The sequence below is a fragment of the Daucus carota genome, chromosome 9 (genome assembly GCF_001625215.2).
Source record: "Daucus carota subsp. sativus chromosome 9, DH1 v3.0, whole genome shotgun sequence".
Classification (NCBI taxonomy): Eukaryota; Viridiplantae; Streptophyta; class Magnoliopsida; order Apiales; family Apiaceae; genus Daucus; species Daucus carota.
The window spans coordinates 28,185,989-28,328,899 of record NC_030389.2 but is presented as its reverse complement, the minus strand read 5'-3'; the positions used below and the strand labels follow the sequence as shown (position 1 = coordinate 28,328,899).

Genomic DNA, 142,911 nt, shown 5'->3' with positions numbered 1-142,911 from the left:
TTACTCAATTTTGTACATGTAATATTAGCCTTTAATATTTCAATAGGTGATAACATTGCAACTGTATTTTACACATTGGTTTCAATATGTACTATGATAAAATATTGTTAATGAGTAAAGAAAAACAAAATCAGATTAGAGGTCAGAGATGTGGTCTACAACGCAAACATATTTTAATATAAAATTTTCACAATAAATTTATACTTTCAAGTGTGTTGACTTTGCAGTATTGTTTTGATTTGTCATATTTATATAATGAGAAGTAATTCTCAAAACAATCACAGATATATCTTAATTCTTATTCTCTTATTTTATTTCATTGAATTTATATAATTTATAATAATATTTTCTGTGTGTTCAGCAAATGAAATAAACATATACATTGAAACAATAAAGTGGTGCCTACTCGAGAAGTGTAAATTTACGAGAGAAGGTTTTCAGGTATATCAGGACAAAATATTTGAAAATGATTTATTTCAACTAAATAGTTTATCAGAGTACATAGCCAACAAATCTCTTGTATTGCAGAACAACACTGGAGAAAATAGAAGTGAAACATCAGGCGTTTTTAGAAACAGCAAGAACAAGCGTAACAGTACTTGCTGCTTTCATGTGAGACAGAATTCGTCCCCCCATAACATTACCCTTATCATCTACAAATTGAACATGGAAAACACTAATAATGTTTCCAGAAGCAGCATTTGAACCACGGTAAGTCCCCGAAAATGAAATTATGTGATAGCATGTAGAACTGCACAGCGGACGGATTGCACCGGGTGAATAGGCAACATCGACATCAGAAATGAGTCCATGGCCAGTAAGCACAGTTACAAAAAGCCCGAAATGCAGTGCAAATTGCACCACACAACTTATGACATCAAATCCACTAGGGATTTCCAGAATGACCGGTTTGTTGATGCCATTCATCGACTCACTGTTGGTCGTTAAAGACCCATCAGAATTGAACGAAAATTGAGGGGCTCCTCCATGCCTCCCTGGAGCTGCAGATGGTGAGCTTGTATCCTTGGACTTGGGTTCCTCGTGATTTTCTTCCGGGAGAAGTGCGGACGGGGATCCATCAAATTTTCTTGAATTACTCATGACTGCGAAAATGTTTATTTTTTTGCTAAATAAGTGCGAAAATGTTATTACTGCAGAACTGAAGAATAAAATAGATAAGTATATATAGCATGTTGCACCCGGAGGCCAGCAATTAATAGATATCATTTATTCAATAAAATATCTGTGATTTGATTTTATTCATAGGGACAATCTTTTGGATTTTATTTTGATACATAAAATCTTTCCACTGATTGATTGATGGAAGAGATATATATGTTAAATTCATACTCCCTCCGTCTAACTCATTTCTATACAGTTTTCTTTTTGGATGTCCCATTATTTCTATACATTTCAAAAATAGTAACTTTTTATGATATAAAACACTATTACACCCACTCATTTCTTCCGCTATCTCCATTCTATGATAATAACACTATTACACCTACTACTTTCTTTCATTATCACAAATCTATTATTAAAAATATATGGATCCCACCACTTTACCTACTTTTCATCTAATTTTACTCATTTTTTTACATTTTTTCTTGGTCTCTGTGTCCCAACCAAATATATACAATTGGTTGGGACGGAGAGAGTAGTAAATAATTTATGAATTTTTATAGATTATTATAACTTATTTTAATTTTATGCAAAATCCGGTGGAGTTGAACTAAAGTATCGGTATATATGATGCATATCCTAAAGAATTTGAATATCCTCAGTCAAAATCTCGTAGATTATACTCGAGAAAAAAATAACAATGATGAAAATAGTGTATTTGATACCCACCCCAAGAATTCAAATAAACTGCATTAAAATCTCGTAGATAATGCTCGAGAAAAGAATATAATAATGGAGAACATCGTATATTTGATACCCATCCCAATAAATTCAAGTATGCTCTGTCAAAATTTTATATATAGACTATACTTAAGGGAAAAAAAATAACAATGAAGAAAATCATATTTCATGCTCATCCTAAAAATCAAGTACTCCCTATGTTTCAAAATACATGTCCACTTTAGAAAAAAAAAATTGTTTCAAAATACTTGTCCACTTCAACTTTTAATGTAAATTCATATTTCCAAAATCAACTCTTCTTCACATATTTCTAATTTATATTTCCAAGATCAACCATACACCACATATTATGTTCAATTAATGACTTAATACCCATCTTTTTTCTCAAAATTCACTTTTTTTAAACTATGTGATTTTTAGAAAGTGGACATATAATTTGAAACGGAGGAAGTATACTTTATCAAAATCTTATAGATTGTGCATGTTTGGACTAGGGCTTCTGGCTTCTTTTGATAAAAAACCGACTTCTACTTTTTTTGACCGGTTTGTGTAAAAAGCTCACAAGCACTTAAAAGAAGCTGAGAATGCTGCTAGCTTTTGTTTCAGAATTTCTACTTCTTTCCCAAACAGTTATAGGTCTTAATTTACTTCTCACTTCTAATGAACTTCTTTACTTTAAGAAATAAGCACTTTTTTAAGTATTGGAGACAATCATATATCTGATTCCCACCACAAAGATTTTAAGTATACTCTGTCAAAATCTTGTAGTTTACGTTCAAGAAAAGAAAACTAATAATAAAGAAATTAATATTATATTTGATGCCCATCCCAAAAAATTCAAAAATAAACTATCAAAATCTCATAGATTATGCTCGAGAAAAGAAAATTAAAAACATGTTGGAAAGAGTCGAACATGGGTTTCTTGCAACAAAACAACAAAACTCGTACCAACTATGATGCATAAAAATTAACAATTAAATGACTATATATTATCTAGTATTTTTTCATGTCTAGGGGGCATGGAGCCCTCTGCATCCCTGAGATTAATGAAAATATTAAGTATAATAATAAATTCTTAATTCAAAATCTCATGAATTTTATAAATATTATTAAAAACATAATATACACTAGTAAAGTTTTCATGATGCTGGTGCCGAGGAACTCCATGATTGATTTTTATAAGTGCTATTAGCGCCATGGGATTCAACATACAGGTTAAAAATACTCATTCAATGATAGTCAAGACCTGATATGGAAGATGATCAAGATTTGATGAGTGACATCATCTCTAAAAGCGCGCAGTATCCAAAGGATGATCAAAATTGTTGTTCATCAGGATATGGAAGTTGGTCAGTAATAAAAGATATCTGTAAGTCTACACTACTAAAATCATGGGTTTATACTACATTAAACACTGTTTTATATATATATATATAGAGAGAGAGTTAAGTTCTATGGAGTACATAATTGGAGTATTGGAGTACAAATCATAATTTTTTAGTTTGATCCTATATAATATCTTTGATTATCCAAATTTTGATATAATCTATCATTTATAAGTTGTGTTGCACATAATTGTCAATTAATCATTAATATATTTCAACTTCAACAAGTATTAAGATTATTGTTCTGCTTATTAGTTATATTGCAGAACATAGAGTCTTATGATTTATAAAAGTAATTATTCTACCATTTGATCACCATGTTTATGTTGCAGAACATAATGTGCAGGTTGTCAAATATTTACAAATATTATTGGACAAAAAAAATTGAAATTTAGATGACTAGATTACATTTTATCAAACTTTGTACTCCAATACTCCAATTTTTTTTAACTCCATAGAACTTAACTCTATATATATATATATATATATATAGGGTTGAGTTCAAATCAGAACCTATACTAAAATTAGAACTCAGGACCGTAGACATCCGTCAGATTTATTTAAAATCTATGGCTATGATCTAAATGGCATTTATATTAAATCATTTAATATCTTCCCTCATTAAAGCACACATTTTACATTATATTAGGTAATAAATTATATATCATATCTCACTATTTCAGGAAATATATTACATATGATATAATTATAGTATACCATTGCAGTATATCTAAGTAATAGATAAAAATATCAAATCAATTCATAAATATACTATGGTATACCATTGCAGTATATTTAAGTTACAGATAAAATAATGAATTCACTAATTATTTCATTTTGGCTTATATCGTGTTTCTGAATTGAATCTATTATTTTATCTGTTATTTACATATATTGCAATGGTATATACTATGGTTATGTTATTTTTGTATTAGTTCGACAATAGTGCAAGAGTATAATTTATGATATACTGCAATATTATTTTTTTGTTTTAATGAATATATGACATAAAAAGATATATTTCTTATATATTTTTAAATATATTAAAAATGATATATTGAATATATTGGTATATTGTAATTTATATGTTCCTCAATAATAGTATGATATAATTAAAAACATATAGGAAATAATTTATTTACAAAATAGAGTATACTGCAGCAATATATAATAATTATAATTAAAACTAAAACTAGTTATGGTAGGTAAGTCATTTAGTTAATGGTCATAAATATGTACATATTTAATGCATATAGTACTTCGGAATTAAATGTAATTTCAATCTCAACCATATAATATACTTAGATCTAATGGTTCTTAGCCAGTTCTAAGTTCTAACAATAATTGGGTTCTATCTCGAACCTGACCATATATATATATATATATAATCAACAATTTTTATTGTCGAGTTGTTGCACAGTTGGGATTTTCTACTATATACTTTAGTGATTTGCGCTTTGCATATTAGTGATTTGTGATGTATAAATTAGTGAGTATCACTTTAGAAATTGGTGAAACAACGAGTACAAAATGAAACCGGGTGACAGTGACAACGGGATAGGCTGTGGTTTCAGGCGACGGAGGTGAGGCTGGAGGTGACGGTGGAGGGGATGGTGGAGGTTGGGTGGATTTAGTGGTGATAGAAATAATGGATGTGGTGGTTATGGAGGGGGTGGGCAACATGGAGGTGGAGGTGATGGGGGAAGAGAAGGTGAAGGAGGCGGAGTTGGGGTTGGTGGAGATGCAGATGGAGTTGGGGTTGGTGGAGATGGATATTTTTCATTAACTGAGGGAGCCCAACATAACTTCCACAACCATTTCACCCTTTTAAAAAAGTTTCAGCAATGCAAAATAGATAATATGCTGCAAGAAACTTATTCGATAAATGAAATAACCATGACAACTACAAATATCTTTTAGAAGTTAAATTGGGTAAAAGACTTGAAAATAACACATTTTTCTTAACAATCAGGCAATAATGCTTTATTTCTTTCGGAGTGGACATGTCCAAGCATTATGTCCAACAATATGCCCTCATATGCCACATCCTTTGTTATGACTTGTGTTTGGATTCTGTACAACAACATCTGAATGAGGTTGTGGACCGACAAACTTGTCAATTGTTGCTTCCTTGTGTGTCACTAATTATTTCATGTCAACTTTCATCGCCTGGATATGTGTGCGCATCTTACATACCGCGCTCTTATCAAAACCAGAGGGTTGATTTTCGGCATTCTTTGTCCAACGTGTGTTAATAAAAGCTAGTGAATTTTAGAAACACCACATTGATGCAAACTTGCAAACGCATGTCTGCATAAGTAACCTCTCCGGACATAGAATTTGCACTCGCAATTCACATCGTGATCAGCAAGTCTCACAGTAACCTAAAATTATATAGAAAATTGTATATCATCATGTTTTATAAAAAAATTCCATAAACTAACTGACTTAAAAAAACAACGTACCTCAAACAATCTTCCCTTTAATAATGCATCTTTTATTTTAAATTGTTTAACGCCTTCAATAAGACTAACTTCATCAATGCTTGTATGGTACCACGCCGATTCTATTTCTTCCCTGACTCGGTAGTACAGTTGACGTGTATATATTTTTGCAGCATCTATTTCAATCTTCAACTCGGTGGCAGGTATTGGAACGGATATTGAGAGCTGGTTGTTATCTTCAAATAAATGACGTTGTTTCTCAATTGCACTTTCATATTTAGAGAAGAACTCAAGCAAAGTATCCCCACTCTTGTGAAAATGTTTAAAGTAGAAGTTTGAGCTCCCTGAACGTGACGTTGTTCTAAGCAAGCCAGCCATTGCAACATTATTAAAATAAGCAGGGATCCATTCTTTGCGGATGACATGCATATCAGTAAGCCAGTCATTATCACCCAAATCGTATTCATCAATAACAGACGTCCAACCATCTTCAAATTATTGAAGTGATAAGTGATCAGCCCAGACTAAAGACTTCATTTTAGCCATGAAAATTATATCAGAAGCTAAGGATGGACGAATCTTAGAAAATTTAGAAAATATTAGTGCACTAATCAATATTTATTGAGTGAATAAAAATCAAAATTTTATATATGAAACTACCTTGCTAAACAATTTATTCATAATGTGCCACATACAATAACGATGTATGGTTTCGGGCCAAACCAGCGAAACAACCTTATTTATTCCAAGGCATTGATCTGTTATGACGCATGGAGGAATATGATCCATGCATTTGGTAAAAGCATCCAACGCCCACTTAATGTTGGTATGATCTTCTTTCTCAACCAGTGCAGCAGCAAATGTCACATTGCTCCAGTGATTATCAACACCTATAAAAGGAATAAATACCATGCAATATCTGGAAAAAAAATCTACAAATTTGATCAGGCAATGGTGTATGACATAGATTATATGGGGTCCTACTGCAGCACACATGCACATAAAACATAAATTTTGACAACTAGAAAAATGACTAAACAAAATTTTCACCTACTTGTTTGTACGATAGGTTGGATCAAAGGACAGAGTATCTCCAAATATGCTATAGTTACGTTTACCAATAGCATCAGCCCAAAAAAGACCAGTTAAGTGACCATCATTGTCTTGTTTATACTCATAATAAAATGTTTTCTTTTGACGTCACATATTTCCCACTAAACTTGTCAAGTATCATGTCTGCATCATGTGGACCGATACGAGCCCTCATGTCGCGCTTAAAATTTTTAAAATCTGTGGATATAGCACATACATTCTCATACGAACCAACCATTCTTTCATTATATTATAAGTTCTAACTGGACCAATATTTTCCCGAGAAAAGTCAGAAATCAAGTTCTGATGACAGAAATTCAATTTCCTACTACATCTCAAGAACTGTTTACCGGAGGTGGAAGCTAATGCGTGATTGTGATCCTCAACGAAATATGATACAACATAACCACTGAGACCGGCATATTTTACTTTGATCATAGCATTACAATCACACCTACGTGAACTTGTCCTTCGACGTTTAATGGGCTTCTCAGCAACAACTTCAGATGTTGTTTGCTTATTTTTGTCATACGTACCAGCCCAACTACATTCTATGTACTTGCGAATGAGTGTACCATCAGGAGCATGTTTGGCAGAACTCTTGCGCACATCAAATCCACATAAACGTCCATATTCTCGGTAGAACTCATATGCAGCATCAACAGTGGGAAAAGCCCTATCTACATGCGGCTTATACTTTTCATCGCATTTGGGTGTAAAATACTCACGACCACCAGGGGACGTATATTCTAACGCTTCAAAATGGATTGGCTCCTCAAGTATATTTCCATTCTTTGCGAATTGTTTGTCAATAATTGGTGAATGATGTGCCGCACCTGAAAGTAAAAAAATTACATCACGATCTTACATGTATGGAAGTGCATAAAATTAATCATAATTTGAGCATATGTCTGCAGCACACGTCTGTTGCAGCACATGGAAACGTGTGAACAAAATTCTTGTACAAAACAACACCAATATAGTGTAAATGTGTAGTAGTACCTGAATCGACATGAGTAGACTCCATGCTGGGTTCAAAATTCTCCATAATTTGTAAAACCAGTAGTATTGTGAAACTGACAGAAAATCGAGAGTAGTAGCTTAGTTTTGTTCTATCGATGAAAGTGTTTTATTACTATTGATTTGGCAAAATTTGATCAGTTACAAATTGATGTATTTTTAGCAACTAATATCTAATTAATAAATACTCTAATATACTATACGTATTTCATTTATGTATATGAAAGGTATATTGTTTTTTTAATTAATAGTATATTAAATCATAACCATCTATTCCACTACAATCTAGTGGTTAATAGTGGTCCTAAGTTCTAATTATAATATTGGTTCTAATTTGAACCTCGCCCTCACAGTATATATAAGTTTAATAATATATCATATCATGGGTCAGGTTCCACATAGAACCTCTTAATTTTAGAACCTTAGAACTTTCATTAAATGATAATAATTAATCCATAATTAATGTAAACTTTCTAAAATTATATAATTCAACCATATAACTTGTAGGCTTGTACTACTGCAGAATATTTGTATACAGATCTTAAATACAAATTACTACGTCGGAACATATACTAATATATATAATAGAGAATGATTTTACAATGCAATATTTTTGTAGGAAAATACAAATAACTACGTCATACTGCTGCGGAACATATATTAATATAATAGAAAATGATTTTATAAATTGTAGAAAAATACAAATTACTACGTATACTGCTGCGGAACATATATTAATATAATCGAAACTGATTTTATAATGCAATATTTTTATAGGAAAATAAAATTTACTACGTCATAATGCTGCAGAACATTGCATTTAATAAGCAATTTGATTAGAAGGTAATAATTAAATTTTAATACATATAATTATTGCATTTAATGCATTCATAAATTATCTATAGTCAACTAAAAAGATATTAAATAACTAATAAATGCAGTATTTGATCGTCACCGTTGATTTAACATTAATCTAATGATTCTATATGAGTTCTAAGTTCTAATTTAATATGAGTTCTGATTTGAACCTCACCCATCATATAATATACATTATAATATATATATTCATACATGATCAAGTTATATTGAATACATAATCTTATATATTATAATATATTATAAGTTCATCAATTAAAAATTGATCACTTAGCCGAAAAATAAGTGAGACAATTATAATAATTCAATGCATGATATTCGTGTAAATTTTTCTAAAATAATTATTAATTGATTTATTTTAAGTATTAATGATTTATTATAATCCTATTTATAGAAAATGTTAGTGTATTTGAAAAATAATGATTAAATATTAATATATTTAAATTTTGTTTTCGGGTTTCATTTGGAATTTGGAATTTTGGATATCCATATCCAATTTAAGAAAAAGAATTAACTTTCAAGTAATATCCGAATTTGATCCGAGATTCAACTTCAATCAGGTTCGAATTTTTATTTTTGTGTATTTTTCCAGTCCAGGTTGGTTACGAATAGAGATGCAAAATTTGGATTTGAATTTGGATACGACCATAAAAATATTTTTGAATACTTTTAATAATATCAAATTATAGAAAAATTATTTCAGTGATTTCAGGGTTTGTTGGTGGCCCTCTTGAGGCAAATTGTTGGTGGGGATTTCAGTGATAAGAATTTATGGTTATATTCGGAGTTAGTTCGTGTTTTTTTCGACTAATGGGATTGTTTGTTAGAAGAAGAACCATTGGTTTTGACCAGTGCTTTGTATGTATTTCTTAGGCTGTTGGCAGATCATTGTAGGCTCGTGGGTAATTTAAAGGTTGAATTGTTGAAAAAAATGGAGATTGAATTTTGTGTTAGACTTTTGAGGTAGCGGTTTCGTTTGTGTATGATGATAGGGAGGGATCTTGTTAGGCTTTTACAGGAACTGGTTCACGTACCCGAGTTTCGAGCCATATGGAAGGACTTGATGTTGAGCCCAACTGAATTTAAAGTTCCTGAGTTTCGAGATATTTCTCAGCTTTACCGTGTAAGGACATCGAGTAGGTACTTTTTGCTACGTATAACACCTGTAATGGAGTCACAGTTGCGGTTTTTGCTTAGTGATGTCAAGTTTGGTAATCATAGAAGGTACCCGGTCTGGTTTGCAAAGAAGTTTCTTTGCACAGCAGAGAAGGAGACTTTTCTTATTGACATAGTTAGATTTATCTGTTGTTCACATCACCCACCTAATGAAATTATATTATCGGACATAATTCCTAGATGGGCTGTCATTGGCTGGTTATTGAAATGCTGTAGGAAGAAATATGTGGAGGCTAGTGTTAAACTGGCACTCTTTTATGATTGGCTTTTCTTTGATGAGAAAGTGGATAATGTTATGAATATTGAGCCTGCATTCCTACTGATGGTTAACTCAATGTCCAGATATATTGAAATGACACATATGCTTCTAGATTATTTCTTTCATTTACTCAATAGAGCAATTATAAATTATCATTAAAATTATTATTATTATTATTTTTTTGCTAGTTGATTGAGTGGAACTCCGGACCTCCGGCAAGGGGGGACAAGAGCTCTACCACCACACCAACACTTTGCTGGCAAAATTATTTATTACAGCTATTAAATAGTATGACTAAATAGTGAAAAGTGAGTATTATTATAAATAAATAATAGACGGGGAAAAGAAAGAATTGTGTTCGATAACCATATAATCAGAAATAATTTTTATTTTTCTAAAGGGATTTAACCAAATATACAAGTTTTGCAATCAAGGACAAATGTTAGGACATAAATAAAACTAGTTGTCCTTGGAAGCAATTTATAAAAATTTGTATTATAAAAAGGCTAGTAAATAGTAATTAACTTACAACTCTAAGTTTAGAGAGAGAAATTGGGGAAGAAAATTTAGAGAGAGAGAGAAAATTAGGAATTTGAGAAAAAGAAGGACATTCAAAAGAGAAGATATTGGAAAAATCACAAGCCTAATTAAGGTGAGATTTATCATCTTCCCTATGTAATTTATGTATAAAGAATATAATTGATACTTATATTTATGTTCAAAGGGCCCAAGAGGAATGGTCAAGATTAACATTCATGGTTGTTTCTTTGATGAACTTATCCCTGGCGGCAATATTTTTGATATTTGTGAGGTAATAAGAAATAACAAAGGCAAAATTCTGTGTATGTTGTGTCATTCTTTGGACATTTGAAATAAAAGGGTTAACAAATATCAGGCAATGATGAAAAGTTGTAACAGAGCTTTTATTGAGAATTGGGAGCATTACATCCTAAAATTCGATTATTTGGATCCCTTTTGAGAATGGAGGAACTCAACATTGTAAGCTGGAGTTCATCCTGATCATGCAAGCATTGTGCAGGAGCACAAGGAAGACAAGAACTTTGAAATGGAAATCACGCTCATTGGGCCGGAATCAAGCGTGGCTACTTATTTGGTTTTTGTGATAGCTTAGTCTTTTCGGAAGGGTATTTGAGTTGTGGAGTTTAGACATGGGTCTTTTGCTGAAGCAACGGTTCATGGCAATTTACGAGGCGGATTTGTACCCAAAGATTATTAACGCGGATGATGCTTCCATTCTTGATCAAGTCAATATTTTAGCTGATATGTGATGGTGATTCACAAATGACCTTTTTGTTTGGCATTACTTCTAGTTACTCTTGCCGTAGTTAGGATCTTTGCTTCTGTGGGCTTCTTCAGGATTAGAGGTTTTTATTGGCTATTTTGTAATGCTGTTAAGTTGGGTCCCAAGTTTGTATAATCTAATTTTTTATTTTGATTTGTTTTCAGTTTGCTTTTATTTCCAACAAAAGGACCGGCTTGCTAGGCCCAGGACCGGTCCTTAAGAAGCCCAAGCCTTTTTTTAGATTAACCGGACCAGGCCTTTTTAATAATCAGGCCAGGACTGATAAATCATGGAATATGATGGACTGCAACAGGCTTGATAGTCCAGCCCAAGCTAACCAGGCTTTGACGTGGGCTTTTCTTTTATAAACCAGTTATATACATTTCACTCTAAAACAAATTATATACAGTCTTCCGTAGAACCTTCTTTACATTGACACTATTTATGTTGTATGTCTTGTGTATAAAGTTGATGATTAAGGTCCAAATCTTGGGTAAAAATCTCTTTTTTACTAAATTTTAGAAGGTAGCTAATAAGTTAACTATGTTTTGTGGAGGAAAAAAGTGGGGGAAAGGACAAGAAATGGAAGCTATGGAGGAGCTCATACGGTGATTTGGTGTCATCAGCTTGGAAGGGGTTTAAAGGAAATCAATATCATAGATCTCTTACTTACTCGGACCGTTCAGATTCACCATCGCTTGCTTATGGTAGTGATCTTGCTTTCACCGCTACTATTGCTACTGTAGTTAGAGCTCATCCTAAAGATTTCAAGGTTGTTAGGAAAGAATGGGCTTGCTATTCAGATTCAAACAGTGTTTCATGGATTTCTTATAATTTGGGTTTATGTTATTTTCATAATCTAATTAGCTCTATAGAACTACTTTTTAATTTTGTTTGTGGTACTTTAGGTCCTCATCATCATTTTAAGTTGATTTTGATCGTTATGGTATACAAATCAATATGCAAATATGCAGATTCATCGGGTTTTTGTCTAGGCTAAACAAGCTTTTACGCGGACGGATTGCCGGGCATTATCTGGGCTTTTATCTAAGCTGGGCCAGATTATTTTTCGGGCCGGGCCGGGTCAGGTTTTTATTGCAAAATTAGGGTCTTGTAAGGACTTGCAGGCCGGTCTTAGACTGGTTTTTTATATCCAAGCTTTATCAGGCCTATCCAAATGGGCTTTTTGAGTCCGTTCTTTTTGTTCAGCTCTAGTTTTGGCTTCTTGATGATAAGCGGTGTAAAAATTTTAAACCATGCTAATCTTTGTATATTTATTATAAATGAGAGTAAAATAAATTGTAGAATATATTATCAATATGTAAAAAAACACGAGAGAAAAGATTTTCATTCACATTAGTAAAACTTTGAAATATGATATTATGTTAATATGTTAATTATTTTATAAAATTACACATGAAGTTTATGTTAATAATTTATTTTGTTTATACATAATTTTAGATAATTTTCTATGTTTATCCATTTAAATAATTATAATTATAATATTCATCCTTAATATAGAAAATATAATGTTAATTATTATTTTTTTATAATTACTTATGTTATTATTTTAAGTTATTATAATTTTCAAAACATATATTGTGATTAGTATTTTAAATCTCATTTTTTGACGGTATTATATTGTGATAGTTTTCTTAAGAATTTGTTAATTTTTTTTAATTAGGATCTTTATTAGTGAACTTATAGCTATACTACATAGCATTAAACGTCTATTTTTAAAAAAATATAGTGCTTAGTGTAGATCAACTTTCATTTTAATAGATTAAATATAAATTTAAAATAGTATTATGTAAGATATATTAAAAAAAAACAGTGTGACATTAGTCCTGGTTTTGAGGTTTTGAGGAGTGACTTCATGTTTAGGTAGTAATGCCAATTACCACATCATCATTGTCTAGAAATGCTTCGTGTTCCCGCAGCAGATGTAACTCGGTTGAAGCTGGATTAAGAAATAGACTAATTTGTTATACCAATATTGTGAATTTATATTGTCGGCTATACCTAACAAACACCTATTAATTTATAAATCGATGTTACATTGTTACATTGTCAACTAAACCTAACATTAAGCGATAACTAAAACTAATGATAAGAGGTATGGTTATTACACAAATGTACGATAATAAAGATTGTTTTTTTACTCAACTATCACTTGGACTAGTGTTTTTTTAATTTTTACTTTTTAATATTTATTTTAATTTTGGATAATTTATATTATTTACATTTATACTGAACTATTAGTGTTCAGTATTTATTTAAAATATTATTTATAATAAATGACTATTTTTCCTTCTAAAATAATTTAAACTATAAATTTTTTATGAAATTAATTTCTATTAATAGCTTAATGAAAATAATTCTATAAATTATTACTAACATATAATATAACCGAAGTTTTAGAATCGAAATATAAAAATATAAAATAATCAATAAATGATTTCACATTCAATTCCAAATTTATAAATAATATAAGATACAATTCATTAAATAATGTATAAAAATTTCGTAATCATATAATTTTATTATAAGTGAGAGTAAAATGAAAAATAACCAAAAATTTAAATATTGGAGATCAAAAATAATTCATTCACATCGATAAAATTCTGAAACATGAAATTATGTCAATATATTTAATTTCTTTATAGATTACACATGAAATTTATGTTGATATGTTATTTTTGTTCATACCGAATTTAAGATAAATTATCTATTTAACGATTATAAAATTCATTGTTAACACAAAAGATCATAACACTGATAGATATATATTTTATAATAAATTATTTTATTTCTAAGTTACTATAAATTTTTACAATATATATTTTTATTCTAAATCTCAAATGTTGACTACATTATATTGTGATATTATTTTGTAAACTTTTGTTGTAAACTTTTTTGTTAGCATGTGATTGAACTTTGTAATTGTATAATATTCTTATATTGAACTAGTGTCTTTCGAAAAATATAATAATTATTTAAGATCAACTATATTTTTTATAAATTAAATATAAATTTAAAATAGGTGAGAAATAATAAGAGTAGTGTCTATGTTAATGCTAGTTTTGACGAGTGGTGTGTTAATATTAGGTTTAGGTATCCGTAGGAATTTTTTTATCTGGTTTGCGCAAACTTCTTACAAAATTATGTCATTAAACCTAATTAACATTAACCTTGTCGATCAATCATTACACAAGACAAGGATCAATAAAAATTATCTTTGTTTGCTCAACTATCACCAATTACTACACTTCAGATATATAACCATGCCATATCAATGTGTACAAACATTTACTCAATTTTGTACATGTAATATTAGCCTTTAATATTTCAATAGGTGATAACATTGCAACGGTATTTACACATTGGTTTCAATATGTACTATGATAAAATATTGTTAATGAGTAAAGAAAAACAAAATCAGATTAGAGGTCAGAGATGTGGTCTACAATGCAATCATATTTTAATATAAAATTTTTACAATAAATTTATACTTTCAAGTGTGTTGACTTTGCAGTATTTTTTTGATTTGTCATATTTATATAATGAGAAGTACTTCTCAAAACAATCACAGATATATCTTAATTCTTATTCTCTTATTTTATTTCACTGATTTTATATAATTATAATAATATTTTCTGTGTGTTCAGCAAATGAAATAAACATATACATTGAAACAATAAAGTGGTGCCTACTCGAGAAGTGTAAATTTAGGAGAGAAGGTTTTCAGGTATATCAGGACAAAATATTTGAAAATGATTTATTTTAACTAAATAGTTTATCAGAGTACATAGCCAACAAATGTCTTGTATTGCAGAACAACACTAGAGAAAATAGAACTGAAACATCACGCGTTTTTAGAAACAGCAAGAACAAGCGTAACAGTACTTGCTGCTTTCATGTGAGACAGAATTGGTCCCCCCATAACATTACCCCTATCATCTACAAATTGAACATGGAAAACACTAATAATGTTTCCAGAAGCAGCATTGAACCACGGTAAGTCCCCGAAAATGAAATTATGTGATAGCATGTAGAACTGCACAGCGGACGGATTGCACCGGGTGAATAGGCAACATCGACATCAGAAATGAGTCCATGGCCAGTAAGCACAGTTACAAAAAGCCCGAAATGCAGTGCAAATTGCACCACACAACTTATGACATCAAATCCACTAGGGATTTCCAGAATGACTGGTTTGTTGATGCCATTCATGGACTCACTGTTGGTCGTTAAAGACCCATCAGAATTGAACGAAAATTGAGGGGCTCCTCCATGCCTCCCTGGAGCTGCAGATGGTGAGCTTGTATCCTTGGACTTGGGTTCCTCGTGATTTTCTTCCGGGAGAAGTGCGGACGGGGATCCATCAAATTTTCTTGAAATACTCATGACCGCGAAATTGTTTTTTTTTTTTTGCTAAATAACTGCGAAAATGTTATTACTGCAGAACTGAAGAATAAAATAGATAAGTATATATAGCATGTTGCACCCGGAGGCCAGCAATTAATAGATATCATTTATTCAATAAAATATCTGTGATTTGATTTTATTCATAGGGACAATCTTTTGGATATTATTTTGATACATAAAATCTTTCCACTGATTGATTGATGGAAGAGATATATATGCTAAATTCATACTCCCTCCGTCTAACTCATTTCTATACAGTTTTCTTTTTGGATGTCCCATTATTTCTATACATTTCAAAAATAGTAACTTTTTATGATATAAAACACTATCACACCCACTGATTTCTTCCGCTATCTCCATTCTATAATAATAACACTATTACACCCACTACTTTCCTTCATTATCACAAATCTATTATTAAAAATATATGGATCCCACCACTTTACCTACTTTTCATCTAATTTTACTCATTTTTTTACACTTTTTCTTGGTCTCCGTGTCCCAACCAATATATACAATTGGTTGGGACGGGGAGAGTAGTAAATAATTTATGAATTTTTATAGATTATTATAACTTATTTTAATTTTATGCAAAATCCGGTGGAGTTGAACTAAAGTATCGGTATATATGATGCATATCCTAAAGAATTTGAATATCCTCGGTCAAAATCTCGTAGATTATACTCGAGAGAAAAAAATAACAATGATGAAAATAGTGTATTGATACCCACCCCAAGAATTCAAATAAACTCCGTTAAAATCTCGTAGATAATGCTCGAGAAAGAATATAATAATGGAGAACATCGTATATTTGATACCCATCCCAATGAATTCAAGTATGCTCTGTCAAAATTTTATATATAGAATATACTTAAGGGAAAAAAATAACAATAAAGACAATCATATTTCATGCTCATCCTAAAAATCAAGTACTCCCAATGAATTCAAGTAATAACATTTTCGCAGTTATTTAGCAAAACAAAAAACATTTTCGCGGTCATGAGTAATTCAAGAAAATTGATGGATCCCCGTCCGCCACTTCTCCCGAAGAAAATCATGAGGAACCCAAGTCCAAGGATACAAGCTCACCATCTGCAGCTCCAGGGAGGCATGGAGGAGCCCCTCAATTTTCGTTCAATTCTGATGGGTCTTTAACGACAACAGTGAGTCCATGAATGGCATCAACAAACCAGTCATTCTGGAAATCCCTAGTGGATTTGATGTCATAAGTGTGTGGTGCAATTTGCACTGCATTTCGGGCTTTTTGTAACTGTGCTTACTGGCCATGGACTCATTTCTGATGTCGATGTTGCCTATTCACCCGGTGCAATCCGTCCGCTGTGCAGTTCTACATGCTATCACATAATTTCATTTTCGGGGACTTACCGTGGTTCAAATGCTGCTTCTGGAAACATTATTAGTGTTTTCCATGTTCAATTGTAGATGATAAGGGTAATGTTATGGGGGGACGAATTCTGTCTCACATGAAAGCAGCAAGTACTGTTACGCTGTTCTTGCTGTTTCTAAAACGCGTGATGTTTCAGTTCTATTTTCTCTAGTGTTGTTCTGCAATACAAGACATTTGTTGGCTATGTACTCTGATAAACTATTTAGTTAAAATAAATCATTTTCAAGTATTTTGTCCTGATATACCTGAAAACCTTCTCTCCTAAATTTACACTTCTCGAGTAGGCACCACTTTATTGTTTCAATGTATATGTTTATTTCATTTGCTGAACACACAGAAAATATTATTATAAATTATATAAAATCAGTGAAATAAAATAAGAGAATAAGAATTAAGATATATCTGTGATTGTTTTGAGAAGTACTTCTCATTATATAAATATGACAAATCAAAAAAATACTGCAAAGTCAACACACTTGAAAGTATAAATTTATTGTGAAAATTTTATATTAAAATATGATTGCATTGTAGACCACATCTCTGACCTCTAATCTGATTTTGTTTTTCTTTACTCATTAACAATATTTTATCATAGTACATATTGAAACCAATGTGTAAAATACCGTTGCAATGTTATCACCTATTGAAATATTAAAGGCTAATATTACATGTACAAAATTGAGTAAAATGTTTGTACACATTGATATGGCATGGTTATATATCTGAAGTGTAGTAATTGGTGATAGTTGAGCAAACAAAGATAATTTTTATTGATCCTTGTCTTGTGTAATGATTGATCGACAAGGTTAATGTTAATTAGGTTTAATGACATAATTTTGTAAGAAGTTTGCGCAAACCAGATAAAAAAAATTCCTACGGATACCTAAACCTAATATTAACACACCACTCGTCAAAACTAGCATTAACATAGACACTACTCTTATTATTTCTCACCTATTTTAAATTTATATTTAATTTATAAAAAATATAGTTGATCTTAAATAATTATTATATTTTTCGAAAAGACACTAGTTCAATATAAGAATATTATACAATTACAAAGTTCATTCACATGCTAACAAAAAATTTACAACAAAAGTTTACAAAATAATATCACAATATAATGTAGTCAAAATTTGAGATTTAGAATAAAAATATATATTGTAAAAATTATAGTAACTTAGAAATAAATAATTTATTATAAAATATATATCTATCAGTGTTATGATCTTTTGTGTTAACAATGAATTTTATAATCGTTTAAATAGATAATTTATCTTAAATTCGGTATGAACAAAAATAACATATCAACATAAATTTCATGTGTAATCTATAAAGAAATTAAATATATTGACATAATTTCATGTTTCAGAATTTTATCGATGTGGAATGAATTATTTTTGATCTCCAATATTTAAATTTTGGTTATTTTTCATTTTACTCTCACTTATAATAAAATTATATGATTACGAAATTTTATACCATTATTTAATGAATTGTATCTTATTATTTATAAATTTGGAATTGAATGTGAAATCATTTATTGATTATTTTATATTTTTATATTTCGATTCTAAAACTTCGGTTATATTATATTAAAAAAAATTTAAATCACGATCTTACATTGTATGGAAGTGCATAAAAATTAATCATAATTGAGCATATGTCTGCCGCACACGTCGGTGTTGCAGCACATGGAAAACCGTGTGAACAAAATTCTGTACAAAACAACCAATATAGTGTAAAGTGTAGTAGTTACCTGAATCGACATGAGTAGACTCCATTCTGGGTTCAACATTCTCCATAATTTGTAAACACCTTAGTATTGTGACACTGACAGAAAAATCGAGAGTAGTAGCTCTAGTTTTTTTTCATCGATGAAGTGTTTTTTTACTATTGATTTGGACAAAACCACATTGGATCAGTTACAAATTGATGTATTTTAGCAACTACTATCTAATCTAATCAATACTCTAATATATCTAGCATTTCATTTATGTATATGAAAGGTATATTTTTTTTTATTAATAGTTATATTAAATCATAACCATCATTCCACTACAATCTAGTGGTTAATCAGTGGTCCTAATTCTTCATTATATACTTGTTAATTTTAGACTCGCCTCACATATATATAAGGTTAATAAATCTCATATCATGGTCAGGTTCCAATAGAACCTCTATTTTAGAATTAGAAATCTTTTCACTAGTAATAATTAATCCATAATTAATGTAAACTTCTAAAAATTATATAATTCAACCCATAACTGTAGGCTTGTACTACTGCAGTCAATATTAGTATACAGATCTTAAATACAAATTACTACGTCGAGAACCCTATACAATATACTATACTAAGATGAATTTGTTTTACACAATGCCAATATTTTGTTTAGGACCTACAAATAACTACGGTATACTGCGCGGAACATCTATTTAATATAATAGAAAATGATTATAAATGTAGAAAAAAAAAACTACAATATCCTACGTTACTGCTGCGGAAACATATATATATATAATCGCAAACTGATTTTATAATGCAACTTATTTTTATGGAAAAATCAAATTTACTACGTATAATCTGCAGACCATTGCATTTATAAGCAATTATTAGAAGGTAATAATTAAATTTTTACATACATATCAATTATTGCATTTTAACCCTTCATTATAAATTATCTATAGTACTAAAACGATATTAAATAACTAATAACTGCAGTATTTGATCGTCACCGTTGATTAACATTATTCTCATGCTTCTATAATGAGTTCTAAGTTCTACATTTCATAGAGTTCTGATTTGAACCTCACCCATCATATAATATACATTATCATATATACTTTCAACCATGACTCAAGTTCATATTGAAAATTAATCTTATATATTATCATTCTTATAAGTTCATCAATTCAAAAATTGATCACTTAGCCGAAAATACAGTGAGAACATTATATATCATGCGATATTTCGTGTAAATTTTTCTAAAATATATTAATTGATTTATTTTAATGTATTAATGATTTCTATATAATCTATTTATGAAATGTAGTGTATTTGAAAAATATGATTAAATTTAATATCTTTAAATTTTGTTTTCGGGTTCATTTGGGATTTGGAATTTTGGATCATATCCATATCCAATTAAGAAAAGAATAACTTTCAAGTTAAATATCCGACTTTGATCCGAGATTCAACCTTCAATCAGGTTCCGAATTTTTATTTTGTGTATTTTTTCCAGTCCGGTGGTTACGATAGAGATGCAAATTTGGATTTGAATTTGGCTACGACCATAAAATAGTTTTTGACATACTTTTAATAATTATCAATTATAGAAAAATTATTTCAGTGATTTTCAGGGTTTGTTGGGTCCTCTTGAGGCAATATGTGTTGGGATTTCGTGATAGAATTTATGGTTACTTCGGAGTGTTCGTGTTTTTTCGGACTAATGGGATTGTTTGTTCGAAGAAGAACCATGGTTTTGACCCAGTGCTTTGCATGTATTTCTTAGGCTGTTGGCGTCATTGTATGCTCGTGGGTAATTAAAGGTTGAATTGTGAAAACAAATGGCAGATTGATTTTGTGTTAGACTTTTGAGGTAGCGGTTTCGTTTGTGTTGATGATAGGTGGGATCTGTTAGGCTTTTACAGGAAACTGGTTACGTACCCGAGTTTCGAGCCCATATGGAAGGACTTGATGTTGAGCCCAACTGAATTTACGTTCCTGATGTCGAGATATTTCGCTTTACCGGTAAGGACATCGAGTGGTACTTTTGCTACGTTACACACTGTAATGGAGTCACCAGTTGCGTTTTGCTTAGCCTGATGTCAGTTTGTAATCATGAAGGTACCGGTCTTGTTTAAGAAGTTCTTTGAACCGCCGAGAAGGGACTCTTTCTTATTCGATCATAGTTAGATTTATCTGTTGTTCACATCACCCACCTAATGAAACTTATATTATCGGACATACTCTCTTAAGATGGGCTGTCTGGCTGTTTGAAATTGCTGTACGAAGAAATATGTGGAGGCTAGTTGTTAAACTGGCACTCTTCTTGATGCTGGCTTTTCTTGATGAGAAAGAACAAAAAAAAAAAATGGATATATGTTATGAATCATTGAGGTGTGGCCTTTGGGGCATTTCCTACTGATGGTAACTCAAGTCCATGATATATTGAAATGACACATCTGCTTCTAGATTATTTCTTTCATTACTCCAATAGAGGCAATATAAATTATCATATAAATTACTTATTATTATTATTTTTTGCTAGTTGATTGAGTGGAACTCCGGACCTCGGCAAGGGGGGAAAGGCTCCCTCCACCCACCAACACTTGCTGGCAAAATTATTTATTACAGCTATTAAATAGTATGACTAATAGTGAAAATGCGTCTTATTATAAATAAATAATAGACGGGGAAAATGAAAGCATTGTGTTCGATAAACAATAATCAGATAATTTTTTTTTTCTAAAGGGATTTAACCAAATATACACAGTTTTGCAATCAAGGACAAATGTTAGGCTAATAAAACTACGGTTGTCCTTGGAAGCATTTTAAAATATTTGTATTATAAAAAGGCTAGTAAATAGTAATTAACTTACAACTCTAAGTTTAGGCAGCAGAAAGGGGAAGAAAAATTTAGAGAGAGAGAGAAATTAGGAATTTGAGAAAAAGAAGGACATTACAACATAGCAGAAGCTATTGGAAAAATTCACAGCCTAATTAAGGTGATAATTTACTCATCTTCCTATGTAAATTATGTATAAAGACTAATATTATACTACTATTTATGTTCAACAGGGCCCAAGAGGAATGGTCAAGCATTACATTCATGGTTGTTTCTTTGATGAACTTTATCCCGCGGCAATATTTTGCTGATTTGTGAGGTAAAAGACATAAACAAAGGCAAAATTTCTGTGTATGTGGTCATTCTTTGACATTTGAATATAAAGGGTTAACAACATCATCAGGCAATGATGAAAAGTGTACAGAGCTTTTATTGACGAATTGGGAGCATACATCCTAAAATCGATATTTGGACCATCACCTCTCCATTTGAGAATGGAGGAACTCACTTGTACGCTGGCAGTTATCCTGATCATGCCAGCATGTGCAGGAGCAAAGGAAGACCAAGAACTTTGAAATGGACCAATCACGCTCATTGGGCGGAATAGCGTGGACTACTATATTGGTTTTGTGATGAGCTAGTCTTTTCGGCAAGGGTATTGGTTGTGGGTTTAGACCATGGTGTCTTTTCTGAAGCAACGGTTCCATGGCATTTACGCAGGCGGATTTTACCCAACGATTATTACGCGGATGATGCTTCCATCTTGATAAGTCAATATTTTAGACTGATATGTGATGGAGATTCCAAAAATGACCTTGTTGTTTGGCATTACTTTTAGTACTCTTGCCTAGTTAGGATCTTGTCTTCTTGTGGGGCTTTCTTCAGGATTAGAGCGTTTTTAATGCTATTTTGTAATGCTGTTAGCTTGGGTCCAAGTTTGTATAATTAATTTTTTATTGATTTGTTTTCAGTTTGCTTTTATTTCCAAACAAATAGGGACCGGCTGACTCAGCCAGGGACCGGTCTTAGAAGCCCAAGCCTTTTTTCAATTAACCGGCCAGCCTTTTTATAATCTAGGCCAGGACTGATAAATCCATGGAATATGTGGACGCCACAACAGGCTTGATAGTCCAGCCCCAGCTAACCAGGCTTTGACGTGGGCTTTTCTTTCTATAAACCAGTTATAACATTTCACTACTAAAACAAATTATATCCAGTCTTCCGTGACACCTCTTTACTTGACACTTTATGTTGTATGTTCTTGTGTATAAAACGTTGATGATTAAGGTCCAATCTTGGTAAAAATCTTTTTTTACTAAATTTTTAGAACGGTAGCTATAAGTTAACTATGTTTGGGAGGAAAAAATGGGGAAAGGGATCAAGAAATGTGAAGCTATGGAGGGCTATACGGTGATTTGGTTTCATCAGCTTGGAAGGGTGTTTAAAGGAAATCAATATCATAGATCTCTTACTTACTCGGACCGTTCAGATTCACCCATCGCTGCTTTTATGGAGTGATCTTGCTTTCACGCTACATGCTTACTCGTTCAGAGCCATCCTAAACGACTTTCAAGTTTGTTACGGAAAGAATGGGCTTGCTATTCAGATTCAAAACAGTGTTCATTGGATTTCTCATCATTGGGTTTATGTATTTTCTAATCTAATTAGCCTCTATAGAACTCTTTTGTAATTTTGTTTGTCGTACTTTAGGTACTCATCACTCATTTAGTTGTATTTGATCGTTATGTCATACAAATCCTATGCAAAATATGCCGATTCATCGGGTTTTTGTCTAGGCTAACAAGCTTTTCGCGGACGGAATTGCGGGCATTATCTGGCTTATCTAAGCTTGGCCCGATTATTTTTCGGCCGGGCCGTGGTCGTTTTTCATGCACAAATTAGGGTCTTGTACGGACTTGCAGGCGGTCTTAGACTGGTTTTTTCTACTCCAGCTTTATCCAGGCCTCTCCAAGGCTTTTTTGCAGTCCGTTCTGTATTTGTTCAGCTCTAGTTTTGGCTTCTTGGCGATACGCGGTGTAAAATTTTAAACCCTGCTTCGTTTGTATAGTATGTATAACATGGTAGTAAATACAATTGTAGTATCTATTCAATATGTAAAAAAAAGAGAGAAATAGAATTGTTGTCATTCACTTAGTAATAACTTTGAACTACACGCACCCTATTATGTATTTTACTATGTTATAGTTTTATCAAACCATTTACACATTGATCCCATTCTCAGGTGTAAGTAATCTATTTTTGTGTTTCACTACTTCTAGGATACCACTCTATCTTGCTTATCACTTTTAGTGGTTTCACACCTCGTACTTCAACTACTTCTTATAATATTTATCCGTTAACAAGAAACATATAACTGTCGAATTATTATTTTTTTTAAGTACTTATGTTATTATTTAAGGTATTATAATTTCAAAACCATATATGTGATTAGTCATTTTAATCTCACTTTTTGACGGTATATATTCGTGACAGTTTCTTAGATTTGTTAATTTTTTTTCATTAGGATCTTTTAGTGAACTGTAGCTATATTACATAGCATTAAACGTCTATTTTAAAAAATATACGTGCTTAGTGTAGATTCACTTTCATTTAATAGATCTAAATATAAATTTAAAATAGTATTATGTAGCATATATTAAAAAAAAACAGTGGAATTAGTCCTGGTTTTGAGGTTGCGGAGTGACTCATGTTAGTAGTACTGCCACAATTACCACATTTCATTGTCGAAAGCTTCGTGTTTCCCGCAGCCGATGTAAACTCGGTGAAGCTGGATTAAGAACTAGACTATTTGTTATACCAATATGGAATTGTCTATTGTCGGCTTATACCTAACTATTAATTTAAATCTGGGAGTAGCGTGACTATTTAGATATTTCACTACAATAACGACTAGCATGATAAGAGGTTGGTTTGACACAATGTCCTATACGATAACGAATCTGATTTCTAGCTGACTATACACACTACGGAAAAGGTGCGGGGCGATTCCAATGGTACGTAAAGATGGTTTGGTGCGCTAACACTGACGGTGAGGGCTTTGTCATAGTCTGGGATTAATTGGGAGTGAAGGGTGTATATATACTTGAGACCGTCGACGTCTCGAGGTTAGTGTCCGGTAGTTTAGGTTAAATAATGATTCGAATAAGTGAACTGATGTTCGGCGGTTAAATAATGAAACTAGAAGGGTTTAGGAAGTAATTTCTATAATAGCGTAACTGAAATAAGTTCTTAAAGGACTTTACGTACTACCTTAGAATAATAACGTAAGTTTTAGGAATCGAAATAGTAAAACATAAAAATAATCAATAACATGATTCACATTCAATTCCCAATTTATAAATAATTACAGATACCATTCATTAAATAATGTCTAAAAATTTTAATCATACTAATTTTATATCGATAAGCGCGTAAAATGAAACTAACCAAAAATAAAATATTGGAGATCATACAAATCAATTCATCTCCATCTGATAAATTCTGAAACATGAATTATGTCATATATTTAATTCTTTATAGCTTACACATGAAATTTATGTTGATTGTTTATTTTGTTCCTACCGAATTTATAGATAAATACTATTTAAACGCATTATAAATTCATTGTTAACACAAAAGACATAACAACTGATAGATATTTTATAAATACACTTATTTATTTCTAAGTTACCTATAAATTTTTACAATTATATTTTTATTCTAAATCTCAAATGTTGACTGACATTCTATATGTGTATATTATTTTGTAAACTTTGTTTGCTAAACTTTTTTGTTAGCATGTGATTGAACTTTTAGTAATTGTATAATATTTCTTATTGACCTAGTGTTCTTGTCGAAAAAATATAAAATATTTCAGAATCAACTATATTTTTATAAATACTATAATATAAGTAAAATAGGTTTGCGAAATATAGAGTAGTTCTATGTTAATGTCTAGTTTGACTGAGTGGTTGTTGTTACTATTAGGTTTGGTATCGTGGGAATTTTTTTATCTGGTTTGCGCAAACTTTTACAAAATTATGTCCTAAACCATAATCAACATATACCCTTGTTCGACACCTCATTACACAAGACACAGGATCAATAAACAAGATCTTGTTGCTCAACTATCACCACTATACTACACTCTCCATCTATAATCCATGCCTATCACTGTGTCACAACCATTTTACTCCTTTGTCAATGTAATATTGCCTTTAATTTCACTAGGTGATAACATTGCAACGTATTTACACATCGGTTTCATTATGTACTATGGATAAACAATTTGTTAATGAGTAACGAAAAACAAACATCAGATTAGATGGTCAGGATTGGTCTACAATGCAATCATATTTTAATATAAAAAAATTTTTACACATACAAATTTTACTTTCAGTGGTTGCTTATGCAGTCTTTTTTTGATTTGTTCATAATTTATATAATGAGAAGTACTTCTCAAAAACAATCACAGATATCTATCTTAATTTTATTCCTTTATTTATTTCACTGATTTTATCATAATTTAATAATATTTTCTGTGTGTTCAGCAAAGAAATTACAACATCATACATTGAAACAAAACGTGGTGCCTACTCGAGACGTGTAAATTTAGGAGAGAGGTTTCAGGATATCAGGACAAACTATTGAAATGAATGATTCATTTTCAACACTAGTTTTTATCAGAGTTACATAGCAAACAAATGTCTTGTATTGCAGGCACCACAAACACTAGAGATGAAAAATCGAACTGAAACATCACGCGTTTTTACGCAACAGCAGAACAAGCCGTAACAGTACTTGCTGCTTTCATTGTGAGACAGGCCATTGCGTCCCCCCATAACATTACCCCTATCCTCTACAATATTGAACATGGAAAAACAATAATAATGTTTCCAGACAGCAGCATTTGAACCACGGTCAAGTCCCCGAAAACTGAAATTATGTGATAGCATGTACGAACTGCACACGCGACGGATTGCACCGGTGTACTAAGGCAACCATCGAATGAAAGAAATGAGTCCCATGGCCAGTAAGCCAGTTACAAACAGATCCCGAAATCAGTGCAACTTGCCAACCAAACCAACTTATGACATCAAACCACTAGGATTTCCAGAATGACTGAGTTTGTTGATGCCATTCATGGACCCCTCCACTGTTGTCGTTAAAGACCCATTCAGAATGAACGAAAATTGAGGGGCTCATCCCTGCCTCCCCTGGAGCTGACGATGTGAGCTTGACTCCTTGGACTTGGGTTCCTTCGTGACCTTTTCTTCGGGAGACAGTGCGTACGGGGATCTCAAAATCTTTTGAAATACTCATGACCGCGAACATTGTTTTTTTTTTTTTGCTTAACTAACGCGGAAAATGTTCTTACTGCAGAACTGAGAATACAAATAGATAAGTATATAAGCATGTTGCACCCGGAGCGCAGCATCTAATAGATATCATTTATTCAAATAAAATATTGTGATTTGATTTATTCATAGGGACAATCTTTTTGGATATATTTTGATACATAAACAATCTTTCCATGATTGATTGATGGAAGGATAATATATGCTACATTCATTACTCCCTCCGTCAACTCATTTTATTACCAGTTTCCTTTTGGATTGTCCCATTTATTTCTATAATTTCAAAAATAGTAACTTTTTATGATTAAAAACACTTTCACACCACTGATTCTTCCGCTATCTCTTCTTCTAATACTAACATCTTTACACCCACTACTTTTCCTTCATTACTCACAAATCTATTATTAAACATATATGGATCCACCACTTTACTACTTTTCATCTATATTTTACTCATTTTTTTACATTTTCTTGGTCTCCGTGTCCAACCAAAATATATACCATTTGGAAACTTATTCGATAAATGAAATAACCATGACAACTACAAATATCTTTTAGAAGTTAAATTGGGTAAAAGACTTGAAAATAACACATTTTTCTTAACAATCAGGCAATAATGCTTTATTTCTTTCGGAGTGGACATGTCCAAGCATTATGTCCAACAATATGCCCTCATATGCCACATCCTTTGTTATGACTTGTGTTTGGATTCTGTACAACAACATCTGAATGAGGTTGTGGACCGACAAACTTGTCAATTGTTGCTTCCTTGTGTGTCACTAATTCTTTCATGTCAACTTTCATCGCCTGGATATGTGTGCGCATCTTACATACCGCGCTCTTATCAAAACCAGAGGGTTGATTTTCGGCATTCTTTGTCCAACGTGTGTTAATAAAAGCTAGTGAATTTTAGAAACACCACATTGATGCAAACTTGCAAACGCATGTCTGCATAAGTAACCTCTCCGGACATAGAATTTGCACTCGCAATTCACATCGTGATCAGCAAGTCTCACAGTAACCTAAAATTATATAGAAAATTGTATATCATCATGTTTTATAAAAAAATTCCATAAACTAACTGACTTAAAAAAACAACGTACCTCAAACAATCTTCCCTTTAATAATGCATCTTTATTTTAAATTGTTTAACGCCTTCAATAAGACTAACTTCATCAATGCTTGTATGGTACCACGCCGATTCTATTTCTTCCCTGACTCGGTAGTACAGTTGACGTGTATATATTTTTGCAGCATCTATTTCAATCTTCAACTCGGTGGCAGGTATTGGAACGGATATGAGAGCTGGTGTTATCTTCAAATAAATGACGTTGTTTCTCAATTGCACTTTCATATTTAGAGAAGAACTCAAGCAAAGTATCCCACTCTTGTGAAATGTTTAAAGTAGAAGTTTGAGCTCCCTGAACGTGACGTGTTCTAAGCAAGCCAGCCATTGCAACATTATTAAAATAAGCAGGGATCCATTCTTTGCGGAGGACATGCATATCAGTAAGCCAGTCATTATCACCCAAATCGTATTCATCAATAACAGACGTCCAACCATCTTCAAATTATTGAAGTGATAAGTGATCAGCCCAGACTAAAGACTTCATTTTAGCCATGAAAATTATATCAGAAGCTAAGGATGGACGAATCTTAGAAAATTTAGAAAATATTAGTGCACTAATCAATATTTATTGAGTGAATAAAAATCAAAATTTTATATATGAAACTACCTTGCTAAACAATTATTCATAATGTGCCACATACAATAACGATGTATGGTTTCGGGCCAAACCAGCGAAACAACCTTATTTATTCCAAGGCATTGATCTGTTATGACGCATGGAGGAATATGATCCATGCATTTGGTAAAGCATCCAACGCCCACTTAATGTTGGTATGATCTTCTTTCTCAACCAGTGCAGCAGCAAATGTCACATTGCTCCAGTGATTATCAACACCTATAAAAGGAATAAATACCATGCAATATCTGGAAAAAAAATCTACAAATTTGATCAGGCAATGGTGTATGACATAGATTATATGGGGTCCTACTGCAGCACACATGCACATAAAACATAAATTTGACAACTAGAAAAATGACTAAACAAAATTTTCACCTACTTGTTTGTACGATAGGTTGGATCAAAGGACAGAGTATCTCCAAATATGCTATAGTTACGTTTACCAATAGCATCAGCCCAAAAAAGACCAGTTAAGTGACCATCATTGTCTTGTTTATACTCATAATAAAATGTTTTCTTTTGACGTCACATATTTCCCACTAAACTTGTCAAGTATCATGTCTGCATCATGTGGACCGATACGAGCCCTCATGTCGCGCTTAAAATTTTTAAAATCTGTGGATATAGCACATACATTCTCATACGAACCAACCATTCTTTCATTATATTATAAGTTCTAACTGGACCAATATTTTCCCGAGAAAAGTCAGAAATCAAGTTCTGATGACAGAAATTCAATTTCCTACTACATCTCAAGAACTGTTTACCGGAGGTGGAAGCTAATGCGTGATTGTGATCCTCAACGAAATATGATACAACATAACCACTGAGACCGGCATATTTTACTTTGATCATAGCATTACAATCACACCTACGTGAACTTGTCCTTCGACGTTTAATGGGCTTCTCAGCAACAACTTCAGATGTTGTTTGCTTATTTTTGTCATACGTACCAGCCCAACTACATTCTATGTACTTGCGAATGAGTGTACCATCAGGAGCATGTTTGGCAGAACTCTTGCGCACATCAAATCCACATAAACGTCCATATTCTCGGTAGAACTCATATGCAGCATCAACAGTGGGAAAAGCCCTATCTACATGCGGCTTATACTTTTCATCGCATTTGGGTGTAAAATACTCACGACCACCAGGGGACGTATATTCTAACGCTTCAAAATGGATTGGCTCCTCAAGTATATTTCCATTCTTTGCGAATTGTTTGTCAATAATTGGTGAATGATGTGCCGCACCTGAAAGTAAAAAAATTACATCACGATCTTACATGTATGGAAGTGCATAAAATTAATCATAATTTGAGCATATGTCTGCAGCACACGTCTGTTGCAGCACATGGAAACGTGTGAACAAAATTCTTGTACAAAACAACACCAATATAGTGTAAATGTGTAGTAGTACCTGAATCGACATGAGTAGACTCCATGCTGGGTTCAAAATTCTCCATAATTTGTAAAACCAGTAGTATTGTGAAACTGACAGAAAATCGAGAGTAGTAGCTTAGTTTTGTTCTATCGATGAAAGTGTTTTATTACTATTGATTTGGCAAAATTTGATCAGTTACAAATTGATGTATTTTTAGCAACTAATATCTAATTAATAAATACTCTAATATACTATACGTATTTCATTTATGTATATGAAAGGTATATTGTTTTTTTAATTAATAGTATATTAAATCATAACCATCTATTCCACTACAATCTAGTGGTTAATAGTGGTCCTAAGTTCTAATTATAATATTGGTTCTAATTTGAACCTCGCCCTCACAGTATATATAAGTTTAATAATATATCATATCATGGGTCAGGTTCCACATAGAACCTCTTAATTTTAGAACCTTAGAACTTTCATTAAATGATAATAATTAATCCATAATTAATGTAAACTTTCTAAAATTATATAATTCAACCATATAACTTGTAGGCTTGTACTACTGCAGAATATTTGTATACAGATCTTAAATACAAATTACTACGTCGGAACATATACTAATATATATAATAGAGAATGATTTTACAATGCAATATTTTTGTAGGAAAATACAAATAACTACGTCATACTGCTGCGGAACATATATTAATATAATAGAAAATGATTTTATAAATTGTAGAAAAATACAAATTACTACGTATACTGCTGCGGAACATATATTAATATAATCGAAACTGATTTTATAATGCAATATTTTTATAGGAAAATAAAATTTACTACGTCATAATGCTGCAGAACATTGCATTTAATAAGCAATTTGATTAGAAGGTAATAATTAAATTTTAATACATATAATTATTGCATTTAATGCATTCATAAATTATCTATAGTCAACTAAAAAGATATTAAATAACTAATAAATGCAGTATTTGATCGTCACCGTTGATTTAACATTAATCTAATGATTCTATATGAGTTCTAAGTTCTAATTTAATATGAGTTCTGATTTGAACCTCACCCATCATATAATATACATTATAATATATATATTCATACATGATCAAGTTATATTGAATACATAATCTTATATATTATAATATATTATAAGTTCATCAATTAAAAATTGATCACTTAGCCGAAAAATAAGTGAGACAATTATAATAATTCAATGCATGATATTCGTGTAAATTTTTCTAAAATAATTATTAATTGATTTATTTTAAGTATTAATGATTTATTATAATCCTATTTATAGAAAATGTTAGTGTATTTGAAAAATAATGATTAAATATTAATATATTTAAATTTTGTTTTCGGGTTTCATTTGGAATTTGGAATTTTGGATATATCCATATCCAATTTAAGAAAAAGAATTAACTTTCAAGTAATATCCGAATTTGATCCGAGATTCAACTTCAATCAGGTTCGAATTTTTATTTTTGTGTATTTTTCCAGTCCAGGTTGGTTACGAATAGAGATGCAAAATTTGGATTTGAATTTGGATACGACCATAAAAATATTTTTGAATACTTTTAATAATATCAAATTATAGAAAAATTATTTCAGTGATTTCAGGGTTTGTTGGTGGCCCTCTTGAGGCAAATTGTTGGTGGGGATTTCAGTGATAAGAATTTATGGTTATATTCGGAGTTAGTTCGTGTTTTTTTCGACTAATGGGATTGTTTGTTAGAAGAAGAACCATTGGTTTTGACCAGTGCTTTGTATGTATTTCTTAGGCTGTTGGCAGATCATTGTAGGCTCGTGGGTAATTTAAAGGTTGAATTGTTGAAAAAAATGGAGATTGAATTTTGTGTTAGACTTTTGAGGTAGCGGTTTCGTTTGTGTATGATGATAGGGAGGGATCTTGTTAGGCTTTTACAGGAACTGGTTCACGTACCCGAGTTTCGAGCCATATGGAAGGACTTGATGTTGAGCCCAACTGAATTTAAAGTTCCTGAGTTTCGAGATATTTCTCAGCTTTACCGTGTAAGGACATCGAGTAGGTACTTTTTGCTACGTATAACACCTGTAATGGAGTCACAGTTGCGGTTTTTGCTTAGTGATGTCAAGTTTGGTAATCATAGAAGGTACCCGGTCTGGTTTGCAAAGAAGTTTCTTTGCACAGCAGAGAAGGAGACTTTTCTTATTGACATAGTTAGATTTATCTGTTGTTCACATCACCCACCTAATGAAATTATATTATCGGACATAATTCCTAGATGGGCTGTCATTGGCTGGTTATTGAAATGCTGTAGGAAGAAATATGTGGAGGCTAGTGTTAAACTGGCACTCTTTTATGATTGGCTTTTCTTTGATGAGAAAGTGGATAATGTTATGAATATTGAGCCTGCATTCCTACTGATGGTTAACTCAATGTCCAGATATATTGAAATGACACATATGCTTCTAGATTATTTCTTTCATTTACTCAATAGAGCAATTATAAATTATCATTAAAATTATTATTATTATTATTTTTTTGCTAGTTGATTGAGTGGAACTCCGGACCTCCGGCAAGGGGGGACAAGAGCTCTACCACCACACCAACACTTTGCTGGCAAAATTATTTATTACAGCTATTAAATAGTATGACTAAATAGTGAAAAGTGAGTATTATTATAAATAAATAATAGACGGGGAAAAGAAAGAATTGTGTTCGATAACCATATAATCAGAAATAATTTTTATTTTTCTAAAGGGATTTAACCAAATATACAAGTTTTGCAATCAAGGACAAATGTTAGGACATAAATAAAACTAGTTGTCCTTGGAAGCAATTTATAAAAATTTGTATTATAAAAAGGCTAGTAAATAGTAATTAACTTACAACTCTAAGTTTAGAGAGAGAAATTGGGGAAGAAAATTTAGAGAGAGAGAGAAAATTAGGAATTTGAGAAAAAGAAGGACATTCAAAGAGAAGATATTGGAAAAATCACAAGCCTAATTAAGGTGAGATTTATCATCTTCCCTATGTAATTTATGTATAAAGAATATAATTGATACTTATATTTATGTTCAAAGGGCCCAAGAGGAATGGTCAAGATTAACATTCATGGTTGTTTCTTTGATGAACTTATCCCTGGCGGCAATATTTTTGATATTTGTGAGGTAATAAGAAATAACAAAGGCAAAATTCTGTGTATGTTGTGTCATTCTTTGGACATTTGAAATAAAAGGGTTAACAAATATCAGGCAATGATGAAAAGTTGTAACAGAGCTTTTATTGAGAATTGGGAGCATTACATCCTAAAATTCGATTATTTGGATCCCTTTTGAGAATGGAGGAACTCAACATTGTAAGCTGGAGTTCATCCTGATCATGCAAGCATTGTGCAGGAGCACAAGGAAGACAAGAACTTTGAAATGGAAATCACGCTCATTGGGCCGGAATCAAGCGTGGCTACTTATTTGGTTTTTGTGATAGCTTAGTCTTTTCGGAAGGGTATTTGAGTTGTGGAGTTTAGACATGGGTCTTTTGCTGAAGCAACGGTTCATGGCAATTTACGAGGCGGATTTGTACCCAAAGATTATTAACGCGGATGATGCTTCCATTCTTGATCAAGTCAATATTTTAGCTGATATGTGATGGTGATTCACAAATGACCTTTTTGTTTGGCATTACTTCTAGTTACTCTTGCCGTAGTTAGGATCTTTGCTTCTGTGGGCTTCTTCAGGATTAGAGGTTTTTATTGGCTATTTTGTAATGCTGTTAAGTTGGGTCCCAAGTTTGTATAATCTAATTTTTTATTTTGATTTGTTTTCAGTTTGCTTTTATTTCCAACAAAAGGACCGGCTTGCTAGGCCCAGGACCGGTCCTTAAGAAGCCCAAGCCTTTTTTTAGATTAACCGGACCAGGCCTTTTTAATAATCAGGCCAGGACTGATAAATCATGGAATATGATGGACTGCAACAGGCTTGATAGTCCAGCCCAAGCTAACCAGGCTTTGACGTGGGCTTTTCTTTTATAAACCAGTTATATACATTTCACTCTAAAACAAATTATATACAGTCTTCCGTAGAACCTTCTTTACATTGACACTATTTATGTTGTATGTCTTGTGTATAAAAGTTGATGATTAAGGTCCAAATCTTGGGTAAAAATCTCTTTTTTACTAAATTTTAGAAGGTAGCTAATAAGTTAACTATGTTTTGTGGAGGAAAAAAGTGGGGGAAAGGACAAGAAATGGAAGCTATGGAGGAGCTCATACGGTGATTTGGTGTCATCAGCTTGGAAGGGGTTTAAAGGAAATCAATATCATAGATCTCTTACTTACTCGGACCGTTCAGATTCACCATCGCTTGCTTATGGTAGTGATCTTGCTTTCACCGCTACTATTGCTACTGTAGTTAGAGCTCATCCTAAAGATTTCAAGGTTGTTAGGAAAGAATGGGCTTGCTATTCAGATTCAAACAGTGTTTCATGGATTTCTTATAATTTGGGTTTATGTTATTTTCATAATCTAATTAGCTCTATAGAACTACTTTTTAATTTTGTTTGTGGTACTTTAGGTCCTCATCATCATTTTAAGTTGATTTTGATCGTTATGGTATACAAATCAATATGCAAATATGCAGATTCATCGGGTTTTTGTCTAGGCTAAACAAGCTTTTACGCGGACGGATTGCCGGGCATTATCTGGGCTTTTATCTAAGCTGGGCCAGATTATTTTTCGGGCCGGGCCGGGTCAGGTTTTTATTGCAAAATTAGGGTCTTGTAAGGACTTGCAGGCCGGTCTTAGACTGGTTTTTTATATCCAAGCTTTATCAGGCCTATCCAAATGGGCTTTTTGAGTCCGTTCTTTTTGTTCAGCTCTAGTTTTGGCTTCTTGATGATAAGCGGTGTAAAAATTTTAAACCATGCTAATCTTTGTATATTTATTATAAATGAGAGTAAAATAAATTGTAGAATATATTATCAATATGTAAAAAAACACGAGAGAAAAGATTTTTCATTCACATTAGTAAAACTTTGAAATATGATATTATGTTAATATGTTAATTATTTTATAAAATTACACATGAAGTTTATGTTAATAATTTATTTTTGTTTATACATAATTTTAGATAATTTTCTATGTTTATCCATTTAAATAATTATAATTATAATATTCATCCTTAATATAGAAAATATAATGTTAATTATTATTTTTTTATAATTACTTATGTTATTATTTTAAGTTATTATAATTTTCAAAACATATATTGTGATTAGTATTTTAAATCTCATTTTTTGACGGTATTATATTGTGATAGTTTTCTTAAGAATTTGTTAATTTTTTTTAATTAGGATCTTTATTAGTGAACTTATAGCTATACTACATAGCATTAAACGTCTATTTTTAAAAAAATATAGTGCTTAGTGTAGATCAACTTTCATTTTAATAGATTAAATATAAATTTAAAATAGTATTATGTAAGATATATTAAAAAAAAACAGTGTGACATTAGTCCTGGTTTTGAGGTTTTGAGGAGTGACTTCATGTTTAGGTAGTAATGCCAATTACCACATCATCATTGTCTAGAAATGCTTCGTGTTCCCGCAGCAGATGTAACTCGGTTGAAGCTGGATTAAGAAATAGACTAATTTGTTATACCAATATTGTGAATTTATATTGTCGGCTATACCTAACAAACACCTATTAATTTATAAATCGATGTTACATTGTTACATTGTCAACTAAACCTAACATTAAGCGATAACTAAAACTAATGATAAGAGGTATGGTTATTACACAAATGTACGATAATAAAGATTGTTTTTTTACTCAACTATCACTTGGACTAGTGTTTTTTTAATTTTTACTTTTTTAATATTTATTTTAATTTTGGATAATTTATATTATTTACATTTATACTGAACTATTAGTGTTCAGTATTTATTTAAAATATTATTTATAATAAATGACTATTTTTCCTTCTAAAATAATTTAAACTATAAATTTTTTATGAAATTAATTTCTATTAATAGCTTAATGAAAATAATTCTATAAATTATTACTAACATATAATATAACCGAAGTTTTAGAATCGAAATATAAAAATATAAAATAATCAATAAATGATTTCACATTCAATTCCAAATTTATAAATAATATAAGATACAATTCATTAAATAATGTATAAAAATTTCGTAATCATATAATTTTATTATAAGTGAGAGTAAAATGAAAAATAACCAAAAATTTAAATATTGGAGATCAAAAATAATTCATTCACATCGATAAAATTCTGAAACATGAAATTATGTCAATATATTTAATTTCTTTATAGATTACACATGAAATTTATGTTGATATGTTATTTTTGTTCATACCGAATTTAAGATAAATTATCTATTTAAACGATTATAAAATTCATTGTTAACACAAAAGATCATAACACTGATAGATATATATTTTATAATAAATTATTTTATTTCTAAGTTACTATAAATTTTTACAATATATATTTTTATTCTAAATCTCAAATGTTGACTACATTATATTGTGATATTATTTTGTAAACTTTTGTTGTAAACTTTTTTGTTAGCATGTGATTGAACTTTGTAATTGTATAATATTCTTATATTGAACTAGTGTCTTTTCGAAAAATATAATAATTATTTAAGATCAACTATATTTTTTATAAATTAAATATAAATTTAAAATAGGTGAGAAATAATAAGAGTAGTGTCTATGTTAATGCTAGTTTTGACGAGTGGTGTGTTAATATTAGGTTTAGGTATCCGTAGGAATTTTTTTTATCTGGTTTGCGCAAACTTCTTACAAAATTATGTCATTAAACCTAATTAACATTAACCTTGTCGATCAATCATTACACAAGACAAGGATCAATAAAAATTATCTTTGTTTGCTCAACTATCACCAATTACTACACTTCAGATATATAACCATGCCATATCAATGTGTACAAACATTTTACTCAATTTTGTACATGTAATATTAGCCTTTAATATTTCAATAGGTGATAACATTGCAACGGTATTTTACACATTGGTTTCAATATGTACTATGATAAAATATTGTTAATGAGTAAAGAAAAACAAAATCAGATTAGAGGTCAGAGATGTGGTCTACAATGCAATCATATTTTAATATAAAATTTTTACAATAAATTTATACTTTCAAGTGTGTTGACTTTGCAGTATTTTTTTGATTTGTCATATTTATATAATGAGAAGTACTTCTCAAAACAATCACAGATATATCTTAATTCTTATTCTCTTATTTTATTTCACTGATTTTATATAATTTATAATAATATTTTCTGTGTGTTCAGCAAATGAAATAAACATATACATTGAAACAATAAAGTGGTGCCTACTCGAGAAGTGTAAATTTAGGAGAGAAGGTTTTCAGGTATATCAGGACAAAATATTTGAAAATGATTTATTTTAACTAAATAGTTTATCAGAGTACATAGCCAACAAATGTCTTGTATTGCAGAACAACACTAGAGAAAATAGAACTGAAACATCACGCGTTTTTAGAAACAGCAAGAACAAGCGTAACAGTACTTGCTGCTTTCATGTGAGACAGAATTGGTCCCCCCATAACATTACCCCTATCATCTACAAATTGAACATGGAAAACACTAATAATGTTTCCAGAAGCAGCATTTGAACCACGGTAAGTCCCCGAAAATGAAATTATGTGATAGCATGTAGAACTGCACAGCGGACGGATTGCACCGGGTGAATAGGCAACATCGACATCAGAAATGAGTCCATGGCCAGTAAGCACAGTTACAAAAAGCCCGAAATGCAGTGCAAATTGCACCACACAACTTATGACATCAAATCCACTAGGGATTTCCAGAATGACTGGTTTGTTGATGCCATTCATGGACTCACTGTTGGTCGTTAAAGACCCATCAGAATTGAACGAAAATTGAGGGGCTCCTCCATGCCTCCCTGGAGCTGCAGATGGTGAGCTTGTATCCTTGGACTTGGGTTCCTCGTGATTTTCTTCCGGGAGAAGTGCGGACGGGGATCCATCAAATTTTCTTGAAATACTCATGACCGCGAAATTGTTTTTTTTTTTTTGCTAAATAACTGCGAAAATGTTATTACTGCAGAACTGAAGAATAAAATAGATAAGTATATATAGCATGTTGCACCCGGAGGCCAGCAATTAATAGATATCATTTATTCAATAAAATATCTGTGATTTGATTTTATTCATAGGGACAATCTTTTGGATATTATTTTGATACATAAAATCTTTCCACTGATTGATTGATGGAAGAGATATATATGCTAAATTCATACTCCCTCCGTCTAACTCATTTCTATACAGTTTTCTTTTTGGATGTCCCATTATTTCTATACATTTCAAAAATAGTAACTTTTTATGATATAAAACACTATCACACCCACTGATTTCTTCCGCTATCTCCATTCTATAATAATAACACTATTACACCCACTACTTTCCTTCATTATCACAAATCTATTATTAAAAATATATGGATCCCACCACTTTACCTACTTTTCATCTAATTTTACTCATTTTTTTACACTTTTTCTTGGTCTCCGTGTCCCAACCAAATATATACAATTGGTTGGGACGGGGAGAGTAGTAAATAATTTATGAATTTTTATAGATTATTATAACTTATTTTAATTTTATGCAAAATCCGGTGGAGTTGAACTAAAGTATCGGTATATATGATGCATATCCTAAAGAATTTGAATATCCTCGGTCAAAATCTCGTAGATTATACTCGAGAAAAAAATAACAATGATGAAAATAGTGTATTTGATACCCACCCCAAGAATTCAAATAAACTCCGTTAAAATCTCGTAGATAATGCTCGAGAAAAGAATATAATAATGGAGAACATCGTATATTTGATACCCATCCCAATGAATTCAAGTATGCTCTGTCAAAATTTTATATATAGAATATACTTAAGGGAAAAAAAATAACAATAAAGAAAATCATATTTCATGCTCATCCTAAAAATCAAGTACTCCCAATGAATTCAAGTAATAACATTTTCGCAGTTATTTAGCAAAAAAAAAAACATTTTCGCGGTCATGAGTAATTCAAGAAAATTTGATGGATCCCCGTCCGCACTTCTCCCGGAAGAAAATCATGAGGAACCCAAGTCCAAGGATACAAGCTCACCATCTGCAGCTCCAGGGAGGCATGGAGGAGCCCCTCAATTTTCGTTCAATTCTGATGGGTCTTTAACGACCAACAGTGAGTCCATGAATGGCATCAACAAACCAGTCATTCTGGAAATCCCTAGTGGATTTGATGTCATAAGTTGTGTGGTGCAATTTGCACTGCATTTCGGGCTTTTTGTAACTGTGCTTACTGGCCATGGACTCATTTCTGATGTCGATGTTGCCTATTCACCCGGTGCAATCCGTCCGCTGTGCAGTTCTACATGCTATCACATAATTTCATTTTCGGGGACTTACCGTGGTTCAAATGCTGCTTCTGGAAACATTATTAGTGTTTTCCATGTTCAATTTGTAGATGATAAGGGTAATGTTATGGGGGGACGAATTCTGTCTCACATGAAAGCAGCAAGTACTGTTACGCTTGTTCTTGCTGTTTCTAAAAACGCGTGATGTTTCAGTTCTATTTTCTCTAGTGTTGTTCTGCAATACAAGACATTTGTTGGCTATGTACTCTGATAAACTATTTAGTTAAAATAAATCATTTTCAAGTATTTTGTCCTGATATACCTGAAAACCTTCTCTCCTAAATTTACACTTCTCGAGTAGGCACCACTTTATTGTTTCAATGTATATGTTTATTTCATTTGCTGAACACACAGAAAATATTATTATAAATTATATAAAATCAGTGAAATAAAATAAGAGAATAAGAATTAAGATATATCTGTGATTGTTTTGAGAAGTACTTCTCATTATATAAATATGACAAATCAAAAAAATACTGCAAAGTCAACACACTTGAAAGTATAAATTTATTGTGAAAATTTTATATTAAAATATGATTGCATTGTAGACCACATCTCTGACCTCTAATCTGATTTTGTTTTTCTTTACTCATTAACAATATTTTATCATAGTACATATTGAAACCAATGTGTAAAATACCGTTGCAATGTTATCACCTATTGAAATATTAAAGGCTAATATTACATGTACAAAATTGAGTAAAATGTTTGTACACATTGATATGGCATGGTTATATATCTGAAGTGTAGTAATTGGTGATAGTTGAGCAAACAAAGATAATTTTTATTGATCCTTGTCTTGTGTAATGATTGATCGACAAGGTTAATGTTAATTAGGTTTAATGACATAATTTTGTAAGAAGTTTGCGCAAACCAGATAAAAAAAATTCCTACGGATACCTAAACCTAATATTAACACACCACTCGTCAAAACTAGCATTAACATAGACACTACTCTTATTATTTCTCACCTATTTTAAATTTATATTTAATTTATAAAAAATATAGTTGATCTTAAATAATTATTATATTTTTCGAAAAGACACTAGTTCAATATAAGAATATTATACAATTACAAAGTTCATTCACATGCTAACAAAAAAATTTACAACAAAAGTTTACAAAATAATATCACAATATAATGTAGTCAAAATTTGAGATTTAGAATAAAAATATATATTGTAAAAATTTATAGTAACTTAGAAATAAAATAATTTATTATAAAATATATATCTATCAGTGTTATGATCTTTTGTGTTAACAATGAATTTTATAATCGTTTAAATAGATAATTTATCTTAAATTCGGTATGAACAAAAATAACATATCAACATAAATTTCATGTGTAATCTATAAAGAAATTAAATATATTGACATAATTTCATGTTTCAGAATTTTATCGATGTGAATGAATTATTTTTGATCTCCAATATTTAAATTTTTGGTTATTTTTCATTTTACTCTCACTTATAATAAAATTATATGATTACGAAATTTTTATACATTATTTAATGAATTGTATCTTATATTATTTATAAATTTGGAATTGAATGTGAAATCATTTATTGATTATTTTATATTTTTATATTTCGATTCTAAAACTTCGGTTATATTATATGTTAGTAATAATTTATAGAATTATTTTCATTAAGCTATTAATAGCAATTAATTTCATAAAAAATTTATAGTTTAAATTATTTTAGAAGGAAAAATAGTCATTTATTATAAATAATATTTTAAATAAATATTGAACACTAATAGTTCAGTATAAATGTAAATAATATAAATTATCCAAAATTAAAATAAATATTAAAAAAGTAAAAATTAAAAAAACGCTAGTCCAAGTGATAGTTGAGTAAAAAAACAATGAGTAATTAGCACTTTACACCCTTTAACTTTGGTCGTTTTTGCGATTTGGTCTCGAACTTTGAATTGTAGCAAAGTGCATCCCATAACTTATAAATTTCAATCAGATTGCACTGCTTTGACTAACTTCCGTAAAAAACTAACGGTCAACCTTAACGGCGGAAAGTTTTAACTTTGTAATTAGCACTTTGTACCCATCAACTTTTTTCATTTTTTCGATTCGGTCTCATATTATTATATGTCGGCAGAATGCAACCTCCAACATAAAAAATTCAATCATTTTATAACCTTTTAACAAATTCCCGTCAAATATTAACATTTAACATTAAATAGCACGGATAAAAAACAGATGACGTTAGATATATTGGATATATCAGTAATTAAACAATAATTATCTTTAATTTTAACAGACAAATACGCAACAATTGTAAGAAAAAAAAAAGATATGTGAAGGTTGGGGATTATGAAACGAAAACAGGAGGTTGTATCGCTCCTTTTGTTAACAAGAAACAAAGGGAATGGGTTTGGTGTTTAATAATCCAAAACTAAACTGGTGAATCAAAGAACAGGGCTGCCAAACATATTATTAAACGCTAGCTTTTTTTATAATTTTTTAAATCACTACTTTGCCATTCAAATAATAAAATCAAAACATAATGATTTTGGAATCTTTTAAGTATAAACTCTCACACAAATTTGAAATTAAAGAACAAGATAAGAGAATGCAAACAAGAAATCTTTATTAAAGTGAACAAGTGTTTACAAATTTTATCCGTGCCATTTAACGTTAAATGTTGATTTTTTTTTACGTTCACTGTTTGCACGCATTTTGAAACTCTTACAAAATATAGTTTTATAACTTCTTTCTAATATTTTTTTTCTGAATAAAAATTAAAACATCAAATTTTTATTCAGAGAATTTTTAAAAAAAAGATATTATGAAACTATACTTTAAATGAGCGTTGAAAGCATGCCAAAGAGTAACGTAAAGAAAAGAGGAGGACAGAGGGAGTAATATTTGACGGGATTCATTAAAAGGTTGTAAAATACTTAAATATTTTATGTTGGGGGATGCATTCTGGCGATATATAAAAATATGAGACCGAATCGAAAAACGACAAAAGTTGATGGGTGCAAAGTGCTAATTACGAAATTCAAACTTTATGTCTTCAATATTGACCGTTAGTTTTTGACGGAAATTAGTCAAACGGGTGCAATCTGATTGAAATTCATAAGTTATGGGATGCACTTTGCTATAATTCAAAGTTGGAGACCAAATCGCAAAAACGACCAAAGTTAATGGGTGCAAAGTGCTAATTACTCAAAAACAATCTTTATTATCGTACATTTGTGTAATAACCATACCTCTTATCATTAGTTTTAGTTATCGCTTAATGTTAGGTTTAGTTGACAATGTAACAATGTAACATCGATTTATAAATTAATAGGTGTTTGTTAGGTATAGCCGACAATATAAATTCACAATATTGGTATAACAAATTAGTCTATTTCTTAATCCAGCTTCAACCGAGTTACATCTGCTGCGGGAACACGAAGCATTTCTAGACAATGATGATGTGGTAATTGGCATTACTACCTAAACATGAAGTCACTCCTCAAAACCTCAAAACCAGGACTAATGTCACACTGTTTTTTTTAATATATCTTACATAATACTATTTTAAATTTATATTTAATCTATTAAAATGAAAGTTGATCTACACTAAGCACTATATTTTTTTAAAAATAGACGTTTAATGCTATGTAGTATAGCTATAAGTTCACTAATAAAGATCCTAATTAAAAAAAATTAACAAATTCTTAAGAAAACTATCACAATATAATACCGTCAAAAAATGAGATTTAAAATACTAATCACAATAAATGTTTTGAAAATTATAATAACTTAAAATAATAACATAAGTAATTATAAAAAAACAATAATTAACATTATATTTTCTATATTAAGGATGAATATTATAATTATAATTATTTAAATGGATAAACATAGAAAATTATCTAAAATTATGTATAAACAAAAATAAATTATTAACATAAACTTCATGTGTAATTTTATAAAATAATTAACATATTAACATAATATCATATTTCAAAGTTTTACTAATGTGAATGAAAAATCTTTTCTCTCGTGTTTTTTTACATATTGATAATATATTCTACAATTTATTTTTACTCTCATTTATAATAAATATACAAAGATTAGCATGGTTTAAAATTTTTACACCGCTTATCATCAAGAAGCCAAAACTAGAGCTGAACAAAAAGAACGGACTCAAAAAGCCCATTTGGATAGGCCTGATAAAGCTTGGATATAAAAAACCAGTCTAAGACCGGCCTGCAAGTCCTTACAAGACCCTAATTTTGCAATAAAAACCTGACCCGGCCCGGCCCGAAAAATAATCTGGCCCAGCTTAGATAAAAGCCCAGATAATGCCCGGCAATCCGTCCGCGTAAAAGCTTGTTTAGCCTAGACAAAAACCCGATGAATCTGCATATTTGCATATTGATTTGTATACCATAACGATCAAAATCAACTTAAAATGATGATGAGGACCTAAAGTACAACAAACAAAATTAAAAAGTAGTTCTATAGAGCTAATTAGATTATGAAAATAACATAAACCCAAATTATAAGAAATCCATGAAACACTGTTTGAATCTGAATAGCAAGCCCATTCTTTCCTAACAACCTTGAAATCTTTAGGATGAGCTCTAACTACAGTAGCAATAGTAGTGGTGAAAGCAGGATCACTACCATAAGCAAGCGATGGTGAATCTGAACGGTCCGAGTAAGTAAGAGATCTATGATATTGATTTCCTTTAAACCCCTTGCAAGCTGATGACACCAAATCACCATATGAGCTCCTCCATAGCTTCCATTTCTTGTCCTTTCCCCCACTTTTTTCCTCCACAAAACATAGTTAACTTATTAGCTACCTTCTAAAATTTAGTAAAAAAGAGATTTTTACCCAAGATTTGGACCTTAATCATCAACTTTTATACACAAGACATACAACATAAATAGTGTCAATGTAAAGACGGTTCTACGGAAGACTGTATATAATTTGTTTTAGAGTGAAATGTATATAACTGGTTTATAAAAGAAAAGCCCACGTCAAAGCCTGGTTAGCTTGGGCTGGACTATCAAGCCTGTTGCAGTCCATCATATTCCATGATTTATCTGGCCTGATTATTAAAAAGGCCTGGTCCGGTTAATCTAAAAAAAGGCTTGGGCTTCTTAAGGACCGGTCCTGGGCCTAGCAAGCCGGTCCTTTTGTTGGAAATAAAAGCAAACTGAAAACAAATCAAAATAAAAAATTAGATTATACAAACTTGGGACCCAACTTAACAGCATTACAAAATAGCCAATAAAAACCTCTAATCCTGAAGAAGCCCACAGAAGCAAAGATCCTAACTACGGCAAGAGTAACTAGAAGTAATGCCAAACAAAAAGGTCATTTGTGAATCACCATCACATATGATCAAGAATGGAAGCATCATCCGCGTTAATAATCTTTGGGTACAAATCCGCCTCGTAAATTGCCATGAACCGTTGCTTCAGCAAAAGACCCATGTCTAAACTCCACAACTCAAATACCCTTCCGAAAGACTAAGCTATCACAAAAACCAAATAAGTAGCCACGCTTGATTCCGGCCCAATGAGCGTGATTTCCATTTCAAAGTTCTTGTCTTCCTTGTGCTCCTGCACAATGCTTGCATGATCAGGATGAACTCCAGCTTACAATGTTGAGTTCCTCCATTCTCAAAAGGGATCCAAATAATCGAATTTTAGGATGTAATGCTCCCAATTCTCAATAAAAGCTCTCTTACAACTTTTCATCATTGCGTGATATTTGTTAACCCTTTTATTTCAAATGTCCAAAGAACGACACAACATACACAGAATTTTGCCTTTGTTATTTCTTATTACCTCACAAATATCAAAAATATTGCCGCCAGGGATAAGTTCATCAAAGAAACAACCATGAATGTTAATCTTGACCATTCCTCTTGGGCCCTTTGAACATAAATATAAGTATCAATTATATTCTTTATACATAAATTACATAGGGAAGATGATAAATCTCACCTTAATTAGGCTTGTGATTTTTTCAATATCTTCTCTTTTGAATGTCCTTCTTTTTCTCAAATTCCTAATTTTCTCTCTCTCTCTAAATTTTCTTCCCCAATTTCTCTCTCTAAACTTAGAGTTGTAAGTTAATTACTATTTACTAGCCTTTTTATAATACAAATTTTTATAAATTGCTTCCAAGGACAACTAGTTTTATTTATGTCCTAACATTTGTCCTTGATTGCAAAACTTGTATATTTGGTTAAATCCCTTTAGAAAAATAAAAATTATTTCTGATTATATGGTTATCGAACACAATTCTTTCTTTTCCCCGTCTATTATTTATTTATAATAATACTCACTTTTCACTATTTAGTCATACTATTTAATAGCTGTAATAAATAATTTTGCCAACAAAGTGTTGGTGTGGTGGTAGAGCTCTTGTCCCCCCTTGCCGGAGGTCCGGAGTTCCACTCAATCAACTAGCAAAAAAAATAATAATAATAATAATTTTAATGATAATTTATAATTGCTCTATTGAGTAAATGAAAGAAATAATCTAGAAGCATATGTGTCATTTCAATATATCTGGACATTGAGTTAACCATCAGTAGGAATGCAGGCTCAATATTCATAACATTATCCACTTTCTCATCAAAGAAAAGCCAATCATAAAAGAGTGCCAGTTTAACACTAGCCTCCACATATTTCTTCCTACAGCATTTCAATAACCAGCCAATGACAGCCCATCTAGGAATTATGTCCGATAATATAATTTCATTAGGTGGGTGATGTGAACAACAGATAAATCTAACTATGTCAATAAGAAAAGTCTCCTTCTCTGCTGTGCAAAGAAACTTCTTTGCAAACCAGACCGGGTACCTTCTATGATTACCAAACTTGACATCACTAAGCAAAAACCGCAACTGTGACTCCATTACAGGTGTTATACGTAGCAAAAAGTACCTACTCGATGTCCTTACACGGTAAAGCTGAGAAATATCTCGAAACTCAGGAACTTTAAATTCAGTTGGGCTCAACATCAAGTCCTTCCATATGGCTCGAAACTCGGGTACGTGAACCAGTTCCTGTAAAAGCCTAACAAGATCCCTCCCTATCATCATACACAAACGAAACCGCTACCTCAAAAGTCTAACACAAAATTCAATCTCCATTTTTTTCAACAATTCAACCTTTAAATTACCCACGAGCCTACAATGATCTGCCAACAGCCTAAGAAATACATACAAAGCACTGGTCAAAACCAATGGTTCTTCTTCTAACAAACAATCCCATTAGTCGAAAAAAACACGAACTAACTCCGAATATAACCATAAATTCTTATCACTGAAATCCCCACCAACAATTTGCCTCAAGAGGGCCACCAACAAACCCTGAAATCACTGAAATAATTTTTCTATAATTTGATATTATTAAAAGTATTCAAAAATATGAATATATATATTATAATGTATATTATAAGATGGGTGAGGTTCAAATCAGAACTCATATTAAATTAGAACTTAGAACTCATATAGAATCATTAGATTAATGTTAAATCAACGGTGACGATCAAATACTGCATTTATTAGTTATTTAATATCTTTTTTAGTTGACTATAGATAATTAATGAATGCATTAAATGCAATAATTATATGTATTAATATTAATTATTACCTTGTAATCAAATTGCTTATTAAATGCAATGTTCTGCAGCATTATGACCTAGTAAATTTTATTTTTCTACAATAATATTGCATTAAAAAATCATTTTCCATTATATTAATACATGTTCCGCAGCAGTATGATGTATTTATTTGCATTTCCTATAAAAATATTGCATTATAAAATCAGTTTCGATTATATTAATATATGTTCCGCAGCAGTATACGTAGTAATTTGTATTTTTCTACAATTTATAAAATCATTTTCTATTATATTAATATATGTTCCGCAGCAGTATGACGTAGTTATTTGTATTTTCCTACAAAAATATTGCATTGTAAAATCATTCTCTATTATATATATTAGTATATCTTCCGACGTAGTAATTTGTATTTAAGATCTGTATACAAATATTCTGCAGTAGTACAAGCCTAAAAGTTATATGGTTGAATTATATAATTTTAGAAAGTTTACATTAATTATGGATTAATTATTATCATTTAATGAAAGTTCTAAGGTTCTAAAATTAGGAGGTTCTATGTGGAACCTGACCCATGATATGATATATTATTAAACTTATATATACTGTGAGGGCGAGGTTCAAATTAGAACCAATATTATAATTAGAACTTAGGACCTTGTAGTGGAATAGATGGTTATGATTTAATATACTATTAATTAAAAAAACAATATACCTTTCATATACATAAATGAAATACGTATAGTATATTAGAGTATTTATTAATTAGATATTAGTTGCTAAAAATACATCAATTTGTAACTGATCAAATTTTGCCAAATCAATAGTAATAAAACACTTTCATCGATAGAACAAAACTAAGCTACTACTCTCCATTTTCTCTCAGTTTCACAATACTACTGGTTTTACAAATTATGGAGAATTTTGAACCCAGCATGGAGTCTACTCATGTCGATTCAGGTACTACTACACATTTACACTATATTGGTGTTGTTTTGTACAAGAATTTTGTTCACACGTTTCCATGTGCTGCAACAGACGTGTGCTGCATACATATGCTGAAATTATGATTAATTTTATGCACTTCCATACATGTAAGATCGTGATGTAATTTTTTTACTTTCAGGTGCGGCACATCATTCACCAATTATTGACAAACAATTCGCAAAGAATGGAAATATACTTGAGGAGCCAATCCATTTTGAAGCGTTAGAATATACGTCCCCTGGTGGTCGTGAGTATTTTACACCCAAATGCGATGAAAAGTATAAGCCGCATGTAGATAGGGCTTTTCCCACTGTTGATGTTGCATATGAGTTCTACCGAGAATATGGACGTTTATGTGGATTTGATGTGCGCAAGAGTTCTGCCAAACATGCTCCTGATGGTACACTCATTCTCAAGTACATAGAATGTAGTTGGGCTGGTACGTATGACAAAAATAAGCAAACAACATCTGAAGTTGTTGCTGAGAAGCCCATTAAACGTCGAAGGACAAGTTCACGTAGGTGTGATTGTAATGCTATGATCAAAGTAAAATATGCCGGTCTCAGTGGTTATGTTGTATCATATTTCGTTGAGGATCACAATCACGCATTAGCTTCCGCCTCCGGTAAACAGTTCTTGAGATGTAGTAGGAAATTGAATTTCTGTCATCAGAACTTGATTTCTGACTTTTCTCGGGAAAATATTGGTCCAGTTAGAACTTATAATATAATGAAAGAATGGTTGGTTCGTATGAGAATGTATGTGCTACATCCACAGATTTTAAAAATTTTAAGCGCGACATGAGGGCTCGTATCGGTCCACATGATGCAGACATGATACTTGACAAGTTTAGTGGGAAATATGTGACGTCAAAAGAAAACATTTTATTATGAGTATAAACAAGACAATGATGGTCACTTAACTGGTCTTTTTTGGGCTGATGCTATTGGTAAACGTAACTATAGCATATTTGGAGATAATCTGTCCTTTGATCCAACCTATCGTACAAACAAGTAGGTGAAAATTTTGTTTAGTCATTTTTCTAGTTGTCAAAATTTATGTTTTATGTGCATGTGTGCTGCAGTAGGACCCCATATAATCTATGTCATACACCATTGCCTGATCAAATTTGTAGATTTTTTTTCCAGATATTGCATGGTATTTATTCCTTTTATAGGTGTTGATAATCACTGGAGCAATGTGACATTTGCTGCTGCACTGGTTGAGAAAGAAGATCATACCAACATTAAGTGGGCGTTGGATGCTTTTACCAAATGCATGGATCATATTCCTCCATGCGTCATAACAGATCAATGCCTTGGAATAAATAAGGTTGTTTCGCTGGTTTGGCCCGAAACCATACATCGTTATTGTATGTGGCACATTATGAATAAATTGTTTAGCAAGGTAGTTTCATATATAAAATTTTGATTTTTATTCACTCAATAAATATTGATTAGTGCACTAATATTTTCTAAATTTTCTAAGATTCGTCCATCCTTAGCTTCTGATAAAATTTTCATGGCTAAAATGAAGTCTTTAGTCTGGGCTGATCACTTATCACTTCAATAATTTGAAGAAGGTTGGACGTCTGTTATTGATGAATACGATTTGGGTGATAATGACTGGCTTACTGATATGCATGTCATCCGCAAAGAATGGATCCCTGCTTATTTTAATAATGTTGCAATGGCTGGCTTGCTTAGAACAACGTCACGTTCAGGGAGCTCAAACTTCTACTTTAAACATTTTCACAAGAGTGGGGATACTTTGCTTGAGTTCTTCTCTAAATATGAAAGTGCAACTGAGAAACAACGTCATTTATTTGAAGATAATAACCAGCTCTCAATATCCGTTCCAATACCTGCCACCGAGTTGAAGATTGAAATAGATGCTGCAAAAATATATACACGTCAACTGTACTACCGAGTCAGGGAAGAAATAGAATCGGCGTGGTACCATACAAGCATTGATGAAGTTAGTCTTATTGAAGGCGTTAAACAATTTAAAATAAAAGATGCATTATTAAAGGGAAGATTGTTTGAGGTACGTTGTTTTTTTAAGTCAGTTAGTTTATGGAATTTTTTTATAAAACATGATGATATACAATTTTCTATATAATTTTAGGTTACTGTGAGACTTGCTGATCACGATGTGAATTGCGAGTGCAAATTCTATGTCCGGAGAGGTTACTTATGCAGACATGCGTTTGCAAGTTTGCATCAATGTGGTGTTTCTAATATTCACTAGCTTTTATTAACACACGTTGGACAAAGAATGCCGAAAATCAACCCTCTGGTTTTGATAAGAGCGCGGTATGTAAGATGCGCACACATATCCAGGCGATGAAAGTTGACATGAAAGAATTAGTGACACACAAGGAAGCAACAATTGACAAGTTTGTCGGTCCACAACCTCATTCAGATGTTGTTGTACAGAATCCAAACACAAGTCGTAACAAAGGATGTGGCATATGAGGGCATATTGTTGGACATAATGCTTGGACATGTCCACTCCGAAAGAAATAAAGCATTATTGCCTGATTGTTAAGAAAAATGTGTTATTTTCAAGTCTTTTACCCAATTTAACTTCTAAAAGATATTTGTAGTTGTCATGGTTATTTCATTTATCGAATAAGTTTCTTGCAGCATATTATCTATTTTGCATTGCTGAAACTTTTTTTAAAGGGTGAAATGGTTGTGGAAGTTATGTTGGGCTCCCTCAGTTAATGAAAAATATCCATCTCCACCAACCCCAACTCCATCTCCATCTCCACCAACCCCAACTCCGCCTCCTTCACCTTCTCTTCCGCCATCACCTCCACCTCCATGTTGCCCACCCCCTCCATAACCACCACATCCATTATTTCTATCACCACTAAATCCACCCAACCTCCACCATCCCCTCCACCTTCACCACCGTCACCTCCAGCCTCACCTCCGTCGCCTGAAACCACAGCCTATCCCGTTGTCACTGTCACCCGGTTTCATTTTGTACTCGTTGTTTCACCAATTTCTAAAGTGATACTCACTAATTTATACAGCACAAATCACTAATATGCAAAGCGCAAATCACTAAAGTATATAGTAGAAAATCCCAACTGTGCAACAACTCGACAATAAAAATTGTTGATTATATATATATATATATATATATATATATATATAATATATGGTCAGGTTCGAGATAGAACCAAATTATTGTTAGAACTTAGAACTGGCTAAGAACCATTAGATCTAAGTATATTATATGGTTGAGATTGAAATTACATTTAATTCCGAAGTACTATATGCATTAAATATGTACATATTTATGACCATTAACTAAATGACTTACCTACCATAACTAGTTTTAGTTTTAATTATAATTATTATATATTGCTGCAGTATACTCTATTTTGTAAATAAATTATTTCCTATATGTTTTTAATTATATAATACTATTATTGAGGAACATATAAATTACAATATACCAATATATTCAATATATCATTTTTAATATATTTAAAAATATATAAAAAATATATCTTTTTATGTCATATATTCATTAAAACAAAAAAATAATATTGCAGTATATCATAAATTATACTCTTGCACTATTGTCGAACTAATACAAAAATAACATAACCATAGTATATACCATTGCAATATATGTAAATAATAGATAAAATAATAGATTCAATTCAGAAACACGATATAAGCCAAAATGAAATAATTAGTGAATTCATTATTTTATCTGTAACTTAAATATACTGCAATGCAATGGTATACCATAGTATATTTATGAATTGATTTGATATTTTTATCTATTACTTAGATATACTGTAATGGTATACTATAATTATATCATATGTAATATATTTCCTGAAATAGTGAGATATGATATATAATTTATTACCTAATATAATGTAAAATATAATGTGTGCTTTAATGAGGGAAGATATTAAATGATTTAATAAAAATGCCATTTAGATCATAGCCAAAGATTTTAAATAAATCTGACGGATGTCTACCGTCCTGAGTTCTAATTTTAGTATAGGTTCTGATTTGAACTCAACCCTATATATATAAATTATGATTTGTACTCCAATACTCCAATACTCCAATGTTTTTATGTTATTATGATTTGTACTCCAATACTCCAATACTCCAATGTTTTTATGTACTCCATAGAACTTAACTCTCTCTCTATATATATATAAAACAGTGTTTAATGTAGTATAAACCCATGATTTTAGTAGTGTAGACTTACAGATATCTTTTATTACTGACCAACTTCCATATCCTGATGAACAACAATTTTGATCATCCTTTAGATACTGATGAGCTGTGCGCTTTTAGAGTTGATGTCACTCATCAAATCTTGATCATCTTCCATATCAGGTCTTGACTATCATTGAATGAGTATTTTTAACCTGTATGTTGAATCCCATGACGCTAACAGCACTTATAAAAATCAATCATGGAGTTCCTCGGCACCAGCATCATGAAAACTTTACTAGTGTATATTATGTTTTTAATAATATTTAGAAAATTCATGAGATTTTGAATTAAGAATTTATTATTATACTTAATATTTTCATTAATCTCAGGGATGCAGAGGGCTCCATGCCCCCTAGACATGAAAAAATACTAGATAATATATAGTCATTTAATTGTTAATTTTTATGCATCATAGTTGGTACGAGTTTTGTTGTTTTGTTGCAAGAAACCCGTGTTCGACTCTTTCCAACATGTTTTTAATTTTCTTTTCTCGAGCATAATCTATGAGATTTTGATAGTTTATTTTTGAATTTTTTGGGATGGGCATCAAATATAATATTAATTTCTTTATTATTAGTTTTCTTTTCTTGAACGTAATCTACAAGATTTTGACAGAGTATACTTAAAATCTTTGTGGTGGGAATCAGATATATGATTTTCTCCAATACTTAAAAAAGTGCTTATTTCTTAAAGTAAAGAAGTTCATTAGAAGTGAGAAGTAAATTAAGACCTATAACTGTTTGGGAAAGAAGTAGAAATTCTGAAACAAAAGCTAGCAGCATTCTCAGCTTCTTTTAAGTGCTTGTGAGCTTTTTACACAAACGGGTCAAAAAAAGTAGAAGTCGGTTTTTTATCAAAAGAAGCCAGAAGCCATAGTCCAAACATGCACAATCTATAAGATTTTGATAGAGTATACTCCCTCCGTTTCAAATTATATGTCCACTTTCTAAAAATCACATAGTTTAAAAAAAGTGAATTTTGAGAAAAAAGATGGGTATTAAGTCATTAATTGAACATAATATGTGGTGTATGGTTGATCTTGGAAATATAAATTAGAAATATGTGAAGAAGAGTTGATTTTGGAAATATGAATTTACATTAAAAGTTGAAGTGGACAAGTATTTTGAAACAATTTTTTTTTCTAAAGTGGACATGTATTTTGAAACGTAGGGAGTACTTGATTTTTAGGATGAGCATGAAATATGATTTTCTTCATTGTTATTTTTTTTCCCTTAAGTATAGTCTATATATAAAATTTTGACAGAGCATACTTGAATTCATTGGGATGGGTATCAAATATACGATGTTCTCCATTATTATATTCTTTTCTCGAGCATTATCTACGAGATTTTAATGCAGTTTATTTGAATTCTTGGGGTGGGTATCAAATACACTATTTTCATCATTGTTATTTTTTTCTCGAGTATAATCTACGAGATTTTGACTGAGGATATTCAAATTCTTTAGGATATGCATCATATATACCGATACTTTAGTTCAACTCCACCGGATTTTGCATAAAATTAAAATAAGTTATAATAATCTATAAAAATTCATAAATTATTTACTACTCTCTCCGTCCCAACCAATTGTATATATTTGGTTGGGACACAGAGACCAAGAAAAAATGTAAAAAAATGAGTAAAATTAGATGAAAAGTAGGTAAAGTGGTGGGATCCATATATTTTTAATAATAGATTTGTGATAATGAAAGAAAGTAGTGGGTGTAATAGTGTTATTATTATAGAATGGAGATAGCGGAAGAAATGAGTGGGTGTAATAGTGTTTTATATCATAAAAAGTTACTATTTTTGAAATGTATAGAAATAATGGGACATCCAAAAAGAAAACTGTATAGAAATGAGTTAGACGGAGGGAGTATGAATTTAGCATATATATCTCTTCCATCAATCAATCAGTGGAAAGATTTTATGTATCAAAATAAAATCCAAAAGATTGTCCCTATGAATAAAATCAAATCACAGATATTTTATTGAATAAATGATATCTATTAATTGCTGGCCTCCGGGTGCAACATGCTATATATACTTATCTATTTTATTCTTCAGTTCTGCAGTAATAACATTTTCGCACTTATTTAGCAAAAAAATAAACATTTTCGCAGTCATGAGTAATTCAAGAAAATGTGATGGATCCCCGTCCGCACTTCTCCCGGAAGAAAATCACGAGGAACCCAAGTCCAAGGATACAAGCTCACCATCTGCAGCTCCAGGGAGACATGGAGGAGCCCCTCAATTTTCTTTCAATTCTGATGGGTCTTTAACGACCAACAGTGAGTCGATGAATGGCATCAACAAACCAGTCATTCTGGAAATCCCTAGTGGATTTGATGTCATAAGTTGTGTGGTGCAATTTGCACTGCATTTCGGGCTTTTTGTAACTGTGCTTACTGGCCATGGACTCATTTCTGATGTCGATGTTGCCTATTCACCCGGTGCAATCCGTCCGCTGTGCAGTTCTACATGCTATCACATAATTTCATTTTCGGGGACTTACCGTGGTTCAAATGCTGCTTCTGGAAACATTATTAGTTTTTTCCATGTTCAATTTGTAGATGATAAGGGTAATGTTATGGGGGGACGAATTCTGTCTCACATGAAAGCAGCAAGTACTGTTACGCTTGTTCTTGCTGTTTCTAAAAACGCCTGATGTTTCAGTTCTATTTTCTCCAGTGTTGTTCTGCAATACAAGAGATTTGTTGGCTATGTACTCTGATAAACTATTTAGTTGAAATAAATCATTTTCAAATATTTTGTCCTGATATACTTGAAAACCTTCTCTCGTAAATTTACACTTCTCGAGTAGGCACCACTTTATTGTTTCAATGTATATGTTTATTTCATTTGCTGAACACACAGAAAATATTATTATAAATTATATAAATTCAGTGAAATAAAATAAGAGAATAAGAATTAAGATATATCTGTGATTGTTTTGAGAATTACTTCTCATTATATAAATATGACAAATCAAAAAAATACTGCAAAGTCAACACACTTGAAAGTATAAATTTATTGTGAAAATTTTATATTAAAATATGTTTGCGTTGTAGACCACATCTCTGACCTCTAATCTGATTTTGTTTTTCTTTACTCATTAACAATATTTTATCATAGTACATATTGAAACCAATGTGTAAAATACAGTTGCAATGTTATCACCTATTGAAATATTAAAGGCTAATATTACATGTACAAAATTGAGTAAAATGTTTGTACACATTGATATGGCATGGTTATATATCTGAAGTGTAGTAATTGGTGATAGTTGAGCAAACAAAGATAATTTATATTGATCCTTGTCTTGTGTAATGATCGACAAGGTTAATGTTAGGTTTAATGACATAATTTTGTACGAAGTTTGCGCAAACCAGATACAAAAAATTCCTACGGATACCTAAACCTAATATTAACACACCACTCGTCAAAACTAGCATTAACATAGACACTACTCTTATTATCTTAAATTCGGTATGAAATAAAATAAGAGAATAAGAATTAAGATATATCTTTTATAATCGTTTAAATAGATAACTTATCTTAAATTCGGTATGAACAAAAATAACATATCAACATAAATTTCATGTGTAATCTATAAAGAAAATAAATATATTGACATAATTTCATGTTTTAGAATTCTATCGATGTGAATGAATTATTTTTGATCTCCAATATTTAAATTTTTTGTTATTTTTCATTTTACTCGCACTTATAATAAAATTATATGATTACGAAATTTTTATACATTATTTAATGATTTGTATCTTATATTATTTATAAATTTGGAATTGAATGTGAAATCATTTATTGATTATTTTACATTTTTATATTTCGATTCTAAAACTTCGGTTATATTATATGTTAGTAATAATTTATAGAATTATTTTCATTAAGCTATTAATAGCAATTAATTTCATAAAAAATTTATAGTTTAAATTATTTTAGAAGGAAAAATAGTCATTTATTATAAATAATATTTTAAATAAATACTGAACACTAATAGTTCAGTATAAATATAAATAATATAAATTATCCAAAATTAAAATAAATATTAAAAAAGTAAAAATTCAAAAAACGCTAGTCCAAGTGATAGTTGAGTAAAAAAACAATCTTTATTATCGTACATTTGTGTAATAACCATACCTCTTATCATTAGGTTTAGTTATCGCTTAATGTTAGGTTTAGTTGACAATGTAACAATGTAACATCCATTTATAAATTAATAGGTGTTTGTTAGGTATAGCCGACAATATAAATTCACAATATTGGTATAACAAATTAGTCTATTTCTTAATCCAGCTTCAACCGAGCTACATCTGGTGCGGGAACACGAAGCATTTCTAGACAAGGATGATGTGGTAATTGGGATTACTACCTAAACTGAGGTCACTCCTCAAAACCTCAAAACCAGGACTAATGTCACACTATTTTTTTTTAATATTTCTTACATAATACTATTTTAAATTTATATTTAATCTATTAAAATGAAAGTTGATCTACAATAAGCACTATATTTTTTTAAAAATAGACGTTTAATGCTATATAGTATGGCTATAAGTTCACTAATTAAGATCCTAATTAAAAAAATTTAACAAATTCTTAAGAAAACTATCACAATATAATACCGTCAAAATATGAGATTTAAAATACTAATCACAATATATGTTTTGAAAATTATAATAACTTAAAATAATAACATAAGTAATTATAAAAAAAACAATAATTAACATTATATTTTCTATATTAAGGATGAATATTATAATTATTTAAATGGATAAACATAGAAAATTATCTAAAATTATGTATAAACAAAAATAAATTATTAACATAAACTTCATGTGTAATTTTATAAAATAATTAACATATAAACATAATATCATAATTCAAAATTTTATTAATGTGAATGAATAATCTTTTCTCTCGTGTTTTTTTACATATCGATAATATATTCTACAATTTATTTTACTCTCATTTATAATAAATATACAAAGATTAGCATGGTTTAAAATTTTTACACCGCTTACCATCAAGAAGCCAAAACTAGAGCTGAACAAAAAGAACGGACTCAAAAAGCCCGATAAAGCTTGGATATAAGAAACCCGTCTAAGACCGGCCTGCAAATTCTTACAAGACCCTAATTTTGCAATAAAAACATGACCCGGCCTGACCCGAAAAATAATCTGGCCCAGCTTAGGTAAAAGCCCAGATAAAGCTGGGCAATCCGTCCACGTAAAAGCTTGTTTAGCCTAGACAAAAACCCGATGAATCTGCATATTTGCATATTGATTTGTATACCATAACGATCAAAATCAACTTAAAATGATGATGAGGACCTAAAGTACAACAAACAAAATATAAAAGTAGTTCTATAGAGCTAATTAGATTATGAAAATAACATAAACCCAAATTATCAGAACTCCACGAAACGCTGTTTGAATCTGAATAGCAAGCCCATTCTTTCCTAACAACCTTGAAATCTTTAGGATGAGCTCTAACTACAGTAGCAATAGCAGCGGTGAAAGCAGGATCACTACCATAAGCAAGCGATGGTGAATCTGAACCGTCCGAGTAAGTAAGAGATCTATGATATTGATTTCCTTTAAACCCCTTCCAAGCTGATGACACCAAATCACCATATGAGCTCCTCCATAGCTTCCATTTCTTGTCCTTTCCCCCACTTTTTTCCTCCACAAAACATAGTTAACTTATTAGCTACCTTCTAAAATTTAGTAAAAAAGAGATTTTTACGCAAGATTTGGACCTTAATCATCAACTTTTATACACAAGACATACAACATAAATAGTGTCAATGTAAAGACGGTTCTATGGGGAGAGATGATGAGAGAAAGAAAGGAGTTACGAGGAGGAAGACTGTATATAATTTGTTTTAGAGTGAAATGTATATAACTGGTTTATAAAAGAAAAGCCCACGTCAAAGCCTGGTTAGCTTAGGCTGGACTATCAAGCCTGTTGCAGTCCATCATATTCCATGATTTATGGCCCGATTATTAAAAAGGCCTGGTCCGGTTAATCTAAAAGAAGGCTTGGCCTTCTTAAGGACCGGTCCTGGGCCTAGCAAGCCGGTCCTTTTGTTGGAAATAAAAGCAAACTGAAAACAAATCAAAATAAAAAATTAGATTATACAAACTTGGGACCCAACTTAACAGCATTACAAAATAGCCAATAAAAACCTCTAATCCTGAAGAAGCCCACAGAAGCAAAGATCCTGACTACTGCAAGAGTAACTAGAAGTAATGCCAAAAAAAATTTATTTGTGAATCACCATCACATATCAGCTAAAATATTGACTTCATCAAGAATGGAAGCATCATCCGCGTTAATAATCTTTGGGTACAAATCCGCCTCGTAAATTGCCATGAACCGTAGCTTCAGCAAAAGACCCATGTCTAAACTCCACAACTCAAATACCCTTCCGAAAGACTAAGCTATCACAAAAACCAAATAAGTAGCCACACCTGATTCCGGCCCAACGAGCGTGATTTCTATTTCAAAGTTCTTGTCTTCCTTGTGCTCCTGCACAATGCTTGCATGATCAGGATGAACTCCAGCTTACAATGTTGAGTTCCTCCATTCTCAAAAGGGATCCAAATAATCGAATTTTAGGATGTAATGCTCCCAATTCTCAATAAAAGCTCTCTTACAACTTTTCATCATTGCGTGATATTTGTTAACCCTTTTATTTCAAATGTCCAAAGAACGACACAACATCCACAGAATTTTGCCTTTGCTATTTCTTATTACTTCACAAATATCAAAAATATTGCCGTCAGGGATAAGTTCATCAAAGAAACAACCATGAATGTTAATCTTGACCATTCCTCTTGGGCCGTTTGAACATAAATATAAGTATCAATTATATTCTTTATACATAAATTACATAGGGAAGATGATAAATCTCACCTTAATTAGGGTTGTGATTTTTCCAATATCTTCTCTTTTGAATGTCCTTCTTTTTCTCAAATTCCTAATTTTCTCTCTCTCTAAATTTTCTTCCCCAATTTCTCTCTCTAAACTTAGAGTTGTAAGTTAATTACTATTTACTAGCCTTTTTATAATACAAATTTTTATAAATTGCTTCCAAGGACAACTAGTTTTATTTATGTCCTAACATTTGTCCTTGATTGCAAAACTTGTATATTTGGTTAAATCCCTTTAGAAAAATAAAAATTATTTCTGATTATATGGTTATCGAACACAATTATTTCTTTTCCCCCGTCTATTATTTATTTATAATAATACTCACTTTTCACTATTTAGTCATACTATTTAATAGCTGTAATAAATAATTTTGCCAACAAAGTGTTGGTATGGTGGTAGAGCTCTTGTCCCCCTTGCGGGAGGTCGGGAGTTCCACTCAATCAACTAGCAAAAAAAATAAATAAATAATTTTAATGACAATTTATAATTGCTCTATTGAGTAAATGAAAGAAATAATTTCTGCTGTGCGACTATCTAAATACTTAGATTTGTCGCTACCGTTATTAGTTTTGAAATAATCCAATTAGCTACTCTCTTTCTCTCTCTATATATATATATAATTGTGTATCTCGTAATGTCATAAATAATAATAATAAAATTATTATGGCCTGCACTTTTTATTTCCTCGTCACGGTACTTTTATAAATAATATCTAAATAATTTATTAAATATTTCTTGCGTCGCTATAACTTTAATCAAAGAGTAATAATGTTAATTTAATTATTACTCAAGCCAATTAAACAATAAAGTTATTAAATTATAATTATAAGTATTTTATAATTTGGGGTTGTTACATCTCCCTGTAGGCAGCAAATGCACCCTCTATCAAGGTAGTTACTAATTTGACGTTAATACTCGAAGTAGAAATAATAGCTTGAGAAATATCCTTTCCTTTGTTCATAAAACAACAATACTGCTCACAATGATATTGTGCTTTAAAGGATTTAATATCAACGGTCTCATTTAACAAAAAAAGAAAATATCAACTGATCAGATATGTTGAGTATACAACAACGAAAGCAAAACCCAAAAGCGAATAAACAAGAACAAGAAAAATAAACGACAATCACACAAGACAAAGATTTTACGTGGTTCGGAAAATCCTACTCCACAAGCCACACTAATTTTATTGATCTCTCACAATTTTTTTGTGTTGTGATTTTACAATTACATGGGAGTATTTATAAGAGAAGAAATTGGCCTAACCGAAATAGGAGTCTAACTTTGAAATATCTAACTCTAATAGGAGTCCAAATATTTCTAACCAAATCCTATTCCGAATCTGACTCCACCAACCCAACAATCTCCCACTTGGAGTCTGACCTCATCTTCACTTCACTTCACTTGTAAATCTAGTAAAATCCACTACTTCAATTAATAACTCAAAATAGTGCGGCGCCTTCTCATCAATCAATTCTGAAGGCCAGTTGAAGCTATGCAAAGCTTCAACTTTTCATTGGTAACCACCTTAGTCAACATATCTGCAGGATTCTTTGAACCAAGGATTTTCTTCAAGGACAAAGTACCATTTCTAATCAACTCTCTTGTAAAGTGATATCTCAGTTGAATATTCTTCGTCCTAGCATGAAACACAGGATTCTTCGCAAGATGAATAGCACTCTGACTATCGCTATATAAAGCACTGTCCGCCTGTTTCTTGCCCAACTCCTCAAGAAAATTCTTCAACCAAATCATCTCCTTGCTTGCTTCAGAGATAGCCATATATTCAGCTTCCGTGGTTGAAAGAGCAACACTCTTTTGAAGTCAAGACATCCAACTAACTGCTGTGCCACCCAAAGTGAAAATATATCCCGTAGTACTCTTTCTTGTATCCAAACATCCACCCAAATCTGCATCAGAGAATCCTTCCAAGATAACATCTTTCTTTTTGTAACATAATGCAATCTTGGATGTGCCTTTCAAGTAGCGCAACAACCACTTGACTGCTTCCCAATGCTCTTTCCCTGGATTAGACATGAACCTGCTAACAACTCCCACTGCATGAGCAATGTCTGGCCTTGTACACACCATAGCATACATTAAACTGCCAACTGCAGACGCATATGTAACTTTAGCCATATATTCCTTGTCTTCATCCGTTTTAGGTGACTGCTTCTTTGTAAGATTAAAGTGAGCCGCCAACAGTGTACTTCTGGTCTTCGCATCCTGGATACTGAATTTCTCCAACAATTTTCCGATGTACTTCTCCTGGGATAATTTTAATGTACCTTCAGATCTATCCCTCATGATGCTCATACCAAGTATCTGTTTTGCTGCACCCATATCTTTCATCTCAAACTCCTCAGACATCTATCTCTTTAGCTTGTTGATTTCCCTCATGTTTGAGCCTGCTATTAACATGTCATCAACATAAAAGAACAATATGATATACGATGAGTCAAACCGTTTAAAGTAAAAACAATGATCCATTGCACTCCTTGTGTACCCATTCCTCATCATAAAGTTGTCAAACTTCAAGTACCATTGTCGTGGTGCTTGCTTCAAACCATACAAGCTTTTTATAAGCTTGCAAACAAGGTTTTCTTTCCCAGCTATCTGAAAACCCTCTGGCTGTACCATGTAGATGTCTTCATCAAGATCACCATGTAAGAACGCGGTTTTAACATCCAGTTGCTCTAGATGTAAGTCCTCAGCGGCCACAGTACTCAACACAATTCTGATAGTAGTCATCTTAACAACCGGAGAAAATATATCAGTATAGTCAATACTCTTTTTCTGTTGATACCCCTTGACTACTAATCTTGCTTTGCACCTCTTGCTGCCATCAGGTTCATCTTTGATCCTGAACACCCACTTATTCTGTAAAGCCTTCTTCCCTGCTGGTAATTCTGTTAAAGACCAAGTATCATTCTTCTCAAGAGAATTCATCTCTTCTTCCATGGCTGATTTCCACTTAACTGAATCATCCACCTGAACTGCCTCTGAATAACACTGAGGCTCTCCATCCTCGGTCAATAACATATAATATGCTGAAGGTGAAAATCTTTGTGGTGGCCTCACAGTTCTGCTAGATCTTCTTACCTCAGCCTCTGGAGTAACTGGAACATTATCAGAACTCCCACTATTTCTTGCAAGATCTTCTTCTGTAATATCATCAAGCACCGCCTTCTCTTTTTCAGGTTGTTCCTTTGTAAATTCAGAATCAACTGCAAGCTTATCCTTATATATTGCATTCTCGTTAAAAGTAACATCTCTACTTCTAACAACTTTCTTCATTTGTTCATCCCAGAAACGATAACCCATATCATCTGAGCCATAACCAATGAAGATACACTTTTTCGCTTTCGGATCAAGCTTGTCTCTGTCTGAATCTTGAACACGCACGTAAGAAACACACCCAAAAACTCGCAAGTGTGAAAAATTTACCTCCTTTCCCTGCCACTCTTCTTCAGGAATCTTGAACCCCAAAGGAACTGAAGGTCCCCTATTTATGAGATACGTTGCCGTGCTCACTGCATCTGCCCAAAACATCTTTGGCAACCCTGCATGTAATCTCATACTCTTGGCCCTCTCATTCAAGGTTCTATTCATGCGTTCCGCAACTCCATTCTGTTGTGGTGTCTCTGGAATAGTTTTAATCATTCTAATCCCATATTCTGTGCAATAGCTTTTAAACTCTTCACTACTATACTCACCACCATTATCTGAAATCAAACTCTTAATCTTCAAACTAGTCTGATTTTCAACTTCAGTCTTCCACTTCTTGAAAGTAACAAACACATCTGATTTATTTTTCAGAAAATAAACCCATACCTTTCTAGTGGAATCATCAATGAAAGTGACATAGTAGCGAGATCCTCCTAGTGCGCAGCTGTTGTTGGACCATATACATCCGTATGAATCAGCTCTAACTTATCCGCCTTGGGTGTCCTCCCTGATTTTGCAAAAGTAACCCGTTTCTGTTTTCCAAGAACACATGGCTCGCAGAAACCTTATTCCACATTCTTCAGCTTTTGAAAGGGTTCTTGAAATAATGAAGAGAAGTCCCAAGGGCAGGGTAAGGCCCCTGCATAATTTCAAATATTGTTAATGCTCCTAATCATGTTAAACTACTTTGAATTTACATCACAGTCATATACACACAACTGATATCTTACTAATAAACTTACACAAATGGCAGCATAGCTTAATTGAGAATAATTGGCTAATCTTTGTGAGTTCATTCTGAATGCAGGTGGCACCTCTGCTGTTTCAAGCATTTTCAACTATTCCATACATTTCACAAGTTTCATTTATCGGAACATATGGTTTGTTCTTATCATACTACAAATGCCGTATATTCCAACTACTCATTGCCTATCAACCGAAACAAGCTCAACAGTGTACACATGGTACATTCATCCAGTTGGTCGCAACACTGGAATGCCATACGGAGAAGCTATGATTACTCCTCCAAGTACTACAAATGCAACTACAGACAGATGAAGTGGTCTCTGTAACAATCTGCATCAAACCCACAAGGCAACCATCTATTTCGCGAATGTCCTGGCATATGGTTTTTAATTATATTGAATTCACTCAATTCATACTACGCTCAGTTTAATATGCACATCACACATCTAATTGTTATTTGTTATTTATTGATTCTGTATAATCTCTTTGTGTTTATGTGTTGTAGTTTCCTCCAAAGGTTATTTATGTGCAAGCAAAATTTCTTGATACATATTAATTTCAAGATCTTAATTTGTCCAAGTTAAAGTCATCTCACAACGGAATGCAAAGCGGTTGATTGGGTTAACAATTATAATTTATTGAGTTTTAATTAATTTCATCTATTTATTCATTGTGACAATCATTTTGTGTATTGTACTAAAAATTGATGGTGATGAATAAAATGGTTAACCTGAATTTTACTTTGTATAGCAAGTTGTTGGAATAATAGTTTCAAAACTCAATGCTCTGTTTCATCGAAAGGAATGGACTTTGGTGCCAATGGAATAAAACTGTTTTATTTTAAGGGTAAGTAATATGATCTTTTGTCACCCCTCCATTCAGTTCCTATAAATTTGATATTTATTCTCCATCTTTTTCTACTATCCCCAAATCCTTCATTGTAATTTGTAAAATCTGTAAAGATTTACTCTAATGATGAAATTCTTGCTTTCGGCTAATTAGTAGATTTTCATACCAGGTACTATCATGACAATTTCGAAGGACAGGGTGAAACCATCTCCTCTGCCTGATAGCTGGAAGCTTGCTGAGATTTTTACCACTGGTATTGTTCTTGGTAGTTACTTGGCAATGATGACAGTTACTCCCTCCGTCCCCTTTTACATGTCCATTTTGACTTTTGACCAGTCAAATTGACTATATTTTGATTGAACTTTACATGTATTAGATAATTGAGAAAAACAACAAAAATTATACCATTACAAATTATATGTAATTTATTTTAATATGCAACTTTCAGATTTTAGAAATAATGAGTAGATAATTTTTAATGCTTAGTCAAAAATTGGTCAATTTGACTCCTCGAAAAGCAAAATGGACATGTAAAAGGGGACGGAGGGAGTATATTTTTCTGGGCTGCATATAAAACAAACTTCTTTCCGGTAAGGAAGCTACCTGCCAACCATCACTTTCTTATACCATTTCCTATATCAATATCTGTGTTGGGTTTGTGGAGTCAGATTCGGAATAGGATTTGGTTAGAAATATTTGGACTCCTATTAGAGTTAGATATTTCAAAGTTAGACTCCTATTTTGGTTAGGCCAATTTCTTCTCTTATAAATACTCCCATGTAATTGTAAAATCACAACAACAAAAAATTGTGAGAGATCAATAAAATTAGTGTGGCTTGTGGAGCAGGATTTTCCGAACCACGTAAAATCTTTATTTTGTGTGATTGTCGTTTATTTTTCTTGTTCTTGTTTATTCGCTTTTGGGTTTTGCTTTCGTTGTTGTATACTCAACAACTGGTATCAGAGCCAGGTTTTCAGGCGAGTGGGAGCGATGGCAGAAGATGGGAAAATAAAGATCGACAAATTTGATGGAAGAGATTTCGGGTTCTGGAAGATGCAGATAGAAGATTATCTATATCTGAAAAAGCTACATGAACCGTTAGAAGAGAAGAAGCCAGCTTCAATGGATGAGACAGCATGGAAGTTATTGGACAGGCAGGCTCTGGGTGTTGTCCGATTGTCTTTGGCGAAGAACGTTGCTTACAATATCGTCAAAGAAACGACAACTCATGGATTCATCAAAGCATTATCAAACATGTATGAGAAGCCGTCTGCGTCAAATAAGGTATATCTGATTCGCTTGTTATTTGCCACGATATTGAATGAAGGTGATTGTGTTGCTGATCATGTTAACGAATTTAATTCTATCCTATCAAGACTAACATCTGTAGATATTAAATTCGATGATGAAGTACAAGCCTTATTGTTGGTATCCTCTTTACCGGATACTTGGTCAGGATTTGTCACTGCAATTTTCAATTCATCAAGGAGTGGTAAGATGACTTTTGATGGAGTTCGAGATTCGATTCTTGGAGAAGATATTCGTAGGAGAAACTCAGGAGAGTCGTCAGGTTCCTTGTTGAGTGCTGAGGGTAGAGGCAGAAAGACCAGAAGGGGGCAGAATCAGGGGCGTCACAGATCGAAGTCACAAAAGAGAGGACAATCCAAAGATCACAAGGATATTGTTTGTTGGAATTCTCAAAAGAAGGGTCACTTCAGAAATCAGTGTACAGCTACCGCAGCTCCTAAAGGTAAGAAGAAAGAGGATGATTCGGCTAATATAGTTGAAGAAGTGGTGAATGACTATGCGTTGATTTGCTGTGTTGAATGTTCTGTTGAATCATGGGTTATGGATTCTGGTGCATCATTCCATGCTACCCCTTGCAAGGATTTGATGTTAAATTTCAGAGCTGAAAATTTTGGTAAAGTCTGTCTTGCTGATGATGAGACTTTGGATATTGTGGGCATGGGAGATATTAATCTCAAAACCTCTTTAGGAACTGATTGGATGTTGAAATATGTAAGGTATATTCCTGGACTGAAGAAGATGTTGTTATCTGTGGGTCAGTTAGACAAGGAAGGGTATCGAGTTACTTTCGGAGACGGACAATGGAAGGTTATAAAGGGGAATCTTGTTGTTGCTCGTGGAGAGAAAAAGGGGACGTTGTATATAGTTGAACAATCTAGCTGTGAAGTAAATTCAGTTGCAGATGAGATTGGTTCTTCGGCTTTGTGGCACCAAAGGCTTGGACATATGAGTGAAAAGGGCATGAAGTTGTTAGCTTCTCAGGGGAAGATTCCAGAGCTGAAGAATGTGGAAGTTGGTTTCTGCGAGCCATGTGTTCTTGGAAAACAGAAACGGGTTACTTTTGCAAAATCAGGGAGGACACCCAAGACGGATAAGTTAGAGCTGATTCATACGGATGTATATGGTCCAACAACAGCTGCGCACTAGGAGGATCTCGCTACTATGTCACTTTCATTGATGATTCCATTAGAAAGGTATGGGTTTATTTTCTGAAAAATAAATCAGATGTGTTTGTTACTTTCATGAAGTGGAAGACTGAAGTTGAAAATCAGACTGGTTTGAAGATTAAGAGTTTGATTTCAGATAATGGTGGTGAGTATAGTAGTGAAGAGTTTAAAAGCTATTGCACAGAATATGGGATTAGAATGATTAAAACTATTCCAGAGACACCACAACAGAATGGAGTTGCGGAACGCATGAATAGAACCTTGAATGAGAGGGCCAAGAGTATGAGATTACATGCAGGGTTGCCAAAGATGTTTTGGGCAGATGCAGTGAGCACGGCAACGTATCTCATAAATAGGGGACCTTCAGTTCCTTTGGGGTTCAAGATTCCTGAAGAAGAGTGGCAGGGAAAGGAGGTAAATTTTTCACACTTGCGAGTTTTTGGGTGTGTTTCTTACGTGCGTGTTAAAGATTCAAACAGAGACAAGCTTGATCCGAAAGCGAAAAAGTGTATCTTCATTGGTTATGGCTCAGATGATATGGGTTATCGTTTCTGGGATGAACAAATGAAGAAAGTTGTTAGAAGTAGAGATGTTACTTTTAACGAGAATGCAATATATAAGGATAAGCTTGCAGTTGATTCTGAATTTACAAAGGAACAACCTGAAAAAGAGAAGGCGGTGCTTGATGATATTACAGAAGAAGATCTTGCAAGAAATAGTGGGAGTTCTGATAATGTTCCAGTTACTCCAGAGGCTGAGGTAAGAAGATCTAGCAGAACTGTGAGGCCACCACAAAGATTTTCACCTTCAGCATATTATATGTTATTGACCGAGGATGGAGAGCCTCAGTGTTATTCAGAGGCAGTTCAGGTGGATGATTCAGTTAAGTGGAAATCAGCCATGGAAGAAGAGATGAATTCTCTTGAGAAGAATGATACTTGGTCTTTAACAGAATTACCAGCAGGGAAGAAGGCTTTACAGAATAAGTGGGTGTTCAGGATCAAAGATGAACCTGATGGCAGCAAGAGGTGCAAAGCAAGATTAGTAGTCAAGGGGTATCAACAGAAAAAGAGTATTGACTATACTGATATATTTTCTCCGGTTGTTAAGATGACTACTATCAGAATTGTGTTGAGTATTGTGGCCGCTGAGGACTTACATCTAGAGCAACTGGATGTTAAAACCGCGTTCTTACATGGTGATCTTGATGAAGACATCTACATGGTACAGCCAGAGGGTTTTCAGATAGCTGGGAAAGAAAACCTTGTTTGCAAGCTTATAAAAAGCTTGTATGGTTTGAAGCAAGCACCACGACAATGGTACTTGAAGTTTGACAACTTTATGATGAGGAATGGGTACACAAGGAGTGCAATGGATCATTGTTTTTACTTTAAACGGTTTGACTCATCATATATCATATTGTTCTTTTATGTTGATGACATGTTAATAGCAGGCTCAAACATGAGGGAAATCAACAAGCTAAAGAGATAGATGTCTGAGGAGTTTGAGATGAAAGATATGGGTGCAGCAAAACAGATACTTGGTATGAGCATCATGAGGGATAGATCTGAAGGTACATTAAAATTATCCCAGGAGAAGTACATCGGAAAATTGTTGGAGAAATTCAGTATCCAGGATGCGAAGACCAGAAGTACACTGTTGGCGGCTCACTTTAATCTTACAAAGAAGCAGTCACCTAAAACGGATGAAGACAAGGAATATATGGCTAAAGTTACATATGCGTCTGCAGTTGGCAGTTTAATGTATGCTATGGTGTGTACAAGGCCAGACATTGCTCATGCAGTGGGAGTTGTTAGCAGGTTCATGTCTAATCCAGGGAAAGAGCATTGGGAAGCAGTCAAGTGGTTGTTGCGCTACTTGAAAGGCACATCCAAGATTGCATTATGTTACAAAAAGGAAGATGTTATCTTGGAAGGATTCTCTGATGCAGATTTGGGTGGATGTTTGGATACAAGAAAGAGTACTACGGGATATATTTTCACTTTGGGTGGCACAACAGTTAGTTGGATGTCTTGACTTCAAAAGAGTGTTGCTCTTTCAACCACGGAAGCTGAATATATGGCTATCTCTGAAGCAAGCAAGGAGATGATTTGGTTGAAGAATTTTCTTGAGGAGTTGGGCAAGAAACAGGCGGACAGTGCTTTATATAGCGATAGTCAGAGTGCTATACATCTTGCGAAGAATCCTGTGTTTCATGCTAGGACGAAGCATATTCAGCTGAGATATCACTTTACAAGAGAGTTGATTAGCAATGGTACTTTGTCCTTGAAGAAAATCCTTGGTTCAAAGAATCCTGCAGATATGTTGACTAAGGTGGTTACCAGTGAAAAGTTGAAGCTTTGCATAGCTTCAACTGGCCTTCAGAATTGATTGATGAGAAGGCGCCGCACTATTTTGAGTTATTGATTGAAGTAGTGGATTTTACTAGATTTACAAGTGAAGTGAAGTGAAGATGAGGTCAGACTCCAAGTGGGAGATTGTTGGGTTGGTGGAGTCAGATTCGGAATAGGATTTGGTTAGAAATATTTGGACTCCTATTAGAGTTAGATATTTCAAAGTTAGACTCCTATTTCGGTTAGGCCAATTTCTTCTCTTATAAATACTCCCAAGTAATTGTAAAATCACAACACAAAAAAATTGTGAGAGATCAATAAAATTAGTGTGGCTTGTGGAGTAGGATTTTCCAAACCACGTAAAATCTTTGTCTTGTGTGATTGTCGTTTATTTTTCTTGTTCTTGTTTATTCGCTTTTGGGTTTTGCTTTCGTTGTTGTATACTCAACATATCTGATCAGTTGATATTTTCTTTTTTTGTTAAATGAGACCGTTGATATTAAATCCTTTAAAGCACAATATCATTGTGAGCAGTATTGTTGTTTTATGAACAAAAGAAAGGATATTTCTCAAGCTATTATTTCTACTTCGAGTATTAACGTCAAATTAGTAACTACCTTGATAGAGGGTGCATTTGCTGCCTACAGGGAGATGTAACAACCCCAAATTATAAAATACTTATAATTATAATTTAATAACTTTATTGTTTAATTGGCTTGAGTAATAATTAAATTAACATTATTACTCTTTGATTAAAGTTATAGCGACGCAAGAAATATTTAATAAATTATTTAGATATTATTTATAACAGTACCGTGACGAGGAAATAAAAAGTGCAGGCGATAATAATTTTATTATTATTATTTATGACATTACGAGATGCACAATTATATATATATAGAGAGAGAGAAAGAGAGTAGCTAATTGGATTATTTCAAAACTAATAACGGTAGCGACAAATCTAAGTATTTAGATAGTCGCACAGCAGAAATTATTTCTTTCATTTACTCAATAGAGCAATTATAAATTGTCATTAAAATTATTTTTTTTTTTTTTTGCTAGTTGATTGAGTGGAACTCCCGACCTCCCGCAAGGGGGACAAGAGCTCTACCACCATACCAACACTTTGTTGGCAAAATTATTTATTACAGCTATTAAATAGTATGACTAAATAGTGAAAAATGAGTATTATTATAAATAAATAATAGACGGGGGAAAAGAAAGAATTGTGTTCGATAACCATATAATCAGAAATAATTTTTATTTTTCTAAAGGGATTTAACCAAATATACAAGTTTTGCAATCAAGGACAAATGTTAGGACATAAATAAAACTAGTTGTCCTTGGAAGCAATTTATAAAAATTTGTATTATAAAAAGGCTAGTAAATAGTAATTAACTTACAACTCTAAGTTTAGAGAGAGAAATTGGGGAAGAAAATTTAGAGAGAGAGAAAATTAGGAATTTGAGAAAAAGAAGGACATTCAAAAGAGAGGATATTGGAAAAATCACAAGCCTAATTAAGGTGAGATTTATCATCTTCCCTATGTAATTTATGTATAAAGAATATAATTGATACTTATATTTATGTTCAAACGGCCCAAGAGGAATGGTCAAGATTAACATTCATGGTTGTTTCTTTGATGAACTTATCCCTGACGGCAATATTTTTGATATTTGTGAGGTAATAAGAAATAGCAAAGGCAAAATTCTGTGGATGTTGTGTCGTTCTTTGGACATTTGAAATAAAAGGGTTAACAAATATCACGCAATGATGAAAAGTTGTAAGAGAGCTTTTATTGAGAATTGGGAGCATTACATCCTAAAATTCGATTATTTGGATCCCTTTTGAGAATGGAGGAACTCAACATTGTAAGCTGGAGTTCATCCTGATCATGCAAGCATTGTGCAGGAGCACAAGGAAGACAAGAACTTTGAAATAGAAATCACACTCGTTGGGCCGGAATCAGGCGTGGCTACTTATTTGGTTTTTGTGATAGCTTAGTCTTTCGGAAGGGTATTTGAGTTGTGGAGTTTAGACATGGGTCTTTTGCTGAAGCAACGGTTCATGGCAATTTACGAGGCGGATTTGTACCCAAAGATTATTAACGTGGATGATGCTTCCATTCTTGATGAAGTCAATATTTTAGCTGATATGTGATGGTGATTCACAAATAAATTTTTTTTTGGCATTACTTCTAGTTACTCTTGCAGTAGTCAGGATCTTTGCTTCTGTGGGCTTCTCCACGATTAGAGGTTTTTATTGGCTATTTTGTAATGCTGTTAAGTTGGGTCCCAAGTTTGTATAATCTAATTTTTTATTTTGATTTGTTTTCAGTTTGCTTCTATTTCCAACAAAAGGACCGGCTTGCTAGGCCCAGGACCGGTCCTTAAGAAGGCCAAGCCTTCTTTTAGATTAACCGGACCAGGCCTTTTTAATAATCGGGCCAGGACTGATAAATCATGGAATATGATGGACTGCAACAGGCTTGATAGTCCAGCCCAAGCTAACCAGGCTTTGACGTGGGCTTTTCTTTTATAAACCAGTTATATACATTTCACTCTAAAACAAATTATATACAGTCTTCCTCCTCGTAACTCCTTTCTTTCTCTCATCATCTCTCCCCATAGAACCGTCTTTACATTGACACTATTTATGTTGTATGTCTTGTGTATAAAAGTTGATGATTAAGGTCCAAATCTTGCGTAAAAATCTCTTTTTTACTAAATTTTAGAAGGTAGCTAATAAGTTAACTATGTTTTGTGGAGGAAAAAAGTGGGGGAAAGGACAAGAAATGGAAGCTATGGAGGAGCTCATATGGTGATTTGGTGTCATCAGCTTGGAAGGGGTTTAAAGGAAATCAATATCATAGATCTCTTACTTACTCGGACGGTTCAGATTCACCATCGCTTGCTTATGGTAGTGATCCTGCTTTCACCGCTGCTATTGCTACTGTAGTTAGAGCTCATCCTAAAGATTTCAAGGTTGTTAGGAAAGAATGGGCTTGCTATTCAGATTCAAACAGCGTTTCGTGGATTTCTGATAATTTGGGTTTATGTTATTTTCATAATCTAATTAGCTCTATAGAACTACTTTTATATTTTGTTTGTTGTACTTTAGGTCCTCATCATCATTTTAAGTTGATTTTGATCGTTATGGTATACAAATCAATATGCAAATATGCAGATTCATCGGGTTTTTGTCTAGGCTAAACAAGCTTTTACGTGGACGGATTGCCGAGCTTTATCTGGGCTTTTACCTAAGCTGGGCCAGATTATTTTTCGGGTCAGGCCGGGTCAGGTTTTTATTGCAAAATTAGGGTCTTGTAAGAATTTGCAGGCCGGTCTTAGACGGGTTTCTTATATCCAAGCTTTATCGGGCTTTTTGAGTCCGTTCTTTTTGTTCAGCTCTAGTTTTGGCTTCTTGATGGTAAGCGGTGTAAAAATTTTAAACCATGCTAATCTTTGTATATTTATTATAAATGAGAGTAAAATAAATTGTAGAATATATTATCGATATGTAAAAAAACACGAGAGAAAAGATTATTCATTCACATTAATAAAATTTTGAAATATGATATTATGTTAATATGTTAATTATTTTATAAAATTACACATGAAGTTTATGTTAATAATTTATTTTTGTTTATACATAATTTTAGATAATTTTCTATGTTTATCCATTTAAATAATTATAATATTCATCCTTAATATAGAAAATATAATGTTAATTATTGTTTTTTTTATAATTACTTATGTTATTATTTTAAGTTATTATAATTTTCAAAACATATATTGTGATTAGTATTTTAAATCTCATATTTTGACGGTATTATATTGTGATAGTTTTCTTAAGAATTTGTTAAATTTTTTTAATTAGGATCTTAATTAGTGAACTTATAGCCATACTATATAGCATTAAACGTCTATTTTTAAAAAAATATAGTGCTTATTGTAGATCAACTTTCATTTTAATAGATTAAATATAAATTTAAAATAGTATTATGTAAGAAATATTAAAAAAAATAGTGTGACATTAGTCCTGGTTTTGAGGTTTTGAGGAGTGACCTCAGGTTTAGGTAGTAATCCCAATTACCACATCATCATTGTCTAGAAATGCTTCGTGTTCCCGCACCAGATGTAGCTCGGTTGAAGCTGGATTAAGAAATAGACTAATTTGTTATACCAATATTGTGAATTTATATTGTCGGCTATACCTAACAAACACCTATTAATTTATAAATCGATGTTACATTGTTACATTGTCAACTAAACCTAACATTAAGTGATAACTAAACCTAATGATAAGAGGTATGGTTATTACACAAATGTACGATAATAAAGATTGTTTTTTTACTCAACTATCACTTGGACTAGCGTTTTTTGAATTTTTACTTTTTTAATATTTATTTTAATTTTGGATAATTTATATTATTTACATTTATACTGAACTATTAGTGTTCAGTATTTATTTAAAATATTATTTATAATAAATGACTATTTTTCCATCTAAAATAATTTAAACTATAAATTTTTTATGAAATTAATTGCTATTAATAGCTTAATGAAAATAATTCTATAAATTATTACTAACATATAATATAACCGAAGTTTTAGAATCGAAATATAAAAATGTAAAATAATTAATAAATGATTTCACATTCAATTCCAAATTTATAAATAATATAAGATACAAATCATTAAATAATGTATAAAAATTTCGTAATCATATAATTTTATTATAAGTGCGAGTAAAATGAAAAATAACAAAAAATTTAAATATTGGAGATCAAAAATAATTCATTCACATCGATAGAATTCTAAAACATGAAATTATGTCAATATATTTATTTTCTTTATAGATTACACATGAAATTTATGTTGATATGTTATTTTTGTTCATACCGAATTTAAGATAAGTTATCTATTTAAACGATTGTAAAAGATATATCTTAATTCTTATTCTCTTATTTTATTTCATACCGAATTTAAGATAATAAGAGTAGTGTCTATGTTAATGCTAGTTTTGACGAGTTGTGTGTTAATATTAGGTTTAGGTATCCGTAGGAATTTTTTGTATCTGGTTTGCCTCGTACAAAATTATGTCATTAAACCTAACATTAACCTTGTCGATCATTACACAAGACAAGGATCAATATAAATTATCTTTGTTTGCTCAACTATCACCAATTACTACACTTCAGATATATAACCATGCCATATCAATGTGTACAAACATTTTACTCAATTTTGTACATGTAATATTAGCCTTTAATATTTCAATAGGTGATAACATTGCAACTGTATTTTACACATTGGTTTCAATATGTACTATGATAAAATATTGTTAATGAGTAAAGAAAAACAAAATCAGATTAGAGGTCAGAGATGTGGTCTACAACGCAAACATATTTTAATATAAAATTTTCACAATAAATTTATACTTTCAAGTGTGTTGACTTTGCAGTATTGTTTTGATTTGTCATATTTATATAATGAGAAGTAATTCTCAAAACAATCACAGATATATCTTAATTCTTATTCTCTTATTTTATTTCATTGAATTTATATAATTTATAATAATATTTTCTGTGTGTTCAGCAAATGAAATAAACATATACATTGAAACAATAAAGTGGTGCCTACTCGAGAAGTGTAAATTTACGAGAGAAGGTTTTCAGGTATATCAGGACAAAATATTTGAAAATGATTTATTTCAACTAAATAGTTTATCAGAGTACATAGCCAACAAATCTCTTGTATTGCAGAACAACACTGGAGAAAATAGAACTGAAACATCAGGCGTTTTTAGAAACAGCAAGAACAAGCGTAACAGTACTTGCTGCTTTCATGTGAGACAGAATTCGTCCCCCCATAACATTACCCTTATCATCTACAAATTGAACATGGAAAACACTAATAATGTTTCCAGAAGCAGCATTTGAACCACGGTAAGTCCCCGAAAATGAAATTATGTGATAGCATGTAGAACTGCATAGCGGACGGATTGCACCGGGTGAATAGGCAACATCGACATGAGAAATGAGTCCATGGCCAGTAAGCACAGTTACAAAAAGCCCGAAATGCAGTGCAAATTGCACCACACAACTTATGACATCAAATCCACTAGGGATTTCCAGAATGACTGGTTTGTTGATGCCATTCATCGACTCACTGTTGGTCGTTAAAGACCCATCAGAATTGAACGAAAATTGAGGGGCTCCTCCATGTCTCCCTGGAGCTGCAGATGGTGAGCTTGTATCCTTGGACTTGGGTTCCTCGTGATTTTCTTCCGGGAGAAGTGCGGACGGGGATCCATCAAATTTTCTTGAATTACTCATGACTGCGAAAATGTTTATTTTTTTGCTAAATAAGTGCGAAAATGTTATTACTGCAGAACTGAAGAATAAAATAGATAAGTATATATAGCATGTTGCACCCGGAGGCCAGCAATTAATAGATATCATTTATTCAATAAAATATCTGTGATTTGATTTTATTCATAGGGACAATCTTTTGGATTTTATTTTGATACATAAAATCTTTCCACTGATTGATTGATGGAAGAGATATATATATGCTAAATTCATACTCCCTCCGTCTAACTCATTTCTATACAGTTTTCTTTTTGGATGTCCCATTATTTCTATACATTTCAAAAATAGTAACTTTTTATGATATAAAACACTATTACACCCACTCATTTCTTCCGCTATCTCCATTCTATAATAATAACACTATTACACCCACTACTTTCTTTCATTATCACAAATCTATTATTAAAAATATATGGATCCCACCACTTTACCTACTTTTCATCTAATTTTACTCATTTTTTTACATTTTTCTTGGTCTCTGTGTCCCAACCAAATATATACAATTGGTTGGGACGGAGAGAGTAGTAAATAATTTATGAATTTTTATAGATTATTATAACTTATTTTAATTTTATGCAAAATCCGGTGGAGTTGAACTAAAGTATCGGTATATATGATGCATATCCTAAAGAATTTGAATATCCTCAGTCAAAATCTCATAGATTATACTCGAGAAAAAAATAACAATGATGAAAATAGTGTATTTGATACCCACCCCAAGAATTCAAATAAACTGCATTAAAATCTCGTAGATAATGCTCGAGAAAAGAATATAATAATGGAGAACATCGTATATTTGATACCCATCCCAATGAATTCAAGTATGCTCTGTCAAAATTTTATATATAGATTATACTTAAGGGAAAAAAAATAACAATGAAGAAAATCATATTTCATGCTCATCCTAAAAATCAAGTACTCCCTACGTTTCAAAATACATGTCCACTTTAGAGAAAAAAAATTGTTTCAAAATACTTGTCCACTTCAACTTTTAATGTAAATTCATATTTCCAAAATCAACTCTTCTTCACATATTTCTAATTTATATTTCCAAGATCAACCATACACCACATATTATGTTCAATTAATGACTTAATACCCATCTTTTTTCTCAAAATTCACTTTTTTTAAACTATGTGATTGTGCATGTTTGGACTATGGCTTCTGGCTTCTTTTGATAAAAAACCGACTTCTACTTTTTTTGACCCGTTTGTGTAAAAAGCTCACAAGCACTTAAAAGAAGCTGAGAATGCTGCTAGCTTTTGTTTCAGAATTTCTACTTCTTTCCCAAACAGTTATAGGTCTTAATTTACTCCTCACTTCTAATGAACTTCTTTACTTTAAGAAATAAGCACTTTTTTAAGTATTGGAGACAATCATATATCTGATTCCCACCACAAAGATTTTAAGTATACTCTGTCAAAATCTTGTAGATTACGTTCAAGAAAAGAAAACTAATAATAAAGAAATTAATATTATATTTGATGCCCATCCCAAAAAATTCAAAAATAAACTATCAAAATCTCATAGATTATGCTCAAGAAAAGAAAATTAAAAACATGTTGGAAAGAGTCGAACACGGGTTTCTTGCAACAAAACAACAAAACTCGTACCAACTATGATGCATAAAAATTAACAATTAAATGACTATATATTATCTAGTATTTTTTCATGTCTAGGGGGCATGGAGCCCTCTGCATCCCTGAGATTAATGAAAATATTAAGTATAATAATAAATTCTTAATTCAAAATCTCATGAATTTTATAAATATTATTAAAAACATAATATACACTAGTAAAGTTTTCATGATGCTGGTGCCGAGGAACTCCATGATTGATTTTTATAAGTGCTATTAGCGCCATGGGATTCAACATACAGGTTAAAAATACTCATTCAATGATAGTCAAGACCTGATATGGAAGATGATCAAGATTTGATGAGTGACATCATCTCTAAAAGCGCGCAGCTCATCAGTATCTAAAGGATGATCAAAATTGTTGTTCATCAGGATATGGAAGTTGGTCAGTAATAAAAGATATCTGTAAGTCCACACTACTAAAATCATGGGTTTATACTACATTAAACACTGTTTTATATATATATATAGAGAGAGAGAGAGTTAAGTTCTATGGAGTACATAATTGGAGTATTGGAGTACAAATCATAATTTTTTAGTTTGATCCTATATAATATCTTTGATTATCCAAATTTTGATATAATCTATCATTTATAAGTTGTGTTGCACATAATTGTCAATTAATCATTAATATATTTCAACTTCAACAAGTATTAAGATTATTGTTCTGCTTATTTTGATCACGATGTTTATGTTGCAGAACATAATGTGCAGGTTGTCAAATATTTAGATGACTAGATTACATTTTATCAAACTTTGTACTCCAATACTCCAATTTTTTTTAACTCCATAGAACTTAACTCTATATATATATATATATATATATATATATATATATATATATATATATATATATATATATATATATATATATATATATAGAGTAAAGTTCTATGGAGTACACAAAATATTGGAGTATTGGAGTACAAAGTTGGATAAAATGTAATCTATTTATCTAAATTTCAATTTTTTTGTTCAATAATATTCGTAAACATTTAATAACATGCACATTATGTTCTACACAACATAAACATTGTAATTTAAGGTAGAATAATGACTTTTATAAATTACAGGACTCTATGTTCTGCAATATAACTAATAAGCAGAACAATAATGTTAATACTTGTTAAAGTTGAAAGATATTAACGATTGATAGACAATTATGTGCAAGACAACTTATAAATGATAGATTGTATATAAATTTGTATAATCAAATATATTATTTATGATTAAACAAAAAAAATTAAGACTTGTACTCTAATACTCCAATGTTTTTGTGTACTCCATAGAACTTAACTCTATATATATATATATATAGGGTTGAGTTCAAATCAGAACCTATACTAAAATTAGAACTCAGGACCGTAGACATCCGTCAGATTTATTTAAAATCTATGGCTATGATCTAAATGGCATTTATATTAAATCATTTAATATCTTCCCTCATTAAAGCACACATTATATTTTACATTATATTAGGTAATAAATTATATATCATATCTCACTATTTCAGGAAATATATTACATATGATATAATTATAGTATACCATTGCAGTATATCTAAGTAATAGATAAAAATATCAAATCAATTCATAAATATACTATGGTATACCATTGCAGTATATTTAAGTTACAGATAAAATAATGAATTCACTAATTATTTCATTTTGGCTTATATCGTGTTTCTGAATTGAATCTATTATTTTATCTGTTATTTACATATATTGCAATGGTATATACTATGGTTATGTTATTTTTGTATTAGTTCGACAATAGTGCAAGAGTATAATTTATGATATACTGCAATATTATTTTTTTGTTTTAATGAATATATGACATAAAAAGATATATTTCTTATATATTTTTAAATATATTAAAAAATATATATTGAATATATTGGTATATTGTAATTTATATGTTCCTCAATAATAGTATGATATAATTAAAAACATATAGGAAATAATTTATTTACAAAATAGAGTATACTGCAGCAATATATAATAATTATAAGTAAAACTAAAACTAGTTATGGTAGGTAAGTCATTTAGTTAATGGTCATAAATATGTACATATTTAATGCATATAGTACTTCGGAATTAAATGTAATTTCAATCTCAACCATATAATATACTTAGATCTAATGGTTCTTAGCCAGTTCTAAGTTCTAACAATAATTTGGTTCTATCTCGAACTTGACCATATATATATATATATATATATATATATATATATATATATATATATATATATATATAATCAACAATTTTTATTGTCGAGTTGTTGCACAGTTGGGATTTTCTACTATATACTTTAGTGATTTGCGCTTTGCATATTAGTGATTTGTGCTGTATAAATTAGTGAGTATCACTTTAGAAATTGGTGAAACAACGAGTACAAAATGAAACCGGGTGACAGTGACAATGGTATAGGCTGTGGTTTCAGGCGACGGAGGTGAGGCTGGAGGTGACGGTGGTGAAGGTGGAGGGGATGGTGGAGGTTGGGTGGATTTAGTGGTGATAGAAATAATGGATGTGGTGGTTATGGAGGGGGTGGGCAACATGGAGGTGGAGGTGATGGCGGAAGAGAAGGTGAAGGAGGCGGAGTTGGGGTTGGTGGAGATGGAGATGGAGTTGGGGTTGGTGGAGATGGATATTTTTCATTAACTGAGGGAGCCCAACATAACTTCCACAACCATTTCACCCTTTTAAAAAAGTTTCAGCAATGCAAAATAGATAATATGCTGCAAGAAACTTATTCGATAAATGAAATAACCATGACAACTACAAATATCTTTTAGAAGTTAAATTGGGTAAAAGACTTGAAAATAACACATTTTTCTTAACAATCAGGCAATAATGCTTTATTTCTTTCGGAGTGGACATGTCCAAGCATTATGTCCAACAATATGCCCTCATATGCCACATCCTTTGTTACGACTTGTGTTTGGATTCTGTACAACAACATCTGAATGAGGTTGTGGACCGACAAACTTGTCAATTGTTGCTTCCTTGTGTGTCACTAATTCTTTCATGTCAACTTTCATCGCCTGGATATGTGTGCGCATCTTACATACCGCTCTTATCAAAACCAGAGGGTTGATTTTCGGCATTCTTTGTCCAACGTGTGTTAATAAAAGCTAGTGAATTTTAGAAACACCACATTGATGCAAACTTGCAAACGCATGTCTGCATAAGTAACCTCTCCGGACATAGAATTTGCACTCGCAATTCACATCGTGATCAGCAAGTCTCACAGTAACCTAAAATTATATAGAAAATTGTATATCATCATGTTTTATAAAAAAATTCCATAAACTAACTGACTTAAAAAAACAACGTACCTCAAACAATCTTCCCTTTAATAATGCATCTTTTATTTTAAATTGTTTAACGCCTTCAATAAGACTAACTTCATCAATGCTTGTATGGTACCACGCCGATTCTATTTCTTCCCTGACTCGGTAGTACAGTTGACGTGTATATATTTTTGCAGCATCTATTTCAATCTTCAACTCGGTGGCAGGTATTGGAACGGATATTGAGAGCTGGTTGTTATCTTCAAATAAATGACGTTGTTTCTCAATTGCACTTTCATATTTAGAGAAGAACTCAAGCAAAGTATCCCCACTCTTGTGAAAATGTTTAAAGTAGAAGTTTGAGCTCCCTGAACGTGACGTTGTTCTAAGCAAGCCAGCCATTGCAACATTATTAAAATAAGCAGGGATCCATTCTTTGCGGATGACATGCATATCAGTAAGCCAGTCATTATCACCCAAATCGTATTCATCAATAACAGACGTCCAACCATCTTCAAATTATTGAAGTGATAAGTGATCAGCCCAGACTAAAGACTTCATTTTAGCCATGAAAATTATATCAGAAGCTAAGGATGGACGAATCTTAGAAAATTTAGAAAATATTAGTGCACTAATCAATATTTATTGAGTGAATAAAAATCAAAATTTTATATATGAAACTACCTTGCTAAACAATTTATTCATAATGTGCCACATACAATAACGATGTATGGTTTCGGGCCAAACCAGCGAAACAACCTTATTTATTCCAAGGCATTGATCTGTTATGACGCATGGAGGAATATGATCCATGCATTTGGTAAAAGCATCCAACGCCCACTTAATGTTGGTATGATCTTCTTTCTCAACCAGTGCAGCAGCAAATGTCACATTGCTCCAGTGATTATCAACACCTATAAAAGGAATAAATAGCATGCAATATCTGGAAAAAAAACATACAAATTTGATCAGGCAATGGTGTATGACATAGATTATATGGGGTCCTACTGCAGCACACATGCACATAAAACATAAATTTTGACAACTAGAAAAATTACTAAACAAAATTTTCACCTACTTGTTTGTACGATAGGTTGGATCAAAGGACAGAGTATCTCCAAATATGCTATAGTTACGTTTACCAATAGCATCAGCCCAAAAAAGACCAGTTAAGTGACCATCATTGTCTTGTTTATACTCATAATAAAATGTTTTTTTTGACGTCACATATTTCCCACTAAACTTGTCAAGTATCATGTCTGCATCATGTGGACCGATACGAGCCCTCATGTCGCGCTTAAAATTTTTAAAATCTGTGGATGTAGCACATACATTCTCATACGAACCAGCCATTCTTTTATTATATTATAAGTTCTAACTGGACCAATATTTTCCCGAGAAAAGTCAGAAATCAAGTTCTGATGACAGAAATTCAATTTCCTACTACATCTCAAGAACTGTTTACCGGAGGCGGAAGCTAATGCGTGATTGTGATCCTCAACGAAATATGATACAACATAACCACTGAGACCGGCATATTTTACTTTGATCATAGCATTACAATCACACCTACGTGAACTTGTCCTTCGACGTTTAATGGGCTTCTCAGCAACAACTTCAGATGTTGTTTGCTTATTTTTGTCATACGTACCAGCCCAACTACATTCTATGTACTTGCGAATGAGTGTACCATCAGGAGCATGTTTGGCAGAACTCTTGCGCACATCAAATCCACATAAACGTCCATATTCTCGGTAGAACTCATATGCAGCATCAACAGTGGGAAAAGCCCTATCTACATGTGGCTTATACTTTTCATCGCATTTGGGTGTAAAATACTCACGACCACCAGGGGACGTATATTCTAACGCTTCAAAATGGATTGGCTCCTCAAGTATATTTCCATTCATTTGAGAATTGTTTGTCAATAATTGGTGAATGATGTGCCGCACCTGAAAGTAAAAAAATTACATCACGATCTTACATGTATGGAAGTGCATAAAATTAATCATAATTTCAGCATATGTATGCAGCACACGTCTGTTGCAGCACATGGAAACGTGTGAACAAAATTCTTGTACAAAACAACACCAATATAGTGTAAATGTGTAGTAGTACCTGAATCGACATGAGTAGACTCCATGCTGGGTTCAAAATTCTCCATAATTTGTAAAACCAGTAGTATTGTGAAACTGAGAGAAAATCGAGAGTAGTAGCTTAGTTTTGTTCTATCGATGAAAGTGTTTTATTACTATTGATTTGGCAAAATTTGATCAGTTACAAATTGATGTATTTTTAGCAACTAATATCTAATTAATAAATACTCTAATATACTATACGTATTTCATTTATGTATATGAAAGGTATATTGTTTTTTTAATTAATAGTATATTAAATCATAACCATCTATTCCACTACAATCTAATGGTTAATAGTGGTCCTAAGTTCTAATTATAATATTGGTTCTAATTTGAACCTCGCCCTCACAGTATATATAAGTTTAATAATATATCATATCATGGGTCAGGTTCCACATAGAACCTCTTAATTTTAGAACCTTAGAACTTTCATTAAATGATAATAATTAATCCATAATTAATGTAAACTTTCTAAAATTATATAATTCAACCATATAACTTGTAGGCTTGTACTACTGCAGAATATTTGTATACAGATCTTAAATACAAATTACTACGTCGGAACATATACTAATATATATAATAGAGAATGATTTTACAATGCAATATTTTTGTAGGAAAATACAAATAACTACGTCATACTGCTGCGGAACATATATTAATATAATAGAAAATGATTTTATAAATTGTAGAAAAATACAAATTACTACGTATACTGCTGCGGAACATATATTAATATAATCGAAACTGATTTTATAATGCAATATTTTTATAGGAAAATAAAATTTACTACGTCATAATGCTGCAGAACATTGCATTTAATAAGCAATTTGATTAGAAGGTAATAATTAAATTTTAATACATATAATTATTGCATTTAATGCATTCATAAATTATCTATAGTCAACTAAAAAAGATATTAAATAACTAATAAATGCAGTATTTGATCGTCACCGTTGATTTAACATTAATCTAATGATTCTATATGAGTTCTAAGTTCTAATTTAATATGAGTTCTGATTTGAACCTCACCCATCATATAATATACATTATAATATATATATTCATACATGATCAAGTTATATTGAATACATAATCTTATATATTATAATATATTATAAGTTCATCAATTAAAAATTGATCACTTAGCCGAAAAATAAGTGAGACAATTATAATAATTCAATGCATGATATTCGTGTAAATTTTTCTAAAATAATTATTAATTGATTTATTTTAAGTATTAATGATTTATTATAATCCTATTTATAGAAAATGTTAGTGTATTTGAAAAATAATGATTAAATATTAATATATTTAAATTTTGTTTTCGGGTTTCATTTGGAATTTGGAATTTTGGATATATCCATATCCAATTTAAGAAAAACAATTAACTTTCAAGTAATATCCGAATTTGATCCGAGATTCAACTTCAATCAGGTTCGAATTTTTATTTTTGTGTATTTTTCCAGTCCAGGTTGGTTACGAATAGAGATGCAAAATTTGGATTTGAATTTGGATACGACCATAAAAATATTTTTGAATACTTTTAATAATATCAAATTATAGAAAAATTATTTCAGTGATTTCAGGGTTTGTTGGTGGCCCTCCTGAGGCAAATTGTTGGTGGGGATTTCAGTGATAAGAATTTATGGTTATATTCGGAGTTAGTTCGTGTTTTTTTCGCCTAATGGGATTGTTTGTTAGAAGAAGAACCATTGGTTTTGACCAGTGCTTTGTATGTATTTCTTAGGCTGTTGGCAGATCATTGTAGGCTCGTGGGTAATTTAAAGGTTGAATTGTTGAAAAAAATGGAGATTGAATTTTGTGTTAGACTTTTGAGGTAGCGGTTTCGTTTGTGTATGATGATAGGGAGGGATCTTGTTAGGCTTTTACAGGAACTGGTTCACGTACCCGAGTTTCGAGCCATATGGAAGGACTTGATGTTGAGCCCAACTGAATTTAAAGTTCCTGAGTTTCGAGATATTTCTCAGCTTTACCGTGTAAGGACATCGAGTAGGTACTTTTTGCTACGTATAACACCTGTAATGGAGTCACAGTTGCGGTTTTTGCTTAGTGATGTCAAGTTTGGTAATCATAGAAGGTACCCGGTCTGGTTTGCAAAGAAGTTTCTTTGCACAGCAGAGAAGGAGACTTTTCTTATTGACATAGTTAGATTTATCTGTTGCTCACATCACCCACCTAATGAAATTATATTATCGGACATAATTCCTAGATGGGCTGTCATTGGCTGGTTATTGAAATGCTGTAGGAAGAAATATGTGGAGGCTAGTGTTAAACTGGCACTCTTTTATGATTGGCTTTTCTTTGATGAGAAAGTGGATAATGTTATGAATATTGAGCCTGCATTCCTACTGATGGTTAACTCAATGTCCAGATATATTGAAATGACACATATGCTTCTAGATTATTTCTTTCATTTACTCAATAGAGCAATTATAAATTATCATTAAAATTATTATTATTATTATTATTTTGCTAGTTGATTGAGTGGAACTCCGGACCTCCGGCAAGGGGGGACAAGAGCTCCAACACCACACCAACACTTTGTTGGCAAAATTATTTATTACAGCTATTAAATAGTATTTCTAAATAGTGAAAAGTGAGTATTATTATAAATAAATAATAGACGGGGGAAAAGAAAGAATTGTGTTCGATAACCATATAATCAGAAAAAAAAATTATTTTTCTAAAGGGATTTAACCAAATATACAAGTTTTGCAATCAAGGACAAATGTTAGGACATAAATAAAACTAGTTGTCCTTGGAAGCAATTTATAAAAATTTGTATTATAAAAAGGCTAGTAAATAGTAATTAACTTACAACTCTAAGTTTAGAGAGAGAAATTGGGGAAGAAAATTTAGAGAGAGAGAGAGAATTAGGAATTTGAGAAAAAGAAGGACATTCAAAAGAGAAGATATTGGAAAAATCACAAGCCTAATTAAGGTGAGATTTATCATCTTCCCTATGTAATTTATGTATAAAGAATATAATTGATACTTATATTTATGTTCAAAGGGCCCAAGAGGAATGGTCAAGATTAACATTCATGGTTGTTTCTTTGATGAACTTATCCCTGGCGGCAATATTTTTGATATTTGTGAGGTAATAAGAAATAACAAAGGCAAAATTCTGTGTATGTTGTGTCGTTCTTTGGACATTTGAAATAAAAGGGTTAACAAATATCACGCAATGATGAAAAGTTGTAAGAGAGCTTTTATTGAGAATTGGGAGCATTACATCCTAAAATTCGATTATTTGGATCCCTTTTGAGAATGGAGGAACTCAACATTGTAAGCTGGAGTTCATCCTGATCATGCAAGCATTGTGCAGGAGCACAAGGAAGACAAGAACTTTGAAATGGAAATCACGCTCATTGGGCCGGAATCAAGCGTGGCTACTTATTTGGTTTTTGTGATAGCTTAGTCTTTCGGAAGGGTATTTGAGTTGTGGAGTTTAGACATGGGTCTTTTGCTGAAGCAACGGTTCATGGCAATTTATGAGGCGGATTTGTACCCAAAGATTATTAACGCGGATGATGCTTCCATTCTTGATCAAGTCAATATTTTAGCTGATATGTGATGGTGATTCACAAATGAACTTTTTGTTTGGCATTACTTCTAGTTACTCTTGCGGTAGTTAGGATCTTTGCTTCTGTGGGCTTTTCTTCAGGATTAGAGGTTTTTATTGGCTATTTTGTAATGCTGTTAAGTTGGGTCCCAAGTTTGTATAATCTAATTTTTTATTTTGATTTGTTTTCAGTTTGCTTTTATTTCCAACAAATGGACCGGCTTGCTAGGCCCAGGACCGGTCCTTAAGAAGCCCAAGCCTTTTTTTAGATTAACCGGACCAGGCCTTTTTAATAATCAGGCCAGGACTGATAAATCATGGAATATGATGGACTGCAACAGGCTTGATAGTCCAGCCCAAGCTAACCAGGCTTTGACGTGGGCTTTTCTTTTATAAACCAGTTATATACATTTCACTCTAAAACAAATTATATACAGTCTTCCCTAGAACCGTCTTTACATTGACACTATTTATGTTGTATGTCTTGTGTATAAAAGTTGACGATTAAGGTCCAAATCTTGAGTAAAAATCTCTTTTTTACTAAATTTTAGAAGGTAGCTAATAAGTTAACTATGTTTTGTGGAGGAAAAAAGTGGGGGAAAGGACAAGAAATGGAAGCTATGGAGGAGCTCATATGGTGATTTGGTGTCATCAGCTTGGAAGGGGTTTAAAGGAAATCAATATCATAGATCTCTTACTTACTCGGACCGTTCAGATTCACCATCGCTTGCTTATGGTAGTGATCCTGCTTTCACCGCTACTATTGCTACTGTAGTTAGAGCTCATCCTAAAGATTTCAAGGTTGTTAGGAAAGAATGGGCTTGCTATTCAGATTCAAACAGCGTTTCATGGATTTCTTATAATTTGGGTTTATGTTATTTTCATAATCTAATTAGCTCTATAGAACTACCTTTTAATTTTGTTTGTTGTACTTTGGGTCCTCATCATCATTTTAAGTTGATTTTGATCGTTATGGTATACAAATCAATATGCAAATATGCAGATTCATCGGGTTTTTCTCTAGGCTAAACAAGCTTTTACGCGGACGGATTGCCGGGCATTATCTGGGCTTTTATCTAAGCTGGGCCAGATTATTTTTCGGGCCGGGCCGGGTCAGGTTTTTATTGCAAAATTAGGGTCTTGTAAGGACTTGCAGGCCGGTCTTAGACTGGTTTTTTATATCCAAGCTTTATCAGGCCTATCCAAATGGGCTTTTTGAGTCCGTTCTTTTTGTTCAGCTCTAGTTTTGGCTTCTTCATGGTAAGCGGTGTAAAAATTTTAAACCATGCTAATCTTTGTATATTTATTATAAATGAGAGTAAAATAAATTGTAGAATATATTATCAATATGTAAAAAAACACAGAGAGAAAAGATTTTTCATTCACATTAGTAAAACTTTAAAATATGATATTATGTTAATATGTTAATTATTTTATAAAATTACACATGAAGTTTATGTTAATAATTTATTTTTGTTTATACATAATTTTAGATAATTTTCTATGTTTATCCATTTAAATAATTATAATTATAATATTCATCCTTAATATAGAAAATATAATGTTAATTATTGTTTTTTTATAATTACTTATGTTATTATTTTAAGTTATTATAATTTTCAAAACATATATTGTGATTAGTATTTTAAATCTCATTTTTTGACGGTATTATATTGTGATAGTTTTCTTAAGAATTTGTTAAATTTTTTTAATTAGGATCTTTATTAGTGAACTTATAGCTATACTACATAGCATTAAACGTCTATTTTTAAAAAAATAAAGTGCTTAGTGTAGATCAACTTTCATTTTAATAGATTAAATATAAATTTAAAATAGTATTATGTAAGATATATTAAAAAAAACAGTGTGACATTAGTCCTGGTTTTGAGGTTTTGAGGAGTGACTTCAGGTTTAGGTAGTAATGCCAATTACCACATCATCATTGTCTAGAAATGCTTCGTGTTCCCGCAGCAGATGTAACTCGGTTGAATCTGGATTAAGAAATAGACTAATTTGTTATACCAATATTGTGAATTTATATTGTCGGCTATACCTAACAAACACCTATTAATTTATAAATCGATGTTACATAGTTACATTGTCAACTAAACCTAACATTAAGCGATAACTAAAACTAATGATAAGAGGTATGGTTATTACACAAATGTACGATAATAAAGATTGTTTTTTTACTCAACTATCACTTGGACTAGCGTTTTTTTAATTTTTACTTTTTTAATATTTATTTTAATTTTGGATAATTTATATTATTTACATTTATACTGAACTATTAGTGTTCAGTATTTATTTAAAATATTATTTATAATAAATGACTATTTTTCCTTCTAAAATAATTTAAACTATAAATTTTTTATGAAATTAATTGCTATTAATAGCTTAATGAAAATAATTCTATAAATTATTACTAACATATAATATAACCGAAGTTTTAGAATCGAAATATAAAAATGTAAAATAATCAATAAATGATTTCACATTCAATTCCAAATTTATAAATAATATAAGATACAAATCATTAAATAATGTATAAAAATTTCGTAATCATATAATTTTATTATAAGTGCGAGTAAAATGAAAAATAACAAAAAATTTAAATATTTGAGATCAAAAATAATTCATTCACATCGATAGAATTCTAAAACATGAAATTATGTCAATATATTTATTTTCTTTATAGATTACACATGAAATTTATGTTGATATGTTATTTTTGTTCATACCGAATTTAAGATAAGTTATCTATTTAAACGATTATAAAAGATATATCTTAATTCTTATTCTCTTATTTTATTTCATACCGAATTTAAGATAATAAGAGTAGTGTCTATGTTAATGCTAGTTTTGACGAGTGGTGTGTTAATATTAGGTTTAGGTATCCGTAGGAATTTTTTTGTATCTGGTTTGCGCAAACTTCGTACAAAATTATGTCATTAAACCTAACATTAACCTTGTCGATCATTACACAAGACAAGGATCAATATAAATTATCTTTGTTTGCTCAACTATCACCAATTAGTACACTTCAGATATATAACCATGCCATATCAATGTGTACAAACATTTTACTCAATTTTGTACATGTAATATTAGCTTTTAATATTTCAATAGGTGATAACATTGCAACTGTATTTTACACATTGGTTTCAATATGTACTATGATAAAATATTGTTAATGAGTAAAGAAAAACAAAATCAGATTAGAGGTCAGAGATGTGGTCTACAACGCAAACATATTTTAATATAAAATTTTCATAATAAATTTATACTTTCAAGTGTGTTGACTTTGCAGTATTTTTTTGATTTGTCATATTTATATAATGAGAAGTAATTCTCAAAACAATCACAGATATATCTTAATTCTTATTCTCTTATTTTATTTCACTGAATTTATATAATTTATAATAATATTTTCTGTGTGTTCAGCAAATGAAATAAACATATACATTGAAACAATAAAGTGGTGCCTACTCGAGAAGTGTAAATTTACCAGAGAAGGTTTTCAGGTATATCAGGACAAAATATTTGAAAATGATTTATTTCAACTAAATAGTTTATCAGAGTACATAGCCAACAAATCTCTTGTATTGCAGAACAACACTGGAGAAAATAGAACTGAAACATCAGGCGTTTTTAGAAACAGCAAGAACAAGCGTTTTAGAAACAGCAAGAACAAGCGTAACAGTACTTGCTGCTTTCATGTGAGACAGAATTCGTCCCCCCATAACATTACCCTTATCATCTACAAATTGAACATGGAAAACACTAATAATGTTTCCAGAAGCAGCATTTGAACCACGGTAAGTCCCCGAAAATGAAATTATGTGATAGCATGTAGAACTGCACAGCGGACGGATTGCACCGGGTGAATAGGCAACATCGACATCAGAAATGAGTCCATGGCCAGTAAGCACAGTTACAAAAAGCCCGAAATGCAGTGCAAATTGCACCACACAACTTATGACATCAAATCCACTAGGGATTTCCAGAATGACTGGTTTGTTGATGCCATTCATCGACTCACTGTTGGTCGTTAAAGACCCATCAGAATTGAACGAAAATTGAGGGGCTCCTCCATGTCTCCCTGGAGCTGCAGATGGTGAGCTTGTATCCTTGGACTTGGGTTCCTCGTGATTTTCTTCCGGGAGAAGTGCGGACGGGGATCCATCAAATTTTCTTGAATTACTCATGACTGCGAAAATGTTTATTTTTTTGCTAAATAAGTGCGAAAATGTTATTACTGCAGAACTGAAGAATAAAATAGATAAGTATATATAGCATGTTGCACCCGGAGGCCAGCAATTAATAGATATCATTTATTCAATAAAATATCTGTGATTTGATTTTATTCATAGGGACAATCTTTTGGATTTTATTTTGATACATAAAATCTTTCCACTGATTGATTGATGGAAGAGATATATATGCTAAATTCATACTCCCTCCGTCTAACTCATTTCTATACAGTTTTCTTTTTGGATGTCCCATTATTTCTATACATTTCAAAAATAGTAACTTTTTATGATATAAAACACTATTACACCCACTCATTTCTTCCCCTATCTCCATTCTATAATAATAACACTATTACACCCACTACTTTCTTTCATTATCACAAATCTATTATTAAAAATATATGGATCCCACCACTTTACCTACTTTTCATCTAATTTTACTCATTTTTTTACATTTTTTCTTGGTCTCTGTGTCCCAACCAATACAATTGGTTGGGACGGAGAGAGTAGTAAATAATTTATGAATTTTTATAGATTATTATAACTTATTTTAATTTTATGCAAAATCCGGTGGAGTTGAACTAAAGTATCGGTATATATGATGCATATCCTAAAGAATTTGAATATCCTCAGTCAAAATCTCGTAGATTATACTCGAGAAAAAAATAACAATGATGAAAATAGTGTATTTGATACCCACCCCAAGAATTCAAATAAACTGCATTAAAATCTCGTAGATAATGCTCGAGAAAAGAATATAATAATGGAGAACATCGTATATTTGATACCCATCCCAATGAATTCAAGTATGCTCTGTCAAAATTTTATATATAGACTATACTTAAGGGAAAAAAAATAACAATGAAGAAAATCATATTTCATGCTCATCCCTACGTTTCAAAATACATGTCCACTTTAGAAAAAAAAAATTGTTTCAAAATACTTGTCCACTTCAACTTTTAATGTAAATTCATATTTCCAAAATCAACTCTTCTTCACATATTTCTAATTTATATTTCCAAGATCAACCATACACCACATATTATGTTCAATTAATGACTTAATACCCATCTTTTTTCTCAAAATTCACTTTTTTTAAACTATGTGATTTTTAGAAAGTGAACATATAATTTGAAACGGAGGGAGTATACTCTATCAAAATCTTATAGATTGTGCATGTTTGGACTAGGGCTTGTGGCTTCTTTTGATAAAAAACCGACTTCTACTTTTTTTGACCCGTTTGTGTAAAAAGCTCACAAGCACTTAAAAGAAGCTGAGAATGCTGCTAGCTTTTGTTTCAGAATTTCTACTTCTTTCCCAAACAGTTATAGGTCTTAATTTACTTCTCACTTCTAATGAACTTCTTTACTTTAAGAAATAAGCACTTTTTTAAGTATTGGAGAAAATCATATATCTGATTCCCACCACAAAGATTTTAAGTATACTCTGTCAAAATCTTGTAGATTACGTTCAAGAAAAGAAAACTAATAATAAAGAAATTAATATTATATTTGATGCCCATCCCAAAAAATTCAAAAATAAACTATCAAAATCTCATAGATTATGCTCGAGAAAAGAAAATTAAAAACATGTTGGAAAGAGTCGAACACGGGTTTCTTGCAACAAAACAACAAAACTGGTACCAACTATGATGCATAAAAATTAACAATTAAATGACTATATATTATCTAGTATTTTTTCATGTCTAGGGGGCATGGAGCCCTCTGCATCCCTGAGATTAATGAAAATATTAAGTATAATAATAAATTCTTAATTCAAAATCTCATGAATTTTATAAATATTATTAAAAACATAATATACACTAGTAAAGTTTTCATGATGCTGGTGCCGAGGAACTCCATGATTGATTTTTATAAGTGCTATTAGCGCCATGGGATTCAACATACAGGTTAAAAATACTCATTCAATGATAGTTAAGTTCTATGGAGTACATAAAAACATTGGAGTATTGGAGTACAAATCATAATTTTTTAGTTTGATCCTATATAATATCTTTGATTATCCAAATTTTGATATAATCTATCATTTATAAGTTGTGTTGCACATAATTGTCAATTAATCATTAATATATTTCAACTTCAACAAGTATTAAGATTATTGTTCTGCTTATTAGTTATATTGCAGAACATAGAGTCCTATGATTTATAAAAGTAATTATTCTACCATTTGATCACGATGTTTATGTTGCAGAACATAATGTGCAGGTTGTCAAATATTTACAAATATTATTGGACAAAAAAAATTGAAATTTAGATGACTAGATTACATTTTATCAAACTTTGTACTCCAATACTCCAATTTTTTTGTACTCCATAAAACTTAACTCTATATATATATATATATATATATATATATATATATATATATAGTGTTAGGTCCTATAAACTCACTATATAAGATGATATAGTGATCACAATATGTAACACAGTATGACAATATGAGATATTGAAAACAATAAACTCTTATTCACAAAGCTTGAGTGGTTACAAAAACTCTCTCAGTGATTTATATTTTATCACTAAGAGCTGCTAGGGTTCTTAACAATGTACTCGATAACTCAACTCATCTAGAGTAACCCTAACCTGTGTTTATATAGACACAGTTACAAAATCAATCTCTGATTTGATATCCTATAAATCAGCTATGTATTCTATCAATCAAAGATTGCTACTGTTTTCTGTTTGGTTTCCATAGTCAGCAAATCACTCCTCCGTATCTATCCTTCCTTGAAGTATATCCGCTTCTGAGCTCTTTCCACGTGTAAACTCTGACGAGTCTTGACTATGTAAACTCTGATCAGACTTTATCAAACTCTGGTCAGACTTTACTAAACTCTGATCAGCTTCATCAAACTCTGATCAGCTTCCAGCTTAAACTCTGATCACTCCTGTTCTAAAACAAACTTTAAGAACATTAGCAATCATCAATTATATCTAACAATCTCCCCTAACTTGTGCATAAATATGTTATGTGCAAGTTAACAGATAATTGATGATGTCAAAACAATTAAGTCAAATGCAACAGAGTTTAACTACATAACAGAAAACTTTTAAAACTTACAGATACTTTACTCCTTAGCTTCATAGACACCATTTGCTGTCTTTAGATATCCTCTGAGGAGTTCTCTTTCAGCTTCTTCAAGTACTGTAATCATCTGTCTCTTGATCTCTCTCAGCTCTGGATCTGAAACTCCAGTTTGATAAATTGCAGCTCTGAGATCATATATCTTATTTCTTCTCAAGTCTCTATCCAGCTTGATATTGTAAGCTTTATCAGACTCTTCATTAAATGCAAGAGTTCTGATTCCAGCTATTGTTACTATTTTTGCTGAATTTTTCTTCATCTCAACCAGCTGTCCTTTATGATTGAGGTATTTAGGAATGAAAGGTCCAGCATTTTTGTTTCCTGTAATACCCATCTTTCTTCTGATTTGATCTTTGAGCAGATTGGAGATGTGTTGACATGACTTGTTCTTTACTAGAAATATGTGTGAGACATATCTCAATTCCTCCCAGTGTTTAGCATACAGATCAGCTTCAATTACTCTAAACACTATTCCATCAGACATGAAGTAGATAAGAATGTTATCTCCTCTGTCATTCTTCACCAGCTGGACTGAATCAAGTTTGTCCATTTTTTCTTGCAATGCTCCAGTCTTGGGAGCACAGAGAGATGAGGGGTCTGTTGACATTGATCCTATACTCTGATCAAATTTTTCATATTTAGATCCCAGCCCTCCTTTATCTCTTCCTGCTTTACGATGAGAGATTGGTTGAATTGAGCCCTTTTCAAAGTTTATCTCAGTCATCAGACTTGGCTTTGCAAATCCTGCCAGTGGAGTAGTTGTTGGTTTGAACACAGCTTGAGCTTTGTCAGAGGTTGTGTCTTTCTTTGCTTCCTTATTAACTTGAGCTGTGTCAGAGGTTAATTTTTGTTGTTGTGATTCTGCAACATGAGCTTTGTCAGAGATTGCAGCTTCTGATTTCTTTTCCTTTACAACTTGATCTTTGTCAGAGGTTGTAGACTTCTTCTTATCCAATCCTTTCTCAAGGTGTTCACCTACTTTGCTTTTTCCCTTGGATGTATACTCATCTTCAGAGTATATCTTTTTGACTGGTAAACTCTGATCAGCAACAGTAGTTTCCTTGATAAGTATCCCTTTCTCTTTTGGCTTGGTAGTTGGTTTTGCAGGCTTTTGAATTTTGCCAGAGTTTATAGCTTCAACATGTTCTTTCTTCAGCTCAGCTTCCTCTGCAGCAATCAACTCCAAATCCAATTTGGCTTCTGGATTTTCTTGTTCAAAAATCAATCTAGCAAGCTCTTCATCAGTCAATGGTTTATCTGATCCAGCCACTGGTCTGTGCTTTGATCCAGATGTGACATTATGTGTGGGCACTGGAACAGACTTTTGCTTAGATTTTGAACTGTCAGAGTTTGAAACTTTTCCACCAGTTCCTGCTTGAAATCTCTTGTGCTTTGTGAAGTCATCCACATCATCATCATCATCATCCTTCTTCTTTCTCTTCAGAGTTTGAGAAGTAGACTTGTATTTGACTTTAGCTACTCTCTCCCCCTTTTTGACATCATCCTCATCAGGAATCAGTATTGAAGTTATCAGAGAAAGTGAAGATTGGATGGCTTCCAGCTGTTTGGACATTTTCTCTTGAGTAGACTCAATTGTGGTCATCCTCTTTTCCAGAGATTCATTTGCAGACACCAGCTTCTTAACATCATCTTTCAGAGGTAGTAGAGTCCTTTTCTTTTCCATAGTTTGAGTTTCCTTGAGACTGGCTACCTCTGTTCTAAGACCATCTATAGACTTAGATGTCTGAGCTTGAGCAGGATGAAATGTCTTTAGATAAAGAACTGTAGCCTTGAGGCTTGACATTACATCAGAGTTTGTGATTTTATTCTCTGCCATAGATAGAAAATCTTCAGCTTTAGTTGGCTCCAGAGAATGTTGGTGGCTCAGCCAGAGTTTGTCCCATACCTCATTTGGTGTATCAACCTGAAGATCCCTTGGAAGTGGCTCAGAGTTTGTGTTCAGAGTTTGCAGCCTGGCATTATATTGGCTGGTAGACTCCCACTTTTGCTGTAGATGTGACAAAGGAACTTCATCATCATTTTCATCATTGTCATCATCTGAACTGTCATCATCCTCATCATTATCAGATGCAGGATTAGCAACTTTCTCAACTGGATCTTGAACAGATTTTTCTTGAGCATCAGCTTTTGATTTGCTAGGCTCTTCACCAGCCTTAGCAAGGAATTGCAGTGCTTCCAATGCTACCTTGTCAGATTCATCAACTACAGCATCTGACTTGTAGTTTTCTGGAGCTGTATCATGAACAATGGCACCCTCATGAATTTTCATTGGAGAATGAGGAATTGGAGTGGAGGGTCCATGATCAGAGATTGGAATTTGAGAATCAGATACAGTAGTCTCAGCTTCAGCTGTAGCTTGCTCCTTGCATATAATTTCCTCATCTACTTCAGATGAAGTAGAAGATGCTGTAGCAGTTGAGAGTGGAACAGCCTGAAGAGGATGCACCATCAGAGCTTGAGAAGATTCTGGAAGTGTAGTAGATGGTGCTTGCTCTTCCTCAAGAGTAAAGTCTGTGATCTCTTTTATGGGTACCTTTGCCCTCGCAGGCTTTTTAGCCCTTCTTTTGAATCTAGCTGGCTTTTGTTGAGGACTGGTTTGAACAGGTTCAGAGTTTGTTGTAGGAGAGGGTTCAGAGTTTGGTGCATGTGCAGGTTCAAGATCATCATAATCATAGGCAGTAACCAGTCTCCTTCTTTTCTGCTTTTGAGGAGAAGCAGCTTCAGAGTTTACAGGATCAGAGTTTACAGCATCAGAGTTTGCTGGTTTATCAGACTTTGTCTTCAGAACTTGTGTAGCAACAGAGGTTCTGGTCTTTTTAGTAGAGGGGTTTTCTTCAGAGTCTGTAGCCCTTTTAGACCTGGATGCAGAAGTTCTGGGTTGTTTGGGGATTGTAGGAGAGACTGGAGGTTGAGGCTGTTGTGGTTGTGGTTGTTGTTGTTGTTGTACTGGGGGCATATCCATCCTGGCTCTAACTTGAGCTGGAATTAGAAGAGGTCTCTGAATTGGATACTTCTCATCCTTGGAGATGAGGTCCTTAAACACTCTTTTATGAAGCCTGAATGGCTTGATCTCATCATCAACATCAAAATCTACCTCACCAACAGTAGTATTAAACAATAATTGACAGAATCTAGAGAAATATATGACTTTTCTATTCTCATGCATTCTTTCACCAATATTTCTAAGAACTAATCTACCAAAATCAAAATTAGTAGAGTAGATCAGAGAATACCCAATCTGCAGCATGTCCATTGGTATGGCATCCCAGTTAGTAGACTTCTTTTGAAAAGCCCTGGTGATACAGTCGAAGAAGAAACTCAATTCCCTTCTGAGCCCTGGACGCTTCAATTGTCCCAGTTTGTCAAGTGATTCACTGTAGCCCAAATCAGTCATCATTGTTCTAAGATTTGCATCTCCATTAGTGATGTAAGCAGTATGCTCTGGCAGGTTGAATGCCTGACAAACTGTGGCTGGAGTAACAGAATACTCCTCCCCTTCATAAGAAAACACAATTGATGGTGATCCATCTGCACCACCATTTTCATATTGACCCGTCCTCCAAAAATTGATGATTTGGCTTCCTGATAGTCTGGCAGGAGCGGTAAGGGCGGTAGCAAGGGCACTCTGTGCCAAAAATTGCTGGATGGGATGATAATCCCTTGGAGCGTCGGCAGTGTTGAGAATGGCAGCATGGTTGTTTGGAACGAATTCCACACCTGCAAAGGTAAAAGCTGTAGTGGCCATTAGAACAGAGTTTGTGAATGAAGGTGTTTGAGAAGGTGTGTAGGAGAAGATTTGAATTTCAGAGAGAAGAGCGTAAGAGTTTGTTGAGAGAGTGTGTGTAAAGATTAAGTGTATAAGTGAAGAATAAGCAATAAAATCTGATGATAAACTCTTCAGATTTTGTTTAGCTGTACACGCTTGGGCTCTTTGTTCACTTGGACACCTGTCAGATTTTAACTGGTAGATGAATGTTAGTGGGATGGAGAAATGAGAGTAATAATCATGAGCGCAGTAAAACATGTGCAGTAATAAATGCTGATTACACGTTCTCCTATTTAAAATGTTTTTCATGCAAACCCACTAATAATACATCCGTTTGGAACACTCTTTTCACATTCTCTGAATATTTGAAACTCCTGAAATGTACAAGATTTTAAAAAAAATCGAGATCAAATCTCTCGAATTTTAAACTCTGAGATTTAAACCAAAGAAAATAAATTTCTAAGGACCTCAGAATAGAGACATGATTTGAAGAATATTCATCAATAAATCAGAGTGTGTTATAAAATCCATAGCTCAATAATGTGCTTGTGAAATAATGTGTGTGATTTAACATATTAAATCAGAGACTAGAGAATTTCACAATTTCGTAATTATAAGGTAGACAAGAATAATTTATTTAAACTCTCAAGACATAGACAACAGACATACTCTGATGGAGAAATATATAAAATAAACTAACCCCCCCCCCCTTTTTTTTTTTTCAAGGACGCTTTTCAGTGTAAATGAATCACGACCTTTAAATATAATTTAGCAACAGTATTTCTCCAGTAATCAGAGATTGTGACTGGTCACCATAGATTATAAAATCTTGGCAATTACTTAATACCAGTAAATGTTTGGGTCTTCCCAGTCACTGTCATATATACATCTAAGATCTCAAAGGAGTACTATGCTTATTTCCAGGGGTGTGTATAGCATCAGAGTTTATGAACACTGTCTAATTTACTGAGAGAAAATGCAAATTAATCAGTCTCACTTATAATTAAGATATGTGAAGTAATAGAGTCTCAATGATATCAATATGCATATAGTGTAAAATAGTAGCACAAAATTGAGATCAAGATTAAGGAACTTAACTAAGATTCATGATTACTAATTCAGATCATGCTTCATAGTATCTTCACAGGTTAAGTGTCTCAGAGAAATAAAAATGAGATCATTTATCAAGATTCAGAGTTTACAAACATCAGAGAATATTGTCAGAGAATGGCGTCAGAGAATGTCAATCAGAGTATAACAAACAGAGTATATCATCAGAGAATGTCATCAGAGTTTAACAATCAGAGTGTATCATAGCAAATGTGTGAGCAATACATATGGTAATTGGACAATTTAAATTTGAAAGATCTAACCATTATGTTTACTCAGTTCCTGATATCATTCCTAGCTCATTCACCAGCCTAGTAAAAGTTGCTTCACTTAATGGTTTGGTGAAAATGTCTGCTAGCTGCTGTTCAGTAGGAACAAAGTGAAGTTCAATGGTTCCTTCCTCCACATGCTCCCTTATAAAATGATATCTTATACTGATGTGCTTTGTCAGAGAATGTTGAACTGGGTTTCCTGTCATAGCAATAGCACTTTGGTTATCACAGTAAATAGGGATTTTAGAAAAGGATAACCCATAGTCCAACAGTTGATTCTTCATCCAAAGAATTTGAGCACAGCAGCTGCCTGCAGCTATATACTCTGACTCTGCTGTTGATGTGGAAATGGACTTCTGCTTCTTGCTGTACCAAGAAACAAGTCTTCCACCCAGAAATTGACAACTCCCACTTGTGCTTTTCCTGTCAATTTTGCAACCTGCAAAATCTGCATCAGAGTATCCAATTAGACTAAAATCTGATTCTCTAGGATACCATAATCCCAATGATGTGGTTCCCTTGAGATATCTGAATATCCTTTTTACTGCAATCAGATGAGGCTCTCTTGGATCTGCCTGAAATCTTGCACATAGACATGTGGCATACATGATGTCTGGTCTACTTGCAGTCAGATAAAGCAAAGATCCAATCATTCCTCTATAGTTTGTGATATCCACTGATGCACCAGTATCTTTGTCTAGTTTGGTTGCTGTTGCCATAGGAGTAGTTGCAGCTGAACTGTCTTGCATACCAAATTTCTTCAAAAGATTTCTGGTATACTTGGCTTGATTTATAAAAATCCCATCTTCAGTCTGTTTAACTTGTAAACCCAGAAAATAACTGAGTTCCCCCATCATGCTCATTTGGTACCTAGACTGCATGAGCTTGGCAAATCTTTGACAGAGTTTAGCATTAGTGGAGCCAAAAATAATGTCATCAACATAGATTTGAACTAAAAGCAGATCATTACCATGATTCAAATAAAACAGGGTTTTATCTATGGTACCTCTAGTAAATCCACTTTCAAGAAGAAATTGAGCCAGAGTTTCATACCATGCCCTTGGAGCCTGCTTTAGTCCATAAAGTACCTTGTCCAATCTATAGACATAGTCTGGATACTTTGGATCCACAAAGCCTGGAGGTTGTTCAACATATACCTCTTCATCCAGTTTCCCATTAAGAAAAACACTCTTGACATCCATCTGAAATACTTTGAATTTCTTGTGTGCAGCATAGGCCAGAAAGATTCTAATTGCCTCCAATCTTGCAACTGGAGCAAATGTCTCATCATAATCAATACCTTCCTGTTGTGAATACCCTTTTGCCACAAGCCTTGCTTTATTCCTTGTAATGACACCCTCACTGTCAGTTTTGTTTCTGAAAACCCATTTTGTACCAACTATGGATCTATCTTTAGGTCTTGGTACAAGGGTCCATACTTTGTTTCTCTCAAACTCATTTAGCTCCTCTTGCATTGCTTGAATCCAGTCAGCATCTTGAAGAGCTTCCTCCACCTTTTTAGGTTCTGTTTGTGACAGAAAGCAATGATGTAAACACTCATTTGCTGTAGCTGTCCTTGTTTGCACACCTGCTTCTGGATTTCCAATTATTAAATCAGGTGTGTGTGATTTTGTCCACTTCCTAGCATGTGGAAGTTGACCATTTTCATCATTGGATCCTCCCCCTTGATCCATGCTCTCTTGATTCTGTTGATCATTCTCTGTAGCTCCCCCTAAATTTGTGCTATCAGAGTTTGAATCAGTATTCTCTGATGAGTTTGAGTCAGCATTCTCTGATGAGTCTTGGGTAGAGTCTGAAACATTTTGATGCTCCCTCTCAACAAGTGCTTCATCATCATGAACTTGTAAATTTTCATCAGAGTTTGCTGTATTTTGTTCACAGTCAGAGTTTGACTATTCATCAGAGTTTGTCGAATCAGAGAATATTTCTTCATTTTCAAAATGCAATCTTTCATGATTATCCATGTCTGCTAAGCCAATAATTTTCTTGTCATCAAATGACACATGTATGGATTCCATGATCACCTTGGTTCTGAGATTGTAGACTCTGAAGGCCTTTGTTGTCAGAGGATAACCTACAAAAATGCCTTCATCAGCTTTTAAATCAAACTTTGTAAGTTGTTCTGGATGAGTCTTCAATACAAAGCATTTGCACCCAAATATATGAAAGTACTTCAGATTTGGCTTCTTTTTCTTCACCATCTCATATGGGGTCTTGCCATGCTTATTTATCAAGGTTGCATTTTGAGTGAAACAAGCTGTTTGAACAGCTTCTGCCCAGAAATAAGTAGGTAATTTAGCCTCATCAAGCATAGTTCTGGCAGCTTCTATAAGAGTCCTGTTTTTCCTCTCAACTACACCATTTTGCTGTGGTGTACCAGGTGCAGAAAATTGTTGCACTACACCTCTTTCTTTGCAGAACTCTTCCATTGTTAAATTTCTGAACTCAGTTCCATTATCACTTCTTATGATCTTCACTTTGTCTTCAGATCCATGATCCAGTTGCTTCACATGATCCATCAGATGCAAGGCTGTTTCATCTTTAGAGTGAAGAAAATATACCCAAGTATATCTGGTATACTCATCAACAATGACTAGAGCATATTTCTTCCTTGCAATGGATGGTACATTGACTGGTCCAAATAGATCAACATGTAGAAGATAATATGGATTCTTTATTGAGAATTCAGTCTTACTCTTGAAGGATGTCTTTCTCTGCTTGGCCTTTTGACATGAATCACATAATCCATCAGATGTGAGTAGTGATTCAGGGAGTCCTCTCACAAGCTTTTTCTTTATAAGCTCATTTATGGAGTTGAAATTCAGGTGTGAGAGCTTCTTATGCCACTTCCAACTTTCTTCTGCAGAGATTCTTGTAGACAAGCAAATTGCTTTTCCTTCAGAGTTTGTAGGCAAGTGGATTTCATAAATATTTCCATGTCTGTGAGCAATCACTGCCACCTTGCCTGTTGACTTGCTTACTATCTCACTGTGTTCTTCATAGAAATCAACATGATATCCTCTGTCACAGATTTGACTGACAGAGAGTAAATTGTGTTTTAGCCCTTGAACAAGAGCCACATTTGATATGATGACATTTCCAAGATTGATGTTGCCATATCCCAGAGTCCTTCCTATGTTGCCATCTCCATAAGAAACACTTGGGCCAGCCTTCTCCACAAACTCTGACAGCAGGGTCTTATTTCCAGTCATGTGTCCTGAACATCCACTGTCCAAGACTAGGATATTCTTCCTGTTGCCCTGCAATCACAAAGACCACTAATTGTTAGTTTTAAGGACCCAGACTTGCTTGGATCCCTTGGCCTTATTAAGTTTGTTAGTTTTTGCAGCGGAATTATTATTATTATCAGAGTTTGAGCCAACAGACTTTGTAACAGAGTTTGTACTAGAAACAGAGTTTGTACTTGCAGAGTTTTTATTAACCTTTAAAGAAGGTTTCAATTGATAATAATCATAATACAAACTATGATATTCTTTGCAAGTATAAATAGAATGCCATAAACTACCACAATGAAAACATGGATCCTGTGGTTTATATCTAATACTACTTTTTCTAACTCCAGACTTTGTAGGTAAGGAGTTAATGTCCTTGTTCTTCCTGCAAAAGTTAGCAAGATGATTAGTATTCCCACAGTTATGGCATGTCTTCCTAGGTGCATTTGGAATAGGCATGTAGTTATTACTCTTGTCTATTCCAATCTTGCCATTTCTATTTTTCCTAGGCTCCTTGTTTTTGTCATCAGACTTTACCTCTTTAAGCTTATGTTTAAGCTGTTTCTGAGTCATCAGCCCTATGTTAACCTGTTTGGGCTTATCAGATTTTAAATTGTTGTTAATCTCTGATTTTGGTCTACTCTGTTTAGACTTAGAGGATTCAGCAACAAATTTAACAGGTTTAACCTTAGGTTTTTGAGTTTTAACAAACTCTGTTTTTGATGACTCAGCTTCAGAGTTATCAGTGTAACCTAGTCCTTTCTTCCAGTTTCCACTACCTAAAATATCCTGAGTAGTTTTGCCTGAACTAGTCCATGTTTTAATGATATCCCTTTCCTTAGCAAGTTCTGATTGAAGAGATGCATACCTCTTTGATAATTCATCTTTGATAATGACAGCATCATCTCTCTCTTTTTGAACTTTTAACATCTGAACTAATTCCTTTTCTAGGTAATCATTCCTTTTCTTTACACTTAGAGTTTCAGATTTTAATCTTTCATTCTCTAAAGTCTGATCTCTAAAGCTTGTATGCAAAGTTTTAAGGAACAATCTTAACTCAGTTATATCTTTAGTATCAAAGGCAAGAGTAGAATGAGGTACCTTTGCAGTAGATTCAGAGTTGTTGTCAGTGTTTGCCATCAGAGCATAATTGACTTCTTCCTCTGAATCAGATGTATCTGTCCAGTTTCCTTTCTTGGTGATAAAGGCTTTTTCTTTTTCCTTCTTGGCTTTCTTGCATTCAGATGCAAAGTGACCCTTTTCACCACAGTTGAAACAGGTATACTTGTCAGCCTTTCCAGCTTTCCCTTCCTTGCCCTCATTCTTCTTGAAGTTCTTCTTATCATAAACTCTGTCAGAGTTTCTGTCTTTCCTTGAAAAACTTTTGCCTTTGTTGAACTTTTTGTAGGCCAACTTCTTGAAGCTTTTCACCATCAATGCTGCTAACTGCATCATCTCATCATCACTTTCTTCAGAGTCTGAGGGATTATCAGAGTTTGAGTCATCAGAGTTTGATGACTCACTATCAGACTTTGTGACATGAGCTTTTCCCTTGCTTTTAGCAGCCTCCTCTTGAACTTTTAGAGCAACAGACTTTGATTTTCCTCCATGACGTTTGCTCCTTTGCTCCATCTCAAGTTCATGAGTCTTCAGTCTTCCATAAACATCATCAAGAGACATTTCTCCAAGATCAAGATTGTCTCTTATTGTAGTGACTTTCAAATCCCATTTTTCAGGAAGAGCCAGAAGGAATTTGAGGTTTGAGTCTTCAAGATCATATTCCTTGTTCACTAGAGATAAGTCATTCAACAGTTTGACAAATCTGTCATACAGATCTGTCAAGGACTCACCAGATTTGGAGTCAAAGTGCTCATACTCCTGTGTAAGGATTGTTTTTCTGTTTTTCTTTATGGCCTGAGTTCCCTGACATCTGGTTTCCAGAGCATCCCAGATTTGTTTAGCAGTTTTGCACCCAATTACCCTATTAGACATTGCATTATCAAGGGCACTGTGCAGAAGGTGTTTCACCTTAGAGTCTTTACCAATTGACAGGATGTCCTCATCAGGGGTATAATCTTTCTTTTCTTTTGGAACCATCTTCTGAGGTTCATCTGCAAGCCCAACAAAGAGCTTGGTGGGCATATGTGGTCCATCATAGATCCTGTCAAGGTATTCTGGATCAACAGAGTCTAAGAATATGATCATTCTCTCTTTCCAGACTGGATATTCAGATGCCTTAAGGATTGGAACTCTAAAGGATGAAGCTTGTGATTTTTCAGACATGATTGTGATTAAGATCTTACTGTAGTAATCTTAACAGAGCTGGCTCTGATACCACTTGTTAGGTCCTATAAACTCACTATATAAGATGATATAGTGATCACAATATGTAACACAGTATGACAATATGAGATATTGAAAACAATAAACTCTTATTCACAAAGCTTGAGTGGTTACAAAAACTCTCTCAGTGATTTATATTTTATCACTAAGAGCTGCTAGGGTTCTTAACAATGTACTCGATAACTCAACTCATCTAGAGTAACCCTAATCTGTGTTTATATAGACACAGTTACAAAATCAATCTCTGATTTGATATCCTATAAATCAGCTATGTATTCTATCAATCAAAGATTGCTACTGTTTTCTGTTTGGTTTCCATAGTCAGCAAATCACTCCTCCGCTTCTATCCTTCCTTGAAGTATATCCGCTTCTGAGCTCTTTCCACGTGTAAACTCTGACGAGTCTTGACTATGTAAACTCTGATCAGACTTTATCAAACTCTGGTCAGACTTTACTAAACTCTGATCAGCTTCATCAAACTCTGATCAGCTTCCAGCTTAAACTCTGATCACTCCTGTTCTAAAACAAACTTTAAGAACATTAGCAATCATCAATTATATCTAACAATCTCCCCTAACTTGTGCATAAATATGTTATGTGCAAGTTAACAGATAATTGATGATGTCAAAACAATTAAGTCAAATGCAACAGAGTTTAACTACATAACAGAAAACTTTTAAAACTTACAGATACTTTACTCCTTAGCTTCATAGACACCATTTGCTGTCTTTAGATATCCTCTGAGGAGTTCTCTTTCAGCTTCTTCAAGTACTGTAATCATCTGTCTCTTGATCTCTCTCAGCTCTGGATCTGAAACTCCAGTTTGATAAATTGCAGCTCTGAGATCATGTATCTTATTTCTTCTCAAGTCTCTATCCAGCTTGATATTGTAAGCTTTATCAGACTCTTCATTAAATGCAAGAGTTCTGATTCCAGCTATTGTTACTATTTTTGCTGAATTTTTCTTCATCTCAACCAGCTGTCCTTTATGATTGAGGTATTTAGGAATGAAAGGTCCAGCATTTTTGTTTCCTGTAATACCCATCTTTCTTCTGATTTGATCTTTGAGCAGATTGGAGATGTGTTGACATGACTTGTTCTTTACTAGAAATATGTGTGAGACATATCTCAATTCCTCCCAGTGTTTAGCATACAGATCAGCTTCAATTACTCTAAACACTGTTCCATCAGACATGAAGTAGATAAGAATGTTATCTCCTCTGTCATTCTTCACCAGCTGGACTGAATCAAGTTTGTCCATTTTTTCTTGCAATGCTCCAGTCTTGGGAGCACAGAGAGATGAGGGGTCTGTTGACATTGATCCTATACTCTGATCAAATTTTTCATATTTAGATCCCAGCCCTCCTTTATCTCTTCCTGCTTTACGATGAGAGATTGGTTGAATTGAGCCCTTTTCAAAGTTTATCTCAGTCATCAGACTTGGCTTTGCAAATCCTGCCAGTGGAGTAGTTGTTGGTTTGAACACAGCTTGAGCTTTGTCAGAGGTTGTGTCTTTCTTTGCTTCCTTATTAACTTGAGCTGTGTCAGAGGTTAATTTTTGTTGTTGTGATTCTGCAACATGAGCTTTGTCAGAGATTGCAGCTTCTGATTTCTTTTCCTTTACAACTTGATCTTTGTCAGAGGTTGTAGACTTCTTCTTATCCAATCCTTTCTCAAGGTGTTCACCTACTTTGCTTTTTCCGTTGGATGTATACTCATCTTCAGAGTATATCTTTTTGACTGGTAAACTCTGATCAGCAACAGTAGTTTCCTTGATAAGTATCCCTTTCTCTTTTGGCTTGGTAGTTGGTTTTGCAGGCTTTTGAATTTTGCCAGAGTTTATAGCTTCAACATGTTCTTTCTTCAGCTCAGCTTCCTCTGCAGCAATCAACTCCAAATCCAATTTGGCTTCTGGATTTTCTTGTTCAAAAATCAATCTAGCAAGCTCTTCATCAGTCAATGGTTTATCTGATCCAGCCACTGGTCTGTGCTTTGATCCAGATGTGACATTATGTGTGGGCACTGGAACAGACTTTTGCTTAGATTTTTGAACTGTCAGAGTTTGAAACTTTTCCACCAGTTCCTGCTTGAAATCTCTTGTGCTTTGTGAAGTCATCCACATCATCATCATCATCATCCTTCTTCTTTCTCTTCAGAGTTTGAGAAGTAGACTTGCATTTGACTTTAGCTACTCTCTCCCCCTTTTTGACATCATCCTCATCAGGAATCAGTATTGAAGTTATCAGAGAAAGTGAAGATTGGATGGCTTCCAGCTGTTTGGACATTTTCTCTTGAGTAGACTCAATTGTGGTCATCCTCTTTTCCAGAGATTCATTTGCAGACACCAGCTTCTTAACATCATCTTTCAGAGGTAGTAGACTCCTTTTCTTTTCCATAGTTTGAGTTTCCTTGAGACTGGCTACCTCTGTTCTAAGACCATCTATAGACTTAGATGTCTGAGCTTGAGCAGGATGAAATGTCTTTAGATAAAGAACTGTAGCCTTGAGGCTTGACATTACATCAGAGTTTGTGATTTTATTCTCTGCCATAGATAGAAAATCTTCAGCTTTAGTTGGCTCCAGAGAATGTTGGTGGCTCAGCCAGAGTTTGTCCCATACCTCATTTGGTGGATCAACCTGAAGATCCCTTGGAAGTGGCTCAGAGTTTGTGTTCAGAGTTTGCAGCCTGGCATTATATTGGCTGGTAGACTCCCACTTTTGCTGTAGATGTGACAAAGGAACTTCATCATCATTTTCATCATTGTCATCATCTGAACTGTCATCATCCTCATCATTATCAGATGCAGGATTAGCAACTTTCTCAACTGGATCTTGAACAGATTTTTCTTGAGCATCAGCTTTTGATTTTCTAGGCTCTTCACCAGCCTTAGCAAGGAATTGCAGTGCTTCCAATGCTACCTTGTCAGATTCATCAACTACAGCATCTGACTTGTAGTTTTCTGGAGCTGTATCATGAACAATGGCACCCTCATGAATTTTCATTGGAGAATGAGGAATTGGAGTGGAGGGTCCATGATCAGAGATTGGAATTTGAGAATCAGATATAGTAGTCTCAGCTTCAGCTGTAGCTTGCTCCTTGCATATAATTTCCTCATCTACTTCAGATGAAGTAGAAGATGCTGTAGCAGTTGAGAGTGGAACAGCCTGAAGAGGATGCACCATCAGAGCTTGAGAAGATTCTGGAAGTGTAGTAGATGGTGCTTGCTCTTCCTCAAGAGTAAAGTCTGTGATCTCTTTTATGGGTACCTTTGCCCTCGCAGGCTTTTTAGCCCTTCTTTTGAATCTAGCTGGCTTTTGTTGAGGACTGGTTTGAACAGGTTCAGAGTTTGTTGTAGGAGAGGGTTCAGAGTTTGTTTCAGCAATGCAAAATAGATAATATGCTGCAAGAAACTTATTCGATAAATGAAATAACCATGACAACTACAAATATCTTTTAGAAGTTAAATTGGGTAAAAGACTTGAAAATAACACATTTTTCTTAACAATCAGGCAATAATGCTTTATTTCTTTCGGAGTGGACATGTCCAAGCATTATGTCCAACAATATGCCCTCATATGCCACATCCTTTGTTATGACTTGTGTTTGGATTCTGTACAACAACATCTGAATGAGGTTGTGGACCGACAAACTTGTCAATTGTTGCTTCCTTGTGTGTCACTAATTCTTTCATGTCAACTTTCATCGCCTGGATATGTGTGCGCATCTTACATACCGCGCTCTTATCAAAACCAGAGGGTTGATTTTCGGCATTCTTTGTCCAACGTGTGTTAATAAAAGCTAGTGAATTTTAGAAACACCACATTGATGCAAACTTGCAAACGCATGTCTGCATAAGTAACCTCTCCGGACATAGAATTTGCACTCGCAATTCACATCGTGATCAGCAAGTCTCACAGTAACCTAAAATTATATAGAAAATTGTATATCATCATGTTTTATAAAAAAATTCCATAAACTAACTGACTTAAAAAAACAACGTACCTCAAACAATCTTCCCTTTAATAATGCATCTTTTATTTTAAATTGTTTAACGCCTTCAATAAGACTAACTTCATCAATGCTTGTATGGTACCACGCCGATTCTATTTCTTCCCTGACTCGGTAGTACAGTTGACGTGTATATATTTTTGCAGCATCTATTTCAATCTTCAACTCGGTGGCAGGTATTGGAACGGATATTGAGAGCTGGTTGTTATCTTCAAATAAATGACGTTGTTTCTCAATTGCACTTTCATATTTAGAGAAGAACTCAAGCAAAGTATCCCCACTCTTGTGAAAATGTTTAAAGTAGAAGTTTGAGCTCCCTGAACGTGACGTTGTTCTAAGCAAGCCAGCCATTGCAACATTATTAAAATAAGCAGGGATCCGCTCTTTGCGGATGACATGCATATCAGTAAGCCAGTCATTATCACCCAAATCGTATTCATCAATAACAGACGTCCAACCATCTTCAAATTATTGAAGTGATAAGTGATCAGCCCAGACTAAAGACTTCATTTTAGCCATGAGAATTATATCAGAAGCTAAGGATGGACGAATCTTAGAAAATTTAGAAAATATTAGTGCACTAATCAATATTTATTGAGTGAATAAAAATCAAAATTTTATATATGAAACTACCTTGCTAAACAATTTATTCATAATGTGCCACATACAATAACGATGTATGGTTTCGGGCCAAACCAGCGAAACAACCTTATTTATTCCAAGGCATTGATCTGTTATGACGCATGGAGGAATATGATCCATGCATTTGGTAAAAGCATCCAACGCCCACTTAATGTTGGTATGATCTTCTTTCTCAACCAGTGCAGCAGCAAATGTCACATTGCTCCAGTGATTATCAACACCTATAAAAGGAATAAATACCATGCAATATCTGGAAAAAAAATCTACAAATTTGATCAGGCAATGGTGTATGACATAGATTATATGGGGTCCTACTGCAGCACACATGCACATAAAACATAAATTTTGACAACTAGAAAAATGACTAAACAAAATTTTCACCTACTTGTTTGTACGATAGGTTGGATCAAAGGACAGAGTATCTCCAAATATGCTATAGTTACGTTTACCAATAGCATCAGCCCAAAAAAGACCAGTTAAGTGACCATCATTGTCTTGTTTATACTCATAATAAAATGTTTTCTTTTGACGTCACATATTTCCCACTAAACTTGTCAAGTATCATGTCTGCATCATGTGGACCGATACGAGCCCTCATGTCGCGCTTAAAATTTTTAAAATCTGTGGATGTAGCACATACATTCTCATACGAACCAACCATTCTTTCATTATATTATAAGTTCTAACTGGACCAATATTTTCCCGAGAAAAGTCAGAAATCAAGTTCTGATGACAGAAATTCAATTTCCTACTACATCTCAAGAACTGTTTACCGGAGGCGGAAGCTAATGCGTGATTGTGATCCTCAACAAAATATGATACAACATAACCACTGAGACCGGCATATTTTACTTTGATCATAGCATTACAATCACACCAACGTGAACTTGTCCTTCGACGTTTAATGGGCTTCTCAGCAACAACTTCAGATGTTGTTTGCTTATTTTTGTCATACGTACCAGCCCAACTACATTCTATGTACTTGAGAATGAGTGTACCATCAGGAGCATGTTTGGCAGAACTCTTGTGCACATCATATCCACATAAACGTCCATATTCTCGGTAGAACTCATATGCAGCATCAACAGTGGGAAAAGCCCTATCTACATGCGGCTTATACTTTTCATCGCATTTGGGTGTAAAATACTCACGACCACCAGGGGACGTATATTCTAACGCTTCAAAATGGATTGGCTCCTCAAGTATATTTCCATTCTTTGCGAATTGTTTGTCAATAATTGGTGAATGATGTGCCGCACCTGAAAGTAAAAAAATTACATCACGATCTTACATGTATGGAAGTGCATAAAATTAATCATAATTTCAGCATATGTATGCAGCACACGTCTGTTGCAGCACATGGAAACGTGTGAACAAAATTCTTGTACCAAACAACACCAATATAGTGTAAATGTGTAGTAGTACCTGAATCGACATGAGTAGACTCCATGCTGGGTTCAAAATTCTCCATAATTTGTAAAACCAGTAGTATTGTGAAACTGAGAGAAAATCGAGAGTAGTAGCTTAGTTTTGTTCTATCGATGAAAGTGTTTTATTACTATTGATTTGGCAAAATTTGATCAGATACAAATTGATGTATTTTTAGCAACTAATATCTAATTAATAAATACTCTAATATACTATAAGTATTTCATTTATGTATATGAAAGGTATATTGTTTTTTTAATTAATAGTATATTAAATCATAACCATCTATTCCACTACAATCTAATGGTTAATAGTGGTCCTAAGTTCTAATTATAATATTGGTTCTAATTTGAACCTCGCCCTCACAGTATATATAAGTTTAATAATATATCATATCATGGGTCAGGTTCCACATAGAACCTCTTAATTATTTTAGAACCTTAGAACTTTCATTAAATGATAATAATTAATCCATAATTAATGTAAACTTTCTAAAATTATATAATTCAACCATATAACTTGTAGGCTTGTACTACTGCAGAATATTTGTATACAGATCTTAAATACAAATTACTACGTCGGAAGATATACTAATATATATAATAGAGAATGATTTTACAATGCAATATTTTTGTAGGAAAATACAAATAACTACGTCATACTGCTGCGGAACATATATTAATATAATAGAAAATGATTTTATAAATTGTAGAAAAATACAAATTACTACGTATACTGCTGCGGAACATATATTAATATAATCGAAACTGATTTTATAATGCAATATTTTTATAGGAAATGCAAATAATTACATCACACTGCTGCGGAACATGTATTAATATAATGGAAAACGATTTTTTAATGTAATATTATTGTAGAAAAATAAAATTTACTACGTCATAATGCTGCAGAACATTGCATTTAATAAGCAATTTGATTAGAAGGTAATAATTAAATTTTAATGCATATAATTATTGCATTTAATGCATTCATTAACTATCTATAGTCAACTAAAAAAGATATTAAATAACTAATAAATGCAGTATTTGATCGTCACCGTTGATTTAACATTAATCTAATGATTCTATATGAGTTCTAAGTTCTAATTTAATATGAGTTCTGATTTGAACCTCACCCATCATATAATATACATTATAATATATATATTCATACATGATCAAGTAATCATAAAAATATTTTTTACTTGATAGTTAAACAAAAGATAAGTTATATTGAATACATAATCTTATATATTATAATATATTATAAGTTCATCAATTAAAAATTGATCACTTAGCCGAAAAATAAGTGAGACAATTATAATAATTCAATGCATGATATTCGTGTAAATTTTTCTAAAATAATTATTAATTGATTTATTTTAAGTATTAATGATTTATTATAATCCTATTTATAGAAAATGTTAGTGTATTTGAAAATTAATGATTAAATATTAATATATTTAAATTTTGTTTTCGGGTTTCATTTGGAATTTGGAATTTTGGATATATCCATATCCAATTTAAGAAAAAGAATTAACTTTCAAGTAATATCCGAATTTGATCCGAGATTCAACTTCAATCAGGTTCGAATTTTTATTTTTGTGTATTTTTCCAGTCCAGGTTGGTTACGAATAGAGATGCAAAATTTGGATTTGAATTTGGATACGACCATAAAAATATTTTTGAATACTTTTAATAATATCAAATTATAGAAAAATTATTTCAGTGATTTCAGGGTTTGTTGGTGGCCCTCTTGAGGCAAATTGTTGGTGGGGATTTCAGTGATAAGAATTTATGGTTATGTTCGGAGTTAGTTCCTGTTTTTTTCGCCTAATGGGATTGTTTGTTAGAAGAAGAACCATTGGTTTTGACCAGTGCTTTGTATGTATTTCTTAGGCTATTGGCAGATCATTGTAGGCTCGTGGGTAATTTAAAGGTTGAATTGTTGAAAAAAATGGAGATCGAATTTTGTGTTAGACTTTTGAGGTAGCGGTTTCGTTTGTGTATGATGATAGGGAGGGATCTTGTTAGGCTTTTACAGGAACTGGTTCACGTACCCGAGTTTCGAGCCATATGGAAGGACTTGATGTTGAGCCCAACTGAATTTAAAGTTCCTGAGTTTCGAGATATTTCTCAGCTTTACCGTGTAAGGACATCGAGTAGGTACTTTTTGCTACGTATAACACCTGTAATGGAGTCACAGTTGCGGTTTTTGCTTAGTGATGTCAAGTTTGGTAATCATAGAAGGTACCCGGTCTGGTTTGCAAAGAAGTTTCTTTGCACAGCAGAGAAGGAGACTTTTCTTATTGACATAGTTAGATTTATCTGTTGTTCACATCACCCACCTAATGAAATTATATTATCGGACATAATTCCTAGATGGGCTGTCATTGGCTGGTTATTGAAATGCTGTAGGAAGAAATATGTGGAGGCTAGTGTTAAACTGGCACTCTTTTATGATTGGCTTTTCTTTGATGAGAAAGTGAATAATGTTATGAATATTGAGCCTGCATTCCTACTGATGGTTAACTCAATGTCCAGATATATTGAAATGACACATATGCTTCTAGATTATTTCTTTCATTTACTCAATAGAGCAATTATAAATTATCATTAAAATTATTATTATTATTTTTTTTTTGCTAGTTGATTGAGTGGAACTCCGGACCTCCGGCAAGGGGGGACAAGAGCTCTACCACCACACCAACACTTTGTTGGCAAAATTATTTATTACAGCTATTAAATAGTAAGACTAAATAGTGAAAAGTGAGTATTATTATAAATAAATAATAGACGGGGAAAAGAAAGAATTGTGTTCGATAACCATATAATCAGAAATAATTTTTATTTTTCTAAAGGGATTTAACCAAATATACAAGTTTTGCAATCAAGGACAAATGTTAGGACATAAATAAAACTAGTTGTCCTTGGAAGCAATTTATAAAAATTTGTATTATAAAAAGGCTAGTAAATAGTAATTAACTTACAACTCTAAGTTTAGAGAGAGAAATTGGGGAAGAAAATTTAGAGAGAGAGAGAAAATTAGGAATTTGAGAAAAGAAGGACATTCAAAAGAGAAGATATTGGAAAAATCACAAGCCTAATTAAGGTGAGATTTATCATCTTCCCTATGTAATTTATGTATAAAGAATATAATTGATACTTATATTTATGTTCAAAGGGCCCAAGAGGAATGGTCAAGATTAACATTCATGGTTGTTTCTTTGATGAACTTATCCCTGGCGGCAATATTTTTGATATTTGTGAGGTAATAAGAAATAACAAAGGCAAAATTCTGTGTATGTTGTGTCGTTCTTTGGACATTTGAAATAAAAGGGTTAACAAATATCACGCAATGATGAAAAGTTGTAAGAGAGCTTTTATTGAGAATTGGGAGCATTACATCCTAAAATTCGATTATTTGGATCCCTTTTGAGAATGGAGGAACTCAACATTGTAAGCTGGAGTTCATCCTGATCATGCAAGCATTGTGCAGGAGCACAAGGAAGACAAGAACTTTGAAATGGAAATCACGCTCATTGGGCCGGAATCAAGCGTGGCTACTTATTTGGTTTTTGTGATAGCTTAGTCTTTCGGAAGGGTATTTGAGTTGTGGAGTTTAGACATGGGTCTTTTGCTGAAGCAACGGTTCATGGCAATTTACGAGGCGGATTTGTACCCAAAGATTATTAACGCGGATGATGCTTCCATTCTTGATCAAGTCAATATTTTAGCTGATATGTGATGGTGATTCACAAATGACCTTTTTGTTTGGCATTACTTCTAGTTACTCTTGCCGTAGTTAGGATCTTTGCTTCTGTGGGCTTCTTCAGGATTAGAGGTTTTTATTGGCTATTTTATAATGCTGTTAAGTTGGGTCCCAAGTTTGTATAATCTAATTTTTTATTTTGATTTGTTTTCAGTTTGCTTTTATTTCCAACAAAAGGACCGGCTTGCTAGTCCCAGGACCGGTCCTTAAGAAGCCCAAGCCTTTTTTTAGATTAACCGGACCAGGCCTTTTTAATAATCAGGCCAGGACTGATAAATCATGGAATATGATGGACTGCAACAGGCTTGATAGTCCAGCCCAAGCTAACCAGGCTTTGACGTGGGCTTTTCTTTTATAAACCAGTTATATACATTTCACTCTAAAACAAATTATATACAGTCTTCCGTAGAACCGTCTTTACATTGACACTATTTATGTTGTATGTCTTGTGTATAAAAGTTGATGATTAAGGTCCAAATCTTGGGTAAAAATCTCTTTTTTACTAAATTTTAGAAGGTAGCTAATAAGTTAACTATGTTTTGTGGAGGAAAAAAGTGGGGGAAAGGACAAGAAATGGAAGCTATGGAGGAGCTCATATGGTGATTTGGTGTCATCAGCTTGGAAGGGGTTTAAAGGAAATCAATATCATAGATCTCTTACTTACTCGGACCGTTCAGATTCACCGTCGCTTGCTTATGGTAGTGATCTTGCTTTCACCGCTACTATTGCTACTGTAGTTAGAGCTCATCCTAAAGATTTCAAGGTTGTTAGGAAAGAATGGGCTTGCTATTCAGATTCAAACAGTGTTTCATGGATTTCTTATAATTTGGGTTTATGTTATTTTCATAATCTAATTAGCTCTATAGAACTAGTTTTTAATTTTGTTTGTGGTACTTTAGGTCCTCATCATCATTTTAAGTTGATTTTGATCGTTATGGTATACAAATCAATATGCAAATATGCAGATTCATCGGGTTTTTGTCTAGGCTAAACAAGCTTTTACGCGGACGGATTGCCGGGCATTATCTGGGCTTTTATCTAAGCTGGGCCAGATTATTTTTCGGGCCGGCCCGGGTCAGGTTTTTATTGCAAAATTAGGGTCTTGTAAGGACTTGCAGGCCGGTCTTAGACTGGTTTTTTATATCCAAGCTTTATCAGGCCTATCCAAATGGGCTTTTTGAGTCCGTTCTTTTTGTTCAGCTCTAGTTTTGGCTTCTTGATGATAAGCGGTGTAAAAATTTTAAACCATGCTAATCTTTGTATATTTATTATAAATGAGAGTAAAATAAATTGTAGAATATATTATCAATATGTAAAAAAACACGAGAGAAAAGATTTTTCATTCACATTAGTAAAACTTTGAAATATGATATTATGTTAATATGTTAATTATTTTATAAAATTACACATGAAGTTTATGTTAATAATTTATTTTTGTTTATACATAATTTTAGATAATTTTCTATGTTTATCCATTTAAATAATTATAATTATAATATTCATCCTTAATATAGAAAATATAATGTTAATTATTGTTTTTTATAATTACTTATGTTATTATTTTAAGTTATTATAATTTTCAAAACATATATTGTGTTTAGTATTTTAAATCTCATTTTTTGACGGTATTATATTGTGATAGTTTTCTTAAGAATTTGTTAATTTTTTTTAATTAGGATCTTTATTAGTGAACTTATAGCTATATTACATAGCATTAAACGTCTATTTTTAAAAAAATATAGTGCTTAGTGTAGATCAACTTTCATTTTAATAGATTAAATATAAATTTAAAATAGTATTATGTAAGATATATTAAAAAAAACAGTGTGACATTAGTCCTGGTTTTGAGGTTTTGAGGAGTGACTTCATGTTTTGGTAGTAATGCCAATTACCACATCATCATTGTCTAGAAATGCTTCGTGTTCCCGCAACAGATGTAACTCGGTTGAAGCTGGATTAAGAAATAGACTAATTTGTTATACCAATATTGTGAATTTATATTGTCGGCTATACCTAACAAACACCTATTAATTTATAAATCGATGTTACATTGTTACATTGTCAACTAAACCTAACATTAAGCGATAACTAAATTAAACTAATGATAAGAGGTATGGTTATTACACAAATGTACGATGATAAAGATTGTTTTTTTACTCAACTATCACTTGGACTAGCGTTTTTTTAATTTTTACTTTTTTAATATTTATTTTAATTTTGGATAATTTATATTATTTACATTTATACTGAACTATTAGTGTTCAGTATTTATTTAAAATATTATTTATAATAAATGACTATTTTTCCTTCTAAAATAATTTAAACTATAAATTTTTTATGAAATTAATTGCTATTAATAGCTTAATGAAAATAATTCTATAAATTATCACTAACATATAATATAACTGAAGTTTTAGAATCGAAATATAAAAATATAAAATAATCAATAAATGATTTCACATTCAATTCCAAATTTATAAATAATATAAAATTTATTCATTAAATAATGTATAAAAATTTCGTAATCATATAATTTTATTATAAGTGAGAGTAAAATGAAAAATAACCAAAAATTTAAATATTGGAGATCAAAAATAATTCATTCACATCGATAAAATTCTGAAACATGAAATTATGTCAATATATTTAATTTCTTTATAGATTACACATGAAATTTATGTTGATATGTTATTTTTGTTCATACCGAATTTAAGATAAATTATCTATTTAAACGATTATAAAATTCATTGTTAACACAAAAGATCATAACACTGATAGATATATATTTTATAATAAATTATTTTATTTCTAAGTTACTATAAATTTTTACAATATATATTTTTATTCTAAATCTCAAATTTTGACTACATTATATTGTGATATTATTTTGTAAACTTTTGTTGTAAATTTTTTTGTTAGCATGTGAATGAACTTTGTAATTGTATAATATTCTTATATTGAACTAGTGTCTTTTCGAAAAATATAATAATTATTTAAGATCAACTATATTTTTTATAAATTAAATATAAATTTAAAATAGGTGAGAAATAATAAGAGTAGTGTCTATGTTAATGCTAGTTTTGACGAGTGGTGTGTTAATATTAGGTTTAGGTATGCGTAGGAATTTTTTTTATGTGGTTTGCGCAAACTTCGTACAAAATTATGTCATTAAACCTAACATTAACCTTGTCCGATCAATCATTACACAAGACAAGGATCAATAAAAATTATCTTTGTTTGCTCAACTATCACCAATTACTACACTTCAGATATATAACCATGCCATATCAATGTGTACAAACATTTTACTCAATTTTGTACATGTAATATTAGCCTTTAATATTTGAATAGGTGATAACATTGCAACGGTATTTTACACATTGGTTTCAATATGTACTATGATAAAATATTGTTAATGAGTAAAGAAAAACAAAATCAGATTAGAGGTCAGAGATGTGGTCTACAATGCAAACATATTTTAATATAAAATTTTCACAATAAATTTATACTTTCAAGTGTGTTGACTTTGCAGTATTTTTTTGATTTGTCATATTTATATAATGAGAAGTACTTCTCAAAACAATCACAGATATATCTTAATTCTTATTCTCTTATTTTATTTCACTGATTTTATATAATTTATAATAATATTTTCTGTGTGTTCAGCAAATGAAATAAACATATACATTGAAACAATAAAGTGGTGCCTACTCGAGAAGTGTAAATTTAGGAGAGAAGGTTTTCAGGTATATCAGGACAAAATATTTGAAAATGATTTATTTTAACTAAATAGTTTATCAGAGTACATAGCCAACAAATATCTTGTATTGCAGAACAACACCAGAGAAAATAGAACTGAAACATCAGGCGTTTTTAGAAACAGCAAGAACAAGCGTAACAGTACTTGCTGCTTTCATGTGAGACAGAATTCGTCCCCCCATAACATTGTTGGGCCAGGTCCACTTATGTGGGCTACTGGTTTATCAAATAAAATGAAAAAAAAAAACATATAATATAATTAGTATAGCAGAAGGTCCCAGAAGCAGGGAGCAAAAAGAAAATAAAAACAAGGGGGAGACAAAACGTTTCTTTAGTATTCTCTGGAAAGAAGAAAGGGGTATCTGCAGCAACAAGAAGCTAATACCAGGGTTTCATCTTGCATTCTCTCTGCTCTAAATTGGTGAGAATATCCAGAACTTGTTTTTGATGTATTACTAGTGAAATCCACATCTCCGTGAAGATTGATATTTGTATGTACCTCTAGTATTATCTAGAGAGAAACTTGTGTATCCCATTATTTATAGTGGAAGAGTTTTAGTGTGGGTGGTTTACTGTCACCTCGTGGTTTTTCCTTTCACCTTGGAAGGTTTTCCACGTCAAAAATCTGGTGTTGCTTTGTCTCTTTGCTGCTGTTATTTTTCATATTAGCTGCTGCGTTTTTTTTTCTTCTTGATTGTTTATCATTCTATTATCCTATTTTTACACACAAAGAGGAAGTAGAGTGTAGTTGCAGTGAGTCTTGTTGATCCAAGTCTAGTGTGTGATAGCAGTTTTTACACTCTTTTTCAACAAAGTGGCATCAGAGCCTGGTTGCTAGAGATTAATTAGGTTCTTGTGTGTCAAAAATGGATGGGTCTGATGGAATGATTAGATTGAATTCAACAAATTACTCAATGTGGAAGCGTATGATGGAAGACTTGCTTTATTGCAAAGACTTGTATAAGCCGGTTACATTAGGTGATCAAAGACCTGATGATATTTCAAGTGAAGATTGGACAATTATGCATAGAAAAACTGTTGGATTTATCAGAAGATGGGTTGAAGCTAGTGTATTTGAAAATGTCTGTGATGAAACTAAAGCTCATATTCTATGGAAAAAGCTGGAGAGTATCTTCGAGAAGAAAACAGCAAGGAACAAAACTGCGTTAATTAGAAGACTTGTTAATCTGAAGTACAGAGATGGAAACAGCATGGTGGAGCACACAACTCAGTTTCAGAGCATTGCCAATAAATTGGTCGCCTTGGAATTAAAGCTTGACGACGAGGTTCAAGCTTCTTTACTACTTAGCTCACTGCCTGATAGTTGGGAAACATTAGTGGTGACAATCAGCAACTCTGCACCTGATGGAAAACTAACCATGGATTTGGTTAAAGATAGCTTGTTAAACGAAGAGGCGAGAAGAAAGGAAGTAGGTGAATCTTCTTCTGGGGCACTTCTAATGCAGAAAGATGAAAGACAAGGAAGAAGTCAGTCGAGAAATTGGCGCAATCACAACAAAAAGGATCATTCTAGGGGGAGATCCAAGTCTAGATCAAGAAAAAATGTGACTTGCTACCACTGCAACAAGCCAGGACACATGATTAAGGAGTGCAGAATTTTAAAAAGAGAACAGAAGAACAAGAAGAATGAGACTGAGGCAAACACAATTTCCAACGATGGTGATGTAGAGATTGTTTTTGATAATGCATATGTCAACCTTGCTTTCCAGGATACAGATTGGGTGATCGATTCCGGTGCATCATATCATGTTACATCTCATGCTGAGTTTTTCACAACTTACACCGGTGGTGATTTTGGAATAGTGCGAATGGGAAATACTGGTTCGTCCAAAGTAGTTGGTATTGGTGATATTCACTTAGAAACCAACATTGGTAACAAGCTGGTGCTCAAAGATGTCAGACATGTTCCAGATATTCGTCTTAATTTAATATCCACTGGTAAACTTGATGATGAGGGATATTATAATTATTATGGTGGAGGTACATGGAAGCTTACTAAAGGTTCACTTGTTGTTGCCAAGGGAAAGAAAATGAACACGCTTTATTTGACACAAGCCACACTTTGCAAGGCTGATATAAATGCAATTCAGAAGGATGTAAGTGCTGAACTTTGGCATGCGAGGCTCGGTCATATCAGCGAAAAGGGACTTCAAACACTGGCCAGAAAGAAATATTTGCCTCAATTACAAAGTATGTCTTCTCTTAAAACTTGTGATCATTGCATAGTTGGGAAAACACATAGAGTTGCATTTAATACTCATTCATCATCTAAAAGGTCGGGTTTGATTGATTTGATACATACTGATGTTTGTAGTATGCAAAGTAAATCTCTTGGTGGTTCTCTCTATTTTGTAACATTTATTGACGATCATTCGCGGAAAGTTTGGGTGTTCAATTTAAAATCTAAGGATCAGGTGCTTGAGGTCTTTACAAAATTCCATCCTTATGTTGAACGAGAAACAGGTAGAAAATTGAAGTGTGTCCGATCAGATAACGGCGGAGAGTACAGGGGTCCATTCGAAAAATATTGTCAAATGCATGGCATCAGGCTTGAGAAAACAGTGGTAAAAACACCCCAGCAGAATGGGGTAGCGGAGAGAATGAATAGAACGATTGAAGAACGAGTCCGGTGTATGCTTTCACATTCTAAACTACCAAAGTCTTTTTGGGGGGAGGCTGTTAGAACTGCTGTTGATTTAATTAATCTTTCTCCTTCAGTTCCACTTAATGGTGATGTACCTGAAAAAATATGGACAGGTAAAGATATTTCATATAATAAATTGAGAGTCTTTGGGTGCAAGGCATATGTTCATATTCCGAAAGATGAAAGATCGAAGCTTGATGACAAGGCAAAATTGTGTATTTTCTTGGGATATGGCCATGAAGAGTTCGGATATAGATTGTGGGATCCGGTGGGCAAGAAAATTGTTAGAAGCAGGGATGTGGTATTTCTTGAAGACCAGTTTGGTGAAGTTGAGAAAATTGATAAACCAAGACCCTCTATTAGCTCATATATTGATTTGACACCAGTTCCCCCTCCTACAGTCCACAATAATCAAATGGAAGATAATGATCGCATGGAGAATGGTCAAGAAGACCATCAAGATAATGGTGGCAGGTTTGAATTTGATCAGACAAATGAGGATGATGAGCATGCTGGAAATGAAGAACAAGAAACACATCGGACAGAAACAGAGGTTTCATTGAGGAGATCTACAAGAGCAAGACAGCCCTCAACAAGATATACTCCAACTGAGTATGTGATGATAACGGACGGGGGAGAACCAGAAACTTACCATGAGGCTATTTCACATGAGGAAAAAGATGAATGGATAAAAGCCATGGAAGAAGAAATGAGATCCTTGCACCAAAATCACACTTATGATTTAGTCAAGCTACCTAAGGGTAAGAGAGCATTGAAAAATAAATGGGTATACAGGTTGAAGACCGATGAAAATAGTGCGCAAATGCGGTACAAAGCGAGACTTGTTGTGAAAGGGTTTGGTCAGAAAAAAGGTGTTGACTTCGAAGATATTTTCTCACCAGTTGTAAAGATGTCGTCCATTAGAGTAGTGTTGGGATTAGCGGCAAAACTAAATCTTGAAGTTGAGCAACTTGACGTGAAGACCGCCTTTCTACATGGCAACTTAGAAGAGGAGATATATATGGAGCAGCCCGAAGGATTTAAAGTTCCTGGAAAAGAAGATTTTGTTTGCAGGCTAAGAAAAAGCTTGTACGGTCTTAAACAAGCGCCTCGACAGTGGTACAAAAAGTTTGATTCTTTTATGAAGACTCATGGATATTGTAAGACAAGCTCTGATCATTGTGTGTTTGTGAAAAGATTTTCAGAAGATGATTTCATTATTCTCCTGTTATACGTAGATGATATGTTAATAGTTGGCCATGATGTGAGTAAGATTGAGAAATTAAAGAAAGATCTCAGTAATACCTTTGCTATGAAGGATTTAGGGCCTGCAAAACAAATACTTGGCATGCAGATCATACGTGACAGGAAGAACAAGAAACTTTGGCTATCTCAAGAGAAGTATATCAATAAAGTTTTGGAGCGGTTTAACATGATCAATGCAAAACCAGTTGTATCTCCGCTTGCAAGTCAATTTAAGTTGAGTAAAGAGCAGTGCCCTTCAAGCGAAAAAGAAAAACAAGAGATGAAGAAAGTTCCTTATGCCTCTGCAATAGGCAGCCTCATGTATGCCATGGTTTGTACCAGACCTGATTTAGCTCATGCCGTCGGAGTTGTTAGTAGATTTCTTTCGAATCCCGGAAGAAAACATTGGGCTGCAGTGAAGTGGATATTTAGGTATCTCAGAGGTACTTCTAAATTGTGCCTCTGCTATGGAAATGGTGAATGTGTGCTAGATGGTTTTACTGATGCGGATATGGCCGGTGACTTTGATTCCAGAAAGTCTACTTCAGGTTACCTAATTACTTATGCAGGGGGAGCAGTGTCATGGCAGTCCAGATTGCAAAGATGTGTTGCATTATCTACAACCGAAGCCGAATTCATTGCTACTACAGAAGCTTGCAAGGAGGTCTTGTGGATGAAGAAATTTTTGAAGGATATTGGTCAGAATCAAAAGAATTTCACTGTCTACTGTGACAGCCAAAGCGCCATACATCTTAGTAAGAACTCTTCATTTCACTATCGCACTAAACATATTGATGTTAGATATCATTGGATTCGAGATGTTTTAGACATGAAGCTGTTGCACATTCAGAAGATTCATACAGACGACAATGGGTCAGACATGATGACAAAGGCTCTTGCAAGAGAAAAACTTGTTACGTGCAGAAAAATTGCAGGCATGAGCGAGGCATATCCCACATAAAGTGGAGGGGGAGATTTGTTGGGCCAGGTCCACTTATGTGGGCTACTGGTTTATCAAATAAAATGAAAAAAAAAAACATATAATATAATTAGTATAGCAGAAGGTCCCAGAAGCAGGGAGCAAAAAGAAAATAAAAACAAGGGGGAGACAAAACGTTTCTTTAGTATTCTCTGGAAAGAAGAAAGGGGTATCTGCAGCAACAAGAAGCTAATACCAGGGTTTCATCTTGCATTCTCTCTGCTCTAAATTGGTGAGAATATCCAGAACTTGTTTTTGATGTATTACTAGTGAAATCCACATCTCCGTGAAGATTGATATTTGTATGTACCTCTAGTATTATCTAGAGAGAAACTTGTGTATCCCATTATTTATAGTGGAAGAGTTTTAGTGTGGGTGGTTTACTGTCACCTCGTGGTTTTTCCTTTCACCTTGGAAGGTTTTCCACGTCAAAAATCTGGTGTTGCTTTGTCTCTTTGCTGCTGTTATTTTTCATATTAGCTGCTGCGTTTTTTTTTCTTCTTGATTGTTTATCATTCTATTATCCTATTTTTACACACAAAGAGGAAGTAGAGTGTAGTTGCAGTGAGTCTTGTTGATCCAAGTCTAGTGTGTGATAGCAGTTTTTACACTCTTTTTCAACAAACATTACCCTTATCATCTACAAATTGAACATGGAAAACACTAATAATGTTTCCAGAAGCAGCATTTGAACCACGGTAAGTCCCCGAAAATGAAATTATGTGATAGCATGTAGAACTGCACAGCGGACGGATTGCACCCGGTGAATAGGCAACATCGACATCAGAAATGAGTCCATGGCCAGTAAGCACAGTTACAAAAAGCCCGAAATGCAGTGCAAATTGCACCACACAACTTATGACATCAAATCCACTAGGGATTTCCAGAATGACTGGTTTGTTGATGCCATTCATGGACTCACTGTTGGTCGTTAAAGACCCATCAGAATTGAACGAAAATTGAGGGGCTCCTCCATGCCTCCCTGGAGCTGCAGATGGTGAGCTTGTATCCTTGGACTTGGGTTCCTCGTGATTTTCTTCCGGGAGAAGTGCGGACGGGGATCCATCAAATTTTCTTGAATTACTCATGACCGCGAAAATGTTTTTTTTTTGCTAAATAACTGCGAAAATGTTATTACTGCAGAACTGAAGAATAAAATAGATAAGTATATATAGCATGTTGCACCCGGAGGCCAGCAATTAATAGATATAATTTATTCAATAAAATATCTGTGATTTGATTTTATTCATAGGGACAATCTTTTGGATATTATTTTGATACATAAAATCTTTCCACTGATTGATTGATGGAAGAGATATATATGCTAAATTCATACTCCCTCCGTCTAACTCATTTCTATACAGTTTTCTTTTTGGATGTCCCATTATTTCTATACATTTCAAAAATAGTAACTTTTTATGATATAAAACACCATCACACCCACTGATTTCTTCCGCTATCTCCATTCTATAATAATAACACTATTACACCCACTACTTTCCTTCATTATCACAAATCTATTATTAAAAATATATGGATCCCACCACTTTACCTACTTTTCATCTAATTTTACTCATTTTTTTACACTTTTTCTTGGTCTCCGTGTCCCAACCAAATATATACAATTGGTTGGGACGGAGAGAGTAGTAAATAATTTATGAATTTTTATAGATTATTATAACTTATTTTAATTTTATGCAAAATCCGGTGGAGTTGAACTAAAGTATCGGTATATATGATGCATATCCTAAAGAATTTGAATATCCTCAGTCAAAATCTCGTAGATTATACTCGAGAAAAAAATAACAATGATGAAAATAGTGTATTTGATACCCACCCCAAGAATTCAAATAAACTCCGTTAAAATCTCGTAGATAATGCTCGAGAAAAGAATATAATAATGGAGAACATCGTATATTTGATACCCATCCCAATGAATTCTAGTATGCCCTGTCAAAATTTTATATATAGAATATACTTAAGGGAAAAAAAATAACAATAAAGAAAATCATATTTCATGCTCATCCTAAAAATCAAGTACTCCCTATGTTTCAGAATACATGTCCACTTTAGAAAAAAAAATTGTTTCAAAATACTTGTCCACTTCAACTGTTAATGTAAATTCATATTTCCAAAATCAACTCTTCTTCACATATTTCTAATTTATATTTCCAAGATCAACCATACACCACATATTATGTTCAATTAATGACTTAATACCCATCTTTTTTCTCAAAATTCACTTTTTTTAAACTATGTGATTTTTAGAAAGTGGACATATAATTTGAAACGGAGGGAGTATACTCTATCAAAATCTTATAGATTGTGCATGTTTGGACTAGGGCTTCTGGCTTCTTTTGATAAAAAACCGACTTCTACTTTTCTTGACCCGTTTGTGTAAAAAGCTCACAAGCACTTAAAAGAAGCTGAGAATGCTGCTAGCTTTTGTTTCAGAATTTCTACTTCTTTCCCAAACAGTTATAGGTCTTATTTTACTTCTCACTTCTAATGAACTTCTTTACTTTAAGAAATAAGCACTTCTTTAAGTATTGGAGAAAATCATATATCTGATTCCCACCACAAAGATTTTAAGTATACTCTGTCAAAATCTTGTAGATTACGTTCAAGAAAAGAAAACTAATAATAAAGAAATTAATATTATATTTGATGCCCATCCCAAAAAATTCAAAAATAAACTATCAAAATCTCATAGATTATGCTCGAGAAAAGAAAATTAAAAACATGTTGGAAAGAGTCGAACACAGGTTTCTTGCAACAAAACAACAAAACTCGTACCAACTATGATGCATAAAAATTAACAATTAAATGACTATATATTATCTAGTATTTTTTCATGTCTAGGGGGGCATGGAGCCCTCTGCATCCCTGAGATTAATGAAAATATTAAGTATAATAATAAATTCTTAATTCAAAATCTCATGAATTTTATAAATATTATTAAAAACATAATATACACTAACAAAGTTTTCATGATGCTGGTGCCGAGGAACTCCATGATTGATTTTTATAAGTGCTATTAGCGCCATGGGATTCAACATACAGGTTAAAAATACTCATTCAATGATAGTCAAGATCTGATATGGAAGATGATCAGGATTTGATGAGTGACATCATCTCTAAAAGCTATCAAAATTGTTGTTCATCAGGATATCTGTAAGTCTACACTACTAAAATCATGGGTTTATACTACATTAAACACTGTTATATATATATATATATATATATATATATATATATATATATATATATATATATATATATATATATATATATGTATATGTATATGTATATATAAATATATATAATCTACAATTTTTATTGTCAGTTGTTGCACAGTTCGGGATTTTCTACTATATACTTTAGTGATTTGCGCTTTGCATATTAGTGATTTGTGCTGTATAAATTAGTGAGTATCACTTTAGAAATTGGTGAAACAGCGAGTACAAAATGAAACCGGGTGACAGTGACAACGGGATAGGGTGGTTTCAGGCGACGGAGGTGAGGCTGGAGGTGACGGTGGTGAAGGTGGAGGGGATGGTGGAGGTTGGGTAGATTTAGTGGTGATAGAAATAATGGATGTGGTGGTTATGGAGGGGGCGGGCAACATGGAGGTGGAGGTGATGGCGGAAGAGAAGGTGAATGAGGCGGAGTTGGGGTTGGTGGAGATGGAGATGGAGTTGGGGTTGGTGGAGATGGATATTTTTCATTAACTGAGGGAGCCCAACATAACTTCCACAACCATTTCACCTTTTTAAAAAAGTTTCAGCAATGCAAAATAGATAATATGCTACAAGAAACTTATTCGATAAATGAAATAACCATGACAACTACAAATATCTTTTAGAAGTTAAATTGGGTAAAAGACTTGAAAATAACACATTTTTCCTAACAATCAGGCAATAATGCTTTATTTCTTTCGGAGTGGACATGTCCAAGCATTATGTCCAACAATATGCCCTCATATGCCACATCCTTTGTTACGACTTGTGTTTGGATTCTGTACAACAACATCTGAATGAGGTTGTGGACCGATAAACTTGTCAATTGTTGCTTCCTTGTGTGTCACTAATTCTTTCATGTCAACTTTCATCGCCTGGATATGTGTGCGCATCTTACATACCGCGCTCTTATCAAAACCAGAGGGTTGATTTTCGGCATTCTTTGCCCAACGTGTGTTAATAAAAGCTAGTGGAATTTTATATTATTAAAATTTTATATGATATGATATATTATTAAACTTATATATACTGTGAGGGCGAGGTTCAAATTAGAACCAATATTATAATTAGAACTTAGGACCATTATTAACCATTAGATTGTAGTGGAATAGATGGTTATGATTTAATATATTATTAATTAAAAAAACAATATACCTTTCATATACATAAATGAAATACGTATAGTATATTAGAGTATTTATTAATTAGATATTAGTTGCTAAAAATACATCAACAATTTGTAACTGATCAAATTTTGCAAAATCAATAGTAATAAAACACTTTCATCGATAGAACAAAACTAAGCTACTACTCTCGATTTTCTCTCAGTTTCACAATACTACTGGTTTTACAAATTATGGAGAATTTTGAACCCAGCATGGAGTCTACTCATGTCGATTCAGGTACTACTACACATTTACACTATATTGGTGTTGTTTTGTACAAGAATTTTGTTCACACGTTTCCATGTGCTGCAACAGACGTGTGCTGCATATGCTGAAATTATGATTAATTTTATGCACTTCCATACATGTAAGATCGTGATGTAAATTTTTTACTTTCAGGTGCGACACATCATTCACCAATTATTGACGAACAATTCGCAAAGAATGGAAATATACTTGAGGAGCCAATCCATTTTGAAGCGTTAGAATATACGTCCCCTGGTGGTCGTGAGTATTTTACACCCAAATGCGATGAAAAGTATAAGCCGCATGTAGATAGGGCTTTTCCCACTGTTGATGCTGCATATGAGTTCTACCGAGAATATGTGGATTTGATGTGCGCAAGAGTTCTGCCAAACATGCTCCTGATGGTACACTCATTCTCAAGTACATAGAATGTAGTTGGGCTGGTACGTATGACAAAAATAAGCAAACAACATCTGAAGTTGTTGCTGAGAAGCCCATTAAACGTCGAAGGACAAGTTCACGTAGGTGTGATTGTAATGCTATGATCAAAGTAAAATATGCTGGTCTCAGTGGTTATGTTGTATCACATTTCGTTGAGGATCACAATCACGCATTAGCTTCCGCCTCCGGTAAACAGTTCTTGAGATGTAGTAGGAAATTGAATTTCTGTCATCAGAACTTGATTTCTGACTTTTCTCGGGAAAATATTGGTCCAGTTAGAACTTATAATATAATGAAAGAATGTTTGGTTCGTATGAGAATGTATGTGCTACATCCACAGATTTTAAAAATTTTAAGCGCGACATGAGGGCTCATATCGGTCCACATGATGCAGACATCATACTTGACAAGTTTAGTGGGAAATATGTGACGTCAAAAAAAAAAACCTTTTATTATGAGTATAAACAAGACAATGAGGGTCACTTAACTGGTCTTTTTTGGGCTGATGCTATTGGTAAACGTAACTATAGCATATTTGGAGATACTCTGTCCTTTGATCCAACCTCTTGTACAAACAAGTAGGTGAAAATTTTGTTTAGTCATTTTTCTAGTTGTCAAAATTTATGTTCTATGTGCATGTGTGCTGCAGTAGGACCCCAAATAATCTATGTCATACACCATTGCCTGATCAAATTTGTATGTTCTTTTTCCAGATATTGCATGGTATTTTTATTCCTTTTATAGGTGTTGACAATCACTAGAGCAATGTGACATTTGCTGCTGCACTGGTTGAGAAAGAAGATCATACCAACATTAAGTGGGCGTTGGATGCTTTTACCAAATGCATGGATCATATTCCTCCATGCGTCATAACAGATCAATGCCTTGGAATAAATACGGCTATTTCGCTGGTTTGGCCCGAAACCATACATCGTTATTGTATGTGGCACATTATGAATAAATTGTCTAGCAAGGTAGTTTCATATATAAAATTTTGATTTTTATTCACTCAATAAATATTTATTAGTGCACTGATATTTTCAAAATTTTCTAAGATTCGTCAATCCTTAGCTTCTCATAAAATTTTCATGGCTAAAATGAACTTATAATATATTATAATATATAAGATTATGTATTCAATATAACTTATCTTTTGTTTAACTATCAAGTAAAAAATATTTTTATGATTACTTGATCATGTATAAATATATATATTATAATGTATATTATATGATGGGTGAGGTTCAAATCAGAACTCATATTAAATTAGAACTTAGAACTCATATAGAATCATTAGATTAATGTTAAATCAACGGTGATGATCACATACTGCATTTAATATTAGTTATTTAATATCTTTTTTAGTTGAGTATAGATAATTAATGAATGCATTAAATGCAATAATTATATGTATTAAAATTTAATTATTACCTTCTAATCAAATTGCTTATTAAATGCAATGTTCTGCAGCATTATGACGTAGTAAATTTTATTTTTCTACAATAATATTGCATTAAAAAATCGTTTTCCAATATATTAATACATGTTCCGCAGCAGTATGATGTAATTATTTGCATTTCCTATAAAAATATTGCATTATAAAATCAGTTTCGATTATATTAATATATGTTCCGCAACAGTATACGTAGTAATTTGTATTTTTCTACAATTTATAAAATCATTTTCTATTATATTAATATATGTTCCGCAGCAGTATGACGTAGTTATTTGTATTTTCCTACAAAAATATTGCATTGTAAAATCATTCTCTATTATATATATTAGTATATGTTCCGCAGCAGTATGACATAGTAATTTGTACTTAAGATCTTTATACAAATATTCTGCAGCAGTACAAGCCTACAAGTTATATGGTTGAATTATATAATTTTAGAAAGTTTACATTAATTATGGATTAATTATTAATGTTCTAAGGTTCTAAAATTAAGAGGTTCTATGTGGAACGTGACGCATGATATGATATATTATTAAACTTATATATACTGTGAGGGCGAGGTTCAAATTAGAACCAATATTATAATTAGAAGTTAGGACCACTATTAACCATTAGATTGTAGTGGAATAGATGGTTATGATTTAATATACTATTAATTAAAAAAACAATATACCTTTCATATACATAAATGAAATACGTATAGTATATTAGAGTATTTATTAATTAGATATTAGTTGCTAAAAATACATCAATTTGTAACTGATCAAATTTTGCAAAATCAATAGTAATAAAACACTTTCATCGATAGAACAAAACTAAGCTACTACTCTCGATTTTCTCTCAGTTTCACAATACTACTGGTTTTACAAATTATGGAGAATTTTGAACCCAGCATGGAGTCTACTCATATCGATTCAGGTACTACTACACATTTACACTATATTGGTGTTGTTTTGTACAAGAATTTTGTTCACACGTTTCCATGTGCTGCAACAGCGTGTGCTGCATATGCTGAAATTATGATTAATTTTGTGCACTTCCATACATGTAAGATCGTGATGTAAATTTTTTACTTTCAGGTGCGGCACATCATTCACCAATTATTGACGAACAATTCGCAAAGAATGGAAATATACTTGAGGAGCCAATCCATTTTGAAGCGTTAGAATATACGTCCCCTAGTGGTCGTGAGTATTTTACACCCAAATGCGATGAAAAGTATAAGCCGCATGTAGACAGGGCTTTTCCCACTGCTGATGCTGCATATGAGTTCTTCCGAGAATATGGACGTTTATGTGGATTTGATGTGCGCAAAAGTTCTGCCAAACATGCTCCTGATGGTACACTCATTCTCAAGTACATAGAATGTAGTTGGGCTGGTACGTATGACAAAAATAAGCAAACAACATCTGAAGTTGTTGCTGAGAAGCCCATTAAACGTCGAAGGACAAGTTCACGTAAGTGTGATTGTAATGCTATGATCAAACTAAAATATGCCGGTCTTAGTGGTTATATTGTATCATATTTCGTTGACGATCACAATCACGCATTAGCTTCCGCCTCCGGTAAACAGTTCTTGAGATGTAGTAGGAAATTGAATTTCTGTCATCAGAACTTGATTTCTCACTTTTCTCGGGAAAATATTGGTCCAGTTAGAACTTATAATATAATGAAAGAATGGTTGATTCGTATGAGAATGTATGTGCTACATCCACAGATTTTAAAAATTTTAAGCGCGACATGAGGGCTCGTATCGGTCCACATGATGCAGACATGATACTTGACAAGTTTAGTGGGAAATATGTGACGTCAAAAAAAAACCTTTTATTATGAGTATAAACAAGACAATGATGGTCACTTAACTGGTCTTTTTTGGGCTGATGCTATTGGTAAACGTAACTATAGCATATTTGGAGATACTCTGTCCTTTGATCCAACCTATCGTACAAACAAGTTGGTGAAAATTTTGTTTACTCATTTTTCTAGTTGTCAAAATTTATGTTCTATGTGCATGTGTGCTGCAGTAGGACCCCATATACTCCATGTCATACACCATTGCCTGATCAAATTTGTACGTTTTTTTTCCAGATATTGCATGGTATTTATTCCTTTTATAGGTGTTGATAATCACTGGAGCAATGTGACATTTGCTGCTGCGCTGGTTGAGAAAGAAGATCATACCAACATTAAGTGGGTGTTGGATGCTTTTACCAAATGCATATATCATATTTCTCCATGCGTCATAACAGATCAATGCCTTGGAATAAATAAGGCTGTTTCGCTGGTTTGGACCGAAACCATACATCGTTATTGTATGTGGCACATTATGAATAAATTGTCTAGCAAGGTAGTTTCATATATAAAATTTTGATTTTTATTCACTCAATAAATATTGATTAGTGCATTGATATTTTCTAAATTTTCTAAGATTCGTCCATCCTTAGCTTCTGATAAAATTTTCATGGCTAAAATGAAGTCTTTAGTCTGGGCTGATCACTTATCACTTCAATAATTTGAAGAAGGTTGGACGTCTGTTATTGATGAATACGATTTGGGTGATAATGACTCGCTTACTGATATGCATGTCATCCGCAAAGAATGAATCCCTGCTTATTTTAATAATGTTGCAATGGCTGGCTTGCTTAGAACAACGTCACGTTCAGGGAGCTCAAACTTCTACTTTAAACATTTTCACAAGAGTGGGGATACTTTGCTTGAGTTCTTCTCTAAATACCTGCCACCAAGTAGATTGAAATAGATGCGGCAAAAATATATACACGTCAACTGTACTACCTAGTCAGGGAAGAAATAGAATCAGCGTGGTACCATACAAGCATTGATGAAGTTAGTCTTATTGAAGGCGTTAAACAATTTAAAATAAAAGATGCATTATTAAAGGGAAGATTGTTTGAGGTACGTTATTTTTTTAAGTCAGTTAGTTTATGGAATTTTTTTATAAAACATGATGATATACAATTTTCTATATAATTTTAGGTTACTGTGAGACTTGCTGATCACGATGTAAATTGCGAGTGCAAATTCTATGTCCGGAGAGGTTACTTATGCAGACATGCGTTTGCAAGTTTGCATCAATGTGGTGTTTCCAAAATTCCACTAGCTTTTATTAACACACGTTGGGCAAAGAATGCCGAAAATCAACCCTCTGGTTTTGATAAGAGCGCGGTATGTAAGATGCGCACACATATCCAGGCGATGAAAGTTGACATGAAAGAATTAGTGACACACAAGGAAGCAACAATTGACAAGTTTGTCGGTCCACAACCTCATTCAGATGTTGTTGTACAGAATCCAAACACAAGTCGTAACAAAGGATGTGGCATATGAGGGCATATTGTTGGACATAATGCTTGGACATGTCCACTCCGAAAGAAATAAAGCATTATTGCCTGATTGTTAGGAAAAATGTGTTATTTTCAAGTCTTTTACCCAATTTAACTTCTAAAAGATATTTGTAGTTGTCATGGTTATTTCATTTATCGAATAAGTTTCTTGCAGCATATTATCTATTTTGCATTGCTGAAACTTTTTTAAAAAGGTGAAATGGTTGTGGAAGTTATGTTGGGCTCCCTCAGTTAATGAAAAATATCCATCTCCACCAACCCCAACTCCATCTCCATCTCCACCAACCCCAACTCCGCCTCATTCACCTTCTCTTCCGCCATCACCTCCACCTCCATGTTGCCCGCCCCCTCCATAACCACCACATCCATTATTTCTATCACCACTAAATCTACCCAACCTCCACCATCCCCTCCACCTTCACCACCGTCACCTCCAGCCTCACCTCCGTCGCCTGAAACCACCCTATCCCGTTGTCACTGTCACCCGGTTTCATTTTGTACTCGCTGTTTCACCAATTTCTAAAGTGATACTCACTAATTTATACAGCACAAATCACTAATATGCAAAGCGCAAATCACTAAAGTATATAGTAGAAAATCCCGAACTGTGCAACAACTGACAATAAAAATTGTAGATTATATATATTTATATATACATATACATATACATATATATATATATATATATATATATATATATATATATATATATATATATATATATAAAACAGTGTTTAATGTAGTATAAACCCATGATTTTAGTAGTGTAGACTTACAGATATCTTTTATTACTGACCAACTTCCATATCCTGATGAATAACAATTTTGATAGCTTTTAGAGATGATGTCACTCATCAAATCCTGATCATCTTCCATATCAGCTCTTGACTATCATTGAATGAGTATTTTTAACCTGTATGTTGAATCCCATGGCGCTAATAGCACTTATAAAAATCAATCATGGAGTTCCTCGGCACCAGCATCATGAAAACTTTGTTAGTGTATATTATGTTTTTAATAATATTTATAAAATTCATGAGATTTTGAATTAAGAATTTATTATTATACTTAATATTTTCATTAATCTCAGGGATGCAGAGGGCTCCATGCCCCCTAGACATGAAAAAATATTAGATAATATATAGTCATTTAATTGTTAATTTTTATGCATCATAGTTGGTACGAGTTTTGTTGTTTTGTTGCAAGAAACCCGTGTTCGACTCTTTCCAACATGTTTTTAATTTTCTTTTCTCGAGCATAATCTATGAGATTTTGATAGTTTATTTTTGAATTTTTTGGGATGGGCATCAAATATAATATTAATTTCTTTATTATTAGTTTTCTTTTCTTGAACGTAATCTACAAGATTTTGACAGAGTATACTTAAAATCTTTGTGGTGGGAATCAGATATATGATTTTCTCCAATACTTAAAGAAGTGCTTATTTCTTAAAGTAAAGAAGTTCATTAGAAGTGAGAAGTAAATTAAGACCTATAACTGTTTGGGAAAGAAGTAGAAATTCTGAAACAAAAGCTAGCAGCATTCTCAGCTTCTTTTAAGTGCTTGTGAGCTTTTTACACAAACGGGTCAAAAAAAGTAGAAGTCGGTTTTTTATCAAAAGAAGCCAGAAGCCCTAGTCCAAACATGCACAATCTATAAGATTTTGATAGAGTATACTCCCTCCGTTTCAAATTATATGTCCACTTTCTAAAAATCACATAGTTTAAAAAAAGTGAATTTTGAGAAAAAAGATGGGTATTAAGTCATTAATTGAACATAATATGTGGTGTATGATTGATCTTGGAAATATAAATTAGAAATATGTGAAGAAGAGTTGATTTTGGAAATATGAATTTACATTAAAAGTTGAAGTGGACAAGTATTTTGAAACAATTTTTTTTTCTAAAGTGGACATGTATTTTGAAACGTAGGGAGTACTTGATTTTTAGGATGAGCATGAAATATGATTTTCTTAATTGTTATTTTTTTTCCCTTAAGTATAGTCTATATATAAAATTTTGACAGAGCATACTTGAATTCATTGGGATGGGTATCAAATATACGATGTTCTCCATTATTATATTCTTTTCTCGAGCATTATCTACGAGATTTTAATGCAGTTTATTTGAATTCTTGGGGTGGGTATCAAATACACTATTTTCATCATTGTTATTTTTTTCTCGAGTATAATCTACGAGATTTTGACTGAGGATATTCAAATTCTTTAGGATATGCATCATATATACCGATACTTTAGTTCAACTCCACCGGATTTTGCATAAAATTAAAATAAGTTATAATAATCTATAAAAATTCATAAATTATTTACTACTCTCTCCGTCCCAACCAATTGTATATATTTGGTTGGGACACAGAGACCAAGAAAAAATGTAAAAAAATGAGTAAAATTAGATGAAAAGTAGGTAAAGTGGTGGGATCCATATATTTTTAATAATAGATTTGTGATAATGAAAGAAAGTAGTGGGTGTAATAGTGTTATTATTACAGAATGGAGATAGCGGAAGAAATGAGTGGGTGTAATAGTGTTTTATATCATAAAAAGTTACCATTTTTGAAATGTATAGAAATAATGGGACATCCAAAAAGAAAACTGTATAGAAATGAGTTAGACGGAGGGAGTATGAATTTAGCATATATATCTCTTCCATCAATCAATCAGTGGAAAGATTTTATGTATCAAAATAATATCCAAAAGATTGTCCCTATGAATAAAATCAAATCACAGATATTTTATTGAATAAATGATATCTATTAATTGCTGGCCTCCGGGTGCAACATGCTATATATACTTATCTATTTTATTCTTCAGTTCTGCAGTAATAACATTTTCGCAGTTATTTAGCAAAAAAAAAACATTTTCGCGGTCATGAGTAATTCAAGAAAATTTGATGGATCCCCGTCCGCACTTCTCCCGGAAGAAAATCACGAGGAACCCAAGTCCAAGGATACAAGCTCACCATCTGCAGCTCCAGGGAGGCATGGAGGAGCCCCTCAATTTTCGTTCAATTCTGATGGGTCTTTAACGACCAACAGTGAGTCCATGAATGGCATCAACAAACCAGTCATTCTGGAAATCCCTAGTGGATTTGATGTCATAAGTTGTGTGGTGCAATTTGCACTGCATTTCGGGCTTTTTGTAACTTTGCTTACTGGCCATGGACTCATTTCTGATGTCGATGTTGCCTATTCACCGGGTGCAATCCGTCCGCTGTGCAGTTCTACATGCTATCACATAATTTCATTTTCGGGGACTTACCGTGGTTCAAATGCTGCTTCTGGAAACATTATTAGTGTTTTCCATGTTCAATTTGTAGATGATAAGGGTAATGTTATGGGGGGACGAATTCTGTCTCACATGAAAGCAGCAAGTACTGTTACGCTTGTTCTTGCTGTTTCTAAAAACGCGTGATGTTTCAGTTCTATTTTCTCTGGTGTTGTTCTGCAATACAAGATATTTGTTGGCTATGTACTCTGATAAACTATTTAGTTAAAATAAATCATTTTCAAATATTTTGTCCTGATATACCTGAAAACCTTCTCTCCTAAATTTACACTTCTCGAGTAGGCACCACTTTATTGTTTCAATGTATATGTTTATTTCATTTGCTGAACACACAGAAAATATTATTATAAATTATATAAAATCAGTGAAATAAAATAAGAGAATAAGAATTAAGATATATCTGTGATTGTTTTGAGAAGTACTTCTCATTATATAAATATGACAAATCAAAAAAATACTGCAAAGTCAACACACTTGAAAGTATAAATTTATTGTGAAAATTTTATATTAAAATATGTTTGCATTGTAGACCACATCTCTGACCTCTAATCTGATTTTGTTTTTCTTTACTCATTAACAATATTTTATCATAGTACATATTGAAACCAATGTGTAAAATACCGTTGCAATGTTATCACCTATTCAAATATTAAAGGCTAATATTACATGTACAAAATTGAGTAAAATGTTTGTACACATTGATATGGCATGGTTATATATCTGAAGTGTAGTAATTGGTGATAGTTGAGCAAACAAAAATAATTTTTATTGATCCTTGTCTTGTGTAATGATTGATCGACAAGGTTAATGTTAGGTTTAATGACATAATTTTGTACGAAGTTTGCGCAAACCACATAAAAAAAATTCCTACGCATACCTAAACCTAATATTAACACACCACTGGTCAAAACTAGCATTAACATAGACACTACTCTTATTATTTCTCACCTATTTTAAATTTATATTTAATTTATAAAAAATATAGTTGATCTTAAATAATTATTATATTTTTCGAAAAGACACTAGTTCAATATAAGAATATTATACAATTACAAAGTTCATTCACATGTTGACAAAAAAATTTACAACAAAAGTTTACAAAATAATATCACAATATAATGTAGTCAAAATTTGAGATTTAGAATAAAAATATATATTGTAAAAATTTATAGTAACTTAGAAATAAAATAATTTATTATAAAATATATATCTATCAGTGTTATGATCTTTTGTGTTAACAATGAATTTTATAATCGTTTAAATAGATAATTTATCTTAAATTCGGTATGAACAAAAATAACATATCAACATAAATTTCATGTGTAATCTATAAAGAAATTAAATATATTGATATAATTTCATGTTTCAGAATTTTATCGATGTGAATGAATTATTTTTGATCTCCAATATTTAAATTTTTGGTTATTTTTCATTTTACTCTCACTTATAATAAAATTATATGATTACGAAATTTTTATACATTATTTAATGAATTGTATCTTATATTATTTATAAATTTGGAATTGAATGTGAAATCATTTATTGATTATTTTATATTTTTATATTTCGATTCTAAAACTTCGGTTATATTATATGTTAGTAATAATTTATAGAATTATTTTCATTAAGCTATTAATAGCAATTAATTTCATAAAAAATTTATAGTTTAAATTATTTTAGAAGGAAAAATAGTCATTTATTATAAATAATATTTTAAATAAATACTGAACACTAATAGTTCAGTATAAATGTAAATAATATAAATTATCCAAAATTAAAATAAATATTAAAAAGTAAAAATTAAAAAAACGCTAGTCCAAGTGATAGTTGAGTAAAAAAACAATCTTTATTATCGTACATTTGTGTAATAATCATACCTCTTATCATTAGTTTTAGTTATCGCTTAATGTTAGGTTTAGTTGACAATGTAACAGTGTAACATCGATTTATAAATTAATAGGTGTTTGTTAGGTATAGCCGACAATATAAATTCACAATATTGGTATAACAAATTAGTCTATTTCTTAATCCAGCTTCAACCGAGTTACATCTGCTGCGGGAACACCAAGCATTTCTAGACAATGATGATGTGGTAATTGGCATTACTACCTAAACATGAAGTCACTCCTCAAAACCTCAAAACCAGGACTAATGTCACACTGTTTTTTTTAATATATCTTACATAATACTATTTTAAATTTATATTTAATCTATTAAAATGAAAGTTGATCTACACTAAGCACTATATTTTTTTAAAAATAGACGTTTAATGCTATGTAGTATAGCTATAAGTTCACTAATAAAGATCCTAATTAAAAAAATTTAACAAATTCTTAAGAAAACTATCAAAATATAATACCGTCAAAAAATGAGATTTAAAATACTAATCACAATATATGTTTTGAAAATTATAATAACTTAAAATAATAACATAAGTAATTATAAAAAAACAATAATTAACATTATATTTTCTATATTAAGGATGAATATTATAATTATAATTATTTAAATGGATAAACATAGAAAATTATCTAAAATTATGTATAAACAAAAATAAATTATTAACATAAACTTCATGTGTAATTTTATAAAATAATTAACATATTAACATAATATCATATTTCAAAGTTTTACTAATGTGAATGAAAAATCTTTTCTCTCGTGTTTTTTTACATATTGATAATATATTCTACAATTTATTTTACTCTCATTTATAATAAATATACAAAGATTAGCATGGTTTAAAATTTTTACACCGCTTATCATCAAGAAGCCAAAACTAGAGCTGAACAAAAAGAACGGACTCAAAAAGCCCATTTGGATAGGCCTGATAAAGCTTGGATATAAAAAACCAGTCTAAGACCGGCCTGCAAGTCCTTACAAGACCCTAATTTTGCAATAAAAACCTGACCCGGCCCGGCCCGAAAAATAATCTGGCCCAGCTTAGATAAAAGCCCAGATAATGCCTGGCAATCCGTCCGCATAAAAGCTTGTTTAGCCTAGACAAAAACCCGATGAATCTGCATATTTGCATATTGATTTGTATACCATAACGATCAAAATCAACTTAAAATGATGATGAGGACCTAAAGTACAACAAACAAAATTAAAAAGTAGTTCTATAGAGCTAATTAGATTATGAAAATAACATAAACCCAAATTATAAGAAATCCATGAAACACTGTTTGAATCTGAATAGCAAGCCCATTCTTTCCTAACAACCTTGAAATCTTTAGGATGAGCTCTAACTACAGTAGCAACAGTAGCGGTGAAAGCAGGATCACTACCATAAGCAAGCGATGGTGAATCTGAACGGTCCGAGTAAGTAAGAGATCTATGATATTGATTTCCTTTAAACCCCTTGCAAGCTGATGACACCAAATCACCATATGAGCTCCTCCATAGCTTCCATTTCTTGTCCTTCCCCCACTTTTTTCCTCCACAAAACATAGTTAACTTATTAGCTACCTTCTAAAATTTAGTAAAAAAGAGATTTTTACCCAAGATTTGGACCTTAATCATCAACTTTTATACACAAGACATACAACATAAATAGTGTCAATGTAAAGACGGTTCTACGGAAGACTGTATATAATTTGTTTTAGAGTGAAATGTATATAACTGGTTTATAAAAGAAAAGGTGAAAAGCCTACGTCAAAGCCTGGTTAGCTTGGGCTGGACTATCAAGCCTGTTGCAGTCCATCATATTCCATGATTTATCAGTCCTGGCCTGATTATTAAAAAGGCCTGGTCCGGTTAATCTAAAAAAAAGCTTGGGCTTCTTAAGGACCGGTCCTGGGCCTAGCAAGCCGGTCCTTTTGTTGGAAATAAAAGCAAACTGAAAACAAATCAAAATAAAAAATTAGATTATACAAACTTGGGACCCAACTTAACAGCATTACAAAATAGCCAATAAAAACCTCTAATCCTGAAGAAGCCCACAGAAGCAAAGATCCTAACTACGGCAAGAGTAACTAGAAGTAATGCCAAACAAAAAGGTCATTTGTGAATCACCATCACATATGATCAAGAATGGAAGCATCATCCGCGTTAATAATCTTTGGGTACAAATCCGCCTCGTAAATTGCCATGAACCGTTGCTTCAGCAAAAGACCCATGTCTAAACTCCAAAACTCAAATACCCTTCCGAAAGACTAAGCTATCACAAAAACCAAATAAGTAGCCACGCTTGATTCCGGCCCAATGAGCGTGATTTCCATTTCAAAGTTCTTGTCTTCCTTGTGCTCCTGCACAATGCTTGCATGATCAGGATGAACTCCAGCTTACAATGTTGAGTTCCTCCATTCTCAAAAGGGATCCAAATAATCGAATTTTAGGATGTAATGCTCCCAATTCTCAATAAAAGCTCTCTTACAACTTTTCATCATTGCGTGATATTTGTTAACCCTTTTATTTCAAATGTCCAAAGAACGACACAACATACACAGAATTTTGCCTTTGTTATTTCTTATTACCTCACAAATATCAAAAATATTGCCGCCAGGGATAAGTTCATCAAAGAAACAACCATGAATGTTAATCTTGACCATTCCTCTTGGGCCCTTTGAACATAAATATAAGTATCAATTATATTCTTTATACATAAATTACATAGGGAAGATGATAAATCTCACCTTAATTAGGCTTGTGATTTTTTCAATATCTTCTCTTTTGAATGTCCTTCTTTTTCTCAAATTCCTAATTTTCTCTCTCTCTCTAAATTTTCTTCCCCAATTTCTCTCTCTAAACTTAGAGTTGTAAGTTAATTACTATTTACTAGCCTTTTTATAATACAAATTTTTATAAATTGCTTCCAAGGACAACTAGTTTTATTTATGTCCTAACATTTGTCCTTGATTGCAAAACTTGTATATTTGGTTAAATCCCTTTAGAAAAATAAAAATTATTTCTGATTATATGGTTATCGAACACAATTCTTTCTTTTCCCCGTCTATTATTTATTTATAATAATATTCACTTTTCACTATTTAGTCATACTATTTAATAGCTGTAATAAATAATTTTGCCAACAAAGTGTTGGTGTGGTGGTAGAGCTCTTGTCCCCCCTTGCCGGAGGTCCGGAGTTCCACTCAATCAACTAGCAAAATAATAATAATAATAATAATTTTAATGATAATTTATAATTGCTCTATTGAGTAAATGAAAGAAATAATCTAGAAGCATATGTGTCATTTCAATATATCTGGACATTGAGTTAACCATCAGTAGGAATGCAGGCTCAATATTCATAACATTATCCACTTTCTCATCAAAGAAAAGCCAATCATAAAAGAGTGCCAGTTTAACACTAGCCTCCACATATTTCTTCCTACAGCATTTCAATAACCAGCCAATGACAGCCCACCTAGGAATTATGTCCGATAATATAATTTCATTAGGTGGGTGATGTGAACAACAGATAAATCTAACTATGTCAATAAGAAAAGTCTCCTTCTCTGCTGTGCAAAGAAACTTCTTTGCAAACCAGACCGGGTACCTTCTATGATTACCAAACTTGACATCACTAAGCAAAAACCGCAACTGTGACTCCATTACAGGTGTTATACGTAGCAAAAAGTACCTACTCGATGTCCTTACACGGTAAAGCTGAGAAATATCTCGAAACTCAGGAACTTTAAATTCAGTTGGGCTCAACATCAAGTCCTTCCATATGGCTCGAAACTCGGGTACGTGAACCAGTTCCTGTAAAAGCCTAACAAGATCCCTCCCTATCATCATACACAAACGAAACCGCTACCTCAAAAGTCTAACACAAAATTCAATCTCCATTTTTTTCAACAATTCAACCTTTAAATTACCCACGAGCCTACAATGATCTGCCAACAGCCTAAGAAATACATACAAAGCACTGGTCAAAACCAATGGTTCTTCTTCTAACAAACAATCCCATTAGGCAAAAAAAACACGAACCAACTCCGAACATAACCATAAATTCTTATCACTGAAATCCCCCCCAACAATTTGCCTCAAGAGGGCCACCAACAAACCCTGAAATCACTGAAATAATTTTTCTATAATTTGATATTATTAAAAGTATTCAAAAATATTTTTATGGTCGTATCCAAATTCAAATCCAAATTTTGCATCTCTATTCGTAACCAACCTGGACTGGAAAAATACACAAAAATAAAAATTCGAACCTGATTGAAGTTGAATCTCGGATCAAATTCGGATATTACTTGAAAGTTAATTCTTTTTCTTAAATTGGATATGGATATATCCAAAATTCCAAATTCCAAATGAAACCCGAAAACAAAATTTAAATATATTAATATTTAATCATTAATTTTCAAATACACTAACATTTTCTATAAATAGGATTATAATAAATCATTAATACTTAAAATAAATCAATTAATAATTATTTTAGAAAAATTTACACGAATATCATGCATTGAATTATTATAATTGTCTCACTTATTTTTCGGCTAAGTGATCAATTTTTAATTGATGAACTTATAATATATTATAATATATAAGATTATGTATTCAATATAACTTATCTTTTGTTTAACTATC

At 32.5% G+C, this 142,911-nt stretch overlaps 8 protein-coding genes and 6 pseudogenes across 8 annotated transcripts; 7 read left to right on the top strand and 7 right to left on the bottom strand.

Annotated features, from left to right (window-relative positions):
- Positions 1–558: 558 nt before the first annotated feature.
- LOC135149560 (AT-hook motif nuclear-localized protein 15-like) lies at positions 559–1,101 on the bottom strand. Its single transcript, XM_064085301.1, has one exon. The coding sequence runs from the start codon at positions 1,099–1,101 to the stop codon at positions 559–561; it is 543 nt and encodes a 180-aa protein (XP_063941371.1).
- An 8,390-nt stretch (positions 1,102–9,491) lies between these two features.
- Positions 9,492–10,274, top strand: LOC135149559 (uncharacterized; annotated as a pseudogene).
- A 21,779-nt stretch (positions 10,275–32,053) lies between these two features.
- On the top strand, positions 32,054–32,836 carry LOC135149558 (uncharacterized; annotated as a pseudogene).
- Positions 32,837–37,854: 5,018 nt separating this feature from the next.
- On the bottom strand, positions 37,855–38,397 carry LOC135149557 (AT-hook motif nuclear-localized protein 15-like). The gene has a single exon (XM_064085300.1). It carries the CDS (start codon positions 38,395–38,397, stop codon positions 37,855–37,857), a length of 543 nt encoding a protein of 180 aa, XP_063941370.1.
- A 1,022-nt stretch (positions 38,398–39,419) lies between these two features.
- Positions 39,420–39,962, top strand: LOC135149556 (AT-hook motif nuclear-localized protein 15-like). The gene has a single exon (XM_064085299.1). It carries the CDS (start codon positions 39,420–39,422, stop codon positions 39,960–39,962), a length of 543 nt encoding a protein of 180 aa, XP_063941369.1.
- A 6,326-nt stretch (positions 39,963–46,288) lies between these two features.
- LOC135149555 (uncharacterized) lies at positions 46,289–47,495 on the bottom strand (annotated as a pseudogene).
- A 7,302-nt stretch (positions 47,496–54,797) lies between these two features.
- LOC135149554 (AT-hook motif nuclear-localized protein 28-like) lies at positions 54,798–55,340 on the top strand. The gene has a single exon (XM_064085298.1). The coding sequence runs from the start codon at positions 54,798–54,800 to the stop codon at positions 55,338–55,340; it is 543 nt and encodes a 180-aa protein (XP_063941368.1).
- Positions 55,341–75,298: 19,958 nt separating this feature from the next.
- Positions 75,299–75,841, bottom strand: LOC135149553 (AT-hook motif nuclear-localized protein 15-like). The gene has a single exon (XM_064085296.1). It carries the CDS (start codon positions 75,839–75,841, stop codon positions 75,299–75,301), a length of 543 nt encoding a protein of 180 aa, XP_063941366.1.
- Positions 75,842–80,650: 4,809 nt separating this feature from the next.
- LOC135149552 (protein FAR1-RELATED SEQUENCE 5-like) lies at positions 80,651–82,719 on the bottom strand. The gene is made up of 5 exons (XM_064085295.1): positions 82,275–82,719; positions 81,888–82,122; positions 81,529–81,752; positions 80,855–81,321; positions 80,651–80,773 (listed from the first exon to the last, which is right to left on the bottom strand). The coding sequence occupies exons 1-5, from the start codon at positions 82,717–82,719 to the stop codon at positions 80,651–80,653; spliced, it is 1,494 nt and encodes a 497-aa protein (XP_063941365.1).
- Positions 82,720–83,327: 608 nt separating this feature from the next.
- On the top strand, positions 83,328–85,418 carry LOC135149551 (uncharacterized; annotated as a pseudogene).
- Positions 85,419–90,177: 4,759 nt separating this feature from the next.
- On the bottom strand, positions 90,178–90,744 carry LOC135149550 (AT-hook motif nuclear-localized protein 15-like). Its single transcript, XM_064085294.1, has one exon. The coding sequence runs from the start codon at positions 90,742–90,744 to the stop codon at positions 90,178–90,180; it is 567 nt and encodes a 188-aa protein (XP_063941364.1).
- Positions 90,745–111,135: 20,391 nt separating this feature from the next.
- On the top strand, positions 111,136–113,357 carry LOC108203382 (uncharacterized; annotated as a pseudogene).
- A 22,597-nt stretch (positions 113,358–135,954) lies between these two features.
- LOC135149549 (AT-hook motif nuclear-localized protein 15-like) lies at positions 135,955–136,497 on the top strand. The gene has a single exon (XM_064085293.1). The coding sequence runs from the start codon at positions 135,955–135,957 to the stop codon at positions 136,495–136,497; it is 543 nt and encodes a 180-aa protein (XP_063941363.1).
- Positions 136,498–141,498: 5,001 nt separating this feature from the next.
- The window catches only part of LOC135149548 (uncharacterized), a 1,717-nt pseudogene continuing 304 nt past the window's right edge, over positions 141,499–142,911 (bottom strand).

What these genes read in the sequence shown, in the direction of transcription:
- LOC135149560 (XM_064085301.1), bottom strand. Translation starts at nt 1,101, where the DNA reads ATGAGTAATTCAAGAAAATTTGATGGATCCCCGTCCGCACTTCTCCCG.
- LOC135149557 (XM_064085300.1), bottom strand. Translation starts at nt 38,397, where the DNA reads ATGAGTATTTCAAGAAAATTTGATGGATCCCCGTCCGCACTTCTCCCG.
- LOC135149556 (XM_064085299.1), top strand. Translation starts at nt 39,420, where the DNA reads ATGAGTAATTCAAGAAAATTTGATGGATCCCCGTCCGCACTTCTCCCG.
- LOC135149554 (XM_064085298.1), top strand. Translation starts at nt 54,798, where the DNA reads ATGAGTAATTCAAGAAAATGTGATGGATCCCCGTCCGCACTTCTCCCG.
- LOC135149553 (XM_064085296.1), bottom strand. Translation starts at nt 75,841, where the DNA reads ATGAGTAATTCAAGAAAATTTGATGGATCCCCGTCCGCACTTCTCCCG.
- LOC135149552 (XM_064085295.1), bottom strand. Translation starts at nt 82,719, where the DNA reads ATGAATGGAAATATACTTGAGGAGCCAATCCATTTTGAAGCGTTAGAA. An exon ending in CCAACCTATCGTACAAACAA is followed by an intron (nt 81,753 to 81,887) that starts GTAGGTGAAAAT and finishes TTTTTTTTCCAG; the next exon opens with ATATTGCATGCTATTTATTC. An exon ending in TAAAGGGAAGATTGTTTGAG is followed by an intron (nt 80,774 to 80,854) that starts GTACGTTGTTTT and finishes ATATAATTTTAG; the next exon opens with GTTACTGTGAGACTTGCTGA.
- LOC135149550 (XM_064085294.1), bottom strand. Translation starts at nt 90,744, where the DNA reads ATGAGTAATTCAAGAAAATTTGATGGATCCCCGTCCGCACTTCTCCCG.
- LOC135149549 (XM_064085293.1), top strand. Translation starts at nt 135,955, where the DNA reads ATGAGTAATTCAAGAAAATTTGATGGATCCCCGTCCGCACTTCTCCCG.